The 121016-nt window shown below is 42.4% G+C and overlaps 3 protein-coding genes across 10 annotated transcripts; 2 read left to right on the top strand and 1 right to left on the bottom strand.

The window, feature by feature from the left end:
• Positions 1–581: 581 nt before the first annotated feature.
• On the bottom strand, positions 582–42136 carry atp6v1a (ATPase H+ transporting V1 subunit A). 5 transcript variants are annotated; one of them, XR_004412382.1, is made up of 16 exons: positions 42058–42127; positions 25506–25600; positions 24949–25077; positions 21915–22129; positions 21555–21692; positions 21007–21158; positions 19889–20051; positions 19160–19268; positions 12949–13071; positions 12232–12346; positions 10613–10676; positions 9590–9793; positions 7988–8082; positions 5335–5506; positions 3236–3688; positions 582–3152 (listed from the first exon to the last, which is right to left on the bottom strand). XR_004412382.1 is itself a non-coding variant. In XM_033023120.1 (15 exons), the coding sequence occupies exons 2-15, from the start codon at positions 25585–25587 to the stop codon at positions 3596–3598; spliced, it is 1854 nt and encodes a 617-aa protein (XP_032879011.1). In that variant the 5' UTR covers positions 25588–25597; positions 42058–42136; the 3' UTR covers positions 582–3595. The 5 variants fall into 5 exon arrangements, 4 of the variants coding, with proteins under 4 accessions (XP_032879011.1, XP_032879010.1, XP_032879014.1 ...); XM_033023120.1 differs by having other exon boundaries at positions 582–3688; positions 25506–25597; positions 42058–42136; XM_033023119.1 differs by having other exon boundaries at positions 584–3688.
• Positions 42137–44289: 2153 nt separating this feature from the next.
• On the top strand, positions 44290–72475 carry naa50 (N-alpha-acetyltransferase 50, NatE catalytic subunit). Of its 2 annotated transcripts, none has more exons than XM_033023117.1 (5): positions 44290–44434; positions 59629–59765; positions 65322–65441; positions 66723–66789; positions 71817–72475. In XM_033023117.1, exons 1-5 carry the CDS (start codon positions 44427–44429, stop codon positions 71986–71988), a joined length of 504 nt encoding a protein of 167 aa, XP_032879008.1. In that variant the 5' UTR covers positions 44290–44426; the 3' UTR covers positions 71989–72475. The 2 variants fall into 2 exon arrangements, with proteins under 2 accessions (XP_032879008.1, XP_032879009.1); XM_033023118.1 differs by having other exon boundaries at positions 44296–44434; positions 59632–59765.
• A 3998-nt stretch (positions 72476–76473) lies between these two features.
• Positions 76474–114186, top strand: usf3 (upstream transcription factor family member 3). 3 transcript variants are annotated; one of them, XM_033023116.1, is made up of 7 exons: positions 76474–76952; positions 93727–93796; positions 97707–97735; positions 100774–100856; positions 102048–102144; positions 102485–108445; positions 108484–114186. In XM_033023116.1, exons 2-6 carry the CDS (start codon positions 93750–93752, stop codon positions 108439–108441), a joined length of 6213 nt encoding a protein of 2070 aa, XP_032879007.1. In that variant the 5' UTR covers positions 76474–76952; positions 93727–93749; the 3' UTR covers positions 108442–108445; positions 108484–114186. The 3 variants fall into 3 exon arrangements, with proteins under 3 accessions (XP_032879007.1, XP_032879006.1, XP_032879005.1); XM_033023115.1 differs by having other exon boundaries at positions 93730–93796; positions 102485–114186; XM_033023114.1 differs by having other exon boundaries at positions 102485–114186.
• Positions 114187–121016: the final 6830 nt, after the last annotated feature.

The following is a 121016-nucleotide window of genomic DNA, read 5'->3' as shown; positions in this document are numbered from 1 at the left end:
TACAGGCTGCATAACTCCATTTTTCCACACCCAGTGGTAGCAAGCTAGTGCTATAAACAAGCCCCGCTTACCTAATTTCAGTTTAGTTTAGAGATACATTGCAGAAATGGGGCTTTCGGCCCACCGAGCCCATGCCGACTAGCGATACCTATGCACTAGCCCCATCTTATACACTAGGGACAGTTTACAAATTTTACCAAAGCCAATTGACCTACAAACCTGTACGTCTTTTGAATGTGGGAGGAGACCAGAACATCCTGGGAAAACCCACTTACAACTTTCATTTACAACCCACAGGGAGAACGAACAAACTTTATACAAACAGCATCTGCGGTCAGGATCAAACCCGGGTCTCTGGCCCTGCAAGGGAGCAACTCTATTGCTGTGCCACCCTGAAATGTAACATTGCATGAAATTGCTACAATATCAGGCACCGTGCCAACAAATGAAACCCCACCTCTGTACTAATTCATTGGATCTTTGCTTCCAATTGAATTCTTGTTACTAGTATAAAACCCCGTCTTAATATGGAAAATAAAGGCCCATGACACTTTAAAAAAAAAAAAAATCAGTAGTAATCATTAAACACCATTACAATTTTATTAGTTTATATTTTATACAATTTTGAACAATGACTAAATTTAAAAAACAACCACTCTGTGCACACAATAAATCATTTCCTGAACAGTGAACTGGAAAAAATACAACTTCAATTATTGCCTTACATTAATCACAATGTACAACTTAATCACTGCTTTAAATTCCAAATATAGTTTTAATATCTGTTACAGCAAGATAATTAATTACACCCACGTTGTCATTTGCTGCATTGGGTTTGACATGAAGTCGATAGGAGGGAATGACTGAAGTGCAGTGACTACCTGTTTTACTACAGCGAGAATCAGAATTATATGCATTTCTCACTTACAAACATTGTATATGAAGAAACCACCTTTCCTGTTCCATGTCTTTATTTGCTGCAGATATTCAACATCGACACTCGCTTTTCCATTTCAGCCAAACATCAAATATTCTAGGCAGTGATCAGACTGATTTCCCCTGCCTGGATTCCCTTTCAGGATTTTCAGAGCAAAAATTTTGTCATTTTCACAGAAACTAATGCATGAACAGCCTTTCAATTTTCTTTAGGGGAAAAAAAAAAACATGAAAGCACCTGGGGCCAAATCCAAACTTATTTACAAATTGGACTTTATTTCCCTTGCTTATTCTAGAAAAAAATGTGGCCATTTACATGGACAATTAAGTTTAAACAGCAAGCAATTATATAGGACTGAAACTTATTTTGCCAGATTCTTCCAACCGAATTAAAAAAATAATATAGACTACATTAAGTTTTTATAATGGCAAGTATTGCATATTTTAAAACATTTCAAAGTTGGTTCCATGGAGAATTGTTTCATCTACTTTCAATAATACAAATTGGTTGTCAAAACTGGACTGAAAGCAATTACATTGCCATTTTTTAAGTTGCATTATCTGGATAATTTTATTGAACTGACATAACTTTTAATTCATTGCAATGCTCTGTATTCATAGAACACCAAATAATTGCACATTAATTATACCAATCTAATGCTAACCTTGTTTGGGAGTATGGGACTTCAAATATTCAACTATTGCTTTACTGTGCACTGAAATTATTTAGTTCACTCGCATTACCTAGCGATGATATTTTTCACTTTAAACTCTGCTCAGTTTTTTCCCTCATGTCCAGGAGTAAGGCTCTATCCTGACTTTCATCTGCTATCCTCTGCTCTCTATATCTTCACATTAAGAAATATCTCATACTATCACTCACAGCAAGTTCCTTTCACCAATCAGAAATGAGTGCTTAACCAAATTTTAGATAACAGCTGATCCTTCCACCAGACACATAAGCAATGAGGCGATCCAATCATTTGTGACATTGTATCGGTTATCTCCAAAATAATATTCTAAAACTAGAGATCATGTATCAACACCAACAGACTAGAAACCAAGAAGCTTGTCCTAAAGTATAGTGTTTAAGTCACACACCAGTCAGTCACAACTCATGAACCAAATTTAACTTGTGCAAATAGAAAATGTTGTCCATTGGGGAAAAAATAAGATCTAGGCAAAGGGCATGCTCTTAGGAAATGCCACTGAGAAAGCTTCCGATGTTGGTCAACAACTGAAACTTAAATGGAGTTAATCAAAAACATGTAGAAACATCAATACTAACAGAGTGTGAACTGGTTATTTTAACAGGTACATTGTGCCATGTATGAAAAACATATTCCATAATCCCCCAAAATCTCCTTTCTGATTTGAAAATTTAGACTCACCCTGGTTTCATTAGATCCCTACTTACACTGACAATTTTCTTCAATTCTGTTTCATGCTCACATCTCTGACTATTATGTGACTATTTTTCAAAAGAGATAAATTTGGGAGTTGAAAATTTAATTATACATTTATTGCCCCAATTCCACAGCTCAATTTGGTGTTCTTCACAGATGGCTTTCCAAAACCTTCTTGGCCAAATAAATTGCCTTAGAATCTACCACAAGTTAATGAAAACAAGACCATTCCAAATTTGTTGACTTTTTCAAAACTCTAGAGCTTGATCTGCTGTATTGACTACTTTATAAGGTTACAGGCACATCCCTATTGAAAAACCTCCAAGTGAGCTAACTGTAAAAAAAAGTGTACATTTCACATGGAATTAGATTTAGAAGCCTAACATACTGTAAATCAAGCTAGAGCCAAGACAAAATGCTAAACCCAGTGTTTTGCATAAAGTTGCATCAAAGGTAGAGAAGGATGCAAAACTTGCACTACCAGGGACCAAAACAACAGGTGTTTTACTTAATTTGCAAACAAGATATCTTTGCTTCTGCATTTAGGGTTTACAACAGACTTGCATAGAACCAAATTAGTTCCTTTGCTGAATAATGAAAAATCTAAAAAATAAATTTATCATGCGACTCCTTAACACCAAATGATCGATGCTGGGAATGAAGCTGGTAGATCTGCTTGCTATCACTCATTTTCCTCTTCCCCAAAGCTTAATTCTGGCAAAATGTCACACAGAACCTTGCTCACAACTTGAAGTACTTCATTTCAAAACAGCTAATTCTGAATGTTTTGATTTGAACCAATGATAGATACTTCAAGGTAACCTTAAAGCTTTATGACTGCAACAGTGCAGATAACTATTCAGAATATATATAAACGCCTAATCTACATGGACACCTTAGCTCACATATCCAGTGGCTTAAAAAATAAGATGGAGGACAAATCACATTTGCAGTGGTTTAAAAATGAACTTGACTTGTGATTTACAGAAAATCAAAAGCACACAACACCAGTTATGGCAGATACACAGAATACTGATACTTGTTTTCACGACAGGTAAGCAGACCCCACACTTGTACAAACACATTCAGAATAAACCATATCTATCAAAGGCTGTCCGAACAGTGAATTAATAACCAGACATTCAACACAACAAAATGAACACAAAAGGAATGCAGGAAAACATAAACAAAAAAAAAACATAAATACTGGGAAATACAGGTTTTGTTTCAAGTATTTTCAGGGACAACCCATTTTAATCTTCTAGACTACGGAATGCAGTTTGCATGTCTTCGTAAAGTTGTATGTAGTCTGCCTTAATTTTTTGCTCACCATCTTTCACTGGGTCCTAAAAGAAAAGAATATTCATAGCAATATATAATTTTGATAATGAAAGATTCCACTACATTGTAAGCAGCAAGTCACAAATAAAATCATGCTGTTGTTACACGTGCCACTATTTTGCTCAACTTAAGGGCTCCATTGTGAATATGCCCTAAAGCTGGAAATGTTTTCTTCAAAACTGGATGTAGTGACATGGTAGTTAGGCGACTGATCTGGAGCAAGAAGCCTGAACTATTGATCCAGAGGAGAGTACGAATCAAGATAAAAGTACAGTGGGGAATTTTAATTTGGATTAAAAAGTCAGCAGCGCCAAAAACAAAACTATAGGTTATTTAAAAAACCCACTGCTTCACCAATGTTCTTCGATGATAAAATAGAGTAACAACAGTCCCATATTGTACAGGAATTCCAATAGGAAAACTGTCTGCCCCATTGATGCAGAATTCCATTTCCCCACGTAACCAGAGGCCAAGGGTAAGGCCATGAGTGTCCAATACAGACAACTTCTTAAAAGAGCATTGTTTAAAAAAAAGAGCCAAAAACTCGAAGAAATTTACTCTTCCACGATCAGACTCATTCCCACAACCCTGTTGACTACCTGGTTCCCAGATCTCAAGGCATGTTGGATACTGGGACTGACTTGTCAGATCTTTCACTGGCACTAACAATAATACCAAACAACTCTTTAAAAGAACTGTTAAAGGCATAATGGGCCGAAAGTTGCCGATGACTCTTACGGACTTCGACAGACGCACCATAGAAAGCATACTGTTGGGTTGCATCGCAGCCTGGTTTTGGAACAGTTTGGCCCAAGACTGTCAGAAATTTCAGAGTTGTAGATGTAGCCTAGTACATTACACAGACCAGACCTCCCACCATTAACTCCATCTACACTTCAAATGGCCTTGGAAAAGAAGCCAACTTAATCAAAGACTTGTTCCACCCTGATCGTCCTTTCTTCAGCCGCTTCCATCAGGCAGAAGATACAGTAGCTTGAAAGCATGACTTGGAAACAGCTTCTCCCCCTCTGTCATGAGGCTTCTGAACGGTCCTTCGAGAAGCTAGGGTACTGTCCCGATTCACTTCTTCCCCATTGCAGACAATGGAGTTTATCTATGGAACTGGTGCGCTGCCATGTTGAGAACTGCATTCTTGCACTCTGTATCTTCCCCTATGGTCTTACTTATTGTACTCGCTTTTGACTTGTTTGTATTTATATTTGGTATTATCTAATCAGATAGCAGGCAAAATAAAGCTTTTCAATGTTCCTCATACATCTGACAATAAAACACATAAACCTAAAATGTATTTGAATAACTATCCCTGCCCTGCCCTGGTCTTCCTCCCTGATGAGACAGACACACAAACTTGTGCGATTCCGAGACAATAATGACGTGAAGCACAGTAATGTTTGAGAGTGGCCCAGGATATAATGCATCCACCTTCTTTTGTCTAGGGAATTTGAAATGTTTACCCTCTGAGATTAAGTGTGAACAAGGGGATTTGGAAAAAAACCCAAAAACATTTTGTTCTGGAAGGACCTAGTGTTACCTTTTAGATTTAATGGTCAGATGTCAGGAATGGGTGACTGGCAGATCTTATACAAGCACACAGGATGATTGGTGGAAATTATTCATTTGAATTGATTACCTTGAATTTCATGGAGCTCAGCCTGTAGAGAATCTCTCCCATGTGCTCACGAATAATCGCCCACGTGATCTTGTTATCACTTTGTGCAGTCGATTCCACTGCATGACGAGCCAGATCATAGAAGCCAATCATATTTGACAGCATACCAACAGTTTTATAGAAAGGACAAAAGCTGGAGGAGGTTGAAGAAAGAAAACGCAAAGATATAATCATGCACCCTCATCAGCTGTCACCCAGCTTTATATCATCAGCTAACCTGCACATATTAAACTTATTCCAAGAGTGTCAAGAGTGTTTAATTGTCATGCAAAAAACACTAAAACCAGAACAATTAAATCCTTACTTGCTGTAGCATCATTGGCACATTAAACACAACACAATCAATAAATATACAGATGATTATTCTAGGAAGTTACATAGCAGTGCAAGTCAAAAAACATAATGCAATATTACAAAGATAGTCATAAAAAGCAGGTCATTCAGCATCTGTGGAGAAAAGGAATAAGTGACGTTTCAGGTCGAGACCCTTCTTCGGACTGAGTTGGGAAAAGGGAAACAAGTTATTTGTAGATTGGTGTACAGGGTGCAAGGTTGTACAGGGTGGTTCAAGAGTCTGATGATTGACGGGAAGAAGTCATTCTTGAACTTGGAGATATTGGTTCTCGGGCTCCTGTACCTTCCAACTGATGGAGGCAGCAAGATAAGAGGTAGACAGGGTGGCGTGGGTCTTTGATGATATCAACAGCCTTTGAGGCAGTGCTTCCTGTAGATCACTTAAAAAGTGGGGAGCTCACTATCTATGCTGGACGTCGAAGTAGCAGAAAATCAAACACTTCATTATCCAAGATTATGGCTTCAGCTATCATCCACAATCATCTAAACCCTTTTACCCCATATTCATTTGTCTCCCCACCTACCTCAACCCGCAAATACATTAAATACGTGACTAATTTCCACTATTCCATCCCAATTGTCCTCCCTCCCACAACCTTTCCTCACAGGAAAAAACTCTCCCCTTCATTTGAAACACTCACTTCCCCCAAAACCACCCTCTACCACATTCTATCTGGGAGAAATTCCCCATATGCATCTCTTTAATTTCAAGCAACTTGAAAAATCATATGCAACAGTGAAAATTATAGTAAATCGTTTCACCATTAAGAATTTTTACATATTTTTTCTCTCCAAAACCAGACAGGATGATTAACTATAATTTCTAGAAAATTATTCTCTCAAAGGGGAGTAATACGGAGAAAGAATACTCCACACCAAGAATTGCTGTAGGGTACAGCAGCATTCAGAAACACAATCACTACTGACACCAGGAGGCACCAGCAATGGCTGCCTCGCCAACAGTCTGTCTGTCCCTTCCTTCTTTTGTTGTTTGCTTGCATGTGTTAAATGTATGTTTGTAGTGTTCTTTAGCTTGGTTTATGTGGGGGGTGGGTGGGGGGTGGAGGAGGAGAAGTTGGGGGAAACTTTTTCTAATCTCTTACCTCGACAGAGGTGATTATTTTCCGTATCGTATCTCCGTCTGCACTGCGGCCTAACATCGAAGAGTTCGCGGCCTTTGCTGGGCTCCGACTCTGAGAGCTCCTCCGCGGGAGCCTGCGGGCTTATCACGGAGTTTGCGATCCCTATCAGGGGTAGACTTCGGGGCTCCAACCGCGGATTCCTGCAGACTTTAACATCGCAGAGCTCGCGTTCTCAGGCTAGAGACAGACTTTGGGAACTCCAAGCTGCAGGAGCTTCGACTGCCCCTGAGACGGGAGCTTCGACCGCCCCGACCCCAGGAGAATAAAAGAGGAAGAAGTTTGGACTTTATTGCTTTCTATCAGTGAGGTACGTGGGGAGTTCACTGTGGTGGATGTTTATGTTAACCTTAATTAGTTGTGTGTCTTGGTGCTTTCTTTTTTTTTTTAAGTTTGGCTGTATGGTAATTCGAATTTCATGTACATGTGACAATAAACTGACCTTGAAACCTTGAGCTTGGTTAACAAACAGTAAAAGAAAGCACAGCCTTTCCTTTAACATGTTAGTGATACTTATGGCAATTCCAGGCATTGCTAACCTTCAGTCCTCTCCGGCAAATACATCTCTTCTTTCTCTAGACAACTGCCGTTAACGATGAATCTAACCCTCCACAACCCTTAGTGATCTAACCCTCCACATACATCATTGCAAGGATAATTAAAAATATTAATTCAAAATTATATGAGAGAATAGGGAGGGAAACTATACATTTCTGATTGTATATTAAACTACCTAGCAATTTCCTTCACTAGCACTGAAAGAAAATCTGGAAAACCGCAAAGGAAAACTAATCTCTTATTACTATTACCTCAAACATAAAATGGAAAACAAATATGCAACTGATATTAATAATAGTCAATTAAAAACAGAAAATACTGGAATCACTCAGGTCAGCTTCCAGGAGAGGAGTAAATATTTTAGTTCTCAAGACAGATAAATTAACAGTCAACTGAAAACTTGGCTTCATTCTTCAAACATCCCTCTTTACCGAAACTTGATTTTTAATTTCAGAATTTCAACATTTTTGTACCAGATGATAAATATTAGATATTCACAATTCAAAATGGGATAAAGCGACTATAATATACTTATTGGGGTTCAGTAAGCACAAGAAATTTACCGGTCATAAGAAGTGTATCCATTCTGTTGCAAAAAATCATCCTTTACCAACTTTGCCACCTCCAGTGTTATTTTGTCCGTTTCTGCCAGAGATGCCTGCACAAGAATTTAGACATTTGAAATGAGCAGCTGAACCTCAAGAATATTTGGCATTATCCTTTTACATCAGTAGTTAAAAGATTTGAATTTCATTCATACCATATCCTGTAAAGTGAAACTTAAAAGGACCAAAGTAAAAATCATATTGTCAATTTACAAATAATATTACAGTCACCTAAAAATCGACAAATGGAAATTGCCTAAAATATAAAGCCAACTTCCACACTGTAAAAGTATGAAATTTCTGGTCTTTCAGAATCCAAACCTTCTTTCCCAAAGTGAAATAGAAAACAATGAAGCAATCTCATAGCACAACCATTTTAACCACTTCAAAAGAGATGATGGCTCAGTCGAGACAATTAACATTTAGATCATTTTGAGATCAGTTTCTTTATGACTTTAACATCAAAATAAATTCAAACTTTACTAAAATTCCCAACCTACCTTGGGGCTAAAACCATTGAATACAATCACCATTCCAACCTAGTTCCATGTGGATTGCTCAGATCTCAAAGTGGAAGCAAATCACTGTAGAATTTGAATGTGGTAATAATAGGTGACATTATAATTTGAGAGACAAGCAGCAAGAAAGAGAACTACAGAGAGTATATTGCCTGCACCCAGTGCAAGGTCATGTAAAATTCCATCATGGCTGGGGAGAGACTTGTAAAGGGGGGAAATCCAGTTGTTGTAGTCCATATTTAAATAAAAGACACCAGTAGGAACAGAGATCCTGTTTAAAGTTTCAATTCAATTGCATTTGGAGAATTGTGTGGATTAATTTCAGAGACTAGAAAGCACTCAATGGAGAAAGGAACAAGGTTGTGCTAATTAGTGGAGGGAAGATGTGGAATGAAACACACATGAATTGTGTAAGAAAGAACTGCAGATGCTGGTTTAAATCGAAGGTAGACACAAAATGCTGGAGTAACTCAGCAGGATAGGCAACATCTCTGGAGAGAAGGAATGGGCAACGTTTTGGGTCGAGACTCTTCTTCAGACTGATGTTAGGGGAGGGGGCGGAACAAAGATAGAATGTAGTTGGAGACAGTAAGACGTGGGAGAACTGAGAAGGGGAAGGGTATGGAGAAAGAAAGCAAGGGCTATCTGAAGTTAGAGAAGTCAATGTTCATACCGCTGGGGTGTAAACTACCCAAGCAAGATATGAGGTGCTATTCCTCCAATTTGCATTGGGCCTCACTCTGACAATGGAGGAGGCCCAGGACAGAAAGGTAAGATTGGGATGGGAGGCGGAGCTGAAGTGCTGAGCCACTGGGAGATCAGGAGATGAACATGGATTGATTGGGCCAAACAATAATACTAAACTCCCTATTTCCATGCTATATATCCTACACACAACCCTATGTAGTGCTCGTACTTTTGGTACCTACGTTTTGTCAGATGTAACAGGATCAGCTGTCAGGGGAAAGCTGGTTTGTGTACTCTGTTGCTTCGCAATTCCACGATGAGGCTTGTAAAAATAACTTTTGTGAAACAGACTTACTTTTCCGACCAGCTGAACAATTTCTGCGAGGTCCTCTTCTTCCTGCAGGATCTCTTTAGCTTTGGTCCTTAATGGCACAAATTCCGTAAAGTGCTTTTCATAGTACTCATCCAGTGCACGGGTATATTTGCTGTAGCTAATCAGCCAATTGACTGAAGGAAAATGTTTGCGCTGTGCCAACTTCTTATCCAAGCCCCAAAATACCTAAAAGTCGGCAAATGAGAGAAAAAAAAGTTTCATGGTGTCAGTGTCATGGAGGCAAAACCTGGTGACCACGCAAGTTACATCTCAAAGATCCTCAATATTGCAATAAAATGTGTAAGTAGCAGGAGAAAGGAAAAACAAAAGGCCAAAAAACCAAGAGCACAAGCTAAGGACTAGAAAGTCCAATTGCTGTAGTTCATGATTCAGTGAGTTCAAAACCTCTTCTACCACTATATTTCTTCTTGTTTAGGTAGGTTTCAGAAACATCTTTTTTTTCCCCCAGGTCAAGACAGGCACACAGAGTGTTAATCCTCCGATAACGCATCTAAATAATAATCACCCCAATGAAGCATTGGATTGCAAGAGTTAAAAAGTCCTATCTTTTTATGTTACAGATAAACCACTGTATATATTGGGTCTCAATTAATTACCACGTGAGCTTCAATATTTCAATATTTGTTTCCGTAGATAAAAAGACCCATTAAATTCCCTTTGAGTGTGACAGAGGTCGATACAACTCTCGTCACATCACAGTGAAGGAGCGTGTGTGTGGCCTGGACATTGAATTGATGGCTATGAGTCTCTGTTTATGCTATGGGTCCCGGGGATTCTCACAAGCTACTGTGGTGGCTGTTTATGTTTATGTTTTATTATTTATGAGGTTATGTATCTTGGTGCTTTTTTGAGTGACAGTAGACAAATCAAACTCTTTGTATGTTTACATACTTGGCTAATAAATTAATTACAATTATAATGTTGTTGACTGCTACTTATGGAGGTGGTATGACAAGGGGAGAATATTTATATTAGCTTTGTTACCTGCACAATGCCAAGAGTAGCTGATGTCACAGGATCTGAAAAATCACCACCAGGGGGTGAGACACTGAAACAAAACAATGGGTTAGCAAGATGCTGAACAAAACAATTTTAGCAGTCACCTTATCCAAGTGGTTTTCCAATTCTAGGTTGACAAAATTAGTTGCAATAAAAGGTGAAAAGTAGAGAATGTGAATATCAGAGAGGCGTTATAGACACAAAAGTAGAAAATGACAAACACGAACAAAAAAGCAAGGCAATTTAAGAGATTAGGTATACCTATTAGCATTTGGATACATCCCCGCACTCGCAACAAGGGCAGAGTCCCCCTAGTCCTCACCTTTCACCCCACCAGCCGGCAAATACACCAAATCATCCTCCGCCATTTTCGCCACCTCCAACGTGACCCAACCACTCGCCACATCTTCCCATCTCCCCCCATGTCTGCCTTCCGCAAAGACCGCTCCCTGCGCAACTCCCTTGTCAATTCTTCCCTTCCCTCCCGTACCACCCCCTCTCCGGGCACTTTCCGTTGCAACCGCAAGAAATGCAACACCTGTCCCTTTACCTCCCCCCTCGATTCCATTCAAGGACCCAAGCAGTCGTTCCAGGTGCGACAAAGGTTCACCTTTATCTCCTCCAACCTCATCTACTGCATCCGCTGCTCTAGATGCCAGCTGATTTACATCGGTGAGACTAAGCGGAGGTTGGGCGATCGTTTCGCCGAATACCTCCGCTCAGTCCGCAAGAACCTACCTGAACTCCCGGTGGCTCAGCACTTCAACTCCCCCTCCCATTCCCAATCCGACCTCTCTGTCCTGGGTCTCCTCCATTGCCAGAGTGAGCAACACTGGAAATTGGAGGAACAGCACCTCATATTCCGCCTGGGTAGCCTGCGTCCGGCGGGCATGAACATTGAATTCTCCCAATTTTGCTAGCCCTTGCTGTCTCCTCCCTGTCCTTAACCCTCGAGCTGTCTCCTCCCATCCCCCCGCCCTCGGGCTTCTCCTCCTCCCTTTTTCCTTCCTTCTCCCCCCCCCCCCCCTATCAGTCTGAAGAAGGGGTTCGGCCCGAAACGTCACCCATTTCCTTTGCTCCATAGATGCTGCTGCACCCGCTGAGTTTCTCCAGCATTTTTGTGTACCTAGCATTTGGATATTCTCAGTTTGAGATAACAGCATTTGTTTTGGAGAGTATATTAGAATATACAAATATTATTTTATAGTCAGCTATCTTTTAGCATAATTCTCTATAACATGTACTAATAGAGTGGCAAATATCTTAAGGAAGATTGGAAAAGTGCCCCTTTCCAACACCCTTCCTTTAATTCCGATGCAGTTGGAAGAATCCATGGAGAACAGATGACTGGCATAAAAGCCTATTCATTGCTGATATGAGAAGCTTGTAGCTTCACAAAATTTTAAAAGTGAAGTCTCCTACATATTATGTATTGAAAAAGAGCCAATTTCACTTAATTTAGTACTGGTACAAATTATACTTCAACAGAAGTCATAAAGATTTGTACCTCTCATTTTTAATCCATCTCAAAAGCAAACTAAACAACTTCCCTTCAGATAAGGGCACACGGAATACATGCTTGTGCTTTCTGAGGAAATACTTACGCTCCGACAATGCTGATACTACCCTCTCTCTCAGGATTTCCCAGGCACTTGACTCGGCCTGCACGCTCGTAAAATGAAGCTAAACGGGCACCCAGGTAAGCAGGATAACCACTGTCTAGGAAGACGGAAAAAGTTAGGTTCAACCATTTTCCCAGCAATAAGCCTCGTTAAGCATCAGTGTAATAGTGTGCTGTAAGTAAAAATTAAAGGTAATTGGTCCAACGCTCGTTATGGAAATATGAATATGCGACCTACAGCCTTTAACCTACTGGGTAAAATATACTGTAATTTTACTAAACAGCTCAAACCTTGCTTTCAGGAGTGTGCTAGTACTTCCCAATATCTAAAAGCAGGTGCAACGATCACAATAGTTTACGCTTTTATGAGCTTCTCAATTGCAAAAAAAAAAATTTTCAATGAATTCAATTCTAAAGATTTAAAACCAGCCTCTATTCAAATCTTTGTGCCCACCTTTTGAGAATGTTTAGAGAAATTATTCAAATTGGAAGTACATTTCATTGTTATTTAGACGATTCCCATTCTCCGGCCAGTTGATATAGAATAATACAAGTCAAGCAATGTAAATAGACACAGGAGTGAAAGCTACTAGTAATCCCAGTCATGGCTTGATTTTGACATCAACGTTGGAACTAGTTTGAAATTACATGGTGATACTTTGACTTTAATTGTTAACAGTCCAGTACTTAGAAAACCTACCAGCAGGCATCTCTGCCAGCCGTCCGGAGATTTCTCGCAAGGCCTCAGCCCATCGGGAGGTGGAGTCTGCCATCATGCTGACGTGGTAACCCATGTCCCGGAAATATTCAGAAAGTGTAATGCCTTTTCACAATAAAGTGGTAAACCAAAGGAATGAATTAGAATTAAAATCATTTTCAGTGTGGCATTTTCTGCAACTAGCACAAACGTCCTTCAATAATTGAAGGTAATGGGTTGAGCGAATTGAACACTTCATTGGTAGTCATGTAAAAGGATGGTAAGGGATGGGATTTACCAGGTCAAAATTGAGGCATATATGCAGGAGAATAAGTATGTGCTTGGGTAGCTTACAACCCAATGGTATGAACAATGAATTATCTAGTTTTATCTAGAACATTGAATTATCTATGAGTAATACCACCCTCACCCAGTTGCAGACACATTTCTCCCACCATTTCCTTTCTTCCCAATCACCCTGCTCCTTTGAGGATAAGGACGTGCAGAACTATAAGAGATGCTTTTGTTTTGAATAGAGGGAAATAAGAACAGTCATGCACAGATAGTCCAAAAATGGACAAATGCATTGAAAATTGTTTTATTTATGTTTAGGTGCAACAAAGAGGTCAAATAGGAGTTGCAGTACAAGAATGCCAATCTAAGAGATTTACAAAGCTTGGGAAGGAACTGTATGTCCATGTGGGAGACAAATAAGTTGGAGATAGCAAAAAAAGTGATAGAAGAATTCAGCAGGTCATTCAGCATCTATAGACAGACAATGTTTGAATCTTCTTCAGACTGATGGAGTTGGAGGGAAGAAAACTGGACAAGAGGCGAGAGTGTGGCAAAGCAATGTGTGGATACAGGCGAGGTGGGGAGGCACTGATTGGCAGATGGGTGGAATAAGTGACAAAGGTTAGAGGTTTAGAGGAGACAAAAAGATAGAAACATAGAAAATAGGTGCAGGAGTAGGCCATTCGGCCCTTCGAGCCTGCACCGCCATTCAATATGATCATGGCTGATCATCCAACTCAGTATCCCGTACCTGCCTTCTCTCCATACCCCTTGATCCCTTTAGCCACAAGGGCCACATCTAACTCCCCCTTAAATATAGCCAATGAACTGGCCTCAACTACCTTCTGTGGCAGAGAATTCCAGAGATTCACCACTCTGTGTGAAAAATGTTTTTCTCATCTAAAAGATTTCCCCCTTATCCTTAAACTGTGACCCCTTGTTCTGGACTTCCCCAACATCGGGAACAATCTTCCTGCATCTAGCCTGTCCAACACCTTAAGAATTTTGTAAGTTTCTATAAGATCCCCCCTCAATCTTCTAAATTCTAGCGAGTACAAGCTGAGTCTATCCAGTCTTTCTTCATATGTCCATGTGGGAGCATCGAAACCATCGAAAGCATCCTGACCACCTGCTTCACGGTATGGTACAGCAGCTGCACCGCAGCTGACAGGAAGGCACTGCAACGGGTGGTGAAAACCGCTCAGCACATCATTGGTGCCCCGCTCCCTGCCATGGATGCCCTCCACCGAAAACGGTGTCTGAGACGGGCCGGGAAAATCATCAAGGACCCCTCTTACCCTAACCATGGACTGTTTGCCCTCCTCCCAACAGGGAGGCGGTACAGGAGCCTCAGGTCTCGCACAAGCAGGCTGAGGAACAGCTTTTTCAACAACACCATTACACTGCTGAACTCAGAGTCCCGTCGCTAGCTATCTTTAGACTCTCCCATTTGTATACAGTTATTTGCCTAAGTACCCGTTCTAATTCATCCACAATCCACACATTGTTAACCAGTATTTTTTATTTTTATTGTATGCTTACTTTGTATTTTTATTTTCACTTCTACTATCTTGCACTATGACTATGACCAGACGCTAAACTGCATTTCATTGTACCTATACTCGTATTTGTGCAATGACAATAAAGTTGAATTGAATTGATGAAAGTCCTGACATCCCAGGAATCAGTCTGGTGAACCTTCTCTGTACTCCCTCGATGGCAAGAATGTCTTTCCTCAGATTAGGAGATCAAAGCTGTACGCAATACTCCAGGTGTGGTCTCACCAAGACTCTATACAACTGCAGTAGAACCTCCCTGCTCCTATACTCAAATCCTTTTGCTATGAATGCCAACATACCATTCGCTTTCTTCACTGCCTGCTGCACCTCCATGCCTACTTTTAATGACTGGTGTACCATGACACCCAGGTCTCGTTGCATCTCCCCTTTTCCTAATCGGCCACCATTCAGATAATAGTCTACTTTCCTGTTTTTTGCCACCAAAGTGGAAAACCTCACATTTATCCACATTATACTGCATCTGCCATGCATTTGCCCACTCACCCAACCTATCCAAGTCACCTTGCAGCCTACTAGCATCCTCCTCACAGCTAACACTGCCCCCCAGCTTCGTGTCATCCGCAAACTTGGAGATGTTGCATTCAATTCCCTCGTCCAAATCATTAATATATATTGTAAATAGCTGTGATCCCAGCTCTGAGCCTTGCGGTACCCCACTAGTCACTGCCTGCCATTGTGAAAAGGACCCGTTTACTCCTACTCTTTGCTTCCTGTCTGCCAGCCAGTTCTCTATCCACATCAATACTGAACCCCCAATACTGTGTGCTTTAAGTTTGTATACTAATCTCTTATGTGGGACCTTGTCGAAAGTCTGTAATTCCCCGTTTTCTCTCTCCCTCCCTTTTTAAAAAGTGGGGTTACATTAGCTACCCTCCAATCCTCAGGAACTACTCCAGAAAAAAGATGTCAGATAAGGAAAAGAGAAGAGGAAAATGTAAAGCCCATCGGAGGGATATGGGTGGAAAGAGCCAGGGGGAGGGGAAACAAATGGGGAAATATGGAACTTGGGAATGGGAGATGAGTGTATAAAGAAGCAAAAAGGAGCAGGGTGACTGGGTAGATGGGAAAATAGTGGGAGAAATGTGTGCTCACCTGAGTGGGGTAGTAGTACTTGAAACTAGATTATTCAATATTCATACCATCCGTAAGAGTTCGTGGATGTCTCGTAGCGGCTCGTACGATTAAAAAGTAACAATTTTTTAAATCGCGAGTATTCTTTTACTCAGACATTTTTCACAGCGTTGAAAAACAGTCACAAGTTCACCGGATTTCCCGAGTACCTACCATTAGCATTACTAGCTGCTACGAGACATCTACGAACTCCTACGGACCCGCTACGGACATTCTCCGAGTTCGACTCAGGGGAAAACTCGGGAGAACTCTTGAATTACCTCGTACAGTGGGACAGGCCCTTAAGTGCAATGACCCAAGAATGGAAGTGGTGCACGTAAACCTTTTTCTCACCACGAAGGGCTGCTGGGATCCTTTGATGGACGTGAGAGAAGCCGTGCAAGGACAGGTATTACATCTCTTGCAGTTGCAGGGGAAAGTGCTTGGGAAGGGGGCAGATTGTGTGAGAAGGAATGAGCCAAGGGGCTGTGGAGAGTGGTTTCTACGGAAAGCGGTCTAAATAGTGATGGAATCATGTTGAAGGTTACTGACATGTCAGAGAATGATGCGTTGGATGCAAAGGCTGGTGGGGTGAAAACTAAGCACAAGGGGAAGGGGGAGCGAGAGCAGAAATGCAGGTCATAGACAAAGGTGAGGTGGGAAAACCAAGTTTTGTAAAGAAGGAGGACATCTTGGGTGTCCTGCATTAGAAAGCCTCATCTTGACAGTGGATGCGAGAGACAAAGAGATTAAGAGTAAGGGATGTCTTTTGTAAGAGGCAGGTTGGGAAGTTGTAATCATGGTATATATTCGATTCAGTGACTATGTAGCACATAGAAAATAGGTGCAGGAGTAGGCCATTCGGCCCTTCGAGCTTGCACCGCCATTCAATATGATCATGGCTGATCATCCAACTCAGTATCCCGTACCTGCCTTCTCTCCATACCCCCTGATCCCTTTAGCCACAAGGGCCACATCTAACTCCCTCTTAAATATAGCCAATGAACTGGCCTCAACTACCTACTGTGGCAGAGAGTTCCAGAGATTCACCACTCTCTGTGTGAAAAATGATTTTCTCATCTCGGTCCTAAAGGATTTCCCCTCTCTCCTTAAGCTGTGACCCCTTGTCCTGGACTTCCCCAACATCGGGAACAATCTTCCTGCATCTAGCCTGCCCAACCTCTTAAGAATTTTGTACGTTTTTATAAGATCCTCCCTCAATCTCCTAAATTCTAGCGAGTACAAGCTGAGTCTATCCAGTCTTTCCTCATATGAAAGTCCTGACATCCCAGGAATCAGTCTGGTGAACCTTCTCTGCACTCCCTCTATGGCAATAATGTCCTTCCTCAGATTTGGAGACCAAAACTGTACGCAATACTCCAGGTGTGGTCTCACCAAGACCCTGTACAACTGCAGTGGAACCTCCCTGCTCCTATACTCAAATCCTGTCAGTCGATAGTTTGATCCCCATGATGGAGACAGATTGAGAAGGGGTGCCAGAGTTAGTCCAAGAGAATTTACCGTATTTCCCGGCAATGAAGACGCACCTGCGTCGAAGCCACAACCCCATTTTGAGTTGTTAAGTTTTGAAAAAAGACTGGTGGGACAGGATCAAGGGGTTGGTTTAGTCCAGGGCAACCTTTTTTGCATAGGGGCCAGGACCCATGTTTGTGAGCGGATGGCGGGCCACATCTATTGCTACAGTTAACAAATGGAGGTAATAATACATACTAACTAAATTAGTCATTAGTAATAATACATACTAAAAATACCTAAATTAGTAATAATACATATTAATAATACATAATTTTCATGTGTTTTTCCATTCGTTTTCTGCAGTTCCCAGATCGCCTGCGTGCCCTGGGACTAGCTGCAGTTCCCAGGTCGCCTGCGAGCCCCGGGACTAGCTGCAGTTCCCAGGTCGCCTGCGTGCCTCGGAACTAGCTGCAGTTCCCAGGTCGCCTGCGAGCCCTGGAACTAGCTGCAGTTCCCAGGTCGCCTGCGTGCCTCGGAACTAGCTGCAGTTCCCAGGTCGCCTGCGAGCCCTGGGACTAGCTGCAGTTCCCAGGTCGCCTGCGTGCCTCGGAACTAGCTGCAGTTCCCAGGTCGCCTGCGTGCCTCGGAACTAGCTGCAGTTCCCAGGTCGCCTGCGAGCCCCGGGACTAGCTGCAGTTCCCAGGTCGCCTGCGAGCCCCGGGACTAGCTGCAGTTCCCAGGTCGCCTGCGAGCCCCGGGACTAGCTGCAGATCCCAGGTCGCCTGCGAGCCCTGGGACTAGCTGCAGATCCGCTCTCCGGTCCCGGCGGCCGCTCGCAGCCACCCGAGCTACTGAGTGAGTTGCTGGAATGATCCCCGACCCTCTCAACGCTCCTGCCCTCCCTGCAACTTAACCCCTGGCGGCCCAGCCATGCTGACCCGGTCCAGACTCTTGTGGAGGGAACTCTTTCCTCTCCCTCCATCCCCCCCCCCCAGCGATGCTGTCCTTTTACAGCTGCTGTACTGAGGGATTGCCAAGTCTATCTTTCTTGGCTAGCAATCTAACATTCGGCCTCCAAGACGCAGGTTAATTTAAATTTTCGGGCCTTATTTTAGGGTAACAACTGGCGTCTTCATTGCCGGGAAATACGGCAAGTAGTAAAGTTGATGAAATCCATGGGTACTGCATAGGTGCAGGAGGCAGCTACAATACAATTATTGATGCAGCAGAGAAAGAGTTGGGGAATGGTCCCTGGGCAAGTTGTGAACAAGATATGTTCAATGTATCCAATAAAATGGACAGACATAGGTGGGGCCCATGCGAGTACCCATGGCCACACTTTTCACTTGAAGAATGAGACAGGAGTCAAAAGAGAAGTTAAGAGTGAGAACAAGGATGAGATTAATGATAGACCTATATAGCATTGACAAAGGAGTCAAAAGTTGGTTTTTAAAAGGATGTGGTGATTATAGTTTTGAAGACATTTGCAATACAAATCATTTGGGTACTCAGGAGTTTACTTTATAAAGCTTGTGTTCAGAAACAAACCAAGATTAAACATTATATTGTACAATAGGGAAGGGAAGGTGTGGTGCTGGGGGAGCCATTGAATGAAAAGCAAGCATGGGTTATCTTTGGGGACTTTCAATAAACCACCATGATATATATATTCATTTGCGATTCTCCAATAACAAGGCAAAAGAACCAATTCAGAATCGTACTCAGCAAATTAATTAACAAAAAATATATTATACCGGTATAGATGGAAGCTTCCCTGGCAGCGACAGGCATGTTGGAGGTATTAGCCACCAAAGATGTTCGCTTCATGATGCTTTCTATTTTTCCATCAACTTCCATCGTCAACTAGAAGAGGAAAGAGCAATGTAGCTCATTAACACTAATCAAAAATAATAATTTGAGAGATCAGTCAGCCCAAATGCTCTCTTTATGCAGCCTTTTGGCAATGCCAATAACCTGAATTGTTCATAGTTTAAACAGTGGAACTAAAATCTATACCCTTGTGTTATACTAATTAAAATAGAAAGAATGCAATATGAAGAACTAGATTCTTAACTACAATATAGACCAAGACCGAGCATTCAGCAATCATATGGCTCAATTTTAATGAGAAAGTACAAATGCTGAAAGACCAAAGGTCTATTGAGTTAATCTTATTTCATAGCAGGTGAAGGATTTACCTATTACTTTGCACCTCTGGTCCTGCCAATGGGAAGAGGTCTTTCAGGAAGGGTTTTACTTACCCCCAATAGATTTAATTTTACTCTCCGGGTAAATTATTTTTGTGATTAGTCTCTCAGGGGATGAAAGTTACTTTTCATTTAGTCCTTGCTTTTGCTGAATTTGTTGAGGAGTTTGTCAAATTCTAAAAATATTTTGCAATGTTAAAGGGTACATATATAGCTTTTCCAATCCTTTGCTGCCAGCTTTGAAACACTTCAGCTTGAAGGGAACATTACACTAACCTCTGGGAAATCTCTCAGTACTTCAGACATCTCATTGCCACGCTCCCCACATCCAACGTAGATGATAACATCACTGTTGGAGTACTTTGATAGAGACTGAGAAATCACAGTTTTTCCACAACCAAAGGCACCGGGAATAGCTGTTGTTCCACCTTGCACACATCTTAAACATAACAGGACAAACAATGGTATATTAATCAACTTTGAACCAACTTTCCAATCAATCCAAGTAGAAATAGAACATGCTATTCCAATCAGATACACTAATCATTAAAATGACTAATCTCATGCACAAAACCCTTATGACTAACCCTCGGCCAAGAGTTTAGAGTCCTCACTTTAACTCTTTTCAAGAGTCAAGAACATTGGTGAGTAGTTGGGCCACAATGCATGGTGGAGGCAATCAACGGTATTCAATAAAACAAAAAAAAATGAAGGAGAACATCTGTACCCATGTTCTAACATGAGATGCCTGTTTGACTATCTATCTATTTATATACTATTAAAACTTTGTGCCTGCCGCCTGCCGTCTGGCTGCCTTTCTGCCTTTTGATTCGTTCCATCGTGTGATGTCACAATGCCCAATACTCGCAGATGTCCAATCGGAATGGCCGATGCTCGCAGATGTCCAATCGGAATGGATCCATTTACATGTACGGCTGCCGGCTGCATTTCTTCCTTTGATTCATTGCCACGCCGAATCCAGACGCTCAATCGCCGAGATCTTTTCCATTTCGGTAGAGATTTCACTTTTCTTTCTAAGTATCCGCTCCTCATTACATTTCGTCGTGTTTAAGTACACGTTTTTAATCAAATCCTTCTCTGGAGAACATAAAATATCCAAGTAGAAAGTCTGAAGAAGGGCCCTGAGCTAGAACGTCACCTTTCCATGTTCTCCAGAGATGCTTACTGACGTATTGAATTACTCCAACAGTATATTTTTTGGCTGCAGAAGTTATCTTGGTATCACTAATACAAGAGCCAACATTGTGCCTGCAGCAACAAAGAAATCATGAGCTGTTACACCAGTTATTGGACGTATGGCAGCCAAAGGATTTTGGCCAAGAGTGGGATCAGGATTTATAATATTTGAAACATCTGACTGAAGACAAACTCACGGGAAAAGTGCGTCCAGCACTCGCTGTCCTGTTAGCAGAGGGTGACATGCTGGAAGCTTCTCAGTGACTGGCCTCACCTGACGGACAGGCCAGACCTGAACCATAGTAAACTTATCCTTAATTCCTTCAAATTCAAGTTCCAGAACTACATCCTACCAAAGGGGAAGAGAAAAATGCAATTAAGAATTAATGTTGACCACTGTCATCTTCAAAAAGGACAATATTTTGTGCATACCCACATTCTCCTTGAGCCCACTACTAGAAGTTATTCATTCACACTTCCAGCCCCCAATTACCCACTATCCCCCATTTAAGTTTTCTATTGCAAATTATGTTCTTTTTGGACAATTTTCATTTTATTCCTTTGCTTATCTTTTTAACATAATTTAAAAAAATTGTTTTACTTTGTCAAAAATGAGAAATGCATAGAGGCAAAATGAAGTGAGATGTCTACAGTCTTTGGTTTCAAAAAACTATTTCTAACTAATAAATCCGAGTGTACTTTTGATTCTGGTTTATGGAACAAACAATCAATCACAAATACTTACAGAAACATCATAGTTTCCCGCTGGGGCAACATATGTCACAGTTCCTCTGTTTTTTGGCGGAAGCATGATTTTGTGCTTAATAAGAGAATTTTCATAGACAATGCCATATATGTCTCCACCAGTGATGTGACTACCAACCTTTAAAAAAAATAATGTTACAGCTCTAAAGATATCACACATTTCTTGTTATATTCACCAATAAAATCAAATTCAGAAAGTCAAATACAACTACTCAAACTAATTACACTTAAATCATAGGATTCAATTCAGGAGAATGCATAGCAGGTACAAAGGAATACATAAGTAAGTGGCAGAAGGAAGTACCACAATTTTTATAAACTTTTTACTTAAAGCTCTTACCCGCATATTCTTGGAAGGTGTAAATTCCCACTTTATGTCTTTACTCAGAGCATTCACGTTGACACCACGGGGGATGTAAATACTCTGTGATAGGTCATTGATGTCCTTTAGAGGTCGCTGGATTCCATCAAAGATGGCTCCCATGATGCCAGGTCCCAGTTCCACAGAAAGGGGTTTCCCTGTTCGCAACACAGGATCTCCGACAGATACACCAGCTAGAGGTGGTGGCTCAGGACAATGTGGCTTAAAACACTGACAGCAATGAATTAAGCTTAACTAAGATACCAGGCACCTTCAATTGCTTTGAACATGCTAAGCAAGAAACCCCAGCCCACCAGCACTTTTAACTATTATGCAGCTATTTGACCAAATATGCCCGACACTAGTTTCCTGGAACACTATCAGAGCTCAGTCATGGGAAGAGATTATTAGAAACATAGAAAATAGGTGCAGGAGTAGGCCATTCAGCCCTTCGAGCCCGCACCGCCATTCAATATGATCATGGATGATCATCCAACTCAGTATCCTGTACCTGCCTTCTCTCCATAACACCTGATCCCTTTAGCCACAACGGCCACATCTAACTCCCTCTTAAATATAACCAATGAACTGGCCTCAACTACCTTCTGTGGCAGAGAGTTCCAGAGATTCACGTGGACTCCACGATTAGGTGGACAGAGAAAATGATTCAAGGATGTTCTCAATGTCTCTTTGAAACATGTCAATGCAACATATCTGTCAACTTTTGGCCCACAACTGCTCAAAGTAACAGAGCAGCGTTCTGCTTGTTACTGAATCTCCAACCAAATGTTACCCTCCTTGTTACATCAGACACATTCTGCCCCTTCTGAGAAATAATCTGCAATTCCTGCATTAGCTTCACTAGCTCAAAACACACTAAACCAGAATTAAAGTCATCCTTAATCCTGAGTGTCTGATGAAGTGTACAGGTCACACTTTCATCTTCAAGTGGAAAGCTTCCAAGTTTGGCCCCACTCCAGGACACACATAGAAAAATGAAGACCAACACTCCCACTGCTGCATTCCCAGGGAGGCATTGGCTGCTGGATGAGGTAATAAACCAAGGCTAATCTCTTGTGTGGATTAAAAAAAAATCATAAAAGTATTTCAAAATAGCAAGGGTGTACTTGCTGGTACTCTGAACCATTAATCATGCATTTGCATTTTTAACTAATTCAAATGTACTTCAACTGTTGTCAAGTGCTTGAAATAAACCAAAGAATGCAAATCTATTCTACGTTCAAGCTACACAAGTATTTGATTAAGTTACCATATATCAAATTAAATGACAAAATATAGGAGTGTCCATCAATAGGCACAGTGCCCTCCATAATTTTTGTGACAAAGACCCATCATTTATTTATTTGCCTCTGTACTCCATGATTTAAGATTTGTAATAGAAAAAAAATCACGTGGTTAAAGTGCACATTGTCAGATTTTATTAAAGGTCAATTTTATACATTTTGGTTTCACCATGTAGAAATTACAGCTGTGTTTATACATCATCCCCCCAATTTCTGGGCAGCATGACACATGGCTTCACAGGCGTTTGTAATTGCTCAGGTGTGTCCTTAATCCAGGTATAAGAGAGCTCTCAGCACCTAGTCCTTCCTCCAGTCTTTCGATCACCTTAGGAAACTTTTATTGCTGTTTATCAACATGAGGATCACAGTTGTGGCAATGAAAGTCAAAGAAGCCATTATCAGACTGAGAAACAAGAATAAAACTGTTAGAGGCATCAGCCAAACAGGCTTACCAAACTCAACTGTTTGGAACATCATTAAGAGAGAGCGAGCACTGGTGAGCTTACTAATCGCAAAGGGACTGGCAGGCTAAGGAAGACCTCCACAGCTGATGACAGAAGAATTCTCTCTATAATAAAGAAAAATCCCCAAACACCTGTCCGACAGATCAGAAACACACTTCAGGAGTCAGATGTGGATTTGTCAATGACCACTGTCCGCAGAAGACTTCATGAACAGAAATACAGAGGCTACACTGCAAGATGCTAACCACTGGTTAGCCGCAAAAATTGGATGGCCAGGTTACAGTTTGCCAAGAAGTACTTAAAAGAGCAACCACAGTTCTGGAAAAAGGTCTTGTGGACAGATGAGACAAAGATTAACTTATATCAGAGTGATGGCAAGAGCAAAGTATAGAGGAGAGAAGGATATCACCTCATCTGTAAAACACAGTGGTATGGGGTGTTATGGCCTGGGCATGTATGGCTGCTGAAGGTACTAGCTTACATCTTCATTGATGTTACAACTGCTGATGGTAGTAGCATAATGAATTCTGAAGTGTGTAGACACATCCTCAAGTTCAAACAAATGTCTCAAAACATTGGCCGGCAGCTCATTCTACAGCAAGACAATGATCCCAAACATACTGCTAAAGCAAAAATTTTTAAAAAAAGGAGTTTTTCAAAACTAAAAAATAGTCAATTCTTGAGTGGCCAAGTCAATCACCCGATCTGAACCCAATTGAGAATGCATTTTATATGTTGAAGAGAAAACTGAAGGGTACTAGCCCCCAAAACAAGCATAAGCTAAAGATGGCTGCAATACAGGTTTGGCAGCGCATCACCAGAGAAGACACCCAGCAACTGGTGATGCGCATGAATCGCAGACGTCAAGCAGTCTTTGCATGCAAAGGATATGCAACAAAATACTAAACATGACTACTTTCATTTACTTGACATTGCTGTGTCCCAAACATTATGGTGCCCTGAAATGGGGGGGACTATGTATAAACACAGCTGTAATTTCTACATGGTGAAACCAAAATGGCCTTTATTAAAATGTGACAATGTGCACTTGAATCACATGTGATGTTTTCTATTACAAATCTCAAATTGTGGAGTACAGAGGCAAATAAATAAATGATGGGTCTTTGTCCCAAACATTATGGAGGGCACTGTAGATATTTCTTATTAGCCCTAATTTTTCTGCTTATCCCAAAGTATACCTGTGAGCAGAGTATTCAAATTTATATGGTTAATCAATAAGGATACAAGTTTCTTCATAAACTTGGATTGTGGCCATATCTCCCTCCAAACGAATAATCTCACCAACCAACTCAGAGTGACCTACACGGACCAGCTCGTACATCGCTGCTCCAGCCATATCTGAGGCAGTGACAACTGGAAATAAAAACAACAGTGAAACAAGTAAAAACATTCGCTCAGAGAAGAGAAAAACCAATTGAAATCAAAAGTCAAGGGTCGTAGATACCACAAAATGACACGGAACAGGCTCAATCTTGCCATTTTTGAAAATTGATTTTCAAAGTTTTAAAATAGTCCATATTTTAAGTTTAAAATTCTGAAAGCCAATCCTCGCTCTTGAAATTAAGAGTGTGATAAAGAATGCAATAGAAGCATTGCTTGCTTGTTGAATCTAGTAAATAAAGTTATTGGGAATGCTTCTTGCTGCTCTCAAAGCTGTATCATTTGTTAAAGGGTGGCTATACATTTTGAGGATATGTTAACAAAAGCCTGATTATGTTAGAGAAGGTTTGCATAACGCACAACAGTCAGGCAAGCAAACTCCAAATGAACATAATACTCACCAGGCCCCGAGACACCATAAACATATCCAACCATTGTCTCGTGTTCGGCATCTTGGATTTTGGGAAGTTTGCTGAAATCCATCTTGATCGATCTGAAAATATTTTGTTATGATCAGCATACAAATAGCAAAACCAGTGCCAATTAAAAGTCAAGTGAATGAAAATATGGGCCCTAAATGGAGATAGGATAATTTATATGGGAAATAGCAGAGGAATTAAATACTGTGCAGAAGACAAAAAACAAATCTTCCCAAAAATACGAAATTGCCAGTGCAAACGAGGAAGTGGGAGAAATTAGTACAAGAAAAGTATAGAGAAGTTAATGCCCCAGAAACATGCTGAAACCCAAGGAATTGATGATCAGAGTTTTGAAGTTGGTGGCGATGGAGGAAGTGCATTAAATATTTATCAGTTTCAAAAACTACAGATTCTGGAATGGTTCCTGTACATTGGAGAGCAATAAATGTGACCACAATTGTTAAGAAAGGAGGGAGAGTGGGAAACATGGAACTACTGCAGAGCAAGTCAGCCTGATATCAGTAAGATGTAAAATGCTGGAATGTATAATAACATACGAGATGTCACTGTACCAAGAGAATTTGAGCACAGACAACATGTTTGATTAATCTATTAATTATTTGACAATGCATCTCATTGAGAAGCAAGAAAACCAGTGGACGTGGTCCATTTTAATTTTCAGAAGGTTTGATAAGGTCCCACACCTTCGGTTAGGACACATGGAATTGTTATATACTAGTGCGGTTTAAGAGTTGGCAGATACAAAACAAAATAGACATTAATGGGCCCATATCAGGTTGTGACCAATACAAGACTACGGCGATCAATGGTTCAGTCAGTCCACATCTTGGCCGAGAAAACTATGCATCATATATCCAAGTTTGCTGATGACTTGAAACTGGAGAAATGAATATGAATGAAACTTTGTCACGTGACAAGTCACAGTGGTATTCTTTGTTTTGCATACCCAATGTGTGCAAAGAGTCACCACATAATGGGTGACAACAAAGTTATAAATTATTCCATTTTACCCAAACCATTTTAAGCATGGAGTTAAGACAACAACCTCTCTTCCAACATCAGTAGAAAAAAGGTGCTGGTCATAACGAAATGGGGTAGACTATGCTTCCCAATCTATGTCAATGGTGCTGAAGTGGAGATGGTCTAGAGATTCAAGTTACTAAGTGTAAATATCATTATCAATTTGACCTGGTGCAACCACATTAATGACACACCCAATGACATGTTTCTACTTCCTCAGAAGACTAAGGAAATTCTGACGATAGACACAAATGTAACTCAGTGGGACAGGCAGCATCTCTGGAGAGAAGGAATGGACGACGTTTCTAGGTTGAGACCCGTCTTTAGACAGTCAGGGAAGGGGAGATACAGAGATGAGGAAGGGTAAGGTGTGAGAATGAGACATCAAAGGGGGTGGAGTTCAAGGAAGATATTGAACAGATCATTGTCAGTTAGGAGAAGGCAACAACAGAGCAGAGATAAAATGTAATTAGGGACAGTCAGACTTGTCAGACAAAAAAGTTGCAAAGGAGGAGGGATGGAGAGCGAGGGAAACGAAGGTTTACTAAATTACTTTAAATTAGAGAAATTAATATTCATACTGCTGGGGTGCAAGTTCCCCAAATGAAATACGGGGCACTGTTCCTCAAATTTGTGCTGGGCCTCACTCAGACAATGGAGGAAGCCCAGGACAGAAAGATCAGTGTGGGAATAGGAGGTAGAGTTCAATTCTGACCATCTCCAATGACTCTTACCAGTTTCTACAGTCACCATAAAAACATCCTACCGCAATGCATCACAGCTTGGTGTGGCACCTGCTCTGCTCAAGCCCACATGAAACTGCAGAGAGTTGTGGACATAGCCCCGATAATCACACAAACCAGCCACCCCTTCAACTCAATCTACAAATCATTGTGGCTCGGGAAAGTAGCCAAAATAATCAAGGAGGACTTACACACCCCTCATTGAAACTCACCAAATAGTGAAAGGCCTGGATACAGCAGATGTGGAAAGGATGTTTCTACTAGAGGGAGAGCCTAGGATCAGAGGCCTAGCCTCAGGATAATAAGACATACCTATAGAAAGGAGATGGAGGAATTTCTTTAGTCAGAGGATGGTGAATCTGTGGAATTCATTGACACGGAAGGCTGTGGAGGTCGTCAATGGATTTTAAGGCGGAGATTGACAGATTCTTGATTAATGTGGGTGACAGGGGTTGTTGGGAGAAGGCAGGGCAACGGGGTTGAGAGGGAAAGATAGATCAGCCACGATTGAATGGCAGAGTAGACTTGATGGGCCGAATAGCCTACTTCTGTTTCTATGCCATGGATATTTTTTTATGAACACTCCAGTCCTGCTCTCTTCTCCCCTCTCCAGTCATGCAGAAGATACAAAAACTTGAAAGCATGTACCACCAGATTCAAGAATATATTTTTGCCTGCTTTTATGATTCTAGCTCACTGCAGCACTAACATTTTTTTAATATTCCTTCCTGTGTAGCTGCAACACTCTTTTGCTGCAACACTGTTGTGGGACGTATAAATTGTTATATGGTTATATGGTATCACTGATGGGGATGAGTCAGCGTACAGAAGAGAGATCGAGCAACTGTCCATATGGTGCCAGCACAATAACCTGGCCCTCAATACCAGCAAAACCAAGGAACTGATTGTGGACTTTGGAAGGAGTAGGAGGGGGACCCACAGCCCCATTTATATCAACGGGTCGATGGTTGAAAGGGTCAAGAACTTCAAATTCCTGGGCATGCACATCTCTGAAGATCTTTCCTGGTCCGAGAACACTAACGCAATTATCAAAAAAGCTCATCAGCGCCTCTACTTCCTGAGAAGATTACGGAGAGTCGGTTTGTCAAGGAAGACTCTCTCTAACTTCTACAGGTGCACAGTAGAGAGCATGCTGATCGGTTGCATCGTGGCTTGGTTCGGCAATTTGAGCGCCCTGGAGAGGAAAAGACTACAAAAAGTAGTAAACACTGCCCAGTCCATCATCGGCTCTGACCTTCCTTCCATTGAGGGGATTTATCGCAGTCGCTGCCTCAAAAAGGCTGGCAGTATCATCAAAGACCCACACCATCCTGGCCACACACTCATCTCCCTGCTACCTTCAGGTAGAAGGTACAGGAGCCTGAAGACTGCAACAACCAGGTTCAGGAATAGCTACTTCCCCACAGCCATCAGGCTATTAAGCCTGGCTCGGACATAACTCTGATTATTAATAACCACTTTCTGCTATTTGCACTTTATCAGTTTATTTATTCATGTGTGTATATATTTATATCATGGCATATGGACACATTTATCTGTTTTGTAGTAAATGCCTACTATTTTCTGTGTGCTTAAGCAAAGCAAGAATTTCATTGTCCTATACAGGGACACATGACAATAAACTAACTTGAACTTGAACTCTTTTCCAAATGTTGTTTAGATTCCATGAGCTTCACAAATGCCCTAACAACTACAGTGCCCTCTAGTGTACATTTTGTTTTCTGCAGCCAGAGGGATGCTTAAAGAAATAAAATCAATATTCTGCTTTAATTTCAAAAGATTTTGGGATTACCTCAGGCTGTCCAGTCAGAAGTGAAATTGAGGAATTGGATCCCACAACACTGGGCAAGCTCAAAGTCGAAGTTTACAGATATTTTCAAATTAGTTACTTAATTTTTAAACTTCTGCAATCGAAGTTAATGGGGAGAGCAGTTTCTCAATTGTTTGTGCAATTTTGGGATTGTTTCTGGGAGAGAAAAACCATAACTGAAACAAGAAGAGAGTTGCAGCCATTTGCTGACACTAGTGCCAACGAAATGAGTGAACTGGAGCAGTTTGAGGGTGTGAGAACATAAGACAAAAAAAAGTGGGAGTTGCAAAATGCAGAGGAGGGCGATAAAGCCAGAAGGATTAACTCTTTGCCCAGAACAATTTATGTACACACTCCAACATTCAAACAGGACTGACAAATTATCACCATAGAACCATGCTGACAAGGTTTGCCAAGGAGTCTTCAATTTCTTCCTGATCACAATTTTGCTATTTTAAACATCTGATAAAAAAGACTGTAGAAGGTAACTAAAAAGGCAATATGGGGAGAAAAGTTGCTAGCTAAGAATATAAATGAGGATACAGGACTCGAAAGTAGCGGTTGCCCAGGTCCCACTGACCACTCAAAGTGCCGCCGGGCAACCTAAATGGCTTGGCAACTTGGTTTATGGGTATAGTCAGTTTTAACAGCTATTATCATAAAATGCCTGTATATTTTGTTGTGGATAAATTATGTTAGGAAGCAAGAGTGTTTCTGTACCAATAGCAATAACGACCCATGCTATGGCCATGTCATGATAATTTTCGGTCCTTCACAGAAAACATGCTTGCATCAATCTGTAGTGTGCATGGTTAAGCATATATGTTATCAAGGTCCAGGATTTATTGACACAGGTTGATCATACGCTGAATAATCCAACCACATTTTTGTTTGGAAGTGGAAAGAAATAATAAAAATTGCATTAATTGCAATGTGTAAAAAGAGTTGAGATACCGTATTATAATTTTGCTGCATGTCATTGTGGTATATATCACCATATAACCATATAACAATTACAGCACGGAAACAGGCCATCTCGGCCCTACAAGTCCGTGCCGATTGGTGTCTTGATCATGTCTTGATTGGTGAATATGTTAGTTTGAGACTTTATTTGAAGCAGAAATAATATGTGAATGCTTCATTGTGCATAATTCCGACTGGTAACTACGCACTTTGTCCGAGCACGCGTCATGCAAGCCATCTTAAATGACCACCTAAAATGTCATTTGGCAACCTAAAAAGCTGCCAAGGTTGCCCGGCTGGCAACAGGGAAAAAAAGTTAAGTGAGAGCCCTGGGATAGTAAAAGCTTCTTTAGGTATGTGGAATGGAAAGTTAAGACAAATGTGGGCCCCTTGAAGACAGAAACAGGTGAATCTATTATGGGGAACAAGGAAATGGCAGACGAGTTGAACATGTACTTTGGTTCTGTCTTCACTAAGGAAGACACAAACAATGTCCCAGATGTACTAAGGGACAGAGGATCTAGGGTGATGGAGGATCTGAAGGAAATTCACATTAGTCAGGAAATGGTGTTGGGTGGACTGATGGGACTGAAGGCTGATAAATCCCCATGGTACTCAAGGAGGTGGCTCTAGAAATCGTGGACGCATTGGTGATCATTTTCCAATGTTCTATAGATTCTGGATCAGTTCCTGTGGATTGGAGGGTAGCTAATGTTATCCCACCTTTTAAGAGAGGGAGAGAGAAAGCAGGGAATTATAGACCAGTAAGCCTGACATCAGTGGTGGGGAAGATGCTGGAGTCAATTATTAAAGATGCAATAGTGGCACATTTGGATAGCAGTAACAGGATCGGTCCAAGTCACCATGGATTTACGAAGGGGACTAATCTTCCTTGACTAATCTTCTGGAATTTTTTTGAAGATGTAACAAGTAAAATGGATAAGGGAGAGCCAGTGTATCTGGACTTTCAGAAAGCCTTTGATAAGATTCCACACAGATTAGTGAGCAAAATTAGAGCACATAGTATTGGGGGTAGCATATTGACATGGATAGAAAATTGGTTGGTAGGCAGGAAACAAAGAGTAGAAATTTACGGGTCCCCTCAGAATGGCAGATAGTGACTAGTGGGGTACCGCAAGGCTCAGTGCTGGGACCGCAGCTATTTACAATATATTAATGATATAAATGAAGGAATTAAAAGTAACATTAGCAAATTTGCAGATGACACAAAGCTGGGTAGCAGAGTGAACTGTGAAGAGGATGCTATAAGGATGCAGGGTGACTTGGATAGGTTGGGTGAGTAGGTAGATGCATGGCAGATGCCGTGTAATGTGGATAAATGTGAGGTTATCCACTTTGGTGGCAAGAACAAGGCAGATTAATATCTGAATAGTGTCAGAATAGGAAAAGGGGAAGCGCGACAAGACCTGGGGTAACATGAGGGGGAACTTCTTTACTCAGAGAGTGGTAGCTGTGTGGAATGAGCTTCCAGGGGAAGTGGTGGCGGCAGGTTCGTTGGTATCATTTAAGAATAAATTGGATAGGCATATGGATGAGAAGGGAATGGAGGGTTATGGTATGAGTGCAGGCAGGTTGGACTAAGGGAAAAAAATTGTTCGGCGCGGACTTGTAGGGCCGAGATGGCCTGTTTCCGTGCTGTAATTGCTATATGGTTATATGGTTATATGGGTGTCCTTGTACATCCATCACTGGGAGTAAGCATGCAGGTACAGCAGGCAGTGAAGAAAGTTAATGGCATGTTGGCCTTCATAACGAGAGGATTTGAGTATAGGAGCAGAGCAAGCATGTGCCGTCAGGGTAGGCAAGGTAGGCAGTGCCTATCCTGACTAAAATTATAAAAAAGGTAATTATTAAATATAAATAGTAAAGATTTCCAATTAATTTACTAAACTCAGTATTTATTATTAAATGTTTATTATTTTAATAATCGATCTTAAGGCATAATTCTCCTGTGCCTTTCATCCGCAGTACGCGTAATACACGTAACTATGTTCAACTCGCGTGCCGTAGACACTGCTTCAAGCCTTCACTTACAATGGGCAATAAAGGCAGCTGAAATTCTGCCTTTGCACCGTGGACTGCGTGCAGGGTGCTGTGCATGCCTAGAGTGGAAACCAATCTGCGCATGCGCGGGTTAAAAAGATTTTTTTAGGTCAGACTGCCGATCTGCGTATGCACGGTTTTTACGATTTTCTGCGCATGCGCGGTTTTCACGATTTTCTGTGCCTGTGCGGATTTTTACAATTTTTAAAAGTCGACTGACTGCCTAGTGCTACCCTGAGTAATTACTCACGGCACGTGCCTAGAGCAGAGGTCCTTCTGCAGTTGTACAAGGCCGTGGTGAGACCACACTGGAGTATTGTGTGCAGTTTTGGTCTGCTAATATGAGGAAGGACATTCTTGCTATTGAGGGAGTGCTGCGTAGGTTCACGAGGTTAATTCCCGGGATGGCGGGACTGTCATATGATGAAAGCATTTGAACGACTGGGCTTGTATTCACTGGAATTTAGAAAGATGAGAGGGTATCTTATAGAAACATAAAATTCTTAAGGGATTGGACAGGCGAGATGCGGGAAAAATATTTGCCATGTTGGGAGAGTCCAGAACCAGGGGTCACAGTTTAAGAATAAGGGGTAGGCCATTTAGGACCGAGATGAGGAAAACCTTTTTCACCCAGGAGGGTTGTGAATCTGTGGAATTTTCTGCCACAGAAGGCAGTGGAGGCCAATTCACTGGATGTATTCAAGACAGATATAACTCTGTGGGCTAACGGAATCAAGGGATATGGGGAAAAAGCAGAAACAGGGTACTCATTCTGGATGATCAGCCATGATCATATTTAATGGAGGTGCTGGCTCGAAGGGCCTAGTCCTGCACCTATTTTCATGTTTCTATCCTCAATGCAAAAGATGTGTACATACACGGGTCACCAGGTGATTGTCAATATGTCATTCAACTTCTTGCAATACATCCTGATTACATAGTACAAATTTCATTTACACATTTGAAGTTTTTCCTCAATGATGCAGACCTTAACTGAAGAAAAACAGGAATCTATCTACTTGCAGGCATTTCTCTTCCCTCCCCCAAGCCTCAGTCAATACTTCAATAGATGTTTCCCTCCATTTCCAACACCTCAGTGTTGACTGAGGTGATGGATTTGAGTATAGGAGCAGAGATCCTTCTGCAGTTGTATAGGGCCCTAGTGAGACCACACGTGGAGTATTGTGTGCAGTTTTGGTCCTCTATTTTGAGGAAGGACATTCTTGCTATTGAGGGAGTGCAGCGTAGGTTTACAAGATTAATACCCGGGATGGTGGGACTGTCATATGCTGAGAGAATGGAGCGACTGGGCTTGTATACTCTGGAGTTTAGAAGGATGAGGGGATCTTATTGAAACATAAGATTATTAAGGGTTTGGACACACTAGAGGCAGGAAACATGTTCCCGATGTTGGGGGAGTACAGAACCAGGGGCCATAGTTTAAGAATAAGGGGTAAGCCATTTAGAACGCAGATGAGGAAACACTTTTTCACACAGAGAGTTGTGAGTCTGTGGAATTCTCTGCCTCAGAGGGCAGTGGAGGCCGGTTCTCTGGATACTTTCAAGAGAGAGCTAGGTAGGGCTCTTAAAGATAGTGGAGTCAAGGGATATGGGGAGAAGGCAGGAACAGGATACTGATTGGGGATTTATTTATTTAGCGAATGCAAAGTCCTTTAGCCAAGCAGTTGCCTCTTGATCTGCTGTATGAAGGGTGACAAGTCCTCCTTTGAGTCTTTGTTGAGGGCATGCTTCAATGATGTGTTGCATTGTTTGCTGCTCTCCACAAGCACACCGTGGGGTTGGGCTGCTGCTTGGGGATGATCAGCCATGATCACATTGAATGGCGGTGCTGGCTCGGAGGGCCTGCTCCTGCACCTATTGTCTATTGACTGGCTTGATGTGACTTGTAAAGTGCTGAATGATTCCCTGCCATCAGTTGTCATTTATGTAGTTGTAGTTGAATAATACCCTGTTATGACATCTCTTTCACCATCTCTAATTTCTCATTTACTCAGGATCCCTCAGCAAAACAACATCAGCATCCAAATCAAGCTGATTATGCCCTGATCTACCTCATCAACATTTTCCTTGAAGTGTTCTGTGGCTTTGTACAATGTATCAGCACTGGATAAGTAAATATCGTTTCTAATTAAGCATTGCGAATATTGAAATCGACACCTTTATTTTCGCAGTCCCTATCCTATACTTTTCATCAATTTTACCCCTCTCACCAATATGTACTTGAAATTGAACTAAAACATTCATAGCCTTGATGTCATACTTAATTTTGGGCTGAAGTTTAGTCTATATTGCTACACTAATTACCTTCGATTTTCTATGTCCCTAAGATTGCCCAACTCCAGTCTTGCCATGGATCATCTGCTACTGAAGCCTTCACCCAAACATTCTTCAACTCGAGAACTTACTCTCCAAACACACATTAACATCCTCTTTCTCTCCTTATTCATCCGGTGAATGCCATGTTCTAATGTAGAACCCCTTCACCGATCACCATGTTCACTAACCTACACTGACTGAATTGATCACGACAGAAGGATCAACAAAGCAAATAGAACACCCATTTTCCAACACCTTCATCAAGGTTCCAAACAGAAGGATCAAAGTCTCTGAGGGCCCCCCCAATGATTCTGCTAAAAACGATAAAGATTAAAAGGAAAATATTAAAAGCTCAGTAACGTATACTAATTCAGATAACACTGGTTAACAAAATAGACAGCAAGCAGGAATAAAATTCTAAAGAGTGACCTGGTACAGCACTAGGGAAAATTTCACATTTCACTTTTTTGGTGCATGTCCCATTAGATACATCCTCGTTTCTTTCCCTTTTGCCCATCATGTTGCAGATGCAGCAGGATAGTTTTGCCCAAGTCTCAATTTTTCCAAAGCCATGAGCAGAGAGGAAATGTTTAATCAATAAGTTTTGTGCGAATAAAGAGAGATATTGAGAAGGAGAAATAAGGTATTGAGAAGGAGAAATAAGGTATATTGAGAACAATGGAAAAGACAAAAAAAAAATCCCCAACAGGTCTGCGCATTTTAACTATCCTTTTATGAAAACACATTGTTTCACTGTCATGCTTCAGCACTTTGGAAATGATCATAAGTTACCCCTGCATATCTCATCCCTGCATAAAATCACCATAAATGTTACTAAAAGTTTACGATCCATATTTTTAAAGAGCTACTTGCCTGCTGAATACGTTAAAGGTAGTGAAATATTAATCTTCATCTCTCAAACTTCTGCTAACTGAAAGGTAACATCTAAACAGCATAGTTAACCTGCCTGTTATATCAAAAAAAAGTCCAGTGGAAAGTCCATTTCTAAGCTGACAAAGTTATTTAATAACAAAGTCCGTTAAGTATGTTGGTGTTGAATATTTATACACACAATCATACATGTTTAAGATTTTCAATGTCGCTTTAATTGCAAGATTGAGTTATACTCAAAACCCTTTTTGTTTATATACGAGTGGGACCACAATACTACTTAAGATATTCGAATTCAGTACAGTGTGAACAATTTATTTTATGATTAAATAGACACAGGAGCAAGACTAATTTAATAAAAATCTTGAAAGGACCAACTTTGAAATGACCCATTACACAGAGCTACAGCAGACGCTGTAAGCAAGTCACTGATGCAGTACATCGATTTTCTTCTTGCAGCCTGTACAAGGTTAGTGACATTCTGCTTGCGGGGAAAGTCTTACTCAAGATTTGCCACACCAAATTTATCTAGCTTAATGGCAAAAAAGCCAAAGAAACAATGATACAGCTGCCCCAATGTAAAATAGCCAGACATTCATATTGGAAAACGATTCAAGAGTGAACTGGTTACATTACTAAACAGTAAAATAACAATTTAAGGAGTAAAAAAATATGACGGATTAATTTTGTAATTGGACAGAACACCAGAGCATGGGTAATATGGTTCATATGGGCAGAGCAAGGGAACTAGTCCAATTGCTGGAAAAAAAGGTACAGATTCTGATATGAAACCGCCACCATGTTTGAAAAGGGCACATAGCTTTGCAGATGATGTGCTCATTTGCAAAACATTCCATACAAGTATAGTGCCCTCCATAATGTTTGGGACAAAGACCCATCATTTATTTATTTGCCTCTGTACTCCACAATTTGAGATTTGTGAGAGAAAAAAAACAAAGGGAAAAAAAAAAAAAAAAAATCACGTGTGGTTAAAGTGCACATTGTCAGATTTTAATAAAAGCCATTTTCATATGTTTTGGTTTCACCATGTAGAACTGACAGCAGTGTTTATACATAGTCCCCATTTCAGGACACCATAACATTTGGGACACAGCAATGTCATGTAAATTAAAGTAATCTTGTTTATTATTTTGTTGCATATCCTTTGCATGCAATGACTGCTTGAAGTCTGCGATTCATGGACATCACCAGTTGCTGGGTGTCTTCTCTGGTGATGCTCTGCCAGGCCTGTATTGCAGCCATCTTTGGCTTATGCTTGTTTTGGGGGCTAGTACCCTTCAATTTTCTCTTCAGCATATAAAAGGCATGCTCAATTGGGTTCAGAGCAGATGATTGACTTGGCCACTCAAGAATTGACAATTTTTTAACTTTGAAAAACTCCTTTGTTGCTTTAGCAGTATATTTGGGATCATTGTCTTGCTGTAGTATGAACCGCCAGCCAATAAGGTTTGAGGCATTTGTTTGAACTTAAGCTGATAGGATGTGTCTGTACACTTCAGAATTCATTATGCTGCAACCGTCAGCAGTTGCATCATCAGTGAGTGAGCCAGTACGTTCAGCAGCCATACATGACAGGCCATAACACCCCCACCACCGTGTTTCACAGATGAGGTGGTATGCTTTGGATCTTGGGCAGTTCCTTCTTTCATCCATACTTTGCTCTTGCCATCACTCTGATACAAATTAATCTTCGTTTCATCTGCCTACAAGACCTTTTTCCAGAACTGTGATTGCTCTTTTAATTACTTCTTGGCAAACTGTAACCAGGCCATCCTAATTTTGCAGCTAACCAGTGGTTTGCATTTTGCAATGTAGGCTCTGTATTTCGGGTTATGAAGTCTTCTGTGGACAGTGGTCATTGACAAATCCACACCTGAATCCTGAAGAGTGTATCTGATCTGTCGAACAGTTGTTTGGGGATTTTTCTTTTTATACAGAGAATTATTCTGTCATCACCTGAGCAATTATAAACGCCTGTGAAGCCATGTGTCCCAAACATTATGGTGCCCTGAAATTGGGGGGGGGGGGGGGAAACTATGTATAAACACAGTTGTAATTTCTACATGGTGAAACCAAAATGTATAAAGATGGCCTTTAATAAAATCTGACAATGTGCACTTTAACCACGTCATTTTTTTTCTATTACAAATCTCAAATTGTGGAGTACAGAGGCAAATAAAATAATTATGGGTCTTTGTCCCAAACATTATGGAGGGCACTGTATTCTTTTCATTGTGATCATTGGTTATTATGAGTAAATTGATTGAAACTTGCTACTCAGGTTAAATAACAAAGTAGAAGTGTAGAAATCCTACATCCCTCGCCAGGACCGGACAGTTATTTCCTGGCTGTGATCCACTGTTGGACTCAACATGGCATCTAATGAAGAAACAGATGGTTGGTCAGCACTTATCCTTAGATCCTTGCCTGGCTATACATGGTGCAGGATCTACAAGCACATTCTTTTGAATGACAATTATATGGTTATGAAAAAGAATAATGTGAAACAATCTGAGATGGCTTTAATACTATTCATTTTAGAAGATATTTTATTTTTTATCATTTTTTCAAAATGTTAGATTTTTCTGGGATTGTGGAACATTGGAAATGTTGACAGCCTGGACAGATAATAAAGCCAAGGACTGTTGCTTGTTTTCTTCCAAGGGTTACTAGCAGAGCTTGGTGGTAGGGCTTGTTCGGACCCTACAATATCATTTGAGTACTTTGCTGAAGGCCCAGGTAGCTGCTGGTTTGTTTTAAGAAAAAGAAAATCTGCATTATTGAATTTGAATCTGGCAGGTTTGTGACCAAATGGTGCGCGAGTGGCAAGGGGGAAAGTAGGGCCCATTTTCTGCAAAGGAGGACAAATCAAAATGTTGTGCCCGATGTGTATGAAACATGCTTGGATGAGTTTCATAATTGCATTTTAAGACAGTAGGTTTAGTATTTCTTTGTTTCAGCTAGTATACACTAATTTGGACCTATGAATTTGGGTGTACTCTGATGGAATAGGTGTCAATAGATATATTTTTGTCACTGGGTAAATGGACTGCATTTAAATAAAAACATCTCATCTTGACAGAAAGTTAAAATATCAAGACAAAGCTAGGGAAAAATATCCTGGGAATGAGTTCTCACTTCTACCATGGGTGCATTCTGAGATATGTTAGATGTGCATGAGGACACTGGATTATGACATTAAGCTCTCTTTGGTTTTGTACCCCAAAAACATTAGACAATTAACAATGCAGCACTAACTATCCAACCTTACTTTAAGAATAATCACATGCAAAATATTCCAGAGGACTTGTAAGTTGTTGGTTATCTAATTACTAGATGTTAATAAAGAATGTTTTAAAGGGAAAACCACCAATTTACTTCACAGCCACATACTCTCTGAAGCAGGGATGGGTGTTTTTTTATTTTATATACACAAATAGTATGGCAAGAATCTTCAGAGAATATAAAGAAAGGCTGTGTGGCTTTTAGACCAGAACATGTTCATACTGCATTAATAAATCAGTTGAATTTGTCCAACAACGAGAGATCACTAAATAGTTTTTCTAATTCCTCGCCAACGCGTAAGTGGAATTCAAATTTGCAACTTGCCATGACTAGATTTGTACTCGCAACACTTTAAATGCTACTCATGACTGAGTCTCAATACCTACATATTCATTAAAGCATTTGAATGAGAAGGTAGGGAAGGAAGTGAGAATAAGCAAATAAAATGCCCAACAAAACTTAATATTTCACCTGTACCTAGAACACGCTGCTTATTGAAAATATACACATCATAGCCTGAAGCCAGGATAATTCATCACATGAACTTGTTTGGACAGCAAAATCGCAATGCGATCTGGCACTAAACAGACCAAAATACTTTAGCTTATAACACCATTGTAACACTTCACAAGCATGTTGTAGTTGACCAGCTAAAAATACAACTGCAATTGCTAATGAATCAAACATCTGCATTTGATTCGTGACTTATTGCATAAAAAGATATTTCCTTAAGTTGCCTCATTTTTGTCAATCACCTAAAATCTATATGTTATGCTTACTATCCGATCGCCAATTGTAAGTAGTGCTTTATTCAATCTCACAAAAGTTTTAATTATATCTCCTCAAAGACCACCTCAACGTCTCTCTCGCCATTGTGTGAAGATGTGGGAGAATTGGGCAAAGTCCTAAGATTATAATTCGGTCGTTTTCAAAGCAATTTACTATTTTTACAATATTACAGCCAATGCAGAATTTACCTCCCACTATGTGGTAAGACAGCAAGCTGGAAGCTAATCTTTTTTCAGGTCAATTTGGAACTTTGACCTTGATTCTTGTTTCACATGCATGTCAAGTCTCAGATTCGCTCAACAGCCCAGTGTAGAATTCTCAAATGGTAGTTTTTCTTAAAATGCTGACAGAATTAGAAATTGACCTAACATTCTCCCACGGCTTCTTTCTTGAATTAAAGAACCACCAGTCATTCTCCACCATACCCTACTTTATATGGGTGAATTTTGTTATCCATACAATGGAACACAAGTGCAACACAAGAAAATAAGTGCAGGAGCCGACCAAAAAGTCCCTCATGCCTGCCCCACGATATAACACGATCATGGCTAACCTGCCCCAAATCTTATCTCTTTTTCTGTGGCAATTTCTCATGGCCCTCAATTCACTGATCGTTCACAGATTTACCTCTTTAAATGCTTCTTGTGACCTAGACTCCACAACACTATATGGTAAAGAATTCAAAAGAAACATTTAAGCATTTCAGTTTTGAATGACAGTCTGCTTTCCTTGCAATTATATTGCCTTGTTGGAGATCATCCCATTAGTGGAAACATCTCGATATCTACCATGTAATTCCCGCTTATTGAAACATAAGATCCTGAGACCACCCCTCATTCTTCTAAACTTCAAGCGACAGTGTTTTTAAGACATTTGTGATAAGGCAACCTTCTCAATCCAGGAGTTAGCCCAGGAAATCTAATGGTTTTCCTAACTAGTATATTGTTTTTTTAAAGACCAGAACTCCACACATTTCTCCAGGTTTCAGCTACACTAAAATCCAATGCTTTAGCAAGAATTGTTTACTTGATCAATCTTTGACTAATTCCTTAACTTCTCCATCTCAGAATGGATTAATATCCATAATTAGCCCAGAGACTCTTAGATACATTAACAACACTTCCTCTCACATTTCCTGCTCTGAAACAAAGTTCAAAATGAAAAGGTAGCAGTAGTTCATTATTCCTACCAGTTAAGTGTTATATTCAGCATTTAACAGTTGGCCAGTGTATCAAGAACCTCTACAAGAGTTATAAAACTAGAGTTTCATTTCCTTAAAATGGTACAAAGCACAGCATGACTCTACTTCTCAGCCCACATCCCTGGATGATTGATGGATTGCTCAATGATGCAGCACGCCTATAGCCACTTAACCTGCCACTACACACACATACAACAACTGGCCGGTTGGGAAGGTGGTTTAAAAAAACAGTACAGGGAGATTGTAGAAATGGTCACATTGGGACAATAGCTCTGTTTCAATGTTTGAGGTAAAGCAGAAAGTAATGAGGCCATGGGGATGAGATCAAAGTCTAGCTTGGCACTGAAGTAGGAAAATTGTCATCTCCCAACTTCACTGAACCCCTCAGCTTGCTGTTTTCCTCTACTCTTGCTCATCAGACCTAAGCTTATTACATAAAATGCTGGAGTAACTCAGCAAGAGTTACTTCAGTCTGAAGAAGGGTCCCGACCCGAAATGTCACCCATTCCTTCTCTCCAGATGCTGCCTGTCCCGCTGAGTTACTCCAGCATTTTGTGTCTACCTTTGATTTAAACCAGCATCTGCAGTTCTTTCCTATACAAGCTTATTACATTTGCCCTTCCTTCTTTACCAACTACAGACTTGCTGTCTCCCCCTTACCAACCCTGGGCTTGCTGATTTCACCCATTCCTGTATCATCCTCAGACACTACACCCTCACCCTCTACCAGCTCCAGGCTTGTTGACCCCTTGTCCTCCACCAGCTCCAGGCTTGTTGACCCCTTGTCCTCCACCAGCATCAGGCTTACAGCCCCTCTCCCTCCTCCACCAGCCCCAGGCTTGTTGCCTCCTTGCCCTACACCAGCCCCCTCCCTGCTTGTTGCAAGCCTCCCTCCTCTGCCAGCCCCAGGCTCGCTGCCCCCGTGCCCTCTGCCAGCCCCATGCTCGCTGCCCCCTTGCCCTCTGCCAGCCCCAGGCTCGCTGCCCCCTTGCCCTCTGCCAGCCCCAGGCTCGCTGCCCCCTTGCCGTCTGCCAGCCTCAGGCATTGCCTCCCCCCCTCCTCTGCCAGCCTCGGCCGCCCCCTCTCTCCCTTCCTCATCTGTCAACCCTGGGCTTGCTGCCGTCATCTGTCAACCCTGGGCTTGCTGCCCTCATCTGTCAACCCTGGGCTTGCTGCTTTCCCTCTACCAACCCTGGCCTTGCGCTTCTCCCTCTGCCAACTCCGGGCTTGCTCTCCTCCCACGTTCTTCAGCCCAGCTCTCTCTCTCTCTCAGGCCAGGTCCCCCCACACCCCCATTCCTCTCCAGAGATGCTGCCTGTCCCGCTGAGTTTCTCCACCATTTAGTGCGTATCTCCACCCGCGCTTTACCTGCTGCTGCCTCCGCCTCGAGCTCCTGCAGTCGGTTGACAGTCAGCTGACCGACCGACCGCCCGCCACGCACGCGCGCGCACTCCGCCAAACCGCAAGGGGCGGGCCCACACAAAACGCACACATTACTCGCAGCTAATTTATATACTTTTAAAAATTACTGGCGGAGATTAAGATCTGAAAGTAGAAGCGATCGATAAAATTAAAAAAAACTCGTTTTCCCTAAGAGAAAAAAAGCTTAACGAACGGATGACGTCAGCCAATGTTTCTTCTATTCCGAATACTGTCCATTACAAATATAAATTACTATTCGGGTTTGGTTATTTGTTGAGATGCATCGTTTGGAGCGGCTGGTCGTATTTATTATCCCTTAAGTCAAATTGTCTGAAACGACCCCTGTCACGTGATGGACGGTTACCTCCCACAAACATATGTTTTTAATTCTATTTAGTGAAACCACACAACATAAACCAAAGATCTTATAGATCTTTGACATAATTGAATTGAATTGAATTGAATTGAATTGAATGCCTTTATTGTCATTCAGACCTTACGGTCTGAACGAAATTTCGTGCCTGCAGTCATACATACAATCATACAATAATAAACATCAATAAACACAAATTAACACCACCACAGTGAGTTCTCCAAGCACCTCACTGTGGTGGAGGCAAAAATCTTAGGGCTGCAGTCTCTTCCCTCCTCTTCTCCCTCTGCGCTGAGGCGATACCCCACCGGGCGATGTAACAGGCGTAGACCAACACCTACAGTTCCTTCCTATAGATAAACGTTTGTTGAGAATTTATTATTGTATTGCATAGTGTAACAAGGTCTTATATTGTATTATGTCACAATATCATGAAATAATATATCATGTAATAATGTTGATAATATGTATTAACGTACGATGTATGATAGGTGGTATATGGTATTATGCATCAACATTATGCTGTAACACATAACTATTATTCTTATTGGATATGTAAAGCCAATTAACAATTGTTATAAACTATAACAAGTGGGGATGGAGGGGTTTTGGGATTGGTGTGTGGGTAGGTGGGTCAATGAGAGCCTCTATGTATGTTATGTCTTGTGCTGTATGTTCTACGTTGGACCCCCTCGAAAACGAGATGACTGTCCATCTCAAGGGGTTATCCATGAATAAACTTGTTTCATGTGAAGATCAGAAAATTATAAAGCAGGAGCGTGTTAAAAGATCGGGGAGACTCGTTCATTTCTCTCTTTTAAATGGTATGCACACAATTTGAAGCGAATTTAAAGGACATATGAAAGGAAATAAACTTAAATGAAGATTAAAGTGGCGGCAGTTCATTGCGAATCGTTATTTCTGAGAGATTTTTGTTGCGTTCGGCTCGATCCAGGGACATTTTAATTAAAAGCAAAGTACTACCGATCATGGACATTTGAAATCAAACACGAAACGTTGGAACCATTCGGCAAAATAGAACGTGGTCATATAAACTGTTAATATTTCAGCATGCGACTTGAGTTCCGATTTGTTTAGCTTAGATTCGGATCCCGTTCTCGGGTCCCGTTCGTCCTGGCTCGGGAAGACTCGGGTCATGTTCGCCCGGGCTCTGGAAGACTCGGGCCCCGTTCGCCCAGACGCAGGACGTCCCGGGTCCGGTCCTCCCGGGATCGGGAAGATTCGAGTCTCGTCCGCCCTGGCTCGGGACGACCCGGGTCCCGTTCCCCCAGACTCGGGGCGTCTCGGGTCCGGTCTGCCCGGGATCGGGAAGACTCGGCTCATGTTCGCCCGGGCTCGGGAAGACTCGGGTCCCGTTCGCCCGGGCTAGGGACGTCTCGGGTCCGGTCCGCCTGGGATCGAGAAGACTTGAGTCCCATTCGCTCGGGCTCGGGAAGACTCGGGTCCCGTTCGCCTGGAGTCGGGACGTCACGGGTCCCGTCCGGCCGCACTCGGGAAGACTCGGGTCCCGTCCGCCCGAGCTCGGGACGTCTAGGATCCCGTTCACCCGAAGTCGGGAAGACTCGGGGGCCGTTCGCCCAGGATCGTGAAGACCCGGGATCGGGAAGATTCGGGTCACGTTCGCCCGGGCTCGGGACATCTCGGGCCCCTTTCGTCCGCACTCGGAAAGACTCGGGTCCCGTCCGCCCGGACTCGGGGAGACGTGGGTTTCGTTCGCCCGGACTCGGGAAGACTCGGTCGTGTTCGGTGAGGTGCGAGTGGAGCGTTGGCCCGGAGGTGGGGTTAGAGGTCGGAGGTGAGAGTGGGTGGCGCGGAGCGGAGGGAGCGCGGCGAGTGGCATGTGTTAGAGAGGAGTTGGGCGATTACCTTCATCCCCTACCCGCTCAGTTAACAGGTGAAGACGGACAAGCGCCCGCGCACCATGAAGGGGTGAGTGGGCGAGCGGGCCAGGCCTGTCGGGCTTTTCGTTGGTGGCGGGAGTTGCGCGCTGAGTTTTTAGTCAAGTTGTTGGAGTTGAGGCCTCGGGCTGCTGTCGCTTCTGACTGTGCGGCTCTCGGCCTCTTTCTGCTATGGCTCGGGGCGCTGCCTTCACACACAGCTTTCCATATCTATCCAGGAGCAGCAACATTGCCGCCTCAGAAAAAATATTCCTTTAGGGTAGTTTTTTTTTTATGGCTCCCGTAAGTCTATTAATTGGCCAAATCTGCCGAGTTTGGGCCAAATTTTTGTTGTTTGTACCTATACACGACGAGACACTTCAAGTTTATTGTAATATTTCTGTTATTTTGTACATTTAGATTGGAATATAATTTTTATGTCGTGCAATGGCTATTCATCTATTTCTGCCAATTGAACGACCCAGGAACATATTCACTAGCTAGTGGGTATTTAATATTTTAAAGTCTCTCGTGTGAAGCCTTGGCCTAATTGTGTATCGTTTTATTATTATAGATTTAAAAAAATGTTATGTCAGCCAATAACAAATTGGGATGAATGAAGAAGTTTGCACACAAGCGTTCTTTAAATGTGCAGTCTGGCATTTATTGTTGCTTCATCAACTTGCAAAAATGTCCTCAAAAGTACTTAACTGAGTTTTTTTCTTAAATTTATATTTATATTCAATTTATATTCCTACTTTTTGAGTTGCAATGGTTATATAAAAGAAAAAAATAGTTTCAGATGCTTATTGGCTGAAAAGGGGAAGTCTGAGGCTGTGCAACAGGCAGTGTAAATTGATTTTATTTTTCTCATGCTCTGGGATTAGTTAAAATTATTTATGTTTAAATTGAATGAATGTAACATTTAATGTTCCATGTGGCCTATTCAACTAATTGCACTGACAACAATCTGCCACTTGTGGCTCATTGGGAGGAGTCCTGTTGTCTCGTGAGTCAGGATGTTGTGGGTTAAAGTCTCACTCCAAAGACTTAAAGCGCAAAAAGTTTTAGACCAACATTTCCAGGGCTGTAGAGAATACTCTTGTGAAGGAGGTGCCACCTTTTGGTGTGGATGTTAAATAGAGGCCCTGTCTGCTCTCCTTTTTGATCATGTGTTGCTGTTATAAATGAGTAGAGGAATTGTTTCTTGTGTTGGGCAGTATTTATTGCCTGACCAACATTGCAAAAATTCTCATCTGGTCTTTATGGCCTTGTGGTTTGTGATAACTTGCTGTGTGCAAATTAGCAGCTGATCTTTCCTCCAACAGTAACTACTATAAAGTGGAAGGGATGACCAGAGGTTACAAAAAGTGGTCTAATGGAGCCACTAATTCATCCCTCTCTCTGGCAGCTGCCTGAAACTGAACCAGAGCACTGGCAGCTTTATGTCATATTGAACATGATTAATTTTGAACTACATATACATTCCATCAATAAAACCTCCTCTAATATTGCCCATCTTTGGCCTTGTGTCAAACCTGCTGTTGACACCCTCCTCATGCCTTTTTAGACACTTCTGATATTCCTGTTGGGCCGGGGCCCTTCACTTTCTTACTTTAAACATGAAGTATAACAATTCAACTGCCCATATTCTAATTTACATCATCTCAGGAAAGTCAGCTGCAATTCTTACAGAGTACTCACCCCATTGTGAATCTAGTGGATTGTTAACTTTTTTCAGGTTGAGTAATGTGCAAGTTGGGATAGGAATCAATTTGATGTTGGCTATTTGAACAAGCACCGACAACATCCATCATCCACAAACCAGCTCAATCGGAAGTGATGTTTTCAAGTGAAGTGGTGGCATGGGCAAAGCTTTGCTTAGTGTACTGCTTAAAATGTAATCCATAATCATTTTGGATAAATCCTAAACTATTCCCAGCATTGGTGTTTTATACTTTCAAACAAATAAGAACCAAATAAATCCAGGTACAGTTTTTAAAGGTACATCTTCTTTCAAGTCCCACATTGAGATTGGCCTTTCCTATCATTGTAATCTATAGTTCACCAAGAATCCTGCATTATTCCTGTTCTAGTATCCATAATTTCATTTGCCCCATCACTGGTGATCATGCTTTCCTTTGACAAGGAACTAACCACATGAATTAATTTCCTGCACCTCCTTGCCTCTAGTTCTTTGAGATGTGCGAGTCTCCTTGAAACTGATTTAACGAATCAAAGCCCTCTAATGTTCTTTCTGGGCCAGCGTTAGTTTTTTATTAGATTATGCCTCTTTTCTCACAATGTTTTCCTATGTTCAGGCAAATGAATGTAATTTGCTCTGTTGAGAAACTAGGAATTCTATGCCATTTCACTGCCAGTGATCAATTACGTTGAAATACACAAAATGTGTGGAGATGATCACTATTTAAAAAAATCCTATATGAATTAATTTTTCTAAAACAAACACACAGCTTGGTATCGAGCTTAGTTAATAGACGTGCTAAGTGTACGGTGTTACACATAGCAACTTGTTGAAGGGATTTTTAAAAAGTATTTCATTGGAAAAGGTGGGGCTTATGGCGATTGCATGTTAATAGTACATCTGAGATGATTGATCAAGGCGTGAACCTATTGAAGAGATAGGAAAGGAGTGAACATAAGAAGTATGTACGAAGGAACTGCAGATGCTGGTTTATACCGAAGATAGACACAAAAAGTTGGAGTAACTCAATGGGTCAGGCAGCATCACGTCAAGGGTCTCAACCAGAAGCGTCACCTATTCCTTTTCTCCAGAGATGCTGCCTCACCTGTTGAGTTTTGTTTCTATCTTCTGAGTATAAGAAGCTGTTTTATTTGTCACCACTTCTTGTAATGATTAATAGTATGTCAGAATAGGAGAACCGGGAGTGATGTGGGTAGTCCATAGATTGGATGTGATCAGTTACTTAAATGTGTGAAAACTTGTGCTTGACGTCCACTGAAGAAATATGTGTGAAGTGGGCCAGCTAGACTTACTTCACACAACAGACACTATGTAGGAACAAGAAATAGTGCTTTTGGGTAATAGCACATTGATATGGGAAACTCCAGAATGTAAACACAATGTTAAAGACTTCAGATATAGGAAACATGAGCTACTGAAAGATCAGTCTGTTGTACAAATAGGCGGTCTTTAAAAAAAAACACATGTTGGGTCATTTGAGAGAGTTTACCTAAGAGGAGCTAGGCAGAAAAAAAGAGGAATGGAATGTGAAAATGACACAACATGAAGTGCTGGAAATGAATGGTGTTTATATATTAAAAGGGAAGCTTGGTACACACAAAGGACTGAGAAAAACTTCTCTAATGGGCCTGTCCCACTTAGGCGAGTGCAGGAGCCTCTGCGCTCGCCACATGTTCGCTGATGGTCTCTGGTGAGTCTCCTTCATGGTCGTGAGAGGTTCTCTTTCAACAAAAATTGGTCGCCATGGAGAAAATCTTTTATTCTGTAATCGTAGGTGCAGTTGTAGTGGGGTCACCATGTAGTTATGGGTAGTCGAGGTAGTCAAAGGTAGTTTTAGTTAATCGCCTTTTCATTGGCTCATTGGGGGGGAAAAATGTAGGCAGGAGTTTTAGGTTAACCGACCAGTAAGTTAAATGTCGGCTGAACTTCACAGCTGTGTATCCCTGGCTTCTTAAAAGTTGTCTCCACCCCTTCTCCCCTCTTTTAAAGGACTTACCGTACACTGTGCTAGCCGTCTTAATTACAGCGCCCATCTTGCTGTTCATCGCGGTGTGTGTCTGTATCACCTTGGCTTTCTACCGTGGGAATTTTAGACAGCGCTCCCCCGCTTGTCCTGGCCCCCGCCTTTGCGATGTGTTTGTGTGTTCCACTCTGACAATCGCTGTTCCAGTTCCTGGTTTTTCAGGCGACTGTCGGCAATTTGACAGTCGCCGGCAGTCTGCTGAAAAATCGCCTAAGTGGGACAGGCCCATAACTATTGTGCCTATCTCTATAACCACCTTTGCCTAATTCCATTCTTTAACAAAAATGTCCGTCAGGGTTGGCATGCAACTGGAACTGGTGGCATACATTTACCCATTTAGTTGATGAAGGCTGTGCACTTGAGTGGTGCTGCTGATGAAGCCTTGGTGTACTGCAGATGTGCATTTCATGGATGGTGCAAACTGCAGTGTTAGATATGAAAGGGGAGCCTAACAACGTGATAATTTACCTAGGGGTTATTGATCACGAGTGCACTCGTTCAGAGGGGCTCAGATTCCATAACATAAACTTGTTTGTCAAAGGGATTTCCCAACTCCCAGCTTTCGCAAGAAGTGTTCCCTGACAGCATTGCTGAAAGGCCTGAATTGTTTTAAGTTACTTAATATATTGAATCCAAGACTCCACAACAACTGTGCCCTTCTGATAGTTTTTAGTTTTGGAGATACAGCATGGAAACGGGACCTTCGGCCCACCGATTCTGTGCCGACCAGCGATCCCCGTACACTAGTTCCATCCTACACACCAGGGATGATTTACGGAAGCCAATTTACCTACAAACTGACGCATCTTTGGAATTTAGGAGAAAACCGGAGCACCTGGAGGAAACCCGCGCAGTCACAGGCAGAACGTACAAACTGTACCGACTGCACCTGTGGTCAGGATCAAATTAGGGTCTTTGGCACTATAAGGCAGCACCTCTACCTCTCCGCTGCAGTGCCGCCACTGTTCTATCTTAAATTTTATCTGAGTTGTTCCTTGGTGTCATATTGTGAATACCACAGTGAATTTTGCAACGGCGCCATACAGCTCAGGAGCAGCCCTTTTGGCCCACCATGTCCATGCCAACTTCCATGTGCTTATGCAGATTCATTTCCATTCCCAAAACGTGGTTCCCAGCCTTGTGTTTGTGTACTGGCAATTCAAATGCTTGGCTCGATCTTTAAATGTTGTGATAAAGCACCCTCTGGTTGAAAAGGTTCTTCCCCAAGATCCCTTCTAAATCTCTTGGTCTTTACTGTAAGCATATGCCCCTGAAATACTGCCGTTAAGGGATACGTTTTATACAATCTACACTTCCCATGCTTATAATTTTGTACATCTCTATCCGTTTCAAGGAAAACTAATCTAGCTCAACCAATCTCCCCACAACGCTTAATTCCAGGCAATATCCTAGTGAATCCACTCTCCAATGTATTCCTGGCCTTCCTGTAGTATGGATGAGAACTTTACACAGTACTCCAGCTGTAGGCAAACCTGGTTTTGCCGTAACTCACTGCTCTCGTATTCTGTGCCCCAATTAATGAAAACAAATATTCTGCACACCACCACTTTTATCTACCAGTGCTGCTATCTTCAGGCATCCTTGGATTTGTACAGTGATGTCCCTCTGGTTCTCAATACTCACTTGGGCTCTACCATTCTTACTGTGTCCTACCATTATTATTTGTCCAAAAGAGCATCATCCCTCGTTTATTAGGATTACATTTAATCTGTCATTGCTCTGCCCATTTACCAACTGATCAGTTACATTCTACAGCCTTTGTCCTCATCAATATTACTGATGTTTATGTCATTTGCAAATTTACTAATACAATCTGCACCTATATCAAAACTGTTAATACAAATAGCCAGTGTCCCAGCACTGATTCTCGTGGTACATAATTGGTTATAGGCTTACAACCACAAGTCAGTTTACGATAACCAAGCTGTTTTTGGATCCAACTTTCCGTGGATTCCATGGGCTCTGAATCTTTGGGACGTCTCTCGCCGTACCTGGTCTAATGGCATTCTGAATTCTATATGGACTACATCAACCAAAGTGTTCTAATCAGTTCATTTTTCTACCTCTGGAAAAGTCAATCAAATCTGACATGATCCATACCTAACAGAACCATGCAATCTAATCTAAGACCATGATTAATCCCAAACTTTGCAAGTGCCTTCCTACTAATCAATCAAATTTCCCTACCACTGATGTTAGACATTCCAACCTGTGATTAATTGGATATTAAAAAAATGTTCTATCTACACTGCAAATATTTTGTTGTTGAAAATTTGAGCACATGGCTTTCCATCTCTACATTTAAATCTTTAATACTTGAGGTCATGGCGTATTTATGTGTGATCTCTTGAGTTTGTGTTTAGTTTATTGTCACGTGTACCGAGGTGCAGTGAAAAGCTTTTGTTGCATGCTAACCAGTCAATGGAAAGACAATACATGATTACAATGGAGCCATTCACAATGTACAGATACATGGTAAAAGGAATAACGTAAATATCGTTTAATGCAAGATAAAGCCAGTAAAGTTCGATCAAAGATAGTCCGATAGTAGTTCAGGGTTGCTCTTTCGTTGTAGGACGGTTCAGTTGCCTGATAATGGCTTGGAAGAAACTGTCCTTGATTCTGGAGATGTGCGTTTTCACACTTCTATACTTTTTGCCCGATGGGAGAGTTGAGAAGAGGGAGTGGCCAGGATGTGACTTGTCCTTGATTATGCTGATGGCCTTGCCAAGGCTGTGTTAGGTATAAATGGAGTCAGTGGAAGGGAGGTTGGTTTGTGTGATGGTCTGGGCTGCGTCCACAATTCTCTGCAATTTCTTGTGGTCTTGAATGGAGCTATTCCCAAACCATGCTGGGATGCATCCTGATAAAATGCTTTCTATGGTGCATCTGTAGAAGTTGGTGAGAGTTGTTGGAGACATGCCAAATTTACTAAGCCTTCTGAAGAAGTAGTCATTGGTGTGTTTTTTTGGCCATTGGTCCAGCAGCTGTTGGTTATGACATTTACTCCTAGGAATTCGAAGCGTTCAACCATCTCTACTTTGGCTCCATCAATACAAACCAGTGTATGTGTACCGTTTTGCTTCCTGAAGTTGTTCACTATCTACTTTGAGAGAAAGGTTGTTGTCTCGACACCAGATCACAAGGTTCTCCATCTCCTTCCTATCTCCTCATTATTTAATATCCATCCCACAATGGTAGTGTCTTCTGCGGATTTACATGGCTGCGCATTTGTAGGTGTACAAGGGTTGAAGAAGGGGGCTGAGAACGCATCCCTGCGGAGCACCAGTGTTGAGGATTATTGTAGAGGATAATTTGTCCTCTTTCCTCACCGGGGCCTGTTGGTCAGGAAGTCAAGGATCCAGTTGCAGAGATGAGTGCTGACTCCAAATCCCATGAGTTTTGTAATGAGCTTGGATGGTATAATGGTGTTAAAGGCAGAGCTGCAGTCTATGAATAGGAGTCTGGCATAGGTGCCTCTCTTATGCAGGTGTTTCAGGGATGAGTGTAGGGCCAGCGAGATGGCATAGTCTGTAGACCTGTTGTGGCAGTAGGCAAACTGCAGTGGGCTAAGGATTGACACAATGTTGGAGTAACATTGCATCTCTGGAGAGAAGGAATGGGTAACGTTTTGGGTTGAGACCCTTCTTCAGACCTTCAAGGATTGTTGGGTTTCATTGTATTAATTTGAACACCTGTCTATTTTCGCCGACTGCTCCTGTTTAGTGGTAGACACAAAATGCTGGAGTAACTCAGCGGTACATTTATGGGCCTGTCCCACTTAGGTGACTTTTTAGGCGAGTGCAGGAGACTGTGGTCGCCACATGTTCGCTGGTAGTCTCTGATGAGTCTCCTTCATGGTCGCGAGGAGTTCCCGCATTCTGGGAACTAGTCGCGGCCTCAGTATGGTCGCTGCAAATTTTTCAACATGTTGAAAATTTTTCTCTGACCAAAATTGGTCGCCATGGAGATAATCGATAATCCTGCAGACGTAGGTGCAGTTGTAGTGGGGTCGCCATGTAGTTGTAGGTAGTCGCAGGTAGTTTTAGTTACTCGCCTTTGCTGACCTGTCATTTTCATTGGTTCATTGGGGAAATATAACGTAAGCAGGAGTTTTCAGAACCAAGGATAACCGACCGGTAATGTTAAATGTCCGCCAAACTTCACAGCTGTGTATCTCTGGCTTATTAAAAGTTGTCTGGCTTCTTAAAAGTTGGCTCCACTCCTTCTTTTCCCCCCCCACCCCCCTCTCCGCCCCTCTTTTAAAGGACTTACCATACACTGTGCTAGCCGTCTTAATTACAGTGCCAACCTTCCTGCTCATCGCAGTGTGTGTCTGTATCACCTTGGCTTTGCACTGTGAATTTCAGACGGCGCTCCCCCCGCTTGCTCTGGGCCCCCGCCTTTGCGATGTGTTTGTGGGTGTGTGTTCCACTCTGACAGTCGCCGTTCCAGTTCCCGGTTTTTCAGGCGATTGCCGGCAACTTGACAGTCGCTGGCAGTCCGCTGAAAAATCGCCTAAGTGGGAAGAGCCCATAAGTCATTGGACATCAGTAATTTGCATTCATTTATATTAGCCTTAACTTGAGCTAACTGTGTGTTCGAACAAAGGTCATTGAATGCCTCTTGTAGTCCATATAAAATAACATCAGTATGCAGTTTGCATGTCCACTTCTTAAGTCAGCATGTCAAAATTATTGTTTATTATTGAGCATGTCCAAACTATTATAAGTCAAAGTTATTATGGAGGCAGAGGTAACTGAAAATTATTTAATCTGATCTTGTACCATATCTCGTGATGGCCAAGTTTGGAGAGTGTAAGAGCAGAAGATACAAGATACCTTGTCAATTGATTCTAGTTATAACATTCCAACTTTGGTGCCTTTGCTTCATTGAAGCCAAAGATCTAGTCCCACAATAATTATTGTTTACTTATATAATGTGCTTCATTATACTATTACGTACTATATCTGCCCTTTTAATGTGGGATTTGCAAACTTTCCAAACCTCTGCATTGTGAGATGTGGTTCAAGAGCAGATTCATTTTATTGATATTTTATCAGTTTATTTTCAGAACTTGCAGGAAAGAATTAGGTAATATTCAGTTGAGGAATGTTTTTGAATAAAATTACAATTAACCAACTCTCCAATATTGATACTAAAACAAGCCTTTTAAATACTGTAATTTAAAAGAAAAACTAGGTGATTTTTAGAATTGCACATTTTTTTCCAGTAGTACAGGGTATTTGGAGGTCGCCGTTTGAATTGTAGAATACCTTCAGTATTCTATGTTGATGCCCTTTGATTATTCACAAATGGTAATATGTTAATTGAATTGCTTAGATACCTCACATGGGACTTAGAGGAATTCTGACAACATTGTGGCCACTTTACTGAGACAGTTTTTAAGTTCTTGAATAAAATTCTTCAGGCATGTTCAACATCCAGTACAACTTAATTTGGAGCACGAATGGTTTATCTATGTCTCTTATTTCATTCTGAAATTTGTTAATGTTGTAGTTTTGATGCTAACATTCTGTTGAATTTCTTTTAAAATCTTTAATTCTGTCCCTACTGCTGCAACAGGCAAATTAACGAAGAAGTTTGCAGTTTATATTATCCCGTGGAGGCTGCAAATGCCACACCAGTTTATTACAATAAATGGGCAGGTTAACCCATTAAGTCACATTTACAATTATAAAATAAAAGACTGAATGGCCTTGTCCTATGCCAAAGTTCCTAATCATAGGACCAATAAGACGATAGAGCAAAACTTTGTAAATGACTCTGCCATTTAATTTACAAGTAGTTTTATGCATCAATATGGAAAGCAGGACAATTATAATTTGTTCAAAAACTTTCCTTAATGGAATATTACCAGGTTTTCTGCTACAAATTGTATATGTGGATTCAATGTAATGATAACATAATAATAATAACTATAGAGCACTTTAAAAACAACCACTGTTGCAACAAAGTGCTGTACATGACTAATCATGAACAAAAAAAATTATTACAAGACAATAAAAACATTAAAAAAGAGAGTAAAAACAATACAAAAAACATTAAAAACACTAAAACAGGAGCAAAGTCTCATGCAGGGTCAAAAGCCAAGGAATAGAAAAGGGTTTTAAGACTGGTTTTGAAGATGGACAGTGAGGGGACCTGTCTGATGTGCAACGGCAGAGTGTTCCATAATGTCGGAGCAGCAACAGAGAAGGTTCTATCCCCTCTGAGCTTCCGCTTAGACCTCGGTACCTCCAGGAGCAGCTGATCAGCTGACCTGAGGCACCGGGCAGGAGCGTAGGGATGAAGCAGCTCAGAGAGGTAAGGCGGGGCGAGACCATTTAAAGATTTGCGATAGCCATCTTTAAGATTCCTGTATTTAAAATGATAGCTTTCACATTTTTAATTACTGTTGTGCATATGGTATTTATATTATTAATATTATATCCTCAGTCTTCCATTGTGGATTATAAAAATCACAAGGTGGGCTTTAATGGAAGGCTTTAAGAGCCACAGTGTGAAGTAGTGGCAATTTAAAGGAAGAATATATATTTGTGCAACACCTAATCTTCTAAATTACAAACAATGGATTTTAATGTGAAGTCACCTTTACATTAGAAGATTTAATTCTGGAACAGTTGAAGAATACATTCTAGGCACAGTGCCGCAAAAGTAGAGCTCCTGTCTCACAGCATCAGAGACCCGGGTTCGATCCTGACTACGAGTACTGTCTGTGTGGAGTTTGTACGTTCTCCCTGTGGATTTTCTCTGGGTGTCCCGGTTTCCTCCCACATTCCATAGGTGGGAGGAAACCGGGAGGTGGGAGGTGCGGGTTTGTAAGTTAATTGGCTTAGTTATATTGTCCCTAGTGATTGCTAGGCGTAACAGGTGATTGCTGGTCAGTGTTGAAGGGCCTATTTCCACATTGTATCTATAAAAAAACATATTCATGACATTTAATTCCTGAATTTTGCCCATTTATCCATTGTCAGGACCATTAATAGCAACATTTAAATGAGCTATTAACGGTCCTGATCGTGGAAAAATTGGGCAAAAATTGTTCAATTGTAAATTGCAGCGTTAAATATTCTTGCCATCTTGAGTAAAGAGATTTCATTAGATTCATTGGTAGACAAATTGCGGGTGAGGCAGCATCTATGGAGCGAAGGAATAGATGATGTTTCAGGTCGAGTCTATATTATTATATTTGTATCCTTTTGTTTCCCTCTTCAAGTGAGGATATCTATTTGGCTGCCAAGTTGAACCTCTTTACAGTTGTAACTATCTGTTTATCCTTTTGCCTGTTTTTAGTGTAGCGATCCAAACCGGTTCAAATTTTTTTTTGACAGTTATGACCTTTCTCGTATCGTCACCTAAAAGGATGACCTTTTCTTCTCTGTGCATACATGTGCTGTGTTCAATCTTTTGCTAAAGGTTGGACTGCATGCAGAGCATAGAACAGTATATAGCACAGGAACAGACACAGAACAGCATACTGGGATTAATTTAATTATTGTGATATTGCACCCGTACCTTTCATGCAATAGAGTTTTTCTATATTTACACTGCCCAATTATCTGTTGCCCATTGGAAACTAATTGATAGTGATTTTATGTAACTCTTGAAGGTTATTGTCTCAAGTCCTGATCGCCTCTGCAGATGCAACATTTCCTTAGTGCTGCACTGGACGGAATACCTGCTTAATTCTGTGCTTGACTGGCATGTAACACTACCTTCTCACAGACAAGAGTGTTGTCCTCTAGGCCATGACTGACATGTTGGTTGGATGACCATTGTGTTTATAATTCCATTCATTTTATTTCCCTTGATTTTCCCTGCATTGGGAAAGAAAACATTTTAAAATCAGCCATTGGTCACCATTTAAGCGGTCACCAGTTCAATCTGCACTGAGAGTGACGATTTAACACCGTTGCCACTTAAAAAAAAAAATGCATGTTATAGAACAAGCCTTGATTATTTTCATAATAGTATAATTTTGAAAAGTCCCCTGATGGGATGTGATCTCTGCATTATAAAATGCAGATACCTGGTAGATATGTAGTCTGTTTGTATGGATCTGTGCTGTCTGCTTCATTGATTGAGTTTTGGTTTCATAAGGTAGAGTGCAAGCAACGGTGGGAAAATGCTGACACGAGGAACTGTAGATGTTGGAATCTTGAGCAAAACACAGTTGGAATAACTCAGCCGGTCAGGCTGCATTCGTGGAGAGAAGCCACCATGGATGCTGTCTGACCTGCTGAGTTACTCCAGTACTTTGTAAGAAAAATCCTTCTGTCCCCTGCTCTGAATTTTGGGAAACTTAATTGCTGAACGTGTTATTTGTCCGTCAGGCGTTCATCATGTTAGTTGAGTCAGTGTGCTGTTGTACATGAAGATTAAATTATTGAGGACTAAACCGTAAGCAGTTAGTTTGAAGTCCTTAAATACTTTGAAATGCTTTATATTTCATTGCTCAAATTTTGAAAGCAAAGGAAGGAAACCTATTCCCGTCAGCACCACATATTGAAATCCCATATCACGATTCTATTTTAACACCAACACCTGTCTATCTAAATGTAGTCCTTTACGTTGTCATTGCAAGCACAGCTAATATAAAAAGACCGATAGTAATTTTATTAGCAAATTGCCTAGGCAGTCTCAACGGCCTGTAGTTTCTATCTGTTGGAAATATGAATTATATCCAACAAAGACCAGAATAGATGAAAAGAGGTCAGAATTGAGAATACAGATTTTGTAGACAAACTGGAAAAGGGTGAAAACTATTTTCCCAGGTGTATTCAAAATAAATGTAAATAAGATTTTATTGGCAAATGACTATCAATGTATCTACATGTTGTATGTTTCCCTATATGAATAACTTATCATTATCTGACATGGATCTGGTACACTGGTGTGTTATCGAGGTTCTGCAAAAGTCATTTTTGACTTCATGGTGGCAGTTTGAGTATTTGAATTTAATAAATAAATTAAATACATTCAAATAAATGTAAAGTTACTCTTGGTAAAATTGATCAGTAAACTTTGAAACCCCAACTATGACCTGAGTCTTCAATTTTTATGACTAGTTTCTACTAATGTTAATTGTCTAACTAACAATACTAACTCTTAATTGTCCTTTGAGGTGGACGTGTCAAGAATTAATATAAAATTTGCCTTGGAGGGTTGAATGAAGTTTGTACCTGGCTGCTAAACATTCAGAGTTCTGCCCTTTGGGAATTGTATTCCAACATCATTCATCTAGAGGGTAGCATTTTTATGGGTACCTGCTGCTTGGGTAAAGAATCATGCCAAGGTTTTTGCTGTCAAAGCATAGACATTTTCCCTATTTACGAGGATTGGTTGTTATCTTTCACTTGAAACCTCTATTGAAATTATTCTGTGGTCTATTTTACAAATTGTCCCTCTGTTGTTGTCATTTAACTTGTGATGTGGGATGCTTAGAGATGCACCCCTTCTGGTCTTCTGTTCACCTCCATGTGCTTAGTTTGTATTTTGGAGTCTCTCCTTCCTTTACTATTGGATCAAAATTGGATCTTTATTGTAGATTCTGGCATGCTGACAATTTTGGTTATGGCTCTCTCACCATATCATTCAATTTTTCTCTCTTTTCCTAGTAGTGCCATTATAACAATACTGCTTACATGCATCCTCATGGTTTACCTGATGCTTTTAAATGCCTCCACCATTCTCCTGATCTACGTATTTCTTCCTCCATACATTTTTTCAAATTTGAAACATCCATTGGAAAATCTCACCTCTTAAGGGATCATTCATCTCTTCCATACTGGCACTGAAAATACCGACATCTTGTTGGAATAGTTTATATTGTGTGGTTGTGATATTTGGAAGAGTAGAGGTGCAGAGTGACAATGTATGACATGATATGAGCCACAACAAATGAGTCCCCCTTGGAGTCTCCTGAGCTAACTGTTTTGCCCACTTCTGGCAGGTTTTATCTATCCTATGATGTACAATGGATAACATAAACCGTTAAGCGTCAGTTACAAATTATTAAGTAAAGATTAGGCTATATTCCATTCTGGGCAAGTATTAGATGGCATAGATGATCATATTAATCCTGGCAACATATTTCAATCAATCAGTTTTATTCATCAGTTTTATTTTATTCGTTAACCTTAATGCCTTGCTTGAGTATTTCAAATTTGAAATGCTTACAGAAAATTGGGTGGTTAAGGGTTGGTTGCCTGGGTGTACTTGAAAATTAGATGAGCTGATCCGTAAGAATTCTGGTATAAGCAAGATTGGTTAGGATGAGATCTAGCAACTTTACACTTTGATTCCACCTTATAACAAAGTTCGCAGGAGTTCCACATATCTTAAAGAAATTTGTATTAATCCCTGAAGTTTGAGTTTGGTAGAAGAGATTTACTGGAATAGGTCTGGGATACAATAAATGCTTATGATGAGCTGGTGGATGGATGAAATGGCATGTTTTTTTGAAACGCAGAAAGGGCTGAGGATCTTGAAGGGTTTTTGTAGAATTTTGCATGAAATTGAGTGCAGAGGATGGCCATTGAGCCCATTGTGTTTGCGTCAGTTAATAAAGAGCTGACCTAATCCTACCTCCTAGCACCAGATCTGCAGCTGTAGGTTGTGGCTCCTCAAGCACTTTTGAATATGGAGAGGGTTTTTCTCTCTTAGCCTAAAACTTAGTGCCGTCTGACTGAAGAGTTTTCTTTATTTCCCTTCAAAGCCATCTACCAGTTACTTTAAATCTATGTAGGAAAGAACTGCAGATGCTGGTTTAAATCGAAGGTAGACACAAAATGCTGAAGTAACTCAGCAGGACAGGCAGCATCTCTGGAGAGAAAGAATGGGTGATGTTTCGGGTCGAGACCCTTCTTCAGAAGATTTTTTTTAAAAATCTGTGCCTCCCACTGCCCTGCCTGTTTTTTAAAAACTCCTTTAGTAAGGAATAAGTGCTTCCTTTTACCTTACCTATGTTCCTTGATTTTTTTCCACCTTTACTAAGTCCTCCACTGCCTTTGTTCCAAACAAAACAATCCTAGTTTGTTCAATCTTTTCTCATTATAATTTTTTAAATCCTGGCAACATATTTCAATCAATCAATCAATCAGTTTTATTCGTCAGTTTTATTTTATTCGTTTATAAATCTGAAAGAAGAGTCTGGCTCTGTGAAAAGCAAATGGACAGTAACGCGCCAAAAGCTGCAAAAGTCTGCAGGAGCATCATGCAATTGATAGAGTAAATGAGGGAACAATTTTAAGATAATGAGCAGGTAACCAGATGACACATAGAGTACGTGCTTATTAAAGTTGGGAATGGGAACAACTAGATTGCTTTGTGAGAGAGCCTGCGTAGAAATGTTAGGGTGAATGGCCTCCTATACTGTGGTTTGATAACTGAGTTTATAAATAGTTTCTGAAGTCCAAGTGCAGTTAATTACACTGTCTTTGTTTTGTTTCAGTAGCCGGATTGAGCTTGGAGATGTTACTCCACACAACATCAAACAACTGAAACGGTTAAACCAAGTAATCTTCCCTGTAAGTTACAATGACAAATTCTACAAGGATGTGCTGGAGGTTGGCGAACTGGCAAAATTAGGTAAAATTATATTTTGTTTCTGCCTTAGTGTATCCTATGTGTAGTGTATCATATGCTTTTAAATAAGTTACCAGTACTATATTGAAAGGAAATACTCTGATACCATTGTGTTCAAATGATAGACTGAATTTTTGAGGATCAAATATCCTTTATCCACTTGCACAGATTCTGATTCTTCTCATGGAGTGGTATTTTGCAAAATTGGGAAGCATCACTTAGATTTTAGTTATCCATATTTTTGGAGAGCACAATAACATACATAAAACTTTCCATTGGAGTGTTTGTTAAGTTATTAATAGGTTATTAATAGAAATTTAGGTGGGGGTTTATATGAAATTATTTCCTGCCAGAAAATGCCACTCAACAGGATTGATGCTAAACACCATTTTTGAAGGTGAAGCAATGCAGGAAATTTCAAGGAGTTTCCACCTGCATTTGAAAACACTCCAGAAAATATTTATCTAACATCAACTTTAGTTCAGCAATCTGATCAATCTTTTCTTTTTCTTTCGACTCTGGGAAGGAAACTCGATAATTATTGTTCCCATCTATTCAACTAAACTTTGGATTTTCTGGATCCTTAACATTTAACCACATGATTGCAGAAATGTGACCACTGACCTAGTTTGTACCACAAATAATAAAGGTTTCAGCTTCTGAATACTTGCACTTATGATACATGTATGCCAGAGATGGAACCCAGATTACATTATGTTGATTTGGACAGGCCTCTGTTTCTGGGTGATATTTAGCTTGTGTCAAAGCCAAATTCCCTACTGGTTTTCTGAATTTAAGTTATTGCCTGTTTGTTGCAAAGAATAGCAAAAGTGACCCATGAAATGTCATTGTTGCTGGAAACTGAAAGGACACCATTACTCCCTTGGCACCATTGAAGGGATGGAAATAGCCTCATGGGTTCCTTACACCATTGTAAGGACCAGTTGAATTACATTGCCTTTTTATTTTGCTGCCCCCGGTAAAGTCAAAGGCTTGAGCAAGGGGTTTAAACAGGGTGTGCGTTCTTGAGAGCTGGCTTCTGATCGGTCAACGTTGAAAGGATGAGCCAGATTCAGTCAGTGATGGGGTTGCAAGCATCTGGGCAAGACTAAAAGCTGCAGCTGGAAGTTAAGTACTACTGAAATAATCCATTATATACTCCTGCGACTTTGGACAAAAATATCTTTTGGACCTAGAAGGGACTACACAAAGATAATTTAAATCAGAGGCTGATGTCAAAGTAGGATTTGAAAACAAGATTTGCACTTTCTTGTGCATTCACTGAATAGATGAAGTAACTGAATATTCCAATAGGTTAAACACTTGATGCAATATTTACAGAACTTTATGGTCATCACCCTTAGACACAGAGTTCAAACCTGAATGACTAGACAATTCTTTGAATCAAACTTTTTATTAGCACAAGAAGTTTTTCTATAGAAGCAGGTGTATTGATATGAATCCTAGATCAATTATCTATAAATTGAGGTTTTGAAAATTCTATTCTTGACCATGTACTTTGAACTTCCTGACAACTAAACTCTTGGTTTCCTGCTTTATCTCTGTGGCACGCACTTTTTCTCCATGACAGACCACCTCATATGAATGTCCCTAATCACAAAGCCCCACTCCCTTGCGTGCACGCCCCCCCGCCCCACCTGCATATGTTTTCAGAAATGTGGGTTGGAGTTATAATCTCTTGATACTCAGTCACTCCAGAGGTCATCTTGAACGATGTGCCCACTTGCATCTATTGTGCACTTGCAACTCATTTTGCATGCAAGGGAGTGGGGCTTGATTAGTCAAAAATCCCATTTGTCCCAGCCATGTACACCAGTATATATCTGCACCTGTGTATTCTCCTATCCCTTAGTTTCATCACTAGTTCCGCTCTCTCCTTGCGTTTATACCGCTTCCCCTTATACCTATCTCTGTTCTTTGCCTCAGCTGCTCAATGTGGGTGAGATTTCTTGCCCTTTCTGAAGAAAGCTACTCCTGAATTTTACATTGAATGAATGAATAAGTTTATTGGCCAGGTATGTACACATATAAGGAATCTGCCTTGGTGCTCTGCTTACAAGTAACAACACGATATACAGTAACAATTAAGAATGACACATTAAACATTAATAATAAAACATTACAGTTTAAACATGTGAATGAAATAAAATACCTGGGCAAAATGAGGCTACAGACTTTTGATTATAGAGTAGAGCTGCTACTCGTGGAAAAAAGCTGTTTTTATGTCTGGCTGTGGCGGCTTTGACAGTCCGGAGTCGCCTTGCATCAAAGTGTTTGTGGCCAGGGTGAGAGGGATCAGAGATGATCTTACCCGCTCGCTTCCTGGCCCTTGTAGTGTACAGTTCGTCAATGGGGGGAAGGTTGCAGCCAACAACCTTCTCAGCTAATCGGACGGTTCGCTGCAGCCTCCGGATGTCGTGCTTGGTGGCTGAACCAAACCAGATCATGATGGAGAAGGTGAGGACAGACTCTACGATGGCCGTATAGAATTGGACCATCATTGCCTGTGGGAGATTGTGTTTCCTCAGCTGCTGCGGGAAGTACATCCTCTGTTGGGCTTTTTGACTGTGGAGTCGATGGTGGCCCCCCATTTCAGGTCCTTGGAGATGATGGTTCCAAGGAACTTAAAAGACTCCACAGATGTGACTGTGGTGTTGTTGATGGTGAGTGGGGTCAGGGGAGGGGGAGCTCAAGTCTACAATCAATTCCACTTTCTTAAGAGCATTCAGCTCCAGGTTGTTGCAATGGCACCAGGATGCCAGCTGTGTCACTTCCTGTCTGTAGGCAGATTCCTCCCCATCCTGGATCAGTCCAATCAGGGTTGTGTCGTCCGCAAACTTGTGAAGCTTGACTTGAGGAGTCTGTGGAGGTGCTGTGGTTGGTGTAGAGAGAGTAAAGGAGAGGAGAGAGTACGCAGCCTTGCGGTGCTCCTATGCTGCGAGTCTGCGGGTCCGAGATGTGCTTTCCCAGCCTCACAGGCTGCTTCCTGTCTGTCAGGAAGCAATTGAATGCACTGGATGCCAAGGTGGCTTTGGACAACTCTGTTGTCAACTATCTTGAAACAACAAACCCTGATGCCCTGTTCATTATTGGCAGTGACATCAATCACGCTAACTCAGGAACATACTCCCTAAATAACAATAGCATTTCTCCTGCCCCATCAGGGATGTTAACACTCTTGACCACTTCAATGGTCTACTGTTCCAACATGATCTAAGGAAACCTCCATCATTCTAGTCCCTAAGATAGATAGATAAATAAATGTCTGAAGAAGGATCTCCACCCGAAACGTCACCCATTCCTTCTCTCCAAAGAAGCTGCCTGTCCTGCTGAGTTACTCCTACATTTTGTGTCTATCTATGATTTAAACTAGCATCTGCGGTTCCTTCCCAAGATAAATAAAATGACCTGTCTCAATGACCACCGCCCAGTAAACACCATTGACCAGAATGAAGAGCTTTGAAAGATTGGTAACGGCTCACATTTATGCCAGTCTTCTGGACAATCAAGACCTCTTGCAACTTACATAGAGGAAAGATAGGCCTACAGAGAATGCCATCGATCTTGCATTAAATTCAGCTTTAAATCACCTTGACAATGATATATCGCCTATGTCAGGACTGCAGTGACTACAGCTTCATTGACTACAGCTCTGCCTTCAACATCATAATACAAATAAGCTTATCCATAAAATTTCAGGACATTGTCTTGGAGCCTCCTTCTACAACTGGCTTTGGGATTTCCTGACGGCAGACTTTAGTCAGTTAGAATTGGTTGTAACGTTTCCTCCGCTGTGATGCTTAATTCAGGATTGGTGTACTCAGTCATTGCACTACTCTCTGTACATCCATGATTCGGTGGCTAACTTGCTCTTTAAGTTCACCGATGATACCACTGGCTTTAAAACAATGATAGGACGAAGTACAGGAAGGGGATCCAGAACTTCATGTTATAGTGTCAGGATAATAAAGTAGACCTCAACAGGAAAAACGAAGTTGGTTCTTGGCTGAAAATCTTGGCCGAAGGCTCTTGCAGTGGCAGAGTGGCGCAGAGGTAGACTTGTTGCCTTGCAGCGCCTGAGGCCCAGGTACGATCGTGATTACGGGTGCTGTATGTATGGAGTTTGTACTGTCTCCCTGTGACTGTGGGTTTTTTCCCTTGTTTTATCCCTCTTCAGTGCTTTTATTTTGTGATGATCAGAGCAGTTCATGTCAAATTATCAAAAAGTTTATAGCCTCTTCCTCACTCTGCAAACCAAATTTCAAAATATCACTGTTTCTGTGCAAGAACTCATTAGAGTACAGTTACCATGGAAAATTTAAATGGAATAAAAATGATGAATAATTGCAAAACTGCAATGTGACAAAGTCCTAAAGTGATAGAAATTAAAACTGAAGCTGTACATATGTGTGCAGTTACAACAAAGACATTCATGTGTTTGCTGCTGACTGGAATCTAACAGTAGAGCCTTGAATGCTTTAAGAGTATGTGTAAATGTACTGATCATACCATCTGTATGATCAGCAGAAGACTGTGGCATTTAACAGTATTCATGATGGAGGAAGTGAGCAGCAGTTCTTTTTGATACAAATATAGTATCCAAATTAAGCTTTAATTGATTAAAGGAAAAGAGAGAGAGAGAGAGAGAGAGAGAGAGAGAGAGAGAGAGAGAGAGAGAGAGAGAGAGAGAGAGTACCAGAAAGTGTTTGTGTCTATGTGTTTTCTGTAATAAATTGACATGCTTGCTAATGATCTATTTCCGCAATGTCCAATTGGTATCAAACTGTGCAAGAGCCCATTATGGCTGTCCCACGTTTTAAAAGAGCGCTCCAATTAGTACCAGTTTCACCTGCCCTGAAATGCCATGAAATGTTCCCCGTAGTATTTATCCAATTCTCTTGAAAATTCTGATGGATTCTACTACAACATCTCAGAAAACATTCTCTTCGTTTCACCTTGGGTTCAAACTCTTTTCAATGGAAAATGTCCCCTTTTCAGTGAGAACTGTCCATTTTTCATCCATGGCTTCGAAACACTCCCTGGAATATTTTGAATACTAATATATTTGTGCATCATTTCTGTTCCTAACATATTTTTCTGGGTCATCTCATTTTAGCAGTGTACTTTGAGTAAATTCTGAGTTGGATGAAGCTGAATGAAAACAGAATTTTCCTGGATATAGATATTGCAAGGTCTGGCACTTTTGGAGAGGTTCTATATGTTAAGTGAGAATTGGAATTCCCATTAGTAGTCACCATAACATAAACATATTAGAGCGGCTGAGGGGAGAGATGAGAGGCACAAATAATGTATTCGGGGATAAACTAAGCTAGTAAACTTAGAATATTTTGAAAATTTGATAATTAATATATGGATAGTTAATTCTTTATACAGATTTTAATTTATTTTTAGTTAGAAAATGTGCTTGCTTTGGTAAAATACTGAATGTTGTTATGAATTTGGGGGGTTCCTATTCCGCTACTGTGCGTTTGGAAATGGTTTAAAGTTTTGAATGGAACTTTATCTTCCTACTTGCAGCATATTTCAATGACATTGCTGTGGGCGCAGTGTGCTGTAGAGTGGATCACTCGCAAAACCAGAAACGATTGTACATCATGACCTTGGGATGCCTGGCACCATACCGGAGGCTAGGAATAGGTAAGCACTCATCGAATATTGCAGTGAGACTAGTCTTCTTAATTACTGACTAATATCATAGTTGTAAAGACTCAGAGTTTTCTTTCTAGACTGAAAGATTAGGATTGATGTACTTGAGATTGGAATCATTGAAGGCTTTGATAGGATATATAGAAACTACATTCTCTGGTCCTGGAGGTGGTGGTGTAAAGAAGGTCTGGAACTGGAGTCGGCCTATTCAGGGGTAATATGAAGAATCTTGTCACACAGTGGATTGAAATCTGGAATGTACTTGCCCATAAGAAGCAGTTAAGGCTGAGAAGCCACTGAAAATTAAAAACTGAGTTTGTTTTTTGTGAGATGATAAACAAACAACATAGAACCTAGGTATGTGGATGTAATTAATATTCCAACCATTCATAATACAATTATCAAAAAAAAACTGGGGTCTGAATGTTCTCCTTGTTTCACATGTTTCTAATATTTCCAGAAATATCCTTGAATTATTTTCACTAAGGAAAGTATTAATATTTTTGATAGAAAAGTAGGGATTGAACATTCTGGTTTTATTATTGTGATTTAACAAATTGATTCATAAATCTCAAGGTGAAATACATTTTGGATTGGGGCTATTTTGAAACCATATTGGGCTTATTTTTAAGAAGGAACTGCAGATGCTGGAAAATCGAAGGTAGACAAAAATGCTGGAGAAACTCAGCGGGTGCAGCAGCATCTATGCAGCGAAGGAAATAGGCAACGTTTCGGGTCTGAAGAAGGGTTTCGGCCCGAAACGTTGCGTTTTTCCTTCGCTCCGTAGATGCTGCTGCACCGGCTGAGTTTCTCCAGCATTTTTGTCTACCTTGGGCTTATTTTTGATGTTTTTGGAATTGAACTGTCCCAAGCATTGCATCAAAAATATATTTAGCACTCTCAATTCTCAAGGTATTGGCCCAAATTAAGAAATTTTAAATTATGATGGGATGATAACTGAGCAAATTGCTTTGTCATGGCATGGGCAGTGTGCATATCTGTTACTGGCTTCCAAGAAAAGAACAAAAAAGGCTTCTTATATAGACAGCAACATTTTCCAGTGAAAATGGTCCAATTTGGGAGTAAGGTGATACACTTATAAAGATATCACACCTGTTAAAAAATGTAGAGCATCTTTGTGGCCATGAGCTTTTTTCTGAAATGCACTTCAAATGGGAACATCCGGGATCTCACTTGGTACCAGTTGGTAACCTGCTACGTTACTGCTTATCTGTCATTGCTGTGCTTGACTTAAATTCCTTTTACATTTAGGAACCAAAATGCTGAATCATGTGTTAAACATCTGTGAAAAGGATGGAACCTTTGACAATATTTATCTGTGAGTATATTTTCTTTAAATCCAATTCATTCCCAGCGCATATTGTTGTGAAGTATGGATTTGAAAATGGTTAGTGTATAAGATTGTATGAGCATATTAGCAATTCAGCAAACTTTCCAGCTACAGGTGCACAACCTTTTATCCGAAGATCCAAATAACGAAAACCTCCGAATAGCGGCCATTTTTTCGGTCCTTGAAGAAAGGTCCTTGAAAACGTTCACCGAGGGCGGCCCGCAGAGGTGACAGCGGAACCTCCGGTCGGTCCTCGAAGAAAGGGGAACTAAATCCCCATTCATAAAAGAGAAGGTGAGGGTATATTGCGCGGGAGGGTTAATAATTGACAATATGCTGCTGCCTGCCCGCTGAATTAAAAAGTTCCCACGGTGGACTCACGATATACAGTGTTTCGTGAGTCTTGCGTGGGAACTTTTTAACTCAGCGGGGCAGGCAGCAGCAGATTGTCGCTCGCTTCAGTTTCACCCCACCTACACCCCTCTGCTTCCCGGCCATGTGTGTGACCCCTTCCCTCCCCTCTCCAGCTCCCCGCCCATTGCACCGGCGCGGGGGCTTTGCACTGTCTTCACGTCGGCGATTGCAGCAGGACCGTGTCAGGACCAATTAGACACCGACCACCAGGCCCACCGCAAGCACGGAGATCCCAGAGACCCACAGCCAACAGCAGCCCAGCCCAGCCCCGCTCCAACTACAGAGGAACCTGGGTTGCGGATGACGGGGCGCAGCTCGGGGCGTCGTAGGGGCCCATCGGGGAGCGGCCACTCAAAGCCACGCCGGGAGATGTAGGGCCCTGCCCCGGGTCTTGATGTTGGAGCCCCCGGCGGGCGCTAGCAAGTCCGCGGCAATTGACAGCCGCGCCGGGCGTTGTAAGGCCCCCCTCCAGGTCACTCTCAACCTCTATGATGTTTGCTCTCAACCCCGTAATTCGGGCGGGAGAAGTCGCCGCTGCCGGTGCCCCGCAAAGCAGTCTCCCACCGGAGACCCGCGAGCTCCCGGTGTCACCATCCACCGGAGTCGGGTCGCAGCAGCTCGCCCCCGCAACTCTCCACGCTCCGAAGCTGGCTAGCTCCACGGAGGTAGGTCCGTAGGTCCACAGCTCCCACCGCCGCCCACCGACCCCCAGGCCCACTGCAAGCACGGAGATCCCAGAGACCCACAGCCAGCAGCAACTCCAGCCCAGCCCCGCTCCAACTCCAGAGGAACACGTAGGGGCAGAAGCTGATGGTGTGCAAGGTACGTCTTGTTCTTGGGGTGGCGGATGAGGGGGCGCAGCTCGGGCTGTGGGCGAACTGCCACTTGTCGCTGTAGCGGCCAAAGATCATAGAGGAGCTCCTCTATGATCTTTGGTAGCGGCCCATCGGGGAGCGGATTCCTCTGGAGTTGGAGGGGGAGGGGGGTATTGTGCTGTTTGATCGCCCCCTGCTATCCCAGGGACAGGGAGACACAGCGGCTTTTTAGACTGGTGGGCAATCACTTCCAAAGTTCTGCCCACACAGTCAGTACACCTCTCCTACACTGTATTTCATACAAACATTTATTCTGCAAGAAAAAACGACATTGAAGACTCAAACTCGCGATCGAGTAACTGCCAGGATCAAGGCGCAAACTCGCGACCTTGCGGATATGAGCCGAGCACTCTACCACTGAGCCAGCCATTAAAATCTACGCTAAAAAATTTCCATTCCGAAGACCGACAAATTCTGAATTACGAAAAGTGTCTGGTCCCAAGGCTTTCGGATAAAAGGTTGTGCACCTGTACTAGCATGAAGAAATACTTCATGCATCCATCTACATTATTTCACTTTGTAGTTTGAGAATCTCGGTTTTCTATAATAGTTGTAATGTTTGTGCATTTTAATATGTAAAGTTCAAATGTAGCTTTATTTTCTGATTTGGGACGTTTCAGGATATCTTGGTTTTGAGAGACGATTAGTTATGGGGAAGTTGTACAATTATAATGAAGTATTGTATGAGTACTTGCACTGCAGCAATCACAAGACTGGTGTTGGGTTTGAGAACAATATGGCCTATCCAACAACCAACTGAATGTAATTAAGAGGTGAGAATGTTGGCTTGAAACAGGATACAGATGTTGCTTTGCTTATCCGATCAAAGAATTTTGTGGAAACTGTGTGGGTGGTATATTTCCCGATGCCGGACTCTGGAAATATAAATTCCAAGCTCTTTTACGGGAAGAGGTAACTAGACAAATAGAGGAAGAGATTCCAGGATGTGCACAAGGTCTTGACAAATGTGACCATTGGGAATCCCTGGCGCATTACCCCATGTCAAGGGGCATTTAGAATGATATTGAGAACCTTGAGGCTACATGCCAAGCACCCAGAAGCAGTACATAAATGCAGTTTGAGTGTACCATCTCAAACTACCCACCTGCTTGCACCATTGGGCACTTGCTCCATCTGTGGGAGAGCCCTCTGTTTCCACATTAGTCTCATCCAATTCCCCAGAATCCACATAACCAGATTGGTAGCAAGATCATGCTCGATCCTGAGAACAATTTATGAAGAAGAATCTACATGGTTTTGTATGAAGAGCAGTAAATGATATTGATCTAGATAGCGTTTGACCCTTCTTCGCGTTGCAGAGCCAAATATCCACCACCTGTTTGGTAACCTTCCAAAACTGCTGCCTGGTGAAGTGGGTCATTTAATGTGGTGGTTCTGCTTTTGATTGGAGTCATTGAGCATTTGTGAGCTGTGTGAAAGCACATCAGGCAGAAATAACGCACCCAATCTGACAGCACTCGTGGACTTTTAATTGGGAAATGGCTGGAGTGATATTTTGGATAGCTTGTAAATATTGGAGCTTTTGGTTTCATAAACATGCGCACAGTGTTCCTTAAGTTTGACCCTGTTGCTTGCAACTGAACTGCAGCTGGAGGTGTCAATTAAGTGTACTCTTGGTTCATGTAACTGGGAATCCCCTTGGACTTAACATGATCTGAGGCAACATGCAATGTACCCTCCAAGATCTTTGCGTTCTGATCCAAAATGAATTAGTGTCCTCTGTGTGCCAGCATAGTAATGTATTCACACCTAAGCAATTAAATATGGATACAGAATTGGAAATACTTTGCACTAATGCTCAACCTGATGTACAAATCTGATGCTAATGGTGAGGTTTACTTCCCTGGCAAGTTGTGCCTTTTTTCTGGTATCTAGTCAGTCTCCAGATTAAATCTGCAATTACATTATAACTATATATTTCATCTCAGTGCAGCAGTTGTGCTGTGAATGTTTCAGAGCATCTGTGCTTATTAAAACTGAGTGGTCATTCTTTTTTACTCCTGCCGTTAGAAATCAGTTTATTAAATTTATTTGGTAGACAAAAGTGCTGGAGAAACTCAGCCGGTGCAGCAACATCTATGGAGCGAAGGAAATAGGCAAACTTGCCTATTTCCTTTTATCTACCTTTGATTTTCCAGCATCTGCAGTTCCTTCTTAAACATATTAAATGTATTTCTCTGGACACTGTTTTGCTGACAAATGCTTTGACCTTTTTTTATTCTAGACATTTTAAGGATTGCAAACTACAACAAAATAATGGTCTAGATAAATGTAAAAACCTCCCTCACCGCTTCACATATATTCATGAATGAAAATGTGCTGTCTCGATTTAGTCAGGCCTGCATGAGACTAATCCCAATCTTTGTTCGATTTTCCCTTGTCATCACTTTCTGAAATGACTCGGCAAAGCCACACAGAAAGTTTCCCAGAATTTATAGCTACTGTGGATTGGCAAAATGAAAATAAAACTAGTGTTGCCCACATTTCATAAATGTTTACTTTAAATTAAGAGATTCACGACCTTGGGACAGCAAATTAAATACTATTTTTGACAGAATGTTAACAATTGAAGTCAACCTTTTTATTAAATAAAACACAAAACATTACAGGAACAGGTCATTTGGCCTCTGCTGTCTGCTAAACCCTGATTAACTAAACTAATCCCTTCTGCCTGCACATGATCCATATCTCTCCATATCCCGCATATTCTTGTGCCTATCTAAAAGCCTCTTAAGCACTACTATCAAAACTATTTTTACCACCATTCCTGGCAGCGTGTGCAAAAAAAACTTGCTCCACCTATCTCCTTTAAACTTTACCCCTCTCACAAACCTATTCCTTTAGTATATGACATTTCTACCCTGCAAAAGAATTCTGGCTATCTATCGTGGGTATGACTCTTATTTAACCATTCAGTCTCCCCTCAACTTCCACTCCATAGACAATCGCAACTTCCTTCAACAAAGAAACACCACTGGCTACTCTACAGTCCTCTGGGGCCTTGCTTGTGACTAGAGGGAATACAAAGATTTCTGTTTGTAAGGCCCCAGCACTGTACTCTCTTGCCTCTCTCAATAACCTAGGTGAATCCCACCAAGCCATGTGGATTTATACACCTTAATGCCCCAGGAGACTAGACACCTCCACCTTGATCACAAAATGCATTTACATATTAGTATATCTCACACTGATCTCACAAATGTCAATGTCCTAACCTGCAAATTGCTGTCTGTAAATACTGCCTGCATTTCTAGCATTTGTTGTTTTTGAAAGACTTCTGAGGTACAGTAAAGGAATGGCAGCAGCTTGTGCACAGAGAGCAACCTCAAATAATAATTAAATAAATGGGCAGATAATTTGTTTGAGATGTTGATTGAGGAACAAATATTACTCTAGGCAGAGGGCATAACTACTCTGTTGTTCAGAACTATCATGGGGCAGAAGTACCCTGCTATTCAGAATTGTCTATTTTGAAAAGATAGGGGGACCTTCTACAGTACATCAGGAGTACTGCACTGTTGGAGCACTGGTGCCCAAATCTCTTCAGTAAAACTTGAACTGTCAATTTTCTGACTGAGAGGGAACAGAGCTATTAATGCTGCTGAGTTAGTAGGTATCTGCTGTGGAGTTAATAATTGATCTTTTTGTTTTCAGAAACAGTACATTTTAGTAATGTGAGCATTAATGCTGTGTTTACCTTTCTAGGCACGTTCAAATCAGCAATGAATCAGCAATTGAATTCTACAGAAAATTTGGCTTTGGAATAATAGAAACTAAAAAGAACTACTACAAGAGGATAGAGCCAGCTGATGCACATGTTTTGCAGAAAACCCTCAAATACATTGCTCCATCCCAGAGTATGGAATGTCAGAAATGAAATTGTGGCTGATCTTGCACGTTTGTTGCCAAAAAGAAGTCTGTATAGACCATTGGAGGGTGAGCGTCAAGAGGAGCCAATTCTCTACAACGCGTTGTGGCAATAGTCTTACCACGTTAACCAGAAACCACTCAAAATTATTCCTGCATAAAGCATTCTGTATCTTCAATTAGAATTAATGTATCTGAGACAAGTAACCCATTTGCAAGAACTGTAATCAAAGCATGGGGTTTGGTCGTGTTATTACTTTACCAGGTCCTAGGCGGGACATTCTTTTGTTTTCCAGTTCAAACGTGCAAACAAATGATCTGATTTTGTATTTAAAAACAAAAAAGACCTGTTCATGCATAGTTAATTTTTCCATAAAAGTTTAATTGGTACTTTCAAAAAACTAATTGTCCTACAAACTTATTTGTGCCTATTGGAGTTATATCTCCCACTTTTCATTTCGTGGAATAAATATTTCAATTTTAAAGATGAGACTGTATTTTCTGTTGTGGTTGCTGTTCATTTTGTTGGTTGGAGCCAAGTCCACCCTTCTGTCCTGGAATTGTTAATGTGGTCATATGCTTGCCTCTGTGTCTGTTGCATGTATTTAATGTCTGTTATAAAATTTAAACCGCAGTGCTATGGCTGCGGACAACATTGGGTCTTGAGAGTTAAAGGGATAAAATGTTTTAACTGCAAACCACATAACACATAGTTTTATTTAGTAAATGGGCCAGTGGGAAAAAAAAAGAAATAATAGAATTGTAGGTTACAAAACCAATTTGGCAACATTAAATAATTCCTGACCTTGAATCGAGGCAGGGAGAGGTGGAATATAATACAGTGAAGGGTTTAAATGTATAATTTAAGATGATGCTAAAATGCAAGAAATTATAATCTGATTCATTTAAGATCTGAATGATGAAAGCCATGCAAAATTGCAAGAAACAAGAGAATGCATGTAATGCTCTTAGTAATAACTGCAGTCGGTGAAACTGGTTTGTTGAAGGAATCATTGATTGAGGCCCACACCTCAAGTTCTGAGACCGTCATAATGTTGAGTTGCCATTTCTTGTTTTTTTCCCTCTGGCCAGGAGTCCTTGCTATGACAATCCCTTCTCCTGTCTCTAATCTTCCTCCTTGTTATGGATTCTTTTTGCTGGCCTTCTACCTTCTCTGGACCTTTTTACTTCCAACTGCCGGAGGTACATCAACTTTCTTGACCTCCACTTCCGTCTCAACTCGCCCGCATCTGAATGCACAGACCTATGCTCACTAGGTAACAATCCAAATATTATTATCAAACTCGTCAACAGGGGAGGTGCCATAGTAGTCTGACAGGCTAACCTCTACTGAGCCGAGGCCAGACGTCAGCTCTCAGACACCACCTCACACCTGTCCCTTGACCCACAGATAAACACCAGGCCAACATCCTCCAGACTGTTACTGACCTTGGTGATCTCCCCTTCACAGCTTCCAAATTTTATATTTCCTTAACCTCATGCTGTCTGTTTTTACTTATTTCCTAAAATCCACAAACAGAACTGCCCTGGCAGACGCATTGTTTCTACCTGTTGCTGCCTACAGAACTCGCTTGCAAATACTTCAATTCTCTCTTGCCCCCTTTGTCCCTTCAACCTACATCAGAGACACGTCACACACTCTTCTACACTTCAATAACTTTTAATTCCTAGGCCCCCATTGCCACATCTTCACTTTGGCCATCCAGTCCCTTTACATTTTCATTTCCCACCTGGAAGGCTTTGAACAGATCCAATCAGTTCCCCTCTCCCAACACTCTCCTCTGCCTGGCAGAACTTCTCCTCGCCCTCAACAACATTTTTGACCTCATGTTCTTCCAGTCAAACAGTTCTTGTTCCAAACAAACATTAGGACCATTCCCAACTCTTTCTTCATTACATTGGCGACTGCATTGGGGCTGCCTCCAGCATCTGTGTAGAACACCTGGATTTCATTAACTTTACCACCAATTCCAAGCTACCCTCAAATTCACTGACTTTCTTTGACACTGCTCTCCCCTTATGTAGAAAAATAGAAAATAGGTGCAGCAGTAGGCCATTCGGCCCTTCAAGCCAGCACCGTCATTCAATATGATCATGGCTGAGCATCCAAAATCAGTACACCATTCCTGCTTTCTCCCCATATCCTTTGATTCTGTTAGCCCGAAGAGCTATCTCTAACTCTCTCTTGAATACATCCATCTGTTTCCAGGGGCCAGACTATCGACTGATGTCTACAATGAGCTCACTGACTCGCACAGTTACCCGGACTACACCTCTCACCCTGCCTCTTGCAATGACGCCAACCCCCACTCTCAATAACTCAGTTTCCACCTCATCTGCTCCCAACACGAGGCTTTCCGTTCTAGGACATCCAACATGTTCTCTTTCTTCAGTCAATATAGTTTCTCCCATGCTGTGGTAGATGGATCCCTCACCCGTATCTACCCTGTGACCTGTAGTTCTGCTCGCTTCCTTGCTTAAACTCCCCCCCCCCCCCCCCAGACAGAACATGGTTAGAGTTCCTCTGGTCCTTGCTTTTCACCCACCAGCAACCGCATCACCGAACACATTATCCTCTGGCATTTCTGCCATCTTCAACGTGGTTCCACCGCCAGTCTCATCTTCCCTTCCCCATCCCTTTTTGCCAGGGACCACTCTGCAACTGAAGAAGCTAGTCTGAAGAAGAGTTTCGGCCCGAAACGTTGCCTATTTCCTTCGCTCCATAGATGCTGCTGCACCCGCTGAGTTTCTCCAGCATTTTTGTGTACCTTCTATTTTCCAGCATCTGCAGTTCCTTCTTAACCACTCTGCAACTACTTGGTTCACTCAAACCACCCCTTTCCCAGGTACTTATCCTTGAAGCCTCAGGAGATGTATCACCTGTTCCTTCTCTCCAGACATGCTGCCTGTCCTACTGAGTTACTCCAGTTTTTTGTGTGTCTATCACCTGTTCCTGTGCTTCCTCCTTCACATCCATCCCAGGCACCAGCAGCCCTTCCAGGGGCACTGAGAACGAAGATGCACCCAGTGTGGCCACGTGCAGCAGCCAGGCCTGGTTCGCCACGAGAAGATAAGACTGTACTAAGAACTTTTAAAGCTTGTCAGCACCAGAAACCTGGTGACTCTGTGTGTACTGCCTAGGTGAAGTCTGCTGTATGATTTTACTGGATTGTGTGCAAAACCAAAGAATTTCACCGTACCTAGGTATGTGACAATAAAGTATCATCGCATTCATTGAATTGAAGAGTCCCAAACTGAAATGCCATCTATCCATATTTTCCTGAGATGCTGCCTGACCTGCCGAGTTATTCCAGCATTTTGCGTTTTGCTCAAAGTTCCAGCATCTTCAGTTCCTTGTGAAGTCTGAAGAAGGGAGACTTCTACAAGGCATTGGTGAGACCAAATCTGGAGTATGGTGTGCAATTTTGGTCGCCCAATTATAGGAAGGATGTCAACAAAATAGAGAGAGTACAGAGGAGATTTACTAGAATGTTGCCTGGGTTTCAACAACTAAATTACAGAGAAAGGTTGAATAAGTTAGGTCTTTATTCTCTGGAGCGCAGAAGGTTAAGGGGGGACTTGATAGAGGTCTTTAAAATGATGAGAGGGATAGACAGAGTTGATGTGGACCAGCTTTTCCCTTTGAGAATAGGGAAGATTCAAACAAGAGGACATGACTTGAGAATTAAGGGACAGAAGTTTAGGGGTAACATGAGGGGGAACTTCTTTACTCAGAGAGTGGTAGCGGTGTGGAATGAGCTTCCAGTGGAAGTGGTGGAGGCAGGTTCGTTGGTATAATTTAAAAATAAATTGGATAGGCATATGGATGAGAAGGGAATGGAGGGTTATGGTAAGTGCAGGCAGGTGGGACTAAGGGTCTGCAGTTCTCTGAAGAAGGGTTTCGGCCCGAAACGTCGCCTATTTCCTTCGCTCCATAGATGCTGCTGCACCCGCTGAGTTTCCCCAGCAATTGTGTGTACCTAAGGGTAAAAAGTTGTTCGGCACGGACTTGTAGGGCCGAGATGGCCTGTTTCCGTGCTGTAATTGTTATATGGTTATAAGGGTTTCGGCTCGAAACGTTGCCTATTTCCTTCGCTCCATAGATGCTGCGGCACCCGCTGAGTTTCTCCAGCATTTTTGTGTATCTTGTGAAGTTGTGCCTGTTTGATGCCTGGTCCAGGCCCCGCCCTGCGCTGCTGTCACTCAGCTCCGAGTCCCGCCCCGCCCTCCTGTTCCCCCCCCCGCCACTCCCCCTTCACAAGAATGAGCAGGCGCTACATTCAACCCATCAATCAACATACGTCACCGTGGCCACGCCTCTTCTCACGCTCACACTTCCTGCTCCCGCTCAACCGAACTTGCGCCGCATCTCCCACCCATTGGTCCAATGGCTTCGCTGTCTGCTCGGCGATAGGCCCGATCGCCATGACAACGGCGGGTAGCACGTTAGGCTGCGCTGGGGCCTGATATTAAAAGGGGGAGGGGGGAGGGGGGGAAAAGGAGAAGAGAAGAGAAGGTCCGGACCCGAGCCTCGAATAGAAGTTAGAAGTTGCGGCCGTTTGGGAGGGAGAGTCTTCCCCCCCCCCTCCACCCGCCCAGCCCAGCACCCCGGATCCTCCGCTGGATCTGAGCGCCCCCCCCTTCACCCCATACCCCTCACGGTGGGGCCTCGGGCAGGGGCTGGGCTGGGCTGGGTTGAGGCCTGCACTTGTCTTTGGGGGTGTTTGTGAGCACGACACATGGATTGCTGGAGGAGGCTAAGAGGCCAAGATCCTGTCCAGGCCAGCCTTGAACCCTGAGCCCTTGCCCCCACCACCAACCCCCACACCTCCCTCCTTCTTTACACTTCACCCCTCCCCACGTCCCCCAGAGAGAGGGAGGCAATGTGGGCACCGACGGCCGAGACCACCTGCGAGGCTGCAGCACTGGACTTTTCCCCCACCGTACCCTGAGGTAAGGCTGGACTATTGTCGAAGGCTGGTGATGGGAATGTGGGCAGTGGATTCAATTATATCCCCATTTCCCCTCTCACTGCTGTGCCCAAAACGTATACCAGTATGGAGTGGGGTAACTCTTAAGTAAGAAAACTATGGGGTTTAAAGCTCACTCCACAAATGGGCAGAAAGTCTTTACTGATAGAGATGTTTAAGAAAGAACTGCAGATGCTGGAAAAATCGAAGGTAGACAAAAATGCTGGAGGAACTCACCGGGTGAGGCAGCATCTATGGAGAGATGCAATAGGCGACGTATCGTGTCGAGACCCTTCTTCAGACTGATAGGGATGTTGTCTTTTGGATGAAGCATTAAACAGTGGTCTGTTTGCTTTCTTGGGCTTGTGTAAAATATTACATTACAATATTCAAAGATGATCAGGGAAGTTGTGTTCTGTTCCTGGCCAGTATTTATCTATGGAGAGATGCAATAGGCGACGTATCGTGTCGAGACCCTTCTTCAGACTGATAGGGATGTTGTCTTTTGGATGAAGCATTAAACAGTGGTCTGTTTGCTTTCTTGGGCTTGTGTAAAATATTACATTACAATATTCAAAGATGATCAGGGAAGTTGTGTTCTGTTCCTGGCCAGTATTTATCCCCTTATAAACATTGCTAATGCTGTTATATATGTGTTTATTTTATTATATGTTTGATATTTCTCCAAACATATTGACTGCTACATTTTTAATGTTATAATAATGTTGATTAAAAGCATTCCATTGGCTGTAAACTCCTTTGACATATTCTGAAAGGGAAGAGAAAGATATAGTGGAAATATTTGTTTTCATTGATGTTGCCTGAGTATTTGCTTGTCCAGTAACAAATGTGTCTTCTGTTTTCACAAACTTTTCTTTGATGCTCTTTCCCTGACTTGCTGTAGCATCCTTACCTGCTCTTTAAACCCATCTATCTGTCGAAGCCTTTGACACTAGTCCCAATATTTCTTTGTGGCCAGCTATCAGATTTTCTCTGACCATTTGCCTCTGAAGTTCCTTGGGGTATTTTACTCATAAAAGTGTTTCATAAATGTGTTAAAAATAAATGGTGTTGGGAATACTCAGCAGCTCAGGCAGCATCTGTGGGGATAAAGAAGCAGTTAACATTTCAGATTAATGACCTTTCATCAGAGCTGTCAGTTGTGTTGATCACCTGTAGATCTACAGAATTAATTGTTGCTGACTTCCAGTTGTCTCCTCCTTCATTGTGTTGTAGTTATTGCCACTGGTAAATTATACAGACAGCATCCTAATTTTGCTTACGGTGGTATTGCTAGATTTGTTATAACATGCATGTGTGAATGAACTTTGTCAGACTCCTTGAGTAAACACATAAGAAGAAAGCAATTGAAGCATTTAATCTAGATAGACCAATGAGGCAGATTTGCCTCAGCATCACCACAACAACAGTCTTAATGCTAAGCTAATATAGAATAGAATGCTTTCATAGAAACACATGTACCTGATCTGACATTCAACATCCTCATCAGTATTTCTGCCCCTTCTCCCTGTGTGCATTGATCCCTTGGGCATTGACAAATACATCCCCCTCCTTGAATAAAAACCTGGATTTTTTTTTGCTTCTCTCACTTTCTTCCAGTCAAATGTGTAGCCATGGGGTCAACCAATGCCTGAGTATTTTTTGGTTATGTCAAACAGTTCCAAACATACACGAGGACCATCCACCACTCTTTCTTCATTACATTGACGACTACATTGGGGCTGCCTCCTGCACCTGTGTGGAACTCATGGATTTCATCAACTTTACCGCCTATTCCACGTTGAGGGGAAGACGAGACTGGTGGTGGGATTTTACAGCTGCTGAACAATCCCTCGCACCTTCTTCTGAAACTGTAAGAGGTGCAGCACTTGTCCCTAAACCACATCCCCAACATCTTTAAACAACCCTTCCATGGGAGGTAGTGCATCTCCTCCAACCTCATCCGTGATTCGGTGCTCTCCATGTGGCGATCTCTACATTGCCGATTGTCCTGCAGAGCATCTCTGCCCTGTCTGCAAAGGCCATTTCGAGCTTCTGGTTGTATGTCATTTCATCTCTCTTTCCCATTCCCACGCTGACCTGTCTGTCCTTGGCCAGCTCCACTGCCTGCCATGGTGAGGTAATATACAAACTAAAAGAACCTCTCCTCTTATTCCTCTTGGTTAGATAGATATAGCAAGATGGTATAAATCATTAAATATTTCAATTTCAGTAAGCCTACTCCCACCATGTTCTTTTCCCATTCCCACTGCTCCACCCAGAGTCTCTCTCCCTTCCCCGTTCACATTTCCCATTTCCATCTGTCCCATCAGCCACACACGTATCTACCTTTGTTTCTTTTCCCCTGGCCTATACCCCTTTCCCCTCCTCTATCTGGTTTCATCTACCCTTTATCCTTCCCTCATCAGGTTCCACCCATCACCTTGTAGCTTGTAGCTACCCCTTCCCATCACCTCCCACCTCATCTGGTACCACATATCACCTACTGGCCTGTCTCATCCCTCTCTCACCTCTTTAAATTGGCTGCCTTCCCTCTAAGTCCTGATGCAAGGTCACAACCTAAATTGTTGACTAGCCCTTTGGCTTCACAAATGCTGCTCGACCCACTAAGTTCCTCTTGCAATGTTTAAAAAAAAAACCCCCATCTCTTCTCAAGTGGATGCCTGCTAACTACATTCGTCCTTAAGAACTTTCCTTAAGAAACGTAATGGTGTATTAAGTTCAAGTTCAAGTGAGTTTATTGTCATGTGTCCCTGATAGGACAATTAAATTCTTGCTTTGCTTCAGCACACAGAACATAGTAGGCACTTACTACAAAACAGATCAGTGTGTCCATGTACCATAATATAAATATATACACACATGAATAAATATACTGATAAAGTGCATATAACAGATAATGTGTTATTAATAATCAGTTTTGTCTGAGCCAGATTTAATAACCTGATGGCCGTGGGGAAGTATCTATTCCTGAACCTGGTTGTTGCAATATTACATACAGTAATATTGCTCAGAAAGGATTACTCATGCCAGAACAAATTTCTATATGTATTTACCATACGTAAGTACCATATGCTGACCGTATTCATCTCATAATTGCAGCAAGACAATCCACAATACAGTTAGTTGCTGTGCTAAAACCACACCACCTCCTCTGTGCCATAGATAGGGCAACAAAATACTAAAAGTGTTTTCCCAAAGTGCTTGCTGTTAGTGATATTCCCACCATCATATCCTTGAACTGTTCATGTATGAAGTACATTATGATCCACGATGCCACTTTATGCCACTTTGGTGGCAAAAACAGGAAAGTAGACTATTATCTGAATGGTGGCCGATTAGGTAAAGGGGAGATGCAACGAGACCTGGGTGTCATGGTACACCAGTCATTGAAAGTAGGCATGCAGGTGCAGCAGGCAGTGAAGAAAGCGAATGGTATGTTAGCATTCATAGCAAAAGGATTTGAGTATAGGAGCAGGGAGGTTCTACTGCAGTTGTACAGGGTCTTGGTGAGACCACACCTGGAGTATTGCGTACAGTTTTGGTCTCCTAATCTGAGGAAAGACCTTCTTGCCATAGAGGGAGTACAGAGCAGGTTCACCAGACTGATTGTTCAAAAGGGAACTGCAGATGCTGGAATATCGAAGGTACACGAAATTGCTGGGGAAACTCAGCGGGTGCAGCAGCAGATATGGAGCGAAGGAAATAGGCGACGTTTCGGGCCGAAACCCTTCTTCAGACCCTTTTGGAGAGAGGAGGAGAACTTCTTCAAAGTAGGCATACCTTGAGGAGATATCGCAGTGGAGTAGACAAAGTGTTCAAAAGGGAACTGCAGATGCTGGAATATCGAAGGTACACAAAATTGCTGGGGAAACTCAGCGGGTGCAGCAGCATCTATGGAGCGAAGGAAATAGGCGAAGTTTCGGCCCGAAACGTCGCCTATTTCCTTCGCTCCATAGATGCTGCTGCACCCGCTGAGTTTCCCCAGCAATTTTGTGTACCTTCACCAGACTGATTCCTGGGATGTCAGGACTTTCATATGAAGAAAGACTGGATAGACTCGGCTTGTACTCGCTAGAATTTAGAAGATTGAGGGGGGATCTTATAGAAACTTACAAAATTCTTAAGGGGTTGGACAGGCTAGATGCAGGAAGATTGTTCCCGATGTTGGGGAAGTCCAGAACAAGGGGTCACAGTTTAAGGATAAGGGGGAAATATTTTAGGACCGAGATGAGAAAAACATTTTTCACACAGAGTGGTGAATCTCTGGAATTCTCTGCCACAGAAGGTAGTTGAGGCCAGTTCATTGGCTATATTTAAGAGGGAGATGTGGCCCTTGTGGCTAAATGGATCAGGGGGTATGGAGAGAAGGCAGGTACAGGATACTGAGTTGGATGATCAGCCATGATCATATTAAATGGCGGTGCAGGCGCGAAGGGCTAAATGGCCTACTCCTGCACCTATTTTCTATGTTTCTATGAGGCAAAATCCCCCCCCACCCCCCCCCCCCCACCAACCTTGTTCCCAATTGGTAGACTGGCATTTTCTAACGTACAGAATTTGCTGGATGCAGATCTCTCCCTTTTGCAATTGCCCGTCTCCTAGCCCAATTAGTCCAGCATCATCAATTTTCACTGGAGTTGTGTTAATGTTGGAGGACTGAGTTTATCAGCAGATTGAAATATTCTTCGTTACAAAGATTCACAAAAGTCAGTCCATGTAGAGAACAGTTAATGTAAATCGTGTTCCAAGGTATAGTTCAGTTCAGTTTATTGTCACGTGTACCGAGATACAGTGAAAAGCTTTTTGTTGCATGCTAACCAGTCAGCAGAAAGATAATACCTTTATTTGGGTGGGGCTAAAAACATTGAGATCAACAATCTTTGAGATTATTCCCAATCTGCTGAAAGAATTTTGCTATAATATAATTTTGATATAATGCTAATATATTCTAGATTTTTATTTTATGTGAATCTCATTCAGAACTTGAGATTCGTGCATAGTATTCCAGTGAAAACTATGAACACAGCTGTCACAAAAGGTTACAACTTAACATATTTATCAACCTTCACTCGCACACTTTGTCACTCTTCATTAATCATTTTACAACAGGTGGTTGTAAGAGACCATTCCTCAGTCCAAGTTCACCATGCTTTTCCACAACTAGTTGCCTCCCTAACAGCTCATCATAGCTGCACATATTGACTGCAACTTCCCAGCACCTGTCACAAGTGTCTTCCAATGTTAGCTGTTCTTGGCTTGCATAAATAAGCTTCTCCCAGTGAAAGTAATCTTGCCCTACCTCAAAATTCAAAAAGCAGTCTAATATCCATTGGTGAACTTAACGTGAGATATGTTCCAAAGGTATTATCCTTCCATTTCCAAACTAGAAATTATTGTTGGACATGCAGATTGATCAAAATTAATCTGTTTCCTAATTAAAACTCCATTCTCAGGAATGCAGAATGAAAGAGCAGTCAGTAGAAAGTGTTGGCTTTCCAATTTATCCACACTGGTGGTCTTTCAACAATGGAGTGCAAGTCGGATAGTTTTATAAACAAATTCCGCTTTGGAGTTTAAAAAATATCTCGCTGTGTCTTCCTTTAGGAGCAAAAATGAAGTAGAACATTTCAAACCAGAATTGATATCCATGATTAGATTTACTGTTCCTTACCAGACAAAATCCCTTCAAGAGAAGCCAATCCCCAAAAAATCTCTCAGACTTGCAGCAACTAAATTAAACTGTGCTGGATGAATGTTCACTTTAAAACTAAATAGTCCCATTCATTCCAATTTGGATTGGATGAAACAAAAGTTTTTATTGCGACCAAGTTAAAACATTAAAACAAGAAGGGTCTTGACCCAAAATCTCACCTATTCCTTTTCTCCAGGGATGCTGCCTGACCCGCTAAGTTACTCCAGATTTTTTAGCCTATCTTCGGTGTAAACCAGCATCTGTAGTTCCCTCCTAATCCATTGATTTAGAATTTGGCACCATAACCGAGTTTCACCTTCAAAGCCATATTAATTCTAATTTCCTGTATCTCTATTTTATAAGTAATCAATTATTACTTCCTCAGATCTCAACTGTTACCAGCCTCCTCATGCACATTACTTGAAGATTTCCAAGCCTTCTAATATTTCAAAATTCACAGAGCATTTGCATTTCAAACAAAATACAATTTACTGTCAAAAATATAACAGCATATGCCCACATACAACTCTAGGAAATCTATCAATCTTTTAAAGCTATTATGTAACAAAGTGCCAGAAGACATTAATCACATGTGTATACTTTAAAACTCATCATATCACCCAAATCTCACAATTGATGTTCCTCCCCCTTATCTCCCTTTAATGAAACAGAGAGAATGTACATTAGAGTATTGTCCATATTTTTTAAGATCTGTTCTTACTTGTAATCAACTCTTGCAATTATCATCAGCGATTCATGGTCTATAAACATTGGAATCAGACAATGTAAAACAAAAACGGAAATGCCGTAAATACTCAGCATGTCAGGCTGCTTCAGTGTAACAGAAACAGTGCCAACATTTCAGGTCTTTAACTATGTAGTAGGTTCAGTACGTATATTAATTGGATCTCTGTTGCTCTATTGCATTGTAATGTTGATTGGTTTGCGTCCACTTTGTCTTGATGATTTTCTTCATTAGTAAGATGGTCAGTAATTGGATATAATTTGCAAGATAATCAGTTCATGTTTCACTTAGTCTAAACTTTTAGCATTGTAACTTATTGATAGACATTTGATTGTGGATGTTTTCTAATTGTATAAACTGCTTACCTTTACCAATTGTAGAGGACATAGGAGATTATTCCTCTCACCTTTCTGCCCAAACCTGTAGTACTTTTGGATGAGGAAATCGCTCTTCTTCTTGCGAATGAAACACAAATCAAAGGAACCAAAACAAAATAGCTAATCTGTCCTTAATTCCTTTACATCAATTTGATTGGTTATCCTTTATTATTGTTTATGAACAGTCTATTACCGTAGTTTTTGAGATTAGCATTTAATTTACAGCTTCGGTGGTTTTGGAATTCAGGCATTCAAGCCAAACAAAGATGTCTAGATAGATATACCTGCAAATAGAAATGTGCAAGGTTGTGGGGAATGAGATGAACAGTTGGACTAATTGGATAGTTGTTTCAACGAGTCAAACAGGAGCAATGTCCCAAATGGATGGCTTCTATAATCTCTGGAACTCTCTGCCACAGAAGGTAGTTGAGGCCAGTTCATTGGCTATATTTAAGAGGGAGTTAGATGTGGCCCTTGTGGCTAAAGGGATCAGGGGGTATGGAGAGAAGGCAGGTACGGGATACTGAGTTGGATGATCAACCATGATCATATTGAATGGCGGTGCAGGCTCGAAGGGCCGAATGGCCTACTCCTGCACCTATTTTCTATGTTTTCTATAATGGGAGTATCTTTTAGAAAATACGTTGTTAATCTGCTAATCCTATGGTTCATATACATTTCAGTGTTTACTGCTATGTCCATAATCTCCAACAGGGGATAACATTAGGAATTTGGTCATCCATTCATTGGATATTTGTACTCTTCAAATAAAACTTTCTAATTAATATGATTTTTCCTCCTTTGATCATTGAATGCTGGCTATTTTTCTTAGTTCCTATTCTCTTGATCTCACTGTTGGGTTTCTTGCTGACTTTGTAGCTGAATTGTAGCCAAAGGTTTGGGACTTCCTGTATATATTCAATTAGCTGCTTAATCATCTTCAACTGTCCTTTTACACAGAATATTCTCATAAAAATATGATTTTGATTATTTGTTGTTGGAAACTAAAATTTGCAGCCTACTCCCTCTAGTTCTTTTCCCATTAATTTAATCTTTCTTCTTACTAATGATAGCAATTTAGTGAGATGAAATTTTGGTCTGGACTTTAGAAAGGTTGCATTTTAGATTCACCAGTTTGATTCCCAGGATAAGGGGTGGTCACACAGATATTGTACAACATTGACCTCTCCTGACTGGATTTTGGAGGAATGATGGGTGATCTCATTGAGCCGTGCAAGATTCTGAGTGGGAAATAAGTGGCTAGATGCTGAGAGTTTATTTCCTTTGGCTTGATAGTCTATATTTAGGCTTAGTCTCGGAATTATCTAACCAATTAGGACAGGGATACGGATAAATTCATTTATGAGAAGAGATGTTTTTGGCTTCTTGATTGTATTGAAATCTGATGTTGATAGGGTTTTAGACAGAAAGAGAATGGGAAGATGTGGGCCCCATGGTAGGTGATCATTGAATTATTGGGTGGCATGCTGTTGCTTCTGTTGTACATTATTACATTTTTTAAACCTCGGTTAAATCTCAATCGACCAGCTGTTCAAAGAATCCTAATTTCTAATCCCAATCCTAATTTCTCAAGTTTCCCTATATGATGTACATGTTATCTGAACATAATTTCAGATTATTATTAAATGAATAAACACCTCATTTAGGAGATAATTTCTGTTTTGTGCCCCTCAGCTGTGTCTGAGTAATGCAGCACAGAAAAAGACCCTTCAGCCACTGTGTCCATGGTGGCCATTTAGTTCCCATATATACAATTTCCATTTAGCACTTGCCCATACCATACTTTTGCGATATGTGCTTATCAAAGTACTTCTTAAATATTGTGGGAGTACTCAACTCCATCACCCACTCCAGATTTCAACCATTCTCTCGGTAAAAAAATCTTCAGATCCTTTGTAAACCTCTTGCCCCTCTGATTAATCCTATGCCCGTTGGTTACAGACACCTGTACTAAGGGAAACCATCCCTCACCATCTACCCTATTTATGCCTCATAATTTGGTATATCTCAATTATGTCTGTCTTCTGCTGAGTTTTTTTTTGTATGTTTTTATCTTGTGGCAGAGAAGTTTTCAATTGTAAATCAAGGAAACTGCAGATGCTAGAAGTCTGTGGATGTTTGCTAGAATTAAAATGCAAAAAAAGTAACCAGGTCAGGCAGCATCTCAGGAGAAAGATACAGAGTTAACATTTCGTGTTGAAGTCATGTTGTTCAAGCAATGGCTGGTAGCAGTGACGTTCCATTAATATTTTTTGACTTATTTGAATTGACACGGGAGATATGAGAGGTATCTACTTTTCCCCAACTGTGATAGCAATTGAGACCCATTGTTCTAGATCCTTTATTGGGTATATAATTCTTAATTATTATCTGTATTAAATTGAGATCTAAAGGACAGCAGATTTTAAGTATCATCTCTTCATACCTTGTATTTTAATGAAGGTAAGACTCAATTTGAGTGTAATCTGGAATGTTGTGGTAATTTAGAATTTTAATACTCAGATTGTAAAACTGGAAGCATTTAAAAAGTCCACAACTTTTGTGCTTTTAAAAGCTCAACTTTTTGAAATGGTATTAGATAATTCATTCTTTTGCAAATGTGCTAATGTGAATATTCAAGAGAACCTCGTAAGAATTAGTTTGCTTTATCATTGTTTCGTGTACTAAGGTACAATAAAAAGCTTTGTTTAGCTTGCTATCCAACCACATCAGATAATACCATATATAAATACAATCGTCAAATTTAAGTACAATAGATAGATCAAAGGAGAAGACACAGAGTGCCGAATATAATTCTCAGCATTGCATTACAACAGATCGTTAGATGGCTTATAAATGTTGATGGCATGATTTTTAGGTTTATCAAAATCTTCCAAAAGTGACTTTAAATCGAAGGCTAAGAAGTCTGTCGAATACTAGGTTCAATAGCAAAAAACCATTGATCTTTGCACAGGAGCGCTCAGTTATGTGCAGTTTTACGAAATGGACATTATTTTGCTGCTTGGAAAGAATGGACTGGAACATGAGAACAACGTTTACTTTCTGATTGCTTTAATGCATTTAGTGTCTTTTGCTTTTCTTATGCATTGATGGGTCTGTTCACATAGTTTCAGACTTCCCATGTTGCTGTGTCTCTGTAAAGTGATGTTTGATAGTTATTCAGCATTACTTAGCCTCGTCACTTCTTCTTTCCTCAGGGAATTTCTCTTATGCCAACCAAACAGCTACACTGAGATGGGTTCTTGATTTTTATTTGGATTGCACAATGCAGTGAGGTAGAATTTATCTGGTAGAATCCCATTGATGTGCTGTTGATACATTTTTGATACAGCATACATTTTTGAAACACAGTACCTGGAATCCATCAGGCAAGAACTGGGAATAGGGTACTATGAAGATAATAATAGGGTTTGGCAGCGTGGACATGGGTTTACGAAAGAGAAAATCGTGTTTTTCAAATCTGTTGGAATTTTTGAGGTACTAAACAAAAACATTAAAGTATACAAAATAAGAGTAGTAGGATATTTCACATCTGAAGCATATTCTGCCATTTAATATCATATCTAGTTTCTACCTCCATATAATTTTTCCACTTGCTGACCTATAGAAAAGATAAGACAAGTTGAAGTGTCTTTGGCTTTTCAGAACATCTTCAAACTTCACAATAACACCAGAAGTTATTTCCAAAAATGAGGACACATAGAATTGAGATTAATATAGAGGCATACAGTAGATTGAGGATTGGCTCACGAACCAAGAACAAATTAGAAATAAATGGAGCATGTTTAAGATGGACACATGGACCAGTGCAGTTCCGCAAGGATTGGTGAATGGGCCCCAACTGTTTTATCAGAAATTTGAATGAGGGTATCAAATGCAATAAATCCCAATTTTCCAAATATATATAAGGTCATAAAGAATAGTAGAATTAGGCCATGCGGCCCATCACGTCTACTCCGCCATTCAATCATGGCTGATCTATCTCTCCCTCCTAACCCCATTCTCTTACCTTCCCCTCATAACCTCTGACATCTGTAACTAATCAAAAATCTATCTATCTCTGCCTTAAAAATAATCACTGGCTTGACCTCTACAGCCTCCTGTGGCAAAGAATTCCACAGATTCACCACCCTCTGACTAAATAAATTTCTCCTCATCGCCTTTCTAAGAGAACGTCCTTTAATTCTAAGGCTATGACCTCCAGTCCTAGACTATCCTACTAGAGGAAACATTCTCTCCATATCCACTCTATCCATGCCTATCACGTTTCTGTATGTTTCAGTGAGGTCCCCCCTCATTCTTCTAAACTCCAGCGAGTACAGACCCAGTGTTGCCAAACGCTCATCATAGGTTAACTACTCATTCCTGGTAGACAAAAATGTTGGAGAAACTCAGCGGGTGAGGCAGCATCTATGGAGCGAAGGAATAGGTGACGTTTCGGGACGAGACCCTTCTTCAGACTGATGTGTGGGTAAGGGGGGGGGGGGGGGGGGTGGGAAGAAGAAAGGAAGAGGTGGAGACAGTAGGCTGTGGGAGACCTGGGAAGGGGAGGGGATCATTCTTGTAAACCTCCTCTGGACCCTCTCCAGAGCCAGCACATCCTCTGATATGGTGCCCAAAATTTCTCACAATATTTTGAAATGTGGCATGACGAGAGCCTCAGCATTACATCCATGTTTTTGTATACAAGCCCTCTTGAAATATACCCAATATAATATATAGCTGTGTGGGTTGAGAGAGCTTAGCCTGAGGCTTTAGGGGGACATAGAAGGTTAGATGGATGGAGGTGACGGATGATATGAGAAAAAATGTGAGAGTGTCCATTTTGGTAGAAAAACACATGCAGTATTTTTTAAATTTTAAGAGATTGAAATCAGTTAGTGTTTAGAGGGACCAAAGTATTTTTTACATGAATCAAAGTATGTTTACATGCTGACAATTAGCAATTAAACAACTCCAAATATGATGTTGCCTTTATTGCAAGAGGATTTGAATAAAAAAAAGTAGTGACTTCCATGCTCATTATATAGAACCCACGCAAAATCACATCAGGAATGTCATGTTTAGGTCTGGCTTAGGTCTACCGGAATGATATGGAAACTTAAAACGTAGGTAAAATAAATAAGTGCAGGATCAGACCATATATTCTCTGCCATTCAATCCGATCATGCTGATCATTTATATCAATATCACTTTCCCACTCTTTCCCCATTCTCCTGAGGCCTTGTGACAAAGTGGTGCCACAGTTAGCGCTTCTGCACTGCAACTCTAGCAATCCAGGTCTGAAGAAGAGTTTCGGCCCGAAACGTTACCTATTTCCTTCGCTCCATAGATGCTGCTGCACCCGCTGAGTTTCTCCAGCATTTTTGTGTACCTTTGATCCTGACCAAGCATGCTGTCTGTGTGAATTTGTAAATTTTCTCTGTGGCAAGATTCTTAGATTCCATATTTCATAAGATCTTCTTCTTATCGAGCCCACACACAAGATTAGAAGTTGTTCAGCCAGAGCTGAACACACTCGGCATCTGCATACAATGGTGTCTGTCTTGAGCTTCTTGTGTTTCTTGTGCGTGGTGGTGGTAAGATTGGTGAAAACGGGGCTGCGACATGAACGCTCTTTCCTTGACCCCATTTCATAAGATACAGAGGAGGCTATTTTTGCCCATCATGCTGGCCCACTACTTTTCTCTGTAACCTGCTCTCCCCACATTCCCAGCAGCTCTAATCCCCCATTCCTTCAGATCCTAGCACTCGCCTACACACTAGGAACTATATACAGTGCCGAATTAATCTACCAACTCCTGCATGTTTAGGATGGGGAGGAAACCACATCGACAATACGCACGTAGTTACAAGGAGAATATTCAAATTCCACACAGTCAGCACCAGAGGTCAGGAGTGAATCCAGGTCCCTGGATGTCACCCCCCAAATGTTAGTTTGGTTTATTGTCATGTGTTCCAAGGTATCATGAAAAGTGTTTTAGTTGTGCGCTATCCAGTCAGCGGAATGACTATACATGATTATAATCAAACTTCCCACTGTGTACAGATACAGTATAAAGGGAATAATGTGTAGTGCAAGATAAAAGTCCGATTAAAGCTAGTCCGAGGGCCTCCAATGAGGTAGATGGTAGCTCAGGACTGCCCTCGAGTTGGTGATAGGATAGTCGGTTGCCGGATAACAGCTAGGAAGAAGCTGTCCCTGAATGTGGAGGTATGCATTTTCACACTTCTAGTGTGCATCGATGATTGGAGAATTGGGTTGAGCTAATGTGGTTAAGAGAGATTATTTAAATATGGAATAGAAACATAGAAACATAGAAATTAGGTGCAGGAGTAGGCCATTCGGCCCTTCGAGCCTGCACCGCCATTCAATATGATCATGGTTGATCATCCAACTCAGTATCCCGAATAGGATGTTGGGAATGTCCTGAGAGCTGGCATAAACTCAATAGATCTCTGTAAGTAATTCTGTAAGGTGACGTGCCTCAACGACTATCGACCAGTGGCACAAAAGTCGGTAGTGATGAAGTGCTTTGAGAGGCTGATCATGGTGCAAATCAACTCCTATCTCGACAAAAACCTAGACCCACTGCAGTTTGCCTACTACCACAACAGATCAACGGTAGATGCGATCTCACTGGCTCACCACTCCACTCTGGACCACTTGGACACCAAAAACTCATATGTCAGGCTGTTATTCATTGATTACAGCTCGGCATTTAATACAATCATCCCCTCCAAGCTGGTTAGCAAGCTCTCAGATCTGGGTCTCTGCGCATCCCTCTGCAATTGGATCCTCGACTTCCTCATTCAAAGACCACAGACTGTTCATATTGGTGGAAATGTGTCAGACTCGATAACAATCAGCACGGGAGCACCTCAAGGCTGCGTGCTCAGCTCCCTCCTGTACTCACTCTATACTCATGACTGCGAAACCAGTCATAGTGCGAACTCCATCATCAAGTTCGCTGACGACACCACTGTTGTGGGACGTATCACTGATGGGGACGAGTCATAGTATAGAAGTGAGATCGACCGACTGACCAAATGGTGCCAGCACAATAACCTGGCCCTCAACACCAGCAAAACCAAGGAACTGATTGTGGACTTTGGAAGGGGTAGGATGGGGACCCACAGTCCTGTTTATATCAACGGGTCGGTGGTGGAGAGGGTCAAGAGCTTCAACTTCCTGGGCGTGCATATTTCTGAAGATCTCTCCTGGTCCGAGAACGCTGGTGCAATTATTAAGAAAGCACATCAGCGACTCTACTTCCTGAGAAGATTACGGAGAGTTGGTATGTCAAGTAGGACTCTCTCTAACTTCTACAGGTGCACAGTGGAGAGCATGCTGACCGGTTGCATCGTGGCTTGGTTCGGCAACTTGAGCGCCCAGGAGCGGAAAAGACTACAAAAAGTAGTAAACACTGCCCAGTCCATCATCGGCTGACCTCCCTTCCATCGAGGGGATCTATTGCAGTCGCTGCTTCAAAAAGGCTGGCAGCATCATCAAGGACCCATACCATCCTGGCCACACACTCATCTCCCCGCTACCTTCAGGTAGAAGGTACAGGAGCCTGAAGACTGCAACGTCCAGGTTCAGAAATAGCTACTTCCCCACAGCCTTCAGGCTATTAAACTCAACTGAAACAAATCTCTGAACACTAATAGGCCATTATCTGTTTATTTGCACCTTATCTGCTTATTTATTGATGTGTGTATATATTTATATAATGGTATATGGACTCACTGATATGATGTTATGTATTCGTGCCTACTATATTCCGTTGTGCTGATGCAAAGCAAGAATTTCATTGTCCTATCTGGGACATATGACAATAAACTCTCTTGACTTGTCTTGACCTCTAAATGTAATGCACCGTATCTAGTGGTTCACCTTTATCTATTGTGCTGGTTGTCTCCTCAAATCATTGAGGTTTGTCAAACACTATTTCCCTTCCGTAAATTCATGACGAGTGTCTAATTCCATTGATATTTTCTCCTGCCATCACATTTACCTTGATACTGACCTTCTCTCCCCTGCTGAGTTGTTCGGCATTTTGTGTCTATTTTCGGCCAACTGATCTGTGATCTCACTTTTTTTAAATGGTGAGATCACATTTGCCATCCTCCAATTGTTCCACAGGAACAATTTCATAATACATAGGATTTTGGAAGCTGACCACCAATAAATCCACTATTTCCCTTATTGATCTTTAGTTCCATTAATTTCTCGAGCTCTTTAAACAATTTCCTTTCATTTTTCATTTTTCATTTCTCCCTAGTGTTTCCAGGATTTATTTGTGTCCTCTTCATGAAGACTGAACCAACTTCTTTAAAAAAAAAAAAATTTTCTAATAAAATAATTGCCCTCTTTATTTTCCCCCTCATGGGTTCCATTTTAAGTGTACTCCTATATTTTTATACTCTTCAAGAGATTGGCTTGATCCCAGTTTCCTGTCCCTGACATATGCCTCCCTTTTCCAGACCGGAGCCTGAATATTCCTCTTAAATCAGGGTTCCCTAATCCTGCCAGTCTTTCATTCATTTGAACAGAAACATCCTATCCCTGAACTCTTCCACCACTCACTTTGAAAAGCCTTGCTTATGCAAGATGTTCTGTTACCTGCATATAGTCTCTCCCAGTCAATCTTTGCAAGTTTCTGTCTGATGCCATCAAAATTAGCCTTGTCCTAATTTTTAGGATTTTAACGTGGACCAATCCTATCTCTTTCCATAATTATTTTTAAACTGGAATTATAGTCACTGGGTCCAAAGTGCTCCCCCACTGACTTTTTAATCACATGCCCAGCGGTGTTTCCCAATGTGAGGTTGAGTGTTGCCCTCTCTCTCGTAAGGTAATTGCTTACGAAAATCTATCTGCACACACTTCCATCCAAGTACTTAGCACTGTGGCAGTCCCAGTCAACATTAGGAAAGTTAAAATCGCCTAAAATCGCCTACCATATAACAATAACAACCATATAACAACCATTACAACCCTATTAATCTTACAGCTATTCTCAATTCTTTTACATAGTTGCTTTTCCTGTTTACTATTTGGAAGTCCCATAGTACAATCCCATCAGATCAATCTCTTATTTCTGAGTTCCACTCACATATATTCGCTGTGCAATGTCCTCCCTAATCAAACAAACGGCTGCTCCTCTCTTACCTTCCACCTTTATCATGCCTGTAGAATCTGTATCCCAGAATGAGGAGCTGCCAATCCTACCCATTCTGCAACCATCTTCTGTAACAGCTATAATATCCCACTTCCATCTATGCTCTGCGTTCATCTGCCTTGCCTGTCAGGCTTCTTACATTAAAACAAATGCAGTTTAGTGTATCAGACCTTTCTCACTCCCTGTCCTCCTCTTGCTGTCCTGCCTGTTGAATTTGCTTTAACTTCGGTATTTGTCTCAACTTTCTCATCTGCCAAGTTACTTTTTTGGGGCCCATCCACTTGCCAAACCAATTTAAATCCTCTTGCACATCATTAGCAAATCTCCCAACCACTCGGAGATCTCTTGGCCTGGCACCTGGGAGGCAGCATACAAAGGTTTCGACCTGAAGCATCTCCCATTCCTTTTCTCCAGAGATGCTGCCTGATCTGCTGAGTTACTCCAGCTTTTTGTGTCTATCTCCAGCATAGTAATTATTGCAGAACAGTATAAACTCAGGTATAATGGTATATGGACACACTGATCTGTTTTGTAGTTAATGCTTACTATGTTCTGTTGTGCTGAAGCACAACAAGAATTTCATTGTCCTATCAGGGACACATGACAATAAACTCACTTGAACTTGTATCTTATCCCATCCTAGTTTAATGTTGTCCCAAGTTCAGTTTTGCTCTAATATAATTAACTTTTTTGTAATTTATTTATTATGGTAGAAGGAGTGCAGTCTGCAGTCACTATGCCAGAAATGACAGAAAATCAGACACCGCTGCGCATAACTCACAGGTAAGTGGGGTGATTTTAAGTAAATACTTGAGATTCTTTCTGGTTCTAATGTATCCTTTCTATTCCGAAGCTTAGAGTGGGTTCAATTTTGCTTGTGTTCTGATCCTACTCAAGTATCTCATGGGGCCATCCCTTCCAGAATGACCATGCCTTCAATAGTTTCTTCAGATTTATTGTTTTAATTGATGTGTTTCAGCGTCCAATCTCCTTTCAACTATTGCGATTGATTCTCACACTGATGCATATTTTATTTAAAAGTATATTGGAAATACATCCAAAAGGCACAGAGCACAATATTGTACTCATTATTCTTGTTTGCACAGTTGGTGTTCTCGTGAGCTTGCAAAGTTGCAGTTGGATGTTATTTGTCAATCCAAGAGCTGAGTTGTTCATTTCATGTAAGAATAATAGCATGTATATAGTATATAGTATAGCATAATAGGTTTGTGATATTGCTGTATGGACAGGCTTTAATATGTGAGGATGATACAACCTAATGGTTGTGGAAGAGGTTGGAGATGCTGATTAGGTGCGTCTCCTAAGATATTTACAATATCTTGGTAACTTGATAAATTGGGTGTAGCAGGGAGGGTTGGTCTAAAGTGAAGTTTTCAGTTGTACCTTGTATTAATCTGATCCTAGGCCACTTAATTTAAAGGAAGTAAGTGAGATGCTTGCAGATGTCTTAATTTAATTTACCAAAGAGCTTGCACATCAGGAGCAATTCTTTGAGTTTTGACAATTGTGTATGTCACTCTGCTATTTAACTGAAAGTAAAGAGATGAAAACTACAGTATTGTAACCCACTTAGCATATCATCTGTTGTCAGGAGATTCCTGATCAAGGATTATTAAATATGTTGGGAAATGTTCAGTAAATCAGAGAGACCGCATGGATCACTTTGGAAAGTATCCTTATGAGAGGTTGAGGAGCACAATGCACTGTTCTCACTAATGCTCACCAGTGTAATCAGCGGAACAAGCATCTGCAACAAGTTGATCCATGAAAAAGTCAAATTAACGGAGCTTTCTCAAGAGTTGCCACAGACACTCTCTAGCAGTTATGTCCTTTAGACTTGTCCAGCTTTATAAGCATTGGTGCTACCAAACCTCCCTATGACTGCGTGAGATATCTCCGGGTGCTCAGGTCTCCTCTCACACTCCAAAGATGTGCAGCTTTGTAGGTTAATTGGCTTCGGTAAAATAGTTGCGAGTGTGTAGGATAGTGTTAGAGTAATCACTCGACAGCGTAAACTCAGTGGGCCAAAGGGCATGTTTCCTTGCTGTATGTCTAAAGTCTAAAGCCACAATGCCCTTCTAGTATTTGACATTTACCATCTTGAGTAAATGACTCTGACCATCTATCCTATCTATGTCACATCATTTTATATGCTCTTATCAGGTTGCCCCTCAGCCTCTGACTCCGTAGAGAAATATTCTAAGTTTGCCTTGCTTCTCCTTATGGCTAATACATAGAAACATAGAAACAAACATAGAAAATAGGTGCAGGAGTAGGCCATTCGGCCCTTCGAGCCTGCACCGCCATTCAATATGATCATGGCTGATCATCCAACTCAATACACTTCAATCCAGGCGATATCCTGGTGAATCGCTTCTGCAGAATCTCCAAAGTCTTTAAATCCTTCCTAGTGACCAGAACTGCACACACTACTGTAACCTGACTAAAGTTTTTATATTACTGCAACATAACATCAACTTTTATATTGCTGTTGGGTCAGAACTTATCAAAAGACTGTCAAAGAAAAATCGAAGGCATTGACTATATACAATGATTCTATGAACATAATAGTGCCAGGCTGTAGTTTGGTGTCTATGGAACAATCTTCCAGTTTAAATAATCCCTAGATATTCAGGAGGTCTCAGTCCGATGCTTTGACTAATGCTAAGTGGTTTGCCTTAACTGTGTTTTAATGGAACAGTTTGATGCAATTTGCTTGCTCAGCATTTGAGGATTGTTAAAATCCAGCCATGCAAGTAAAAAAAAAAAAAATCCGTAAATACTGGAAATATCAAATAAAAACACAGGGTGGTAGTCTGTTACAAGGGGTGTGTTGCAGGGATCGGTGCAGGCCTTTTTTGTATATATGTAATGACATGCATGAGAATTTGGAGTCATATAGCATGGAAACAGGCCCTTCAGCCCAACTTGCCCACACTGACCAACATACCCCACCCACACTAGTCCTCCCTGCTTTTGGTCCATATCTCTATTAACCTACACTATCCATATACATGTCTAAATGTTTCTTAAGTGTTGTGATGGTATCTGCCTCAACTACCTCCTCTGGCAGCTTGCTCCATACACCCACCAGCCCTTGTGTAAAAAGTTACCACTCGGGTTCCCACTAAATCCTTACCCCCTCACCTTAAAGGTTGTATGCTTGATAAGTTTCCTGATGACATGGAAATTGATAATCGTAGATAATGAAGAAGGTTGTGTAAGGATGCAGTGGGACATTGATCAGCTGTAAAGTTGGGTGGAGCAATGGCAGGTTGAATTTAATGCAGACAAGTGTGAGGTAACGCACTTTGGGAACGTATATGGCAGGAACTTTAGCATGTGTTGATATATGGAAGGACTTTGGGTGCAAATCCATATCTCTCCGAAAGTGCCATCACAGAGAGATAGGTGGCGCAAAAGACATTTGACATGCTTACTTTCACAGGCCATGGCGTGGAGGTAAAAGTTTTAATGTCATATCGCAGTTGTATATATATTGATTAAACCTTAATTAGAGTACTGGGTAAAGTTTTTGTCTCCAAGCTGCACAAATAATATCGTAGTAATAATAAAGCGCGTGCAGAAAAGATTCACCATCATGTTATTTGGAACAGTTATTATAAGGAGAGATTGGATGGGTTGGCTTTATACTCACTGAAATATAGGAATCTAAGGATGACCTTAAAGATGTTTCTAAGCTTATGAGGGGCATAGTTTGCATAATCGTTGGTCTTTGTCACAAGGCAGGGGAGCCTAAAACTAGAGGCTCAAGCGTCAGGAAAAAAATAATAAATTGGTGGTATAGTGGATGGGGAAGAAAGATCTCTGTTTATAACCAGATCTAGAGCAATTGGGAAGGTGGGGCAAGGAATGGTAAATGACATTTAATTCTGACAAGTGTGAGATGTTACATTTTGGTATATCAAACCATGGCAGGACTTGCACAGAAAATGTGTAAATGGTAGAGCCCTGAAGCGTGTCGTGGAATAGAGATCTAGGAGTTTGGTGTAAGGTTTCCTGAAAGTGGCAGTTCAGGTGGGTAAGGTGGTTGACACTTGTCTTCACTAGGAAGTGTATTCAGTACAGAAAGACTGAGACTGTGATACGGCTGTTACAAGTCAATGGTGAGGCTGCCAGCTATAGGAACAATGTCATTTAAATTAGAAAAGGTGTAGAAGAGATTCACCGGAATGTCATCTGAACTTGCAAGCCTAAGTTACAGGGAGAGGCTGGATAGGCAGGAACCTTTTTTCTTTGGAACATAGGAGATTGATTGAAATGTACAAATTTGGGAGGAGCATGGATAAAGTGAACACTCACAGGATAGAAGATTCTGTGGCACTGAATGAGAACAACACCTAAAGCTTTGAAGAACCTCAATGCCACCTAAGATAAAGCAGCCTGGTATATTGCCACCCCTTTAACCACCCAAAGCATTGGTGGGTTGACATCCTGGAACTCTCTACCAAACAGCACTGTGTGTGAACACCTTCACCATGAGAATTGCAGAGTACAATGGAGTGCCTCACTACCATCTCCTCTAGGTTAAGTTGGGCAATAAATTGGTGAGACCTAGATCTTGAAAATGAATAAAAGACACATTTGGGTGGGTTGTTTATCTTCTTTTATTGCTACTTAACTATTTCCTTTTTTTTCCTTATGTAAATAGGAAGAAAAATCGAGAATCTCACAACGCAGGTCAGTGTTTGGTACTGTTTCTGGTTCAGTGTTATGATAGTTACAGTAATTTAGCTGTTTTTAGTACATGTAGGGAGGATTTTGAGAAAGCACGAGGCTGCAAACTTTATGGAACGAGCATTATGATTGCATGAATTGTTCACCGTTGATGCATATTCTTCTGTTGTGATGTGTGTACCCAAAACTTCCCATGAAGTCTTTCAAGTCTGGACCTTACAGTCCACCAATGTTACTGTCCCTATGCACCAGTCACCTTAATTAGTGAGGATCAGCATGAATGATTTGGATACTGAGCTAAGCCAGTAACTCAAAATGAGTAATGAAGCCGTTGTTATGTGGAGTTAGTGATGAGCCAAGAGAATTATTGCCAAGATACAAAACTGTTCCGCCCCCCCTCCCCTGACATCAGTCTGAAGAAGGGTCGACCCGAAACATCGGCCATTCCTTCTCTCCAGAGAAGCTGCCTCGCCCGCTGAGTTACTCCAGCATTTTGTGTCTACCTTTGATTTAAACCAGCATCTGCAGTTCTTTCTTGCAGAATTATTCCCAATCTGCCTTGCTCATTTTGTCATTCACAAAGCATATTTTGTGAAGCATTCACTTGAGCATTGTTTCATGGTCACTTGTTCCATGAACCCACAGGTGTTCCATAATAAAGTTAACATTGATTTTTGCTAAATAATGTAAAGTTTGAAAATGTTATTATCATTGGAATTTATTGCAGTAACTGCTGGTATATGGCTTTTTCTGCTTGAAAAATCTTTGGATAGCTTCAGGAACATGCTTGTGTTCAGCTGACAATCTCCTAACTTGCTCTTTATTTTTTACTTGATAATCTTGCTGTGCCGTTGTGGTCACTATTAACCTCGGCAATCCAGCTGTATCTTCTGTCCCTTGTTGCAAGTGGCCTCTGCCACTGATAGTCCAGGTGTTTTATTGTTAGTGTGACGACCATTGTTATATTTTGCACTTAACTATATAGTCAAGTATTATATTGGTCTTTTTCAAGGGACAATTACCTAGCACCAAGTGACAGTAATAATGAATTAACTGTTATGGTAATGTTTATTGTAATTATTGCAGTGACAATGTAAACCATGTATTGGCCTGGACTTTGTAGGAGTAAAGGCAGAGTAATGACCTTTGCTTGCCATCATTAGTCATTAGTTTATTGTCACGTGTACCAAGGTATAGTGTTCATTATTCCATACAACTGACAGCAGCTCCAGGATTTGTGTAAATGCATGCTGTAAAAACACTATGCTTTCATTGCACCCTCACTAACTCTATGCAGTGTGCTGCAATGCACCCAAGCTGAATTTCCTTAAACTGATATCACCATGGAAGTACGCTGGTAACACACAGCAGGTCAAGCAGTTAAGAAATAAAATAATGTTTCAGGTTGATGACATTCCATTAGAAAATCTTTTGATTAGTTTGATTAATTATATGAGATCTAAATTATTTTTTTATTTGTTAACCAAGCCATAGCCATTGAAGTATATGTCCCTTAATTCACATGCATTACATTAGTTCTTGTATTTAACTTTTGTGAAATTTTAAATTGCAAGGTTTTTTTTAGATATATCCTTAGTGGAGATATTTCAGTTGCTTTACTCATGTATAGATCCAGTCAATGTTTTGCATTCTGTATGATATTTATAAATGAAAGTATTTTGTGGTTCTCCGCCTGTGAAATTCTCTCAACTGATTGAGTGTATGGGCAGCTGATCAGACTTTGTGTCAGGAATGGGTATCTTGATCTGATGAAAGATCATCCACCTGTAATATCTCAGTTTTTGTTTTCTCAGATGCTGCCTGATTGCTAGGTATTTCCAGCATTCTCCTTTATTTAGATGTTCAACATTTGCTCTGTCTGAACCTCAAGGGTCTAGAATGTTTTTTTCCCCTTTCTGAACCTTTCTCAGTTATTTATCTCGTCTCATTACTTCAGACAGATCAGCTTCCTCTCCTGCGACACTGAAATAATTGATTTATCCAGACAACCTTGGTCTCTAGAGACATTCCCATTTTTGCTGCACCCCCTTTCTCTTTACATCTTAAAATATGCTTATTTTCTCATTTTCAAGTTCTGGGGAAGCAATTGACCTGAAATGTTAATGTTGTTTCTCTCCCCTCTGACGCTGCCTGACCTGCTGAGTATTTCCAGCATTTTCTTGTTTTTAATTGTTTGATGACTTAACAGACGCTGAGCACGCGGAATCCTTTTGAATTGATATCTGAAAGAAGCAGTCATTGGAATAGGGCAAATTCTCTTCATGAAAATTGCTTGATCTTTGTTGAGAATATTTTTCCTTCCCGCTTTCAATGAAAATCAGTTACTTTGCCAGTAACCGCACATACTGGTTCACTTTATTACAATGTCACATTCAAGAGTTTGAAAATTACAATATTATGTACTATTCCTATTAGTGATTACCAATTGTGATTGTTTTACTAATGCTCTTCTGAAAAATCATCCAGAAATGTATAGTTCTCCCCCCCTCCATTAAATACAGCAACATTTCTTTACTTCAAAAGTTTTCCTTCACTCCCAATGTTGATACATAACCTTCTCTGTGAATAACAAGGTTATGGAAAATTATAGGTTTGTCTTTGAGCTGAGATAAACAACTGCAGCCAAGGAGATGGAGAGTAAACAAAAGACGATGGCTGAGGGGAAATTGCTTAAGTTTTAATAAAGTACTGGATGTAAATTAAACTGAAAATTAAATGCTAAAGCTTGCTGTGTGTGAATTAGTTGATCACTGGGTTACTTTGGAGAGGGTAGTTATTAGATTTATAACCACAGTGGAAATGGTCAGGTATCCAGTTAATGGGCAGCACAGAGCAACTTTATTGTGATGTGCCGGAGTAATATGAAAATAATTCTAACTTTCCCAACATAATATTTCAGAACTTGGCTGCCTTGGTTGCCTGCAGACGTGTTACTGTCATAAAGGAAAGTTAGAAAATAGACAAAAATGTATTCAAAACTGAGCTCTTTCAACTTTTAAGACAAATTCTGATGTTTCTAGTGGAAAGACATCGAAAGAAGAAGATTAACTCGGGAATAAACAAAATTGGAGAACTAATTCCATGCTCTCCTGCTCTGAAACAGGTAAAACTGTTCCAATTTTGTACATTTTTTAAAATTCTAAAGTTAAACAATTTAGATAGATAATGGTGGTTTGTATCTCATGAGACTCAACCGGTATCATACCGCTGGGGTGTAAACTACCCAAGCAAAATATGAGGTGCTGTTCCTCCAATTTGCGGTGGGCCTCCCTCTGGCCATGGAGGAGGCCCAGGACAGAACGGTCGGATACGGAATGGGAGGGGGAATTGAAGTGCTGAGCCACTGGGAGATCAGGCTGGTTATTGCGAACTGAGTGGAGGTGTTGGGCGAAGCGATCGCCAAGCCTGCGCTTGGTCACACCGATGTAGATCAGTTGAGACCTCGAACAGCGGATGCAGTAGAAGAGGTTGAAGGAGGTGCAGGTTAACCTCTGCCTCACCTGGAAAGACTGCTTGGGTCCTTGGATGGAGTCGAGAGAGGAGGTAAAGCGACAGGTGTAGCATTTCCTGTGGTTGCAAGGGAAAGTACCAGGGGAGGGGGTGGTTTGGGTGGGAAGGGACGAATTGACCAGGGAGTTACGGAGGGAACGGTCTCTGCGGAAAGCAGAAAGGGGAGGAGATGGGAAGATGTGGCCAGTGGTGGGATCCCGTTGGAGGTTGCGAAAATGTCAGAGGATTATATGTTGTATGCGATGGCTAGTAGGGCGGAGGGTGAGGACAAGGGGGACTCTGTCCTTGTTTTACGAGTGGGGGGGATGGGGAGTGAGAGCGGAGCTGCGGGATATGGAGAAGATCCTGGTGAGAGCCTCATCTATAGTCGAAGAGGGGAACCCCCATTCCCTAAAGAATGAGGACATCCCCGATGCCCTGGTTTGGAACACCTCATCCTGGGTGCAGATGCGGCATAGACGGAGGAATTGGGAGTAGGGGATAGAGTCCTTACAGGAGACATGGTGGGAAGAAGTGTAGTCCAGATAGCCATGGGAGTCAGTGGGTTTGTAGTAGATGTCGGTCAGTAGTCTGTTACCTGCGATGGAGATGGTGAGGTCTAGAAACCGTTGGGAGATGTCGGAAATGGTCCAGGTGAATTTGAGTGCTGCATGGATGAAGTCAGTGAGTTCTGCATGGGTGCAGGAGGTAGCACCAATGCAGTCGTCAATGTAGCAGGAGGTAGCACCAATGCAGTCGTCAATGAACGAGGCTTTGTTAAACTACAGTTTTCTCTTCTACGCAGAGTAAAAACATGATACTGGATCAAGCATACAAGTACATTTCAGAGCTGAAGAGACAGAATGATGAAATTCTTTTGAATGGGGGAACCAAAGAACAAGGTGAGCATACAATGCAACAATTATTGTGTAATCACTTTCATTGCCATGTATAAGAAATGGGAACATATAAAACTGAAGTAAAATGCTTACTTTTTTAAAGTATTTTTCCTCTCTTTATTGCCTCCCCTGCCCTTATCCCTCCCATCTTATCTTTATGATGTCGCTTTATATGCGGTGCAATGATGAAACTTTTGACAGAATTTGTCATCATTGTTAAGTGTTGAGGCCATGAAGCAAACAGCCGGAGTCCTTGAATTTATTGCCATCAATAGAGCCATATAGACTCTCTTAAATGGATCTAAGGCTGATTTGTTTTTAATTAAATTTGTCTTTTCTGCAGGTGAAGAAATTGTCAGACTACGAAATCAGCTGGATAATCTACGGAATGAAAATGACCGTTTTCTGGAATTACTTAAAGCTAACGACATCTGCTTGCATGATGACCCTACCATTCACTGGAAGAGGAAATTCAAGGGTTCAAAAGTTGCAATGATGATATCTCCCAACCAAATGCAAGACGATATGCTCATCTACACAAATGGAAACCAACTGAATGGGAATTGCCACCAGACCACTGTGCAGAGTTCACCAGAGCTACCGCTGAACACCCTGAAGAACACAACTCCAGAATCATGCCTTGATATAATGATGCCGATGGCTGAGATTGGCCCAGTGGAAAATGGGGTCCAACTTCAGACCGGGATCTCTGAGCAGGATGTTCCGGACTGCCTCCCTACAGCTCGAACTTCTCTGAACACTGCACCGTGCACTACCACCACGACCATTGTACAGAGTATGCTGAATGTTTCAACGAACACATCTGATCCAGACCTTCTTCAGCACTCATACAGCAGCTGCGCACTGACGCCTTTAGCCAGCCCAACAAGCACCCCTGCCCCAATTGTGCTGGACTGTCCCCAAGCCAGATTTGGACAGAGCATCTCTGCGAGTGGATGCCCTGTCCCGAATGTTCCTGGAGTTTCTGCAAACGCTTCCCTTGCTTTGCCATTGCACATGCAACAGATGGGAACGATGTGTATGGATGTGGAGTGTCCCAGCGGGATAACACAGCAAACTGTTTTGGGTTCGACGTCGGCCAGCGGCCAGAACACGGAGTTAAGGTCAATGAAATGGCCCATGGTAGAATGCCCGCAAAATGTGGTGATGCCAAACGCTTGCCAAAATTCACCCACGCTGGCCCGTGGTTTCCCGCCGTCTTTCAAAGCTGGGGCAATGTGTAACAGCAGTATGATGTCGTCTTGTCCTGTAGCCAGCTCGTGGACAGTGTCCTGCCCGGTTTCTACAAGCGCCTGCTCTTCTGAGTCAAACGGTCTTGGTGCCTTTACTTGCATGACTTTCGCGGGTAACACTCGGACTACATGGACCACTTTACAGCTGGCCGGAAACACAGTGCATCCTGTCAGCCAGGTGAGCTGTAGTATATTGCCAACGACATTAAGCGAAAATGTCAATGCCAGAAGCTCCTTCCACGCCTCTGAGGCCGGGCCGCTGGTTAATAACGTGGCTGCGGTGTCCTCGGCTTCCTCCTCCACGCTTCAAGGGACCTCCTTCTGCTCAACCTACAGCCCACTCAACCCACAGGTGCCAGTCACCCTCCAGACCCCCCTGCAGCCCGTTCCAGCTGTGCCCACCGCCAAGGTAGTGTCACTGCTGCCTCCCTTGCAGGTGATCCAAATGGCCCACACCTCGGGTGGGTCAGACCCGTCCTCTCCAAACAGCCAGAAGCTGATCATCCTGCAGCCGGCGAATCCCAGTTCGCCGGCGGTGGTGAGGGGGGCCATTAACAGCCAGGCACAAGGTCAGCAGATAGTCATCATACAGGCAGCCAGCCAGACCGGCGTCTCCGTGGTCCCGCCCCACGCCAACAGAGCCGCCCCCTCCCTCGACTCCAGCGCGGGGTCGTGTAGCAGCGGGGCCGGCGTTCATTCAGTGGGAGGGAAACACCTTGTACACATCTTGCCGCGGCCCGTGTCCTCCTGCGGCTCCAGCAGCTCGCATTCTCCAGCGGTGACGGGCGCCGGCCACCACCAACAGCAGCAGCAGAAGACCATCTCTGTCAACGGCCAGATCTTCGCCGTGCAGCCCGTAAAGCAAGGGGGGAGCTCAATGCACATCATCCAGCCGACAACCAGCGCAGACCCACACACCAACGTAGCCCTCAACACCTTCGGTGCTCTGACCAGCCTCAGTCAGAGTGTCTCCCAGATGTCAGGGCCCTTAGGCCGTGGTCAGGCGCTCAGTCCCTCGGCCTCCAGCGCTCAGACCGTCTGCACCGCTGCCGCCACAGCGAGCAGCCCCTTCACCAACAACCTGCCCGCCGCCGCTCTTGCAAGCAGCAATCCCGTACCCCCAAAATGTGCCCACGGCGCACACCGCCCCTCCAAATGCAATAAATCGCAGAGGAAGCTTCTTTCTGCGAAGCACGGACTGTCCAAGAGGGCCAGGGGTTCACGGCACCAGCCGCGGGCAGCCGCCACCACCGGCGACCACGCCAGGTCTAACCCGGGCAGCCCACCCGAGTTTGCGGCCGTGGAGCAGGCGTTGCCTGCAGACTGTCTACCGGCATCTCAGCACCTGTCCTTGCCCCAGAACGCGGTCACGGTGACCACTGCCGCCGCCTCACACGAACAGACAGCTGCTACACTCTCCCTCCTGGCTCCCAGTTTAGCAGAAGCCTCGGCTCTTTGCCCTGAGCACCCAGAGGAGACGCGGGCACCGCCCGCATCGCTGGCAGCCTCCTCGCCCCGGGTGGACCTGCTCAAAGACGATGTGTGCGCGGTTACGGAATCAACGGCCCCTACTGCCTACTGCCCGGCAGGAGAGACGGGGACGGGGAAGGAGAGCGGCTTGGGTCGATTTCAGGCTGTGTCGCCGACTCCACACGGTATTCCTGGCATCACCAGCGTTTCCCAACAGCTGGAGTCCCTGGCAGCGGCCCAGCGCCACGGACGCGTGGAAGCGAGCGAGGAGATGGGCAGCCAGGAAGGCAAGGCATGCGGCAGGGAGCCGGCCCCCTCAACCGGCAAGCAACGAGCGGATAACGGGCTGCCGAGCGGCGAGACGGAGGGCGCCACCCAGCCTCATCCATGCCCCCCGGAGCATGAGGGCACGACCGCCCCGCTCAGCGCCCAGCGCCAGACTGAGTCTCCCATGTCCACCAGCTCGGGCAGCAGCCGCGGCTTCTCTGTCGCCTCCCTACTACCGGACAGCGCCCGGGAAGACGGCGCCTTCAACTCCTACGGCCTGCCCGACCACAGCGACATAGTTTCCCTCGCTGCCAGGGCCATATTCGAGCAGGAGAGCCCGGGCAAGGGCTCAAGTCCCGACCTGGTGGGGTACGAGGCCGGAGCGAAGCCCCCGTGCGCGGAGAAAGCCCCGTGTCCGAGTCTACAGCCGGACAAAGGCCCAGGAATGGAAACCAATGCTGTCCAGTCGCAGGGTCCGGCCGGAGTGGCCTCTGTCGCCAAAGAAACGGCGAGCGTGTCCCTGGCGTGTCCACCTCTCCCCAACCCAGTTGCGATGAACCAGGGCCACGGCGGCCCGACCGCCCATACTCAGCTACCGAGCGTCTACCCGGAACAGGGCGCCCCCCTGGCCGAATACCCCGCCAAAGTTCACCCCCAGTCTCCCCTCGCCCTGGAGTCGCGGCTGAAGCAGAGCGTCGAAATGCGAAAAGACGCGAGCAAGCGCAACGGGCCGACCGACCACTTGGTCTCCACGGCCAAGAGGCAGAAGCAGTGCCAGGGTGGGGGGCCGCGCCTGGACTGCAAGCCGGGGCTCGGCGCTTTAGCCGGGCACCTGTGCGATCGCGACCCGCCCTTCATGGCGCAGATGCCGGCCAGTTCTCCCAACCACAACCTCGGCGCCTTGTTCCCTTCCACTAATTTCCTGGGCACCAGTCCGGAGGAGACGCTGAGGACGATGGAAGCGCACTGCAACGGACCGCAGCGAGTGCAGGATCCGGCCGCACAGCAGATGCAACCGCACGGGCTGCTCCAGGCCAACGGGTCGTCTCCGAGCGGCCTGCCGCTGGCCCACACCCACTCCTACTACAAGCACCACCACCAGAGCCAGGCCCGCGACCGGCACCTGTACCAGCTACAGCACCACTACTCGCACGGTGAGGGATCGGCTCAAGGCCAGGCTCACGGCGTCCAGCACCAGCTCCGCGCCGCCCCGCAAGACGCCCAGATGCAGAAGAAGCGAGGGCTGGTGCGGGCGGCGCCGGGATCGCAGCTCTCCATCCAGCCGAAGCAGCAGCACCAGGCGGGCGGCGGGCAGGGCCGGCACAAGGGCAGTCAGCAGCCGCTGCAGCAGCAGCAGCAGCACGTACCGCACACGTACTTCAGCAACGCGCACCCGGACAAGAGGTGCGAGAACTCGGCGGGAGGCCGGAGCCATCACCTGCAGAGCCTCCACGCCCCGGACCTGCTGCACCCTGACGGCGGGCGAAGCGGCCAGGGGCCCGGCATCTTCCCCGAGCAGGTGGGCGGACAGTCGCGCATCCAGCGGCTGCTGACGTCCAGGTCTCTGGAGCAACAGATGGCTTCCAAAGCCAGGCCCTCCGACAAGCAATGTCCCTCTCACCGCCAGGAGAGAAACCGAATCTCCAGCTACTCGGCAGAGGCTCTGATCGGGAGGCCTTCCAGCGCCGAGTCGCGCATGGCCATGCAGAGCCCCAGGGCCGCCGTGGAGCAGTCCGAACTGCGCACCTATCTCGACCTGTCCATGAACAAATCTTTGCCCGTGCACGGCTTGCCACCCAAACTCTCAATGGAACACTGCATGGCGGCCGATGTACAGTCTCTGGGCGACTGCCAGCCGTTCAAAGCCACCCAGGCGGTGGGCAACTTTGAGGTGCAGTCTTCCCGGGGCAGCGAGATGGGCGGCGGCATGTCGGCGCACAGGGGAATCCAAGCGCACGGCTTCAGGCTTGCCCAGGGAACCGGCGCCGAGCGACCGGCCCGCCTGCCTTACTTGCCCATGCAAGGGATCTCGACCGCGGGCGGGGCATCGTTGAGGGACGGCGACGGGTCTTGCCACCAGAGCTTCTTGCAGAGCCTGCTGCCCCCTCCTCTGGCGGAGCAGCTGGGCGGCGGGCCGGGGCCGGAACATGGCAGGAACTCGCAGTGCGCTCTGCCCATCAGTATCGAGTACAGTTGCGCACCGGCCAGGGACACGGGGCATGGTCGGCGGGACGGCGAAGGGCAGAGCTGCGACCTGGGTCTGGGCGGGCTCGGATCCCGGAGCCTACCCTACCCCGACCCGTCCTCGGTGTCCGAAATCCAAAGCAGAAACAGCAGCCCCAGCGTGGCGGCGCAGAAAGCCTCGTTGAGACTGGGCGACAGCCAGGGGAACAAGTGCCACGCCAACGCGCAGGTCTCCTCCAACATGCACGGAGGCGTGCGGGTGGCGCTGGCCCACGGAGCCGAGCGGTCTCACCCGCTCCAGCCCGGCTCGTCGGTGGCGCAGCGAGTCCGGCACCAGGCGCAGGGCGGCTCGGCGGGCAAGCTGCGGCCGCGCTCGGTCAGCCACCGGGGGGGCTCCGAGGCGCTGGAGCGCAGCCTACAGCTGCCGCTGCCGTCCGGCGGGGGGATGATACTGGGCAGGCAGCAACCTAACACCACCCGCACCGCCAGCATCGTGCGCTTCGTCGCCGACAACCAGCAGGTGCCCAGCGAGAACCTCACCCAGGAGCAACTCTCGCAGAGCTTCGGCTTCCCCTTCATCGCAGAGGGCGGCATGAACCCGCCCCTCAACGCCAACCCTCCCTTCATCCCCCCGGTGACACAGCCGGGCGCGAACCGGACCCCTACCCTCATTCCGGTGGAGCAGCAGAACCCGCTGCCTTCATTCTACCCTCCGTACTCGCCGGCGCACCCCAACCTCTCCAACGACCTCTCTCTCCCTTACTTCTCCAACCAGATCTTCACCAGCCCCAACACGGAGAAAGCCAGCAACCCGTTCGGCGCCATCCTGTCGCCGCCTCGGCCCGTTGGCTTTCCGCAGCCCAGTTTCCCACTGCTCCCCGACATCTCTGCCAGGCCCATAGCCAACAGCTCCAGCATCACCGCGCACCTGTCTAACTTCAACCTGACCACCCTGTTCCCCGAGATCGCCGCCGCGCCCATGGCCGCAGACACCCCCGCCATGCCCATGTCACCTCTGTTGCCTTTAACCAACCCCGCCCTCTCCGACGTCTCCAAACAGCACTCCAACAGATCCGCGCACAATATCAGCCACATCCTAGGCCACGACGGCAGCTCGGCCGTGTGAAACCCGGTGTGGACTCTCCGGATGGCTGCAAGGTGCTGAGGTCGGAGTGGACTTCTCCAGCTCTCTTCACACCCTGCAGTTGCTCAACCGAAATAACCCATCACTCAGCCCCTCCCAACCAACCCCAATCTCCTTCAGCAGCAGATACTTTGAAGTGGGCAAGATGCTTTTTTATTTGGTGCCGTTAGTGGCAAGATCTCTAGGCTGGCGGAGAGTGCTTGAGAGAGAGATGGTGGGGATGTCAAGGGAGTGAGTTGCGCTAGGGGAGAACCATGGATGTGTCATCGCACCAGCCAGCTGTCCCACCCCCCCCCCAGTGTACCAAAGTATTCACACGCTGGTGGCAAGGCCATATCTTTCAAGAAATTGCAGGCAAATTAACATCTTGCGTTCCCACAGCTCCTGATATATGATGTATGATATAGATTTTTATACACATTGATGGATTGGTAGAACTGAATGATTTTGAATTGTAAATATGTGAAGTGATGGGTTGTCTCGCCAACCAGTATTTGTTGGGCTTGATGTTAACAAGGGGGTTGTCCCTGGAGCGGTGTTGAGGTTGGTTGATTTACTGATCTGCTTATCAATAGTACAATGTACAGGGGCAAGAAATGGTATTTATCTGAGGGTTCCACTATTCAGTACAAACAACCCCCTTTTTATTGGGATCAATTTCTTAAAGAATTATGCCCATAAGATCAAAATGGCACGAGTAAAATGACACCCACCCTTCCATTTCCATCTTGTATTTAAAATGCAAGGCTACCATTAATTCAGCATTAGGCAAGGAGAAACAAAGAGGAATTTGGTGTGTATTTAATGGATGAGGGTCTGAATCTGCATGTTGTATAAAATATTTAAATAAAAAAATTATAGTTAATTTCCATATAAATGCATTTTAGTTTGCCTTATTGTAACATACTTTAACATACTCTGTGCTTTAATAGAAGTAGGCCACCCTCTCCATGGGAGCCTGACTGATCTTTCTTTTGAGCAATGGTTTAAGTTAGATGGCTTTTGCAGTCACGGCGATTGTTAAAGGTCAGCGTTCATCAGCGTGACTCCCTTGCACTTTACAGATTAAGGCAATAAATCTGCTCCATTCTCTGTGTGCAGTAATGCCAGGAGGTAAGCCCACTTGAGTTTCGCTCAGCTTTGGTTTTTCTAACACTGGAATATTTGGCGTACCTTGTGCACCTCATTCCATGAAGCTGGATATACAGTAAATGAGTATCTTCTTCCTTTGTTGGATCAGCAATTGTTCTTGCTTGACTGTGGCCCCCCACTGGAAGAGAGCCGGCATTAGTTTGTAGTGCACATGTCAAAGTGCCCGTAACGTAACAGTGTCACACGATGGGCCAGAAAACATAGCTGGTATGGGGAGAATATAAAAAAGCACTTGCTACTGCTTCATGTGTCAGGTCACATCTCAGTTGTTGAAGGGCTTTGTCTAACCTGGGAACGTTGTGATAAAAGTTCAAAAAAGGTGCTGTTCATCCACAAATAAATTTGCCTAAAACTACAAATGTTGAGGGGGCCTGTGGCAGTGGAACTTGTTTTCTTTCACTCAGATAGTTTTTACTCACTCATCTATTGCTGTTGAACAATAGATGCAAATCTGAGAATATTCAGTCAGAAATTTAATCTATAGTTTTAATCCCCACTAATATCAGAAATTGCATGTGACTTTGTTGGAGAAATCTAATTTTCTCTAATTAGATTTATCTTTTACACAGATCATTTTCAAGGAAGCCTGTTTATTCATCTTTTCCATCGACCAGCTGATGTGTTTCCCCCCCCTTTGTCCACCACTCTGGCAGCTTTGTATCATCACATAAGCACCATGTTGGGCAAATGGGGCATGAGCAACTGTAGGAGCAAATCTATCCTTCTGTTCTGTCTTGCTGGGAAACAGACTCACTGTTAAAACTAAAACAAATTACATGCCCCATTTGTGGAACTAGCGTAATAGGATTTATCATTTAGAATTTGTTTCCTGAAGTAAAATAATAATACTTTGTTCATGATGCATATATTATGGAAAAACATAATGTGAAGCATTAAAGGAAAATCTTATCCAAAATCAACAGGAGAATTCCATCACACTAGCTATTAACATAGAACATAGAACAGAACAGCACGGGAACAGGCCCTTCGGCCCACAATGTTTGTGCTGAACATGATGCCTAGCTAAATGACCACATCTGCATGCAAGTGATCCATATCCCTCCATTCTCTGCAAAAGCTTCTAAAAGCTTCTTCAATGCCACTATCGTATCTGCCTCCACCACCGCCCCAGGCAATGCGTTCCAAGCCCCCACCATCCATAAATGTTCATAAATGGTAGTGCTAACATTGTGAGCTCCTCGAATCAGCATATGTACAGGAATCTTGCCCTCCTAAACTGCCAAATAAGCACAGCCTGCATAAGAAGGCACAATTCAAGTTCTCTGAAATTCCATTCAAAACTAAAATTAAAACATTCTAAAATCTGCAGAATCAGATATCTAAAGAATTTATGAGCAAATTCTTCAAAGAAATCTCGATCTCACGTCCTAATTCTCCTGTGCACCAATGTAGCTTCCTTGTTGCCTGTGCGCCCTTCCACCCTGTCCCCTCACTGGTGCAGTGTTTTTTGCTTTTTCTCAAGTGTTAACACTCACATCTCATCCCAGTGTCTTGACCTGAATTTTGCCTCGCATGGCCATTTGTTAATGAAAATGAGCCCTTTCCTCTGACTGAATCAAATTCTCATGAACGGCAGGGTTCAAAGTTGCATGTCCTGTGACTTGGGTTGTTAATGGACATTGATGGGTTTAAATTGGAATAAAACAGCTGACAATCAGTTACCAGCTGGTATATGCTGACCAATCTTCATTCCCTTGGAAGTCAGAAGAAAAGAAACCAAGCATGCTGCTAAATTGTTTCCATTGGCTGAAAAACAAATTTCAGACCTACTGATCAAATCTAGTTTCAAAATTTCACAGGACGATACCATTTAGCCCATCATAACTCAGCCAATTTTTTGAAAGACCTCCCCAATTAGATTCACTCTTCTGACCTTTCTTCATAGTGCAGTGTAATTTTTCCTTCATTGCCATTTGAAGGCTCCCTTTGCATCTGCAGTCAGATTGCTTGCTCCTTGTTGTATCAGGAAAATAATCTCTCCTCATCTGAACCCCCTGCCCCCAACTGAATCTTAAATCTGTGCCCAGTTCTTTAACCTACCCCGGTCCCCTCAAAGGTAATACACCTCTGAACTTTTTTCTTTAAATATATGCAGATATTATAGACAGAATGCTTCCAATAATTCACTTTCCGATATTGGACACCATTACTTCAAAACAATAGGCTGTATTAGTTTCTACATTAATTTTCTTCCTTAACGTATTTAAAGATTACACTCAGTGCATATTTCATCCCATTTTTCAGTTCCTTTCTGACTGCGTCACCGCATAAGTACAAATGTGAGATTAAAATAATGACCATAAATAATAATTAACATTTAAGCTGCTACTTTCAAACCATTTTATGATAACATTGCATCTGCCAGTTTCACAGTAAAGACTGTTGTGCAGTAAAGAGCTCAATTTACAAAGAGTTGAACAGTAACCATAACAACCTCACAATAAGAGCTGGGAATTTCTCCAGAATTATGAATTTAATGGAAGATGGATGTAAATTTTATGCATAAAAACTCACCAAATGGATTGACAACAGAATGACTTCATCATTTATATTCTGACTCAATATCGTTCTCATTACATATGACCCTATATATAAAACAGTACCCTTGTCTTTATATTAACGCAAATGCAGGTTCCAGTGCTTCCAACTAAGCTGAACTTGCAACCTCTTACTGAGGCAATAATGCTTCTGCTGAGCCATTGCTCATGTCCAGATGTTATCAGATATTATTGAGATTGCCTTTGAATAGTTTTATATGATTATTGTCACAACTGAGTGATGTTGGTGTTGGCTAGCAGAGCACTTTCTACCCCAATACCCAAAAGTAGTATCAAACGTTCCTAGGTCAGGCACAGCAGGGTGAAGGTCCCTCTACTCCGAATATGGTTGTATTTAGTCTACCACAACCAATTTATTGCTGATTCACCTGCCCCTCTCCTCAGTTGGCCTTTTTGACATGATGAAATGAAAACAGCTTTATTCTCGATTATATCATCTCATTAAAACCAAAGGCAGTGAAGTCTGTTGTCTGATCCCTCTAGGAATAATTTGAGGCGTGGATCCTGAGAAGTGACTCATCAGAGCTCGCTCTCCTTGTTCCAAGCAGCTTTATGTCTGTATTGACAGAGAGGGCACAGAATCTAAGTAAAATTATTTTCTCAGAACTAGCACAGGCTAAATATTAGCCTCCTGGCATGCAGGTTTCTGTGTTTTAATGAAAGTCATGGTACATTGTTGCTGAACATAATTGTTGTATTGGACTTGGACTACCCACATTATTTAAATTTAACCCATCCCTCTAATATCATCTTTTACATGTTTCATTTATCAGCTAAGACCATCTTTAGTAAATAGACCAGCAGTTAAACAATCCCCAAACTGACTGCCTGTGATCAAAATAATGGTGCTCAAGTCTGCATGCTTTAATCTAGTGTTGGTCATGTCAATACAACCTTACAATTTAAAAAGTGGGGGTTACTAAATCATCTGCTCTGTTGTTTTCCTTAAATTCAAAACCACCTCTTTGTTCCATTAAAAGTTTTTTGTGAGGAATATTTGGCACTGAATGGCTTAAACACAGAAAGCCTCTGCAGAAGTGATGCAGAATTAGAGTGTGTGCACTTTTATTAACAGTAAAACCATACCTGATCCTTGCATTTACTGGTTGGAAGAGTTCAACAAGTTGGCTTGAGTGATTTATTAAATATTTTTTTTAAAGTATTTTCCTTCAACCTGTGCAAAGTATCTTAAAGTACTTTTTCCTTTCTGTTTGAATAAATTTGGAGTTCCAGTGTAACCGTTTCATGACAGCAATTGAAAGATGACAGATCTTGCCATTATTACCTACACTAATCTAACATAAATAAACTAGCTGCAAATGATGCTGCAAGTATGGACTATAACCTATCATCTAAGGTTTGTTGGGTTTGAGCTGTTTAGTTGCTTGCAAAATATACAGAGCTATAAGATAGGTTAAACATTCAAATATATATTTTTTTAGCAGATGTTTTTGTGACATTTGAATTTTTAAATTGTGACAGTGTTCTGGCGGGAGTACGCTTCAATAAAGGGCTGTAAAGGGCTTTCATTTGACCCTGATGGTCTTCTCAAAACAGAAACTGCCAGCAACAGTGGTCTTTTACTTTTTAAAGTTATTTACATTGCTAATGTTTTTAAATCCTTCAGTTGGGCAATGCAAGTTCAAAGAGAAGTCATCTAACATATCAAGAAATTGGAAATTATGTCAGAGGGAGATTTCTTTATGAGGAACTGCATTGACACCTGCACAATTGTACAGGGACACTTTAGGAGAGGGTTGGTAGACACAACAACTTTGTTATCTATTTGTCTTTTGGTGTCTTCATCACTAAAGACAATGCAATGATAAGAGATGGTCACCACTCTCACCTTCAGGTTGTGAATATATTTAAATATTTCTAAAACAGGTGATATACTTGATTCTGTATGTATTCAATTATGTTAATTTTATTGGGACATTTTCTAATGTTTTTGTAAATACTTGTGAATAAACACTTGAATTTGGTTATAAATGGATATTATTGTTGTTGTGCTGTCCAGATCTTTGAATGCTTGGTGTTTGAAGAAGGGTGTCCACCGTCGGCAATAGAGAAACCAATTAACATTTTAGAAAGAAAATTAAATTTTGCAATTTATTAATGCCTTTGTTAATTTGCTGTGTTTAATGATAAATTGCTCCAAACTTCAAGATCCCGTTGTTCCAAAATGCGCCACTTCACAGTTGCCTCTGTGTAGATTCATATTACCTTTGAGCAAATGATGAACCATGAGCCCACCATTAATCTGTGAGACTCCACACTCAATCCTTTGCCAAATGCCCTCAATCCCGACTTAGCCATCATTTCCCCAGTTCTGTTTTCAAATCATAATTCCTGAATCCAACTCATTTTGAGAGTAACAATTACTAAAATAATTAAAACATCTGATTTTGGCAGAATCGAGAGTAAATTTGCCACACAAGAATGATCCTGTGATTTTTTTTCTTCCCTCTGCAATCCGCTGGCTGCAGAGATTCCAAGCACACTGATGGCCAACACATCTGACCACCTAGCCATAAACAATGCTGTGGAAGAGAGGCCAACAGGCAAGAATTATTCACCCTTTGTTAATCTCCTGTGCTGGAACCATGAATGGCCATTGTGGTCAGACGAAAAGTAGACTCATACGATAACCCTCCAACATTATGGCACTTATGCCTACACTGAGGCCAAAGATCAGAAGCATAGAAATGATGTAGAGCTGACAATTTAAGAATTGATCCCTCGAGTAGTTTAACTGGGGCCTGTGTACATTTGGAAACATTTCACATGGAGCCAAAAGCAACGCACTGAAATTTTCAGCCAACACATCAGTAAGCGAACAAAAACGTTACATAATTTGTTGCTTATCTAGTCCCAAGGCAGTCCCACAGCATTCTCTACCCTTCTCTCTCCCACCTGATTCATCTGCCAATTAACCCTTCTTTACCTGGATCTACCTATCACTTGCCACCCTTGCACCACCCCTTCCCTCCTCTCTACCTGCTATCTATGAAGAAAGGTCTCTGACCAAAACATTGTCAGCCCATTTCCCAGCACTAACCACTGTTAATCCACCAGCAGTTTGTATTTTGATGCAAAGCCATTTAAGAAGGAGCTGTTGTGATATGTCATCCAGGACCTCGGTTAAAGTGAGGGATTTGGAGGCAGCTGAAGAAATGACTGCCAGTGGAGTTTTTAACATCAGAAATTACAGGAGTGTGGAGATCAATAAGATCTGTGAGGGCTGGAGAAGCTTATCAAGAGTGGTATTGAGGGAGCTCCCCTTCATTTCATAGCGCTAACTGAAGTCTTACCCATCATTCGCAGGGCAACATAGCCCTTCCACACCTGATTCTGTGTTCAGCTGAACAAAAGTGGCTAAAGCATTGAGTGGAGAAAACAAAATTAAAACAGATGGTACAAGGCCTTTGCATGAAGTGGAGCAAATACTGAAACAGCTTCCCTGTCTACAGCCCTCTCCTTCTGGACTCATTAGACATGGTCACCCAGCAGCTGCTGAGAGCTAACAACGTTTTGCCCAATTAAGTCAATGTCTGTGTAAAGGTATTGATGCCTAGGTCAACTCTTCCCTGCCATGAACCAAGACTGGCATAACTATACTAACCACTTAATGCTGCTGTCATCTTTGGAAGTATGATGTTGTGGCGATCAGTGAAACATGGTTGCAGGAGGGCTGTGATTGGAAACTAAATATTCCAGGATTTCGTTGCTTCAGGTGTGATAGAATTGGAGGGGCAAGAGGTGGAGGTGTTGCATTGCTTGTCAGGGAAGATATTACAGCAGTGCTTTGGCAGGATAGTTTAGAGGGCTCGTCTAGGGAGGCTATTTGGGTGGAACTGAGAAATGGGAAAAGTGTAGCAACACTTAAAGGGGTGTATTATAGACCGCCTAATGGGGAGCGAGAATTGGAAGAGCAGATATTAATAGTAAGCACAAGGTAGTGATTGTGGGAGATTTCAATTTTCCACATATAGACTGGGAAACACATTCTTTAAATGGGTTGGATGGTTTGGAGTTTGTAAAATGTGTGCAGGATAGTTTTTTGCAGCAATACATAGGGTACCTACTAGAGAAGGGGCAGTGCTGGACCTCCTGTTAGGAAATGAGACAGGTCAGGTGGCGGAGGTATGTGTTGGGGAACACTTTGGGTCCAGTAATCACAATACCATTAGTTTCAATATAATTATGGAGAGGGTCAGAACTGGACCTAGGGTTGAGATTTTTGATTGGAGAAAGACTAACTTTGAGGAGATGCGAAAGGATTTAAAAGGAGTGAATTGGGACATTTTGTTTATTGGGAAGGATGTGGAGGAGAAATGGAGGACATTTTAAGAGTACAGAATCTATATGTCCATGTTCGGTTGAAAGGAAATAGTAAAAATTGGAAAGAGCCATGGTTGTCAAGGGAAACCATTAGAGAGTCAGAGTGGACAGCTATCTACAGAGCCAAAAGAGATGGGGGAGATATTGAACAATTTCTTTTCTTCGGTATTCACCAAGGAGAAGGATATTGAATTATGTGAGGTAAGAGAAACAAGTAGAGTAGCTATGGAAACTATGAGATTCAAAGAAGAGGAAGTACTGACACTTTTGAAAAATATAAAAGTGGATATTTCCTCGGACATTGTGGGAAGTTAGTGTAGAAATAGCAGGGGTGATGACGGAAATATTTCAATTGTCATTGGAAACAGGAATAGTGCCGGAGGATTGGCGTTCTGCGAATGTTATTCCATTGTTTAAAAAGGGTTCTCAGAGTAAACCTAGCAATTATAGACCTGTTAGTTTGACGTCAGTGGTGGGCAGATTAATGGAAAGGATACTTAGAGATAATATATATAAGCATCTGGATAAACAGGGTCTGATTAAGAACAGTCAACATGGATTTGTGCCTGGAAGGTCATGTTTGACTAATCTTCTTGAATTTTTTGTAGAGGTTACTCGGGAAATTGATGAGGGTAAAGCAGTGGATGTTGTATATATGGACTTCAGTAAGGCCTTTGACAAGGTTCCTCATGGAAGGTTGGTTAAGAAGGTTCAATTGTTGGGTATTAATGGTGGAGTAGCAAGATGGATTCAACAGTGGCTGAATGGGAGATGCCAGAGAGTAATGGTGGATGGCTGTTTGTCAGGTTGGAGGCCGGTGACTAGTGGGGTGCCACAGGGATCTGTGTTGGGTGCACTGTTGTTTGTCATGTACTTCAATGATCTGGATGATGGTGTGGTAAATTGGATTAGTAAGTATGCAGATGATACTAAGATAGGTGATGTTGTGGATAATGAAGTAGATTTTCAAAGTCTACAGAGAGATTTAGGCCATTCGGAAGAGTGGGCTGAAAGATGGCAGATGGAGTTTAATGCTGATAAGTGTGAGGTGCTACATCTTGGCAGGACAAATCAAAATAGGACGTGCATGGTAAATGATAGTGAGTTGAGGAATGCAGTTGAACAGAGGGATCTAGGAATAACTGCACAGTTCCCTGTAGGTGGAATCTCATGTAGATAGGGTGGTAAAGAAAGCTTTTGGTGTGCTGGCCTTTATAAACCAGAGCATTGAGTATAGAAGTTGGGATGTAATGTTAAAATTGTACAAGGCATTGGTGAGGCCAATTGTGGAATATGGTGTACAATTTTGATTGCCTAATTATAGGAAGGATGTCAACAAAATAGAGAGAGTACAGAGAAGATTTACTAGAATGTTGCCTGTGTTTCAGCAACTAAGTTACAGAGAAAGGTTGAACAAGTTAGGTCTTTATTCTTTGGAGCGCAGAAGGTTAAGGGGGGACTTGATAGAGGTCTTTAAAATGTTGAGAGGGATAGACAGAGTTGACGTGGATAAGCTTTTCCCATTGAGAGTAGGGAAGATTCAAACAAGAGGACATGACTTCAGAATTAAGGGACAGAAGTTTAGGGATAACATGAGGGGGAACTTCTTTACTCAGAGAGTGGTAGCTGTGTGGAATGAGATTCCAGTGGAGGAGGCAGTTTCGATTTTATCATTTAAAAATAAATTGGATAGGTATATGGACGGGAAAGGAATGGAGGGTTATGGTCTGAGTGCAGGTAGATGGGACTAGGGGAGAATACGTGTTCGGCACGGACTAGTAGGGCCTAGTTGGCCTGTTTCCGTGCTGTAATTGTTATATTGTTATCTTCCCCAGGCAAACAATGAATGGACATATACTTGCTTTTAGATGACATAATTGGTAGACTAAAACTAAATACACCTTAAACATTCAAGGGAAAGGTATCTTTAGAGTTGACACTGAGGCCCCATCCTTCAGCTGGATCTTTGTGTTATCAGGATGAATTGCAATAAGGATGGCGGCTTGATGGCTTTATAATATTTTCTGCTAGTTTTCCTGAGATCTCTGACGTTGCCCATCAATTCTACATTAGCAGCTGAAGGTTGAAAGAAGTGTGAAATTCTGGATTTCATCCCTAAACCTTTTTAGCTCTCATTTCTTAAAGTAATTTCTTGGTCACCCATCTTAATGTTTTCTGATGCAATGCAGCATGAGTTTTTGTCTTACAAAGCTACACTGTTGTACCAAGATGTGCTTTAAAGAGAAAAAGAAATGAACATTTCCATTTAAATAATTTTCTCATTTTTAACACTGATTTCTTTGAATATTTAATGAACCAGGAAAATTAGTTGCAAACTGCCATTTAAGGCTGGCTCAGAAAATGATGATGTTATTTTTGTTTGTGAACCAGTCACCCAGTTGAAGTATTAGTATGTGGGCACTAGATGGCAATGTCTGAGCAAAAATTAAACTGCTGGTGGAACTCATTGGGTCAGGCTGCATGTGTTTCTTTGATTGAAAGATACAGCATGGAAACAGTCCCCTGAGGCCCATTGAGTCCACGTCAACCATCGATCACCCACTCACACTAGTTCCATGTTATCCCACATTCTTATCCACTCCCTAGGCATTTTACCGAGGCCAATTAACCTACAAACCTGAATCCCTTTGGGATGTGGGAGAAAACGGGAGCTACTGGAAGAAACTGGGCTATCACTGCAGACGGGTTCAACGTTTTTGATCTTTGCAAATATTTATTAAATAATGGTTTGTAATAGAATCATAGGGTCAGAGAGGTGTACAGCATCGAAACAAGCCCTTCGGCACTCTGTATTTAGCAGCCATCAAGCCTATCTATAATAATCTCACATATTCATTAAATTTTGTTTCCCCTATGCAATGCTCATTCAAGTAGCTGTCCAAATGAAAGAAGGGCCCTGACCTGAAACCTCCCCTATCCATTCTTTCCACAGATACTGCCTGACCCACTGAGTTTCTCCAGCACTTTGTTTTGCTCACGTTTTCAGCATTTGCAGTTCCTGTGACTCGGCTCTTAACTGTTATAGTTCCTGCCCCCACTATCTCCCTGACAGCTCATTCCTGATACCTTTTGTGTGAAAAAATATACCCCTTAGATCCCTTCTAAACCATTCTTTCACCTCAAACCCCCTTCACCTGGATGCAAAGCCACTTGCCAAGCTTTGAATGCCTTCAACTGCAATCATTTTGAAGAAGGGTCCCGACCTGAAACCTTATCTATCCATAGGTACACAAAAATGTTGGAGAAACTCAGCGGGTGCAGCAGCATCTATGGAGCAAAGGAAATAAGCAACGTTTCGGGCCGAAACCCTTCTTCAGACGTTATCTATCCATGTTCTGCGGAGATGCTGCCTGATCACTAAAGTTACTCCAACACTTTGGGTCCTTTTTGGAAAAACAGTGTCTACAGTTCCTTGTGTCTACATGTTAGTACTACACCTCAAAATCTCTTTAAGGTATGCCTACTTTGCTGAAATTCTCCTCTCACTGATCCCCTTCTGTCATTCCTGGTGTCCCCCCGCCCCACTCCTGTATCTGCTATCACTTGCCAGGCTTTGTCCGGACCCCACCTCTCTTCCAGCTTTTTCCTGCTTGCGACAATCAGTCTGATTTGGACCCGAAACGTCACTATCCACATTCTCCAGTGATGCTGCTTGACCCGCTGAGTTACATAGATACATAGAAAATAGGTGCAGGAGTAGGACATTCGGCCCTTCGAGCCTGCACCGCCATTCAATGTGATCATGGCTGATCATCCAACTCAGTATCCCGTACCTGCCTTCTCTCCATACCCCCTGATCCCTTTAGCCACAAGGGCCACATCTAACTCCCTCTTAAATATAGCCAATGAACTGGCCTCAACTACCCTCTGTGGCAGAGAGTTCCAGAGATTCACCACTCTCTGTGTGAAAAAGTTTCTTCTCATCTCGGTCCTAAAGGATTTCCCCCTTATCCTTAAGCTGTGACCCCTTGTCCTGGACTTCCCCAACATCGGGAACAATCTTCCTGCATCTAGCCTGTCCAACCCCATAAGAATTTTGTACGTTTCTATAAGATACCCTCTCAATCTCCTAAATTCTAGCGAGTATAAGCCAAGTCTATCCAGTCTTTCTTCATATGAAAGTCCTGACATCCCAGGAATCAGTCTGGTGAACCTTCTCTGCACTCCCTCTATGGCTATAATGTCCTTCCTCAGATTTGGAGACCAAAACTGTACGCAATACTCCAGGTGTGGTCTCACCAAGACCCTGCACAACTGCAGTAGAACCTCCCTGCTCCTGTACTCAAATCCTTTTGCTATGCAAGCTAACATACCATTCGCTTTCTTCACTGCCTGCTGCACCTGCATGCCTACTTTCAATGACTGGTGTACCATGACACCCAGGTCTCGCTGCATCTCCCCTTTTCCTAATCGGCCACCATTTAGATAATAGTCTGCTTTCCTGTTTTTGCCACCAAAGTG

The sequence above is a fragment of the Amblyraja radiata genome, chromosome 6, assembly GCF_010909765.2.
Source record: "Amblyraja radiata isolate CabotCenter1 chromosome 6, sAmbRad1.1.pri, whole genome shotgun sequence".
Lineage (NCBI taxonomy): Eukaryota > Metazoa > Chordata > Chondrichthyes > Rajiformes > Rajidae > Amblyraja > Amblyraja radiata.
The sequence above is the reverse complement of the archived record's forward strand: the minus strand, read 5'-3'. Positions and strand labels throughout refer to the sequence as shown.

Excerpts from the sequence above, each read along its gene's own strand:
- usf3 (XM_033023115.1), top strand. The coding sequence starts at position 93,750 with ATGCCAGAAATGACAGAAAATCAGACACCGCTGCGCATAACTCACAG. Across the intron at positions 97,736-100,773 it reads TCGAGAATCTCACAACGCAG|TGGAAAGACATCGAAAGAAG; the intron begins GTCAGTGTTTGG and ends TGATGTTTCTAG. Across the intron at positions 100,857-102,047 it reads GCTCTCCTGCTCTGAAACAG|AGTAAAAACATGATACTGGA; the intron begins GTAAAACTGTTC and ends TCTTCTACGCAG.
- naa50 (XM_033023117.1), top strand. Across the intron at positions 59,766-65,321 it reads TGGCGAACTGGCAAAATTAG|CATATTTCAATGACATTGCT; the intron begins GTAAAATTATAT and ends TCCTACTTGCAG. Across the intron at positions 65,442-66,722 it reads ATACCGGAGGCTAGGAATAG|GAACCAAAATGCTGAATCAT; the intron begins GTAAGCACTCAT and ends TTTTACATTTAG.
- atp6v1a (XM_033023120.1), bottom strand. The coding sequence starts at position 25,587 with ATGGATTTCAGCAAACTTCCCAAAATCCAAGATGCCGAACACGAGACA. Across the intron at positions 21,159-21,554 it reads CGGGAAACTATGATGTTTCT|GATGTAGTTCTGGAACTTGA; the intron begins GTAAGTATTTGT and ends CCCCTTTGGTAG. Across the intron at positions 20,052-21,006 it reads GTGCTGGACGCACTTTTCCC|ATGTGTGCAAGGTGGAACAA; the intron begins GTGAGTTTGTCT and ends GTTATGTTTAAG.